The 115,178-nt window shown below is 41.0% G+C and overlaps 9 protein-coding genes across 24 annotated transcripts; 4 read left to right on the forward strand and 5 right to left on the reverse strand.

Moving 5' to 3' along the window:
* Nucleotides 1–10,544: 10,544 nt before the first annotated feature.
* RB195_015365 (uncharacterized protein) lies at nt 10,545–29,784 on the reverse strand (the record flags this gene model as incomplete). 3 transcript variants are annotated; one of them, XM_064206038.1, is made up of 22 exons in its annotated part: nt 10,545–10,616; nt 10,665–10,759; nt 10,901–10,999; nt 11,081–11,255; nt 12,679–12,747; nt 13,185–13,308; nt 13,377–13,517; nt 14,893–14,987; nt 15,045–15,133; nt 16,163–16,312; nt 18,521–18,665; nt 18,932–19,003; nt 21,267–21,452; nt 22,478–22,556; nt 22,611–22,722; nt 22,802–22,892; nt 25,230–25,354; nt 26,612–26,747; nt 27,008–27,058; nt 27,866–27,969; nt 28,186–28,308; nt 28,362–28,449. In XM_064206038.1, 22 exons carry the CDS (start codon nt 28,447–28,449, stop codon nt 10,545–10,547), a joined length of 2,421 nt encoding a protein of 806 aa, XP_064061917.1. The 3 variants fall into 3 exon arrangements, with proteins under 3 accessions (XP_064061917.1, XP_064061918.1, XP_064061919.1); XM_064206036.1 differs by lacking the exons at nt 21,267–21,452; nt 22,478–22,556; nt 22,611–22,722; ... (5 more) ...; nt 28,186–28,308; nt 28,362–28,449 and having other exon boundaries at nt 18,932–19,096; XM_064206037.1 differs by lacking the exons at nt 10,545–10,616; nt 10,665–10,759; nt 10,901–10,999; ... (9 more) ...; nt 27,008–27,058; nt 28,362–28,449 and adding an exon at nt 29,712–29,784 and having other exon boundaries at nt 21,195–21,452; nt 28,192–28,308.
* Nucleotides 29,785–30,950: 1,166 nt separating this feature from the next.
* On the reverse strand, nt 30,951–52,078 carry RB195_015366 (uncharacterized protein; the record flags this gene model as incomplete). 4 transcript variants are annotated; one of them, XM_064206039.1, is made up of 17 exons in its annotated part: nt 30,951–31,074; nt 31,164–31,293; nt 32,448–32,557; nt 32,795–32,964; nt 37,923–37,975; nt 38,058–38,146; nt 38,566–38,645; nt 43,533–43,697; nt 44,107–44,266; nt 44,620–44,724; nt 45,459–45,526; nt 45,597–45,672; nt 48,249–48,391; nt 49,093–49,197; nt 49,977–50,062; nt 50,117–50,277; nt 51,996–52,078. In XM_064206039.1, 17 exons carry the CDS (start codon nt 52,076–52,078, stop codon nt 30,951–30,953), a joined length of 1,908 nt encoding a protein of 635 aa, XP_064061920.1. The 4 variants fall into 4 exon arrangements, with proteins under 4 accessions (XP_064061920.1, XP_064061921.1, XP_064061922.1 ...); XM_064206042.1 differs by lacking the exons at nt 30,951–31,074; nt 31,164–31,293; nt 32,448–32,557; ... (5 more) ...; nt 50,117–50,277; nt 51,996–52,078 and adding exons at nt 36,275–36,324; nt 36,805–36,907; nt 40,845–40,949 and having other exon boundaries at nt 37,923–37,969; nt 45,597–45,671; XM_064206041.1 differs by lacking the exons at nt 30,951–31,074; nt 31,164–31,293; nt 32,448–32,557; ... (5 more) ...; nt 50,117–50,277; nt 51,996–52,078 and adding exons at nt 36,275–36,324; nt 36,805–36,907; nt 40,845–40,949 and having other exon boundaries at nt 45,597–45,671.
* Nucleotides 50,134–50,418, forward strand: RB195_015367 (uncharacterized protein; the record flags this gene model as incomplete). Its single annotated transcript, XM_064206043.1, has 1 exon — nt 50,134–50,418. One exon carries the CDS (start codon nt 50,134–50,136, stop codon nt 50,416–50,418), a length of 285 nt encoding a protein of 94 aa, XP_064061924.1.
* Nucleotides 52,079–58,355: 6,277 nt separating the features above from the next.
* RB195_015368 (uncharacterized protein) lies at nt 58,356–58,667 on the reverse strand (the record flags this gene model as incomplete). The annotated part of the gene is made up of 1 exon (XM_064206044.1): nt 58,356–58,667. One exon carries the CDS (start codon nt 58,665–58,667, stop codon nt 58,356–58,358), a length of 312 nt encoding a protein of 103 aa, XP_064061925.1.
* Nucleotides 58,668–59,225: 558 nt separating this feature from the next.
* On the reverse strand, nt 59,226–81,381 carry RB195_015369 (uncharacterized protein; the record flags this gene model as incomplete). Of its 3 annotated transcripts, XM_064206045.1 has the most annotated exons (20): nt 59,226–59,527; nt 61,021–61,135; nt 61,390–61,478; nt 62,373–62,487; nt 62,550–62,672; nt 62,746–62,925; nt 63,865–63,984; nt 64,066–64,221; nt 64,853–64,995; nt 65,105–65,213; nt 66,134–66,181; nt 66,801–66,961; nt 67,462–67,612; nt 67,683–67,832; nt 68,778–68,887; nt 68,978–69,128; nt 70,997–71,056; nt 71,257–71,392; nt 72,064–72,194; nt 74,672–74,749. In XM_064206045.1, the coding sequence occupies 20 exons, from the start codon at nt 74,747–74,749 to the stop codon at nt 59,226–59,228; spliced, it is 2,628 nt and encodes an 875-aa protein (XP_064061926.1). The 3 variants fall into 3 exon arrangements, with proteins under 3 accessions (XP_064061926.1, XP_013301183.2, XP_013301182.2); XM_013445729.2 differs by lacking the exons at nt 66,134–66,181; nt 66,801–66,961; nt 67,462–67,612; ... (5 more) ...; nt 72,064–72,194; nt 74,672–74,749 and adding an exon at nt 65,597–65,680; XM_013445728.2 differs by lacking the exons at nt 59,226–59,527; nt 61,021–61,135; nt 61,390–61,478; ... (6 more) ...; nt 65,105–65,213; nt 66,134–66,181 and adding exons at nt 66,687–66,737; nt 81,167–81,381 and having other exon boundaries at nt 74,672–74,759.
* RB195_015370 (uncharacterized protein) lies at nt 66,193–66,481 on the forward strand (the record flags this gene model as incomplete). Its single annotated transcript, XM_064206046.1, has 2 exons — nt 66,193–66,303; nt 66,377–66,481. The coding sequence occupies 2 exons, from the start codon at nt 66,193–66,195 to the stop codon at nt 66,479–66,481; spliced, it is 216 nt and encodes a 71-aa protein (XP_064061927.1).
* Nucleotides 81,382–82,215: 834 nt separating the features above from the next.
* RB195_015371 (uncharacterized protein) lies at nt 82,216–96,392 on the reverse strand (the record flags this gene model as incomplete). 5 transcript variants are annotated; one of them, XM_064206049.1, is made up of 28 exons in its annotated part: nt 82,216–82,266; nt 82,513–82,583; nt 82,810–82,984; nt 83,084–83,230; nt 83,785–83,895; nt 84,970–85,046; nt 85,252–85,345; nt 85,423–85,506; nt 85,560–85,643; nt 85,793–85,852; nt 86,058–86,165; nt 86,475–86,607; nt 86,851–86,970; nt 87,162–87,304; nt 88,410–88,505; nt 88,581–88,690; nt 88,774–88,883; nt 88,946–89,053; nt 89,130–89,250; nt 89,309–89,391; nt 89,452–89,568; nt 94,119–94,234; nt 94,339–94,500; nt 94,841–94,933; nt 95,052–95,176; nt 95,546–95,651; nt 95,728–95,832; nt 96,216–96,392. In XM_064206049.1, the coding sequence occupies 28 exons, from the start codon at nt 96,390–96,392 to the stop codon at nt 82,216–82,218; spliced, it is 3,087 nt and encodes a 1,028-aa protein (XP_064061928.1). The 5 variants fall into 5 exon arrangements, with proteins under 5 accessions (XP_064061928.1, XP_064061929.1, XP_013301181.2 ...); XM_064206050.1 differs by lacking the exons at nt 94,119–94,234; nt 94,339–94,500; nt 94,841–94,933; ... (2 more) ...; nt 95,728–95,832; nt 96,216–96,392 and having other exon boundaries at nt 89,452–89,576; XM_013445727.2 differs by lacking the exons at nt 88,410–88,505; nt 88,581–88,690; nt 88,774–88,883; ... (9 more) ...; nt 95,728–95,832; nt 96,216–96,392.
* Nucleotides 90,383–93,044, forward strand: RB195_015372 (uncharacterized protein; the record flags this gene model as incomplete). Of its 3 annotated transcripts, XM_064206053.1 has the most annotated exons (8): nt 90,383–90,522; nt 90,573–90,711; nt 90,772–90,869; nt 91,878–92,064; nt 92,119–92,235; nt 92,313–92,488; nt 92,539–92,710; nt 92,778–93,044. In XM_064206053.1, the coding sequence occupies 8 exons, from the start codon at nt 90,383–90,385 to the stop codon at nt 93,042–93,044; spliced, it is 1,296 nt and encodes a 431-aa protein (XP_064061931.1). The 3 variants fall into 3 exon arrangements, with proteins under 3 accessions (XP_064061931.1, XP_064061932.1, XP_064061933.1); XM_064206051.1 differs by lacking the exons at nt 92,119–92,235; nt 92,313–92,488; nt 92,539–92,710; nt 92,778–93,044 and adding an exon at nt 90,893–91,004 and having other exon boundaries at nt 90,772–90,824; nt 91,878–91,898; XM_064206052.1 differs by lacking the exons at nt 90,383–90,522; nt 90,573–90,711; nt 90,772–90,869 and having other exon boundaries at nt 91,996–92,064.
* Nucleotides 96,393–97,791: 1,399 nt separating the features above from the next.
* RB195_015373 (uncharacterized protein) lies at nt 97,792–105,836 on the forward strand (the record flags this gene model as incomplete). Of its 3 annotated transcripts, XM_064206056.1 has the most annotated exons (14): nt 100,142–100,174; nt 100,251–100,336; nt 100,441–100,457; nt 100,544–100,579; nt 100,650–100,701; nt 100,790–100,807; nt 100,875–101,043; nt 101,100–101,130; nt 101,423–101,512; nt 101,626–101,649; nt 101,766–101,827; nt 101,885–101,976; nt 105,570–105,611; nt 105,746–105,836. In XM_064206056.1, 14 exons carry the CDS (start codon nt 100,142–100,144, stop codon nt 105,834–105,836), a joined length of 843 nt encoding a protein of 280 aa, XP_064061937.1. The 3 variants fall into 3 exon arrangements, with proteins under 3 accessions (XP_064061935.1, XP_064061936.1, XP_064061937.1); XM_064206054.1 differs by lacking the exons at nt 100,142–100,174; nt 100,251–100,336; nt 100,441–100,457; ... (6 more) ...; nt 105,570–105,611; nt 105,746–105,836 and adding exons at nt 97,792–97,989; nt 98,676–98,741; nt 98,792–98,870 and having other exon boundaries at nt 101,885–102,292; XM_064206055.1 differs by lacking the exons at nt 100,142–100,174; nt 100,251–100,336; nt 100,441–100,457; ... (9 more) ...; nt 105,570–105,611; nt 105,746–105,836 and adding exons at nt 97,792–97,999; nt 98,560–98,593; nt 98,683–98,741; nt 98,792–98,802.
* Between the last annotated feature and the right edge of the window lie 9,342 nt (nt 105,837–115,178).

Consider the following 115,178-nt stretch of genomic DNA (forward strand, 5'->3'; position numbering starts at 1 on the left):
AGATTCTCATGAGAACGGTTGATCTCAGAGGAAGTGTTACTGTTCGCCCCGAGAAAGCTGCCACACCACCGAAGAAGAGACTGTCCATTTGACTTTTCGTGTCGCTTCACCGAGTACCACAAATTTACCGCAAATGTGGTCCGATTCATTATTTAGTGTACAAAAATATGAAAAATTGTAATGTTGCAGCTATGGTCCACTAATCAAGGTCAAGTTGTGATTCGTAAGTTAAATAAAGCGAAAAACTCCACAATACGGGACAACCATGAGCGATCAAGCGGATTCGCTGATGATGGCAATGCAGTGTTTGTTTGATTGAAATATTTCAAGATGAATCACACATCATTACATCAAATTCGGCGCATATTTTATTTTTATGCCTTCAAATAAGAACGTATTTTGGGGCAAAACACGATTAATTCAATATACATATAGATTCCAATAAAACCATCTGATTTAGTGCGATAAGAAGTGGGCGGGTGCGTTCTAAGCGACGCGCTTCTCTCAACCGACCACAAATGAGCGAGAGCGTATCGTTGCAGAACAGCCGCTGGCTGGTTCCCAGAACGAGTGTGGATTTGAACAAAGGTCCCAACGTACAGAATTAGATCCGTCAACAGCACCGTAGAATACCGCGAAACTTCGATTGACTGTACACAAGGTGTGGTGTGTAGTTAAGCACAAATTTCTTCTAGTCATAAATTAAATTCCAATTCAATGAGATCGTTTCAGTGGATTGTAAATGATTATCACTAACTTGAGGCTGTGTATGAAAGTCTGATTGCTACCTGACCGTGTTGGCCCTGCTTACAGGCATCACACACGAATCTGAGGTGGTACGGATTTCAAGTGGAGTATTCCTAGACGGGATAGTAGATTATGGAGAGAAGGGTGATTCCGTCCATTTCTTCCTAATTGCCGTAAAAAACGGCCCGGAAGATACGGCTTCGAGCGTTCCAGCTTGCTATTTTCCACAACGAGTTCGATTGGAGCGCGCCAGCCTTGTGCACGCGCCGTATCTTCCGGGCCGTTTTTTACGGCAATTAGGAAGAAATAGACGTAATCACCACCCTCTATATAATCTACTATGCAGTATACGAATACTCCATCTGAAATCCGTACCACCTCAGATTCGTTGGGTGATGCCTTTAATGCAGTCAAGGACTTGAGTATATGCTCTGGGCATGTACGAACTACATAACTTGCGGAGTTATATCCCGGGAATAGCCCAGGAACTGCAAAAAGATACTGTTGTTCAGCACACAATGCCAAAACCCAATCCGAGCAGGTCAAATACGTGGAGGAAGCATGGACTCCTTAGCAACAACTCTTTGTTTCGTTACGTTGAACTGCTGGACATTGTCGAGCTAAGGTAGCTGGGCCACTTGATGTCGGTAGGCAGTTCATGCGAAACCGCCAGTCCCACAGGATATGGAATAATGATAAGTTGATGGATCCTGCGCGAGTTCTTGTCGTGGATCAAGAAGGTTTGGGTAGAGCTACGTCCAAGGACGGCGCGCCTCGGTGAAGATGGTGCGAATCGCGTCGGGCAGTAATGACCACCCCGGCGATTTAGTGAGTAAGTGAGTATATCACAACTTCCAAACAATCTTCACTTACCTTACTGCTGAGTGAAAGAAGTACAAGTGAATTGATAGATATTGTGCGGGAAGAAATTTGCCAGAAAGAAAAAAGGTCACAAGTGGCAGCAAATGCGTCACTGAACAAAAGTACTGACGTCTTTCCGTGTTGTTATGCGGTGGTCTTCCTTTATCTGCCAACTAATTAGTGCAATAGCGTAAGAAAAATGTAAGACAGAGCGATCCGATAAGGATGACTTCAGCATAATTTGAACGAGTTGAAAGTGCAAATGGACCGCGCCTACAGAAGAACCAAATACGGTATGTTTCGGACGAATTTACCATTGCGAAAAAAAAGGGTAGTGGAACGGTGTCACTACCTTTAAAGGCATCAGCCCACGAATCTGAGGTGGTGCAGATTTCAGGTGGAGTATTCGTATACAGGATGGGAGACTACGGAGAGGGGGGTGATTCTGTCTGTTTCTTCCTAATTGCCGTAAAAAACGGCCCGGAAGATACGGCTTCATTCGTTTTGGCGCACCATTTTGTACAAGAGGTTCGATTGGAGCGCGCCAGTCTTGTGCGGCGCTGCACCTTCCGGGCCGCTTTTTTAAGGTAATTAGTAAGAAATGGACGGAATCACCTCCCTCTCCGTAGTCTCCCATTCTGTATACGAATACTCCACCTGAAATCTGCACCACCTCAGATTCGTGGGGTGATGCCTTTAAGTGGTTCTCGCGCTGTCACAGATCGTACTAGGGAATCACCGACGATCGAGATGAAGAATATGATCGAAGAAAGTAAGGCGAGAATGAAAAAATCTGGAATGATCATCATCAGTAGAGCGTTGCATAATTTGTTTAGGCTTTACTCTTTGTTTATTCAGAATGATGAGAATGAAAACCAAGTTTCTTTTTTTTTTGAAAGAGGTTAAAGTTTCCAGCTGCAGAAATACCATTCACTTAATGACAGTTGAGGGGTCGTTAGAAGTGCGAGTACGTAATGAAGAATAGTAATGGGGCCAAGGTATAAGTTCAAATAAAGTTCAAATAATACCCAAATTGATTAGTAAAAAATAAGGAAGAAATATTCTCGCAAAAGAAAGGAAAAGTAAGACAACAGGACAAAAAAAAATTATACTATTTTTTCAAGAAGATGATGTTTGAGGATTTAAATTTTCTTTTATCGAATTTATTCAATTTGTCCTATATATGTTTAAATACGTCTGGGAATTTCTTTAACGTAAGCGGCAAAACTCTTACTTTTTTTTAAAGAGTTTTATCAAAGTTGTGAAGGATGATATACATATCCAGGTAAATGAGGATAAATTCTCTAAAGGCTCCGATTTTTTAATGATGCCGAGGGGAAAAGAACATAGCAACTGCAGCCGACAAAAGAGGTCTTGCACACTTTCCTACATATATCCCTATTAAAAGCACAACAGAATTTTTTTTTTTGACGTTTCAATGACTTTTTCAGATGATAAAAACCCAAAAATTTGAAATTGGAATCTGCATGTCCCACGCTTTTAAAGCTCACAAAAAAGAAGAAGCATAAATTCATCTTTTCGCATTAGCTAACTTAATTTTCTGGCAACTATATATATTGTGTTGTTTAGACGAAAATTTAGAAAATAAGAAGTAATTTGGGAATTCACTTTAAGAAAAAGTCGTGCTCGTATATGTATGAGTTCACGATAATGTACAATTCCACGATGATTCTTACGAGATGAGATTCCTTACGTCGATCGAGGAGTTAGAAGAATACATGGAAGAAACACATCCAAACACAAAACCCCCTTCATATTTGTTCGGGGAAATGTAAAAGAAATAGAGAGTAGTTTTTCAGTCGATTCCATCGTGCAGCACGACACGCCGATTACTGCAACATGGTTGGAATGGGATTGTACGGATTAGAGGTTGTCGTTTTGCAGCGAGAGTGACGCCATCACTCACGGGCACTTTTTACCCCTGAACCTTACAAACATTGGGTACTTTGTTTTTTAGATCTATAAGACGGATAGATATCGATTTTGAGAAAGTAGAAACAGTGAATTTTGTTTTGAACATAGAATGACGTAGTAAAATGCGACCGATGCGATCATATTCAAGGAATTAGTGATCACAGTAAGAGATGAGGGTAAATATCGGGCTCAAATACGGGAGTACTGGAAATGAGTGGCTCCGGAGCGGTGTCCATTTTTCTCTAAGCCTAATAGGAGAGAAGAAACACTTCAGCGCTAATCCTGCAGCAGCAACAGCAGATCAGCTCCATAGAGGGGCGCTATGCAAAATACCGATGAGGTTAGCGTGTTCAGTGGAGGGTGGAGGTGTGTATGCGTGCGTGGTGTGTCTGTCGAAATGGCACACGTTGCTGATCGCACGAATACCACCACCGCCACCACCGTCACTATCGCACAGTCGCTAACGCCAGAACAGGCTCTGGTGATGGTACAGGCAAGACGGAGGAGGCAACAGACCGATAGGGAGCGAGCGACGATCTCTCGCCGATTTCGATGACATGTCGTCGAGCGCGAGTCGTAACGTGTGTGCCCAGTTCCTCTCGAAGCTGCTTTTTATTTGATAGTTTCCTTGAATGGACAGTAGCAGCACGGTGGATTCATTTAAAAAAAAACATTCTGACCCAATAGCCACCCAACTAGAGGCCCATGACGAGTATAGCATAGTCTGTAACCTTTTTCTGTTTATTTACGCTGAAAGGTGGAGTAATGAAATGGCGAAGAACCCACAAGGGGCTTAACTCGCAAATTCCCATTCGCAGTTGTCATCAATGGCTTTTATAGGCAAGGGTTCCGGGATGAACTCGATTTGAACAGTGATTGGAGCCGCAGTGACTAAGAGATTAAATGAGAATGGAAAATTTACTTAATTTTTTTTTTATTTACTGAGATGTTTTTTTTCTACACAGGTGAACTCATGTGAAAAAAACAGTTTCCCAACATCCAGGGGAATAAAGCAATAGTGAAAGTTATGAAGTGGTTCCTTGAACGAAAAAAGAAAAAAAAAGAAATAAACAGGAAAAAAATGAGGTGGGAAAGAGAAATTTGATAATGTTCTACTATTCTAGAGTAGACATATTTATTGTTGTTGGCATAATTAAGGAAGAAAATTGGAAAATGCTAAGAAGTCTATCAGCCATTAGAAAAGAGCAATATGTCAAGCGCTTTCGCTCCCGAATGTGTTAACGTCTGCTCTAAGCTGTGTGTGCACTGTAGGTGTTTTCCCAAAACAAATGTCAAACAATAATTCCTTTATGTATTGTTTTTGCTGAGAAGAGAAAGAGAGAAAGATTGGGAATGTTAAACAAAATATTCAGATCTGACATCGAAACAGACTTTTTCAATCTTTATTGATAAGAGCATAGAACATTTCTTTCAAAGAAAAAATAATAACAAATACATTAAAAGCAACAAAGAACGATAAGCTACAAAATCGTAACCGACCGTGAATGATACACGATTCGTTTCGTAGATCGGAGATTAGGATGAATAACTGATCCTGAAAATAACCCTGAACCCTTCCAAGAATTCTTCCTATTGCACCTCACTTGTTCACTAAAATCAGCATTGATTCTACTGTGTTTCTGAATATGAGCATAGCTAAAAGTATGAAATGAAAAGTGCAGTCACGTAAAACGATTTCATTTTATGGTGCAATATGGCGCAAGAGGCTACGTGCAAAGCGATACGGTTTCCAACACTGTTTTTCACAACTGCACTCGATTTTCCTGTGATCACACTCGTTTTATCGTGGGAGTCGTCGTCAGAGTTCGTTTTTGACCGTATTTGATGATATCTTTGTGTTCATTGTGACGTATATCCAACAAAAGATCAAAGTTAGAGGAACCCCTGCCTAGGAGGGACCATAGTAGAAATGAAAGTTTGAAGGATGAAGCTTCTGTCGTTAATCAATCCCCTTGGGACGCACCCCCACCCCCACGTTCACTTCAATTCGGAATCGTTTCAGGGTTTACGAACGTGTAAGCGGCCTATACAATGACTTGCGGTGGCTAGCCGATGGGTCAAGTCGGTGCTTTTATCGATTCGCAATCTACAATTCTGGTACAAATTTATCGACCCCGGAAGGATGAAAGACTTGGTGAGCACTAGGGCGGATTCGAGCCTCCGATCGATCGATCGGAAGCGGAACCTCTAACCTACACTACACGCGCCCCACCATGGTAGTAGATTCCTCTAATACAGACGCGTGCCGTAATGGAACACTGGCAAGGGTCATGCGCACGTTGTGCAGTCTTGGTGACAGTTCTTTGAGGGGAGTCAACCTCGCCGGCTTCTTCGTCCCTACACTACATTTCGTCCCTCAAGAGCCCTATTCCCCTTCCCTCTCTCTAGTTGTATCCTCTCGTATTCCGTGACAAACACTAGTGCGAGATCCTCGAACCAACAGATGTAGTCGGGTTAAAACGACCTAAAGCTCATCGCTCATAGATTCGGTCCGGATGAAGCTAGCGATGGTGCCGCCTCGATCTTCACTGCTGTGCTCCTCCGCCCCGCTTCGAGCACAGCTCTTTGCGCAACTGCACCGGGCTTCAGATCATTTTGGCCTGAGTATAACCTCGGAAGTAGGAAATATACCTTTCTTCGTGACAAATAACAGCGGAAGAGTGCGCAGGAGCCAGTTGTCTGGTGGAAAGAGGGGTAAAAGATAGCTGGGGGCCACTTAACACAGTTAAAATCGGTTTACGTTCGAGCTACACTTAGAGCCCAAAAACCTCACCTAGAGACCGCATTTGACAGTTAGGAGCAAAGGCCGTTCCTAACTTGTTTTTGGTCCTTTTTTATGGTTGGAAGTGCTACATTATACAACTTTGCTGTTACTTCCAGTAAGCCTACCAAGGGAGTTTGGTGAAGTTAAATCATTTGATAGTTTCAGCTTTATGATTTTGTCTTAGTAGCTTTCGACTTAATTTCATGGATCCTCTAAGAGCAATGCTTAGCTTTTAAGGCTCCGACTGACTCAGCAATTCACTCCCAGTGATGAACTGTCGACTGAGGAACTCTCGCCTTCCCAAATGAAACCATTTTACGGTCAAGAACGTTTTTTTTTGCCCTACGAGTGATCTTGTGTTCTATAGTGAAGTTCAAGTGACGTTTCTTCAAAAAAGTGTTAGGGTACCTCCTCTCCAACCACCTTTCGCCCCAGCAAGAGTCCCCGAACATGCTAATTTTAATTCGCTGATGCATATAGCAGGTAATTAAAAATTTTGTAAAAGTTTTCCGGGAGAAAACCCAGAATTTTATAGAAGTAGTATGCGCTACTGTAAATGCTTTTTTCTCGGATGCAGATCCTTGTAGCGACAACAATTCTCGGTGGGGAATTAAAATTTGATTTGAAAAATCATAGGATATGCTGATAGTGTTAGTGTTTTTTGGAGACTTTTTAGCAGCAGATGGCAATGCCATAAAAACCAATTTCCATTTATTTTTGTCAGCCGCGTTGACAGTAAATTCCTGATAGTGAATTTTAATAGAAAGCCTCAAGTTTACCAATTTCTAACCATATTTCAGCACTTCACCCGTTTTTGTAACTCTCTGCAAGCGGAGATTTTGCAATCCACTTATTGTTCCCAGTAGATTGGAATTATCCACTCATCTATTCAGCATTTTTCTTCAAGAGAAATGTCTTCGCTGTTTGAATGCCAGCGACGAAAGCAACTCTGACGTGGGCTGGGACCCTCTTCAGTTTTTTTCTTTGCAGCAAAGTCAATGCGAAGAAAAGTTGCAAAAATCTCCAAGGGAAATGAGCTGAAAAAAGCCAATGCAGAATATATGAAGTCTAATCAAATCAAGATGTAGTACGTTCACCATAAAATAAAATTCAGGAGAATATAGGTAAAGATGAAGGTGACGTATTGAAAGTGATTGTATGGACCTATGTACTGTACTGTACTGTACTGTCTGGAAGAGTATTGGAAGAATGTGAAAAAAGAAAGGGAAAGTCGTGAAAGGCATGCGTGAAAGTGTCGATCCGTCAACTGGTTCATGGCCTTTCTGATGAATGCCAAGACAGAGTGCATTTCTCTTCGCCTTTTTTGGTTCAAATTGTTCTTTTTCCCTACGAAATGCGCGAGGCAGAAGTGTGATGAAGTTTCCGCCACTTAGAAGCTCTCAAATTTTACTTATTCTTGTTCAGGATGGTTGCTTAACACAAATTGCACTTTTTTCTACTTTACTCCAGTGTTGCTCCCTTTTCACCAGCATAAGCATTTTCTCTGCTTCTTTGGTACTTTTAGAAAAGGATGTGCGGGCGATTTTATTATATTAGGGTGTTCGGAAAGTAAATGCCGAAACAAGGCAAAATTTCAAAACAACGCAACTTTTTAACAACATTTTATTATTCGACGAAATAATCTCCATCAACATCGACGACCTTCTGCCAACGTCTCACGAGATCACGGTTTCCTTTGGCGCAGAACTCCGGCCATTTGGAAGCGAAGAAAGCCCGTTAGGTCATTTTCGAGGTGGTCACGATCATCGTAGCGCTTCTCTTCCAGGTGATGCTGAAGCGATCGGAAGAGGTGGTCGTCACTCGGGGCCCGGTCCGGGCTGTACGGTGGAACTTCCCATCCGAGCTCCAGAATTTTCTAGGAAGTCTTCTTCGCGATGTGAGGGCGCGCGTTATCGTGCAGCAGGCGAACGTTGTAGGCAGCAGTGCGAAACGGTAGATTCCATGAACACCCTACCAGACGCTCAGCATGACCTTCTCATGGATTTCATCTTTCACGAAAAGATCCGGCATTTCATCGCCAGCGCACCACTCACGTTCGTGGGTTTGGTTCACGTAGAGGACCCATTTTTCATCTTCAGTGACAATGGTGTCCAGCCAGTCAAAAAAAGGATGAAATAAGCAAGGAAGAGGAAGCCAGATATGTTATGTGTATACAAGCGGTAGTGTCCTTATGTAATGTATTTGAAACGGGAACTTCCAGAACATCTCAAAAAATTTGCGCTACTGCGAAATTTTCGGCAGATACTTTCCGAACACCATAATACTTTACAATACAGCCGTGGACAGCTGAAGGCTCTCCGTAATTGTCGATACCGTTCAAGTGTGGTCCGCACAAAAACCGACAAAACTGCATTACTTTAGAGGATCGACTTAACCAATTTTGTTTTGTAGGTAAATAGGAATCATCCTAGAGCAAGTTTTGTATGGTGCGAGTGTAACGGGCGCTTGGGATGTCCGGAATGCAAACACGCATTTTTGATCTGTATGACTTTAGCGGAAGTGAATGAAAGGGAATTGTTGAAAACACAGAAGCTGCACACAATTCAGAATCGTTTGAGGTTTGAGTGGCTGGCGGTGGCTAGCCGATTTATCAAAGCCAACGCTTTTATCTTCCCGGAAAAGTCTTGTGGTATTTTATCTGCACGGAGGGATAAAATTCGTCGGCACTTGGACGGTTTTGAACCGTCGACCGGATGCAGTCGCAGCGGAACTTCTTACCACGACAACCGCACTGTACCCCCCGATGAAAGCTTCTACGTCTTTAACAATTTCCTTTCATTCACTTCCGCTAAGGCCATAGAGATCAAAAATGCATGTTCGAGCATTGCGGATCAGACATCCCAAGGGCCCTTCTCGAAAAGTCCGAGCCTATAAGTTGGTATCAGACTTGTCTGGGAGGATAAAAACATCGCCTTTGATACGTTGGGTAGCGACCCAGGTCATTAGAACCAGGACACCCGTTCACAAACCTCAAACTATTCTGAGTTGAGGTGAACGCGTTGGCGCATTCCAAGCAGATTTTTTCAACGCCAGGTACATACACTCTAAAGATGTATGAAACAATCGGGAATCATGTCTCTCTAGTCTAGTGTCCGATACCTGCGATCCCCATTTTTGTAAGTAAGAATGATTCGCGAGTCATGGAGGTGTTACGTTATTCTTATAAAAATACGATGTTATTTGTGATGCTGAATTTACGCGAAGAGAGTTTTCATCTGCATGCAGAATGTCAGCACATTTGGAACACAATCTACGCGCCGGTGATTCGAGGTAACTTCAGCATAGGGTCGTTCTCTCTTGAAATAGAAGTCCCCTCGGTGTGGCGGTCACGCTGAAGGAGAAATTCCTAGCTGAAAAAGATGTCGCAAACGATTTTTACCCTTCTACAAATGTTAGATAAATACGATTAGTAACCTCTGCACCTTCTCAGTATCTTTTTTTAGCGTTATTATTTTTTAAAGATCTTTCTAGTATCTTGTGAGGTTATCTATCTAGCAACATAAATATTCGCCTCTAGCTTTTACAGTCCTTATGGTAAGTGACCAGCGCATATCTGGATCTGGATTTGCTCGCTAATGGAGCTAAAATAACCACATCGTCCGTCAAGCTTACGGTAAATCCCTCGTCATGCAGAAGATCTTACAGTAAATCTCTCGGTGCACAAATGGAAGATTATTACCAAATTTATTGGATCAGTAGAAGTCCGCAAATACAGGTGCGCATAATACAAATCTTTTTCAACACAGTAACACAGTAAGGACACGCTTTTCACGTTGTAATTTACATATTAAAAAAGGTGTAAAAAATGTGCATTTCCTATCATAGTGCGATAATCGCCGAATAACAACAATCACGATGGCTACAACTCGCTTCAACTTGCAACAAAAAGGGCATGTCATTTCACAACGTATTCACATCGCTAGAGAGTTCTACTTAACCCTTCCTATGCAACGATTTTCGTCTTCAACTCTATTTTTTTCCACGATTCTTTTCTCGGGGGAATCCGTGACAACATTACCAGCCAGGCTGCGTTTTGGTCGCGGACGATCCTCGTTATGCGATGAACAAGAGAGCAAAAATCATGCGATGGATTATGTCACGGGAAAAAGAAAAAAAAAAGAAACTCCTGGACTTCTTTGATTCGGAAAAAACACGAGGTCAAAAGCGATACCGAAATGATAAATTAGACGAGACATCAAGTGAGGTCGCTCATGTGGTTATCAGCTTCTTCAAGCACCAACCAAAATGTATTCATAACTCCTTTGCCCTAGACACCAGTTTTTTGCTCAATTAGTTGTTAGTTCAAAAATCACACCTTTATCAGAATTTCTCCTCGCGGTTCTACCTCATACTCAGGACAAGCTTGTTTCAGCAAAATGGCGGCAGCCTCGGACATATGCACGCAACCGGCTGAATAATCGACCATTGTTAGAAATCACTATTTTCAAACGGTCTCGGATCTTTCCGATATGATGTGAACACAATAATGCAAAACAAAAATATAAAGTGTATAAGGTATTATAAGGTAATAAATATATGTAAAGACATAACCTTTGCCGTTGCTTTCCATACGACTAGCTGTGTTTACCGTATCACCAAATAGGCAATATTTCGGCATAACTAGGCCGACTACACCCGCTACACATGGTCCTGGAAAGATGAAGGAATGAAAATGTGTATTTTTCTGTCTAAACCTCAACTCGATTTTTCCCGGAATTTTTCCCGAGTTACCTGAGTGAATTCCTATTCGAATGTTAACTTTCTCTTGTGGAAGATGTGGAATTTGGAAATTTTTGAGATCCTTCAGCAATGCGATCGACATGCTGCATATTTCTTTGATGTGTTGAGTGCCGTTCCTGCGTGGAAGTCCCGACACGCACAGGTATGCATCACCGATTGTTTCTACCTATAACAGCATGGACGTGAGCGACAATAGTTCTACCTTTTGGAGCTGATGTAGCCCCATGGTGGTGGAAGAAAACTGGAAGAAAAAATCTATGGATCATTTCAAAAATATGTTAAAAATCATCTTTTTGGTCATAAACAGTTATACAACGGTAGCTAGAACTTTTAGGTTTTTACAGCGGCTCAGTGGTAAAATGCTCGTTTGTCAGGTAGGTGGTTCGGTTCCCATGGGTAGAAAATTTCCATCTTTATGGGGAATTTTCGTTTCTTTTTTTTGAATTTTCGACACACAGAAGAAATTTTACGAGGTTACAAAGCTGGGTTTCTTCCAAATCTTTTCCTTGCTCGATTCAAATTCATCTCTTACATCGACTATTTTACTAATTATGAAGATGCGATGTGTCTTTGTCCCGTGTGGATGGTCACATCGTAACCCCTACCTCATTGTAACACAGATTCAAGCCAGCGATCGTACACTGAGAGTACGAGGGACGGTCCTCTTCCTTTGATCACGAATATGGTGACCACTTTAAAATTAAACATTGATTTTTTGTTTCTTCACATTTGTCTTAATGAGGTCAATGCAGTCTTGCCGATAGGGATTGCAACGTTCTCATCCTCGATTTTTATCTTTTTATTTTTTTATTTTTCCAGGAACATTTTATTCTTATCGATTTTTCACATATTTTTTTGGAACTGGCCTTAGCGGGTCCTTTGCCTCACGGATCCAAATACATTCTGGTGAAAACGATATGAAACACGGTGCAGTTGCGTAAGCGGTTGCGCTTGAAGCGGCGCACTGGAGATAATCGAAATCGAGGTGCGACCATCGCGAACCGCAGCAGGGAACGGTGGCAGCAGGGGTGCTCACTCGAACCTAACCGCTACGCTCTTCCCCTCACCGCTTTCGATCGCAACCGCTTACGCAACTGCACCGTGACTGATGTCGTTTTGACTCTTCTATGCGTTCACCGTAGAGTAAATATTTCTGTAAAACCCATTACAAGAATGATCCAAACAACTACCAATATCAGAATGATAATCGTGGTTGTAATATGAAAAACCGCCCTTGATAAGGTAGTATTGAGCATAAGAAGGCGGTGCACAAAAATCGATAGATCGATAACGTCGATGTTTATGGTGAACGTAATAATGATATGCGTGATCAGCGTATGCTAATAACCGACCGATTCAATAATTCCAGCAATTTCTGTTCCAAGGTGCTTTTCCAGACATCACTAAAGCATTTTACTTCGTTTACTGCTTTGACTGTTTTTAAATGTGCTGATATCAACGAAGTATAAAACTAAGACCAAATCTAAATATTTTTCAAACTACAGTACTGGTATTTTTCTTTCAGCAAGACTTATCTTCAATGAACCAATTAGATGCGTACCATGTGCAAGTGAGGAGAAATGACTCACCTTGTACACATCGCGTTCGTCTATTTTACTGTCGAACAACGTGTAGAACTCGTTGAGGAAGTTCACAACCTTCAAAAACAACCCACTATTAACAGAAATTATGTGAAAATGCATTGGGTCCCTGAACATATATTAGAGAGAAAAATTGTTCATGGATAAATAGCATGAGATTAGAACTACAATCGACACGTAGGGAATTCTGTCCACCTTACGCACCGTATCCTCAGGGGGGTAGTGATCAGTACCGTCACTGTATCGATGCCATTCGCACACCAAATCGAGAAGTAGAAGGCACCGATGGACTCCTCGGACACCCTTTTTCGTTTCTTTATTGTTCCAACCCTCTTTTTTTCCTTTTGTAATTGTGCATGGATAGTATAACTTATCGGAGTAGGAAAACCCGTTTCCGGGCTTATCAGCCCCATCGTCCAATCGATCGATCGTCCCATTGATCAGCGGATTCCAAGGACGCAGCACATCAAGCACAGCTGCGGTGCTGCGGTTACCTGCATTGGGGTGCATTTTGATGCAATCACTGTGAAGGACACGACATCCGAAAAGAAAATCGTGACGCTATCGAATGACTCGGGAGTTACTGTTTGACCCGCACGAAGTTTTTCTGCCACTGATCTAAACTGATTTTTTTTTTTGTAAAATAGTGCGTTGTCTGCTTAATGTGAAGGATGTATAAGAGTTACCTAGGAAGTAAACGGGAAAGAAGGATGTCACTTTTCTTTCTCTCTTCGACAAGCTCTTTTGTTCTCACTTCAACTTCTTCCTGGAGTGTATTTGCATAGTTCTCCATTATTTTGAAAACATGGTCCATCAAATTTGTATTTCTGAAATGGAAATTGTATTCAGACACAGATTACCATCACTTAGCATAACCATGCTATATAATACTATAGTCCGTCATGCTATAGTCCGTGTGTGTGTGTGTGTATGTGTGTATGTATGTATGTATGTATGTGTGTATGTATGTATGTATGTATGTATGTATGTATGTATGTATGTATGTATGTATGTATGTATGTATGTATGTATGTATGTATGTATGTGTGTGTGTCTCAGTCAAGAAATTCCAAAAAGAGAGGGAAACGAATACTATGGCGTCGGCTTGGTGCGCTGGAGCCTCAACGCGATGAAATTGGGTGAGACGGGTCCTACGGCGTCGAATTCGTGCTCCGGAGTCAGACAGCTGTAAATGGAGTGGGTGGGACGGGTCCCACGGGGTCGGAGTGGTGCCGGGAAGCTATAGAGTGGGGAGAAATGGGCTCCACTGCGTCGGATTGGTGCGCGGGAGTCCAACGCGGTAAAATGGATTTCTACGGTTCCTTCGGATATCTACTTCCCAGCATGTCCCTTGGTGCTGCCAACATCCTTTCTTCAAAAAGAAGCAACACACGTGCGAACGCCTGCTTAAATACCATACATAGTAGCCAACAGTTTACGGAGAAAACTCGAACTACTTCAAATAATGTTTCCCAATTGTGAAGATTTGATAAAAGCATATTCTTCAAATATAGAACTGAGCGTTCAGGGAAAATCTCTCATCTATGCTTAAATTTTCAGGTTAGAAAAATTGAAGTAAGAGTTGATAGAAAAAAACAATTCTAATTTTACAAAAATGTCGCTACTGTCATTTCTCGAAGTTGAGCGAAGCAAACAGCAAAAAAGCCTGAAGTCCGGCTTTAGTCGGACATCCAGGCTATAGTAACATAACATAATATGATATTCAAAAATTTCAAATGGAGCTAGTGTAAAGGGATAAATGATAAAGCTTAAGAATAAAAGAAAAAGAGTAAAGAAGAATAAAGAATGAAGACTTGAGGAAAACAAAGATTTAAAGAATAAAGAGAGAAATTTTGAAGAAAAGAAATTAAAATTATGATAATTAATTATTAAACACAGAACAAGAAATTAAGATTTTTAAAGGGAATAAAAAAGGAAAGAGAAAAAAAGTAAGAAAATAAAAATTGAATTCAAAATTGTAAGAATTATGAATGCGTCAATGAAACGACTAGCGAGGCTAGTGTGAAGTCAGTGTTTTTTAATCGCTCATGCAAGTTTGGGACCAACTTTTCGACCCGGAGACATGAAAGGCTTGATTGCCCTAGAACAATTTCCGTACAGTATAGTATAGTCATACAGTCATACAGTCGCAGAACCCTTTCCAGTGCGATACTTTAACCCCAGAGTAAACTTCATAGCCACCTTTTTCCAGCAATAGATCTGAGAGATTGTTGTATGGAAGCGGTGTTCGGTCTGTACGTTGGCTCTTCTTCCCAACAGTCACGAACCAAATGTAACTAAAATGATTACAGTAGAACTACGTATGAACATTACAGGAAAATGTTCTTGTTTACCAAAGAAGAATTAATCCCGAGTGACGGATCTGGATTGATTTCTGGTCGTATCATTCTCTTCCCTCCTTTCCTGACCATATAAATAATCTCTGAAAGGGAGAACGCGTTTATACTGCGTGAGAATTTCTGCAGAGCGTTCTGCACAGAAGAAAAAAAACCGACTCAGATAAACTACTACATTTTTGAGACGTAAGCGGCTAAGAAGAAATGGGTAGACAGAAAATGTGTTACCAATATATACTTTAAGTATTCGCTTTTTCTTACTGAAGTATGCGGGAGATGGTTTCAATGCAACAAAGTAATCCAAAATGGTTAAAATAACTACTCTAAATCGATTGAAAATAATTTGAAAACTGCAAGATTAGTATGAGGAAATCCAGAAAGTAAATCTTCCTATTTTTTAAAGCACAGAAAACATAGTTACATGAAATGAAAGATTTCATTGATGAAAGGTAGAGCAATGTTTGAGCTATTTTTCGACATACTCACCACCACAACTGAGACACTTCTCATGTCGTAGGATCAACTTTTATTATTATTGTGTTGTAGAAGTCTGCCGCCCTTGAAAGGAAACAGCGTGTGACAGTTGTCCTAAGCTTTTCGTCCTTGTCAAAACGCTGATCGGAAGACAGGAGGAGGTGCAAGAAAAGACGGAAATCACTGGGAACAAGACCATGACAATGGTCGTCCACACAGGGCTCGACGCACAGCAGCTGACTGTTCTGCAGGTATTCGGCTCAGGTGAGTTTCGATCATCCAGCGTATAGTAATGATCTTTCTCCGAGCCATTTCCATCTTTTCCGGAACCTCAGAAAATTCCTGCACTACAGTCAGCGTCTCGACAACAACGAAGAACTATCACACGCTGGCTGGCTTCATTCAAGGGCGGCAGGCTTCTACGACACAGGAATACAAAAGTAGATCCCATGATACTTGCCGCCGGTAAATTGTGAAATTTTTGTTGAAATTTTCCATGTAACTATGTCTTCCTTGTTGAAGAAAAAGATAGAAAAACTAACTTTCTGGATGCATCTCGTATTTGGTTCATAAGTCTGACAAATCGCCTTTCAAGAAATAAATGTTAAAAATCAGTTCAATAATAGAAAAATCAGAAGCACCATCTATATCTTCGTTGCGATTTTCCAAATTCCATGGACTTGTCCTTCCAATTAATTCAGAGCAAATGATGGCGAAACTGTATACATCGCCCTCCTTGGTTCCGGCCGGATTGGCACTGCGCAGAAGTTCGGGAGCCAGGTAGAGATTTTCTGAAGTATATTTGATAGATTCAGCAAAAGTTATACCATCGTTTCAAAGAACGGATAGTTTAGCCGAGTGTTTGCAACAATTGACAGCGATGCGCTTATTGAGGAGGACAGGGAGAAGAGGGAGCGTTTGTCGAGGAGGTGAAGTAGCGGATGCGTCGCAGTCACCTTTCTAAATCTGGTCTGATAGAATTGGTAATTATGAAGCCGCAATAATAATATTCTTTTTTCTCTTTTCTTTCCCTTTTCTTTATTTTTATCTTTTTATTTAATGAATAACAGTAAAGTTGATCCAACTTTATCGCACACTATATCTGAAACCACGCATGATAATTATTTAATGTAATGGAATTAATTATTAATTTGAAGCGCACAGACTTGCAAGTCAAGTGCAAAAAACGGGAGACAAAAGTTTGCCAGTTTTTTTTTACCTTCGAGCTCTTGGTCCGATTTTTTATTTTCTTTTAGTTAAATTCAGCAGAACTTATCACAGTTAGAATAAAAAAATGTAATGTCGTCTCTAATCTTAAAAAGAAGCCGGAAATTCCAGAAATAAAATCTGCCATTTATCGGAAATGGCGAGAACAAAAGTTTAGGAATTTCTTAGTTCTTATACTAGTTACGTTACGTTTGCTTATTCTTGTTGTTCTTTTGTGATATTCTACAGTTTTTTTTTTGAGGCAAATCTAATTGTTTTAATAAGAGGGGAGAAGTTGTCCTAAATGTGCAACAGCAAAGCCGATATCGAAGCCGTTTCATCAAGTGCAGGGAAGAAAAAATGTTCAACTTGTGTTACCTGAGTTTTATCAACTTATCGAAAAGCAAAACGTTATTGTGAGGATTTTTAGGGGTGGCCGAGCAAAAAAATTGCGAAAAGAATCGATATCAAAATTCTCAGAGAAGTTTATAGCAGCCCGCATTTAATCGGTTGTTTACGGGCAATAATCGGCTGTTGTTCAAAAAAATCTGGTTAAAATTTCAAACAGTTCCGTGGTTCTTCCAGGACTTTCCAGCGGCGTTTGTGTGCTGGCAGACTGTTTGTGTATTTATTCTGTAGAAGATTCTGTTGGAAACCGTTGGTTTTCACGAGAAATAGGAAGACCTGTGCAGTATTTGCAAAATCCACGCTTTCAGTGGGCGGAACAGGATTGAGGACAGACCATACTCCTTGACTAGTTGGAGTTTATGTTGTCCGGAAATGATGGACAGATTTATTCTCGATGCTAAATGCCCAGTCAACACTAGGTCCAATTATAAATACCATATTCCCTCCTGCGAGTGAATCTTGTTGCGTTCAGTGGAGATGCTGCTCCTAAAAATGCTACTCGGATCAACCTATTCGTCACATAAATCAAAGATTTCTTATAAAATATTCTATGAAGTAATCTGCCAGCAAATGAACGACGTTGGACAATCCTGGTCGACAGACGGAAACTTTTGGAAATCGAGCCAGATGTTCTTGAATCGACGGGTTACATTCGGATTATTACCAATCTCTCCAAGAGTTTCGCTAACAATTCTAGCTTTTTTAAGTCAGCTCTAGGAGTCTTCACGATAACTTCGTACTTGTCGAAACGTTGACAAGCGTTAGCGACAGTACTTGAATGAACAGTGTAACGGATGGATTTTGTTTTGTCTATCCTAAGCAGGTCCCGCAAATTTAGACCAACTTCTTGCCTTCCACTTCTTTCTTCCTCCGTCTATCTAGAACAATGGATTTTTTTAAGAAACAGTAGATCATGACAAAAAAAAAGCAGAAAGAAAGGAGGAACACACAAATGACATGAACACAATACAACAAAAAAATATGGGCTGAACTATTGTTCGTGCCTATTTTCAAAAGACTTGGAATTGCAAATTTTCCTTCTGCATCCTTCGCCTTTCAAACGAAAACTTTGCTTTCCTTACACCAATTTCAATTGTAAATGCTTTATTTAATCGGAAGAAATGAAAAATCGGAGCAGAATGAGAGAAAAAAATAGCTAAACTTTTGTTTGTCACTGTGTTTATAGATACAGGCGAATTGTAACAAGCACTAGCAGGAAATCGTGGTCCATTGAAGATGATCAAGTCTATACTCCAACTTTTCTAAGAAAGCTATTTAATTGTGCTCAAGAATGATCTAAGAATGTTTCTAATTCTCTACCATCAATAAAGTCCGACGAATATAGTAAAGAGGGGAAATTTTCCATTAAAAAACGAAATATAAACCTCTCTCTGATCTTTGCTCATGAGTCCTTAGAAAGTTTAGTCCGTAACTGGAGAGTTTCACTTGCCATCGATCATTAACCAGACAATTTGAAGATGTCAAATATCCGTGATACTTTAGAAATGAGCTGTGAATGAAGGACAATCCCTGTAAATTGCGTTTTGCAGTTTTTCATGGGAAGGAAAAAATATATAAACGTCTTATTTTTCTTCACTTTAGCATCTGTGATCTCGTGCGATTCGAAAAAAAAGCTAGTACTGGGTTATTCGACTCTTGCACCTCATAGTGCAGTCTCCACAGCAGATTCGTCGCAATTCGTGCTGACGGAACGCTGCTGGAGATGGCGACGACTTTCTTGATGGTCTGACTCCACCACAATCATTAAAAGCTAACAAAGAACATTGCACACTTACGTTTGCGATTTCGGTGATCAAACAGAAGATGAAGAATCCATCCATGTGCACAGATCTCTTCGCTATGACATCCTGGAATGAACTTAATATTGGCATATAATGGTAAGTCACTGTGGACCACTGTCTATGTACTCTGCCAGCACATTTACTCTGGATATCGGGCATCCTACTTCCTACGTACTCCTGCAGCTTTGCAAATCGGCTGCTGATCAAAATTTCTTCTTCACTCTGTTCGGTTCGACGAGGAGCGACTGACTCAGGTTATTCACGGAGATCCACGCCAACCAAAGTGCTGTCGTGTCCTCTGTTCCCTCCCGTCTTAGCGCCTTCAAATTCCCTTCTCTTCTAATCCCTCTCGAATGAATTGTGTGTGGCTTCGTCTGATAATAACGTAGAATAGAAGGCTTGGTTGGACGATGTTTTCGAGTGAAAACCAAGTATTGATGCTGCCTATCAGAATTTTTTGTTGAATTTAAAAACTCGAATTAGTTGTGGAACAATTATGATGTGAATATCTGGGAGCAACCACAGCAACTTTTCTTTAAAGATACTGACGTGCGAAAACTAGGAAACACCATTAAATGAACCAAGTTTTAGAATTTTAGTTGGTGGTAATGAGAAGGTACAGTAGAGTCAAAACGACATGAAGCACGGTGCAATTGCGTATGCGGCTTCTTTCGAGGCGGTGCGGTGGAGCGTAGCGGTTAAAAACGTACTGAAACCATTCATCGCTGTAGTTTGCGATGGTCCCACCTCGGTTCCAACTGCTGCCTCTACCGCGTCGTTTCAAGCGCGCACGCAAATGCATCGTGCTTCATGTCGCTTTGACCTGACTATAAAGAATAAAGGACAAAGTTTCTGGCGTTAATCAATCCGCTTGGGATGCGCCTCCACATTCTCCTCAATTCAGTGCTTTTATCATCCAGGACAAGTCTGGTACCAATTTATAGACTCCAAAGGGATGAAAGGCTTGGTGAGCACTAGGGCGAAGTCGAACTTTCGATTGCTTGTGCAGGAAGCGGAACCTCAAACCGCTACACCCCATCCGCACCTGACCTGAAGAGCGGGTGTAGTGTAGCTGTTAGAGGTCCGATAAATTGGTACCAGCCTTGTCTGGGGGGATAAAAACACTGAATTGAAGTGAATGTGGAGGCGCATCCCAAGCGGAGTGATTAACGCCAGAAACTTTATCCTTTATCTGACCTGACTATAGAAGCCCTAAATGTACGGTAACGTAAGATGTTCACAAGCATTTTTTGTTGATGTACTCAAGTTTTTTTGCAACCGATTTTAAAGAGAATTTTTTGTGAAATACTAAGCAGAGATCTCTAATCAGAGGAAATATCAAATTCATTCTGTGTCCCTCTGATAGCCTCAGCACGTCTCAGCTTTACCGCCTTATTACAGACGAATTAAGCGTTCTGGATGCAAGTTCCACTGGGTACTACAACCTGGTGCGTGTCAAAATCTTACTGTTGTACATGTGTCAAGTGGTCCATTTGTGCTGATGCCTCATAAGTACCCATTATTAACGTGGACCCGAACCTAAGCACTCCTACACTGGACATTCGCGACATTCCGCATCAATTGTTTTGAAAAACAAAATTGCATTACTGTTTCAAATGAAAAATATCAGTGTATCCTTACCGTATTCCTATAAGAGTTTCTAATTGAGACCGTCAAATTGGCCAAACTATATGCCACTTAAGATATCGTACTTCGCTGTTAGTAGTGATAATTAATGCTATAACCTGCATATGAAAATAAAAAGTACCCGTAAACTTCCACGTGAACAGCATTTCCACAGCGAAAAACAAATTGTGTCATGCATAGAAAGGCCAACAAATCGATTGATGTTGTCGTGATCGATTTTGCACATCTATGAAAAATAATTAGGGGAATATCATAGCTGAATCGTTACAGTAAGGAAAGTTCTATTAACGTATGTATTTGCACTCTTCTAGCGCATAGTTTTCACAAAAAAATGGTGAACATAAGGTACTGTGCCGAACTTGGGATGTTGTGTGATCCCTATATGACGACGACGATGAACGATATTTGTTTTACAGTAACGTTTTTGCGAGACATTTTATTTCCTTTCATCTTCAAAACGTTGTCTCCAACAGAGCTTCCTACGCATGTCATGGGCATGGGTTCTTTTGAAGGTTCCCTTTTCTTTTTTTCTGCATTTTCTCCAGAAATTTCTTGAATTGTCAATTTGACTATAAGAACTGATGGAAAGAATTACTGTGGTTGGATCGAATTAATTCAGTCGAACTCTGAATTTTTGGATGGCTCGACTTACAAACACAAGGAATGTTACATGTGAACTTACCTTCCTCAGATGGATGTATCTGTTTTCCTCTATGGAAGACGTTGCTGCATGTTTTTCAGCAACTATCGATTCATTCTCGTACGTAAAGAAATAAAATTTTTCGGATGCATCTATAGAAGACATCAATGAATCAACCGTTCTTCTCGTTTGCTCGCTTTGCATAGACATCGTAGAAACGTCCGTTTTCTGGAAAACAATTTTCTCGCGTGGAAATACGGGATACGTTCGAATTTTTTATCTGTATACCTAAAAACGTCAGAAAATGCTTGCTCTGCACTACAGTGTCAATGCTCAGTGGGAGGTTATTCGATCAATAGTTCGAAGAGTTTGTGGGAACAATTCACAAGTCGCACTCGAAAGGGAAGCCAGTAACTTGTTGAGACTGCTGTCATCGGAGTGAGCAGTAGGTCATTCTCGTGCTCCAGGCCTGCCCCGATGACTCAGAATTCCGGCCTAGTCTCTCTGGACCATTACGGGTGCTGGGTGGAGTCCCTACCTCTGCTTAACCCCTCTTCCTTTTGCAGACATCGAGACTAATCCTGTATCTCTCCTCTCCTTTCGCGTTACTGCAGGATCCTAGAAACCTTATATGTTATGCAGCATGTGGTTATCGTTGGTTTTTGTTATGGAGCTACATGGTTTATCCTTGTCACACTATTACTATAAGAAAAAGCTACATATGTATTTTGCTAGCACTATAAATGATTTATTAGAAATAGCTACAATTAAATACTACACGTACACGCAGGCGAAATGTTTAAGGTTTGGAGTTCGCAAGTGTTTCTATGGAGACGTAGGACTTCTCCTATAAATGCAGAATTCGGGACAGAAGAAGCAAAAGAGGCTTCAGTTCGGCTGGTAAGAGAACTCCTACACCCACAGGATTGACGGAAGAAAACGATTGAAATTGACTTTGTCATTCTTACAGAAGAATTCATAACTTTGACCAATCAATTCGGTCAATCAATCAAATCATCACGAACCATTCAATTCGTGATGGAGCATTTAGTGGATCATGCGTCTCAGAAAACTGCCAAAATGTCGAATTTCGGAGAGGAATCTATGTGAAATCTATGTATATACCTATATTTATTTGTTGAGTGACTTTTTCTCTCGGAATAATATTTCTTTGTTTTTGTTAGTTGTTGATTAATGCTTAGAATTGAATACTAGTTCAATATGGTTAGCTTTGCTTCAACATATTCACCAACCTTGTTCACCATTTTTTGAAGAGCCGTGAAGGGTACAAGCCATTTCATGTTGATCTCTTTTTCATGCATAACCTTTTCCCTGAAAAAGAAGAAGAATTTTTAGGAATAAATTCCTATAAAAGCTAAGTCATACCTCCATATATGTGTGCCGATGGCTGCGAATAATACAATCACAAGGAGAGAAACAACTAGTAGGGAAGCGAAAACATGAGGATCCTTCCCGAAAATTGAGGTGCACTTTTCATCTTAAAAGTAGTCTACGTCTGTGATTTCCTTTTGTTAAAAATATTTGAGGAACATCATAACGCAGAGAAAGAAATCTACCTTGCAACCCACATTGAGGGACGTCAAGTGGCTTTACACCCCCGTAATTTGACCATACTTCTTCAGGATCGGATACGAACGTGGTTATGTTCTGGAAAGGTGTTGTGTTTAACAAGGGCTTATGGTACCTCGTAGGTAACACATTCTACACGCATTAAAACCGAGAAAATTTTCCTTTATTATAAATTTTCCCCACTGTGGCTCTCGATTTTCTCGGTTGTATTCTGTGACAGCAGAAAAGACAGACTGTCACTTACATAGTTGGGTCGTAGGGAGAGAAAAATTTTGCAAAAAAAAGAGAAAGAACTCGAAAAGATGTGCTGAACAATATGCTCGTTATTCTTCGCAGCCACGTCAGTGATCAGATGTCAGATGCCGCTTTTGCTGCTTCCTTAGTGAGTTTCGTAGTATTCGCCTTTGATTTTTGCGAAAATGGAACTGCGGTTGCAGACGGCAACTCAGTGTTAGCTACAGAATATTTCCTGCTTTCAATTCTGACGTTTTCCTTCCAATGGTTTCTTTTGACCGATGGTCCATACGGCAGCATTAGCAGTGTCAGGCTCAGGTGCTGCGGTCGTATACTGAGAGTCTGAGGAAGGCTCTCATTGTCCAGCTGGCGTAGGGAAAAAAGACTGCAAGTGAGAGGAGCCAATCGAATGCGCTCACATAATCTCAGGATAACTCAAGACCTAGGGTTAATGAAGTTGAATAATTCTGGTGTTTTCAAGTAATTTCAAAAAACCTCTAAAAACAGGTTTCAGAAATATTGCCTCGAAGCATCGAGCGTATCCGGACTAGATTCACTTCAGATAAACGAAAAATCTAATAGAATTCAGTTTTATAAAAATACTATTCGAGAGGAGCGAGTGCAGAAGTGTCATTGCTATCTGCTCGCGGTGGTCCTGCTTGTACTGAACGCGATCAGGCATTTCACAGAACAATTGTGCTAGATACGATAGATGTGCGATAAATGTGCGATAATCTTGTGCCATATAGCCTAGATAACTATATGGCACAAGATTCTCGTACAATGCGAAAAAGTGCTCTCGTCCAGCACATCGCCAAAGCACACAATCTAAAAGTTGATATAGAGGGTGCTTTTGGCAACAGCAATTCGTTTCGTCACGCTGAACTGCCCTATATTTTCGAGCATTCCCTACAACCTGCTCTATCTAGCCTTCTACGTTATCCCTGTGTGCCATTTGCTGCGCTACAGTAGACATGTCGGAGTCTCGCCTGTCATCAATGACGGAGACTACATCTTCTAGTTTAACGAGGTTGATGAAAAGACGGTAAGAGGCTGTGAGGAACGGCTACAAAACTCTGGTAGAGGTGTTCGGTTTCACGGTTTTTGCTTGCTTGTCAAGATGCGCCGTTGCAGGACTGCGGGAGCACAGGGAGCAAGCTTTGGATAGTAAGTGCCCATGCATGTATGGAGAGCGAGAACAAGAGGGGACCTTCCTACGACGAAGTCAATGCGTTGATATCAAGGATACCCGGCCAGCAGGTGATCATTGTGGAATCGATACGAATATGGGATTTGAACAACAATACGGTGCTCTAGGTAAACGAAACTATCGCGTGAAATTCACGCCGGACAGCGCTACCGTACTGTCGACTTACTGTGAATGGATGGGCTTCGCCGTCGCTTCAGTGTTCGAGAGGAATCATAGCTGTCTGCCTAGGTGGCACGGGTCACTTCTTTCGACGCCTGAGGAGCAGCACAAACGAAAGATGAAAACTCTCAAACTTCATCTCGGATACTTTCGAATACCTGACGAGGAACATTCCTCGGTCAGATATCCGAAAGTCTAGCGCTGCTTTCGGCACTGAGCAACGTCCAGTCCTCTTCAGCTTCAGGATCCGTTTCTGCAGAAAAAAACGAGAAGTTCCTCCTAGACGGTAAATTGAGGAGGCAGGTCTGGGAGACGAACAGTCCGGAAGGAGATTCCGTCAACCTGCATCTGTTTGGTTGGAGTACTGGCCAGAAAGGAGCTTAAAGATGCAGATTCACAAAACACATCCAGGAAGCGGCAAAAGAAACGATGCCGTTACCAGAACAAAGTAAGAAATTCGCTTTTGCACTTGTGGAGACGACATCCACGCACAATCCTGTGCATTTGGCCCGCAGTGCTAGTGATTTCAACCAGAGAAAAAGCTGCGTCGTCAACTGCAATAAATTCGCGAGAACGAGTGGATATCAAGAGACAAAAATACATGGGAGTACAAGAAAAACTATGCTTCCCTAGGACAGTGGAATATGTTAATCGCAAGAGAAAATACGGTCTACAAACTGTTGGGTTGTCTATTTCTAGAGAAGATCTATAGTGCAAAAAAACCACATCCAAGGAATCGACGAAAAAAAAACACATCATCCAATTCATTCTTCTAAGAGAATAGTCGTACCTTCGGAAGCTTACGAGCTTACCACTTTGTCATGGTTGATGCGTACAGAAAGAATTTTTTGAGGTTCTCCCTTTCTGTCAGCAATAGAGACCGTCAAGGTTGCGACTAGCTGTGCAAGATCATTGATCGTCACTGGTCCAGAAATCCCTGCAAATTGAAATCTAGAAGCGAAAGGAAATTTATTCCATTACACTAACACCAACTTTTTAGTGATTTTAAGGGCTAGAAATTTCTGGAAACGCTGCTTTATTCGGTAAACATGTAAATCCTGCTTACGTTGTCATTTCAGGTAGCTGTTTCAAGTAGCGAGAAAATATCCCAACTCTTGGTTTTCCTGTAGTTTTTCTCCTCCAAACTTTACATGTAGTTTTTTTTCCTCAAAAAGTAAAAAATGGAGACTGACACTTAGTTCCTCGTGAGTTTGAAGAAAGAGATGTTTGAAGCAAAAATAAAAAAATTGAAGTGTGCTCAGATAAACAATTTTGCGCCAAAGTCTTCCTTCTTCAGTTCGGAGTTGTTTGGAGGTTGAAAGATGAAGGCGCACAATACACAATTATTTTCAGAGGTTAGCCGTTGTAGCAAGCGTTTTTACCCTCCTAGACCAGTCTGTTAACATTTAACTGATCTCGGAAAAACGAAAGGCTAGGTTGGTGTAGAACCATCCACCGAACAGCTGCAGGATATGAATTACCAGCGTGCTTCATGCGGGCGACGTTAAAAACTCATCTGCTCCACTCAAGCTTCTTTTTACAGCTACCAAATGAAAGATTTTCAAAAGCTTCCACCCGAGATCTTTCGCTGGCTCCGTGAAACGTTATTTGAAAAAGTATAGTGAAACAACAGTTGAGGAGAAATTGAAACTCAGCGAGGTGAAGAATGTCGATCAGTGATGGATATTCCACCCTTCCACCAAATACAATTGGGTCGAAGCAACGTGAAGGTCGGTGCAATAGCGTATGTTCTCGATCCCAACCGCTAGCTCTACCGCGCCGCTTCGAACGCAGCTGCACCGAGTTTCGCGTCGTTTTGTTCCGACTATACCATCCTACCCATAAAAAATATTTACATTTCGAAAGGGTCCTATTTTCTTTCCTATCCGTTCATGATTTTTTTCCTGCATTCCAATCCTACCTTCACAAGAAATCAGCGGATATTTCGAAACATTTTTCAACAGTTTTTGCTTCAGATAATTCAAATAAGCTTCTTGAGTTGTTGGGTTTAAGGTAGTAAAAACGGCAAGAAGAACAAGCAGTTCCCATAGTTTCTGCCCAAACGCATCTCGAAATTTCAGAGGCAGGAGTCGCAATTACACACTTTTGTGCCGCGTCATTTTCGTCCGCCCCATATTTTTCCACATACGGCGTAGGGCCGCAAAATTACGACACATTTCTAAATAGGTAGTACCCTGTATAGTCATTGCCGAATTCTTGATTATCAGGGTTCCATTTCGAAGCTGAGAAATGTCCTCAGATATCGTGCGGTTCAGTGACTTCGCATATAATATGACAATATGGTACAGTTGATAGGAATCCAGTGAAGCCTTAAGTAAAAATGCTGGAATTACGCAAAGCACACTGAGAGCAAATTAGAACAATAAAGACAGATTGAAGGAAACAAGCAAATGCCGCTCATCTCTTAAAAAGAACCCTAAACTTGTTATAAAACAATGTAAAGATTACGATTAAACCATGGCACGAGATGGAAAGGCAGGAGATCTGAAAAAGAACTCAACTCTTGATAGGCCGGGTGCGAACACTCTCCTATGCAATTGAATGGTGCTTGTCGCATTTTCTGAATCACTCTTTTCCTGAACTCTGCTACGTTCTCGTGTTGAGAAGGAGACGATGATATCTGAATATTCGGTCTAAATCAATTAAAAGTAGCATACCAGGAATCTGACGTGGTAAAAGAATCTGCGGGAAAATCCAGAGTTAGATCTGTAGATTGCGGGTTCAGGGATGGTTCCGCTCCTCTCTCCCTGATTGTCGTAAGAAACGGCATGGAAGACGACATTTTTAAGACGATTTCAGCGTCTTAAAAATGTCGTCATCCATGCCGTTTGCAACGCGCCACACTTTTGCACGCGCCGCATCCGCATGTGCGATCGGTCGAAAATCAGTGGTGTCTTCTTACCAGTCTATTTAAAAGCATCGCCCCACGAATCTGAGCTGGTACAGATTTCAGGTGGAGTATCCGTATACAGGGTCACAGATTATGGAGAGGGAGGTGATTCCGTTCATTACTTCCTAATTGCCAGAAGATGCGGCGCGTACACAAGGCTGGCGCGCTCCAATCGAACTCGTTGTAGAAATTGCGCGCCGGAACGCTACGGTACCGGAAGATACGGAACGAAGCCGTATCTTGCGGGCCTTCCGGGTTTTTTACGGCAATTAGGAAGAAATGGACGGAATCACCTTGCTCTCCGTAATCTACTACCCCGTAAAAGAATACTCTACTTGAAATCCGGACCACCTCAGATTTGTGGAGTGATGCCTTTAAGCTGAAGCCTCTGTTGCTCTTAGTGCCCTTGGATTAGTAAGGGAACTTGCATTCCTATTGTAATACTAGCAAACTTTAAACTAAAAAAAAATTGAGAACGACCTCTTTGGAATGGTTTGTTTGGAATTATTATGTGATAATCATGCACACTAATCTCACCGACATGGTTCTCAGATACGCTTGCAAAGCATCGTCGTCTCTACCGTCGGGCGTTGAAGAAACATCCTTCCAGATTGGAGTCAGCTTACCGTGTGAACCCAAAACTAAATAGGATTTTGTTATCGAGAACTTTTCACCGAGCAATTTGCTGATCCTTTTTGCCTCTCAGAAGTTAGAATCAGCTAAGATTTTACTAATTGCGTGTCCATTCACTTGTTGTGCACACCAAAAGCAGAAACAAATTAAACCAAATGAAAGATATTCCAATAAGAAACGCATGTCAGCACTGAAATTCAATCCAAATAGTTCAAATGTACTACCGTAACCTCCACTCTGTGAGTTAACGATGATGTAAAGAAACTCATTTGTTGTCATGCCCAAATCAAATGATGCCAATAATGCTGTGCGAATTGCGTGTGGTTCCGATAAACACAAGGCAATAACTGAAAAAAACTACAAATAATGCTACAAAAAATCTCAAATTGTTAGAAGTCACTTCGAGCAACATCTCGTGTCCGTGAGAGCGTAACTTCTAGAGATCTTGAGTTTGGATTAGGAACGTACGTGGATCTAGAGGTGAACATCTTTCCCACCATTCGATACAGGACGGCCTGAAGAAATGTTAGTGTAAGTGTAAAGGGTAAAGTCCCCTTAAAAATATAAATTAGCCGTCGAAAAAAAACTCAGTTTTGTTGTGAAAGCAAAAGCAAAAGGCATAACCTTTCAAAACAGGCTATTTCTCAGAACATCTATTCACATGGTTTATCATAGTTTATTACTTGAGCCTAAAGACAAGCTATAAATGTTGTTGTTATTTAATGAGAATGAAAATTTAATTAATTAAATTGGACTGATCAGTAGTGATTCCGAGAGGCTCCGACGGAGCTAATTACTTTATCTGAAGGAGAAAAAAAAAACAAAAAGTTTGATGTAATTTATCTCAGGCAAACTTTTCCGTTAAAGCTGCCTCAGTGCTGGCCTAAAAATGCACTTTTATCAAGTAGAGAATAGTATGTGAACGTGAATTAGACTAAGCCACCTCAAATTAAGCAGAAAAACAGGCGTTTAAAAGAGCACTGTTTGATCCTATCTCTCCAATGACGTAGCCTATTACGGGCTATAGAACGGCGCTCCGCAGGGGTCTACGATTGCGTTGGGGAACGGTGCGGCAGGTCCTGCTTCTCACTCGAATTATACTACTTCTTAGTTGAATAAAGTAACGGAGTGTCTAACGTCTAAGTCTGAGCGCTGCACCACAGGAATAGTCCTGAGTTCGATCTCCTGGGACTATGCATGTCCTATAGTTTTACAACGTGCAGTGTCAGAATGATGCGTGAACCAATGCAGCAAATATGGAAAACGGTCACTTTGTAGGCGAAGCAGGATTGACATATAACCGGTGCAAGAAATACGATGGTCTGGCAGCAAGGCAAAGGACACAAGACATGTTATCTACAACGGTAGCCAAACACTAGAAACGCGGTGGGCATTCTTGTCTCTCAGGGCTTCACGGGAGGCATCCACTCAGATCAAGGATGAAGATAAAAGGATAAAGTTCATAGCGTTAGTCAATCCGCTTGGGATGCGCCCCCACGTTCACTTCAATTCAGAATCGTTTAAGGTTCACGAACGTGTAACTGGCCTATATAATGACTTGCGGTGGCTAGCCGATGTGTCAAGTCAGTGCTTTTATGTGTCAAGTCAGTGCTTTTATCCTCCCAGACAAGTCTGGTGCCAATTTATCGACCCCAGAGGGATGAACGGTTTGGTGAGCGGTAGGGCGGATTCGAACCTCAGATCGGTCGTGCAGAAAGCGGGACCTCTAACCGCTAAACTACACCCGCACCTATTCCGTCCGTATGGGCTTGATCTGAGCATCCGCGTCTGTCACTCAGATCAAGCGCACCACAAAACGGCATCTCCTGAGGTTAGTGAACCCACTAAACGGGACAAACGCTAGAAAAGAAGAATAGTCGGATGACGATCAAATTTTTTGAAATCTGTAGCTAAACAAGTAGCATCATTAGGAAGATGGGATTGCTAGAAATTGTAAACACCACAGAATCACTTGCTGTTGGTTTGATAAGGGCCGCAGTCAGGTGTCTCGAACAAAGTCATTTCATGATATTCAGTAGATATTCATATTCATTTCGCCTACGATTAACGCCCGAAATGTGCTCTTCAAAAAAAAATATGACCTTATGTTGCATAATATTTAATTAAATAACCGTGGAAGCGTGTAATCTTCCAGAAACTTGCCGCAAGACCATGGCTGATGTCACTGCATTTCTCTCCGGCGTAAATGAATGCAAACTGATCCCATCCAAAATGCTTAACAATATGAGCCAAGGCAACAGCATAACTGGAAGGAAGGAATTCATTTAAAAAGAAAAAACACTCGCATTTCCATGAAATCCGTACAAGATGCTTTCGTTCTCCAGAACCATGAACAACGACAGTAACTACCAAAAGTTTCGTTCTCTCTGTTTAGAGCGCAAGGAAAAACGTAAGCGCAAAGACCGTTCTTAACGGCTTTCCCTTTAAGAAGGGGATAGTTCATGAAACGACAGTTCATCAGTAGAAGTGAATAGCTATTACGGTCGGGGTTGCAAAACCTAAGCATTACTCTTACAGGATTCATCGCATGTAGACTGAAGCTATTAAGGGAAAGAAAGGTAGAGCTGCAATAACGGCCGTTTTGACCTCATCAAACCATCTAAAAAGGCTTTCTGGAAGTGAATAGCTATGCCATATCGTGTAATATTTTCATGGAAACCGGAAACAGCCTTAGATATGGGTTTTCCGCGATTTGAACGTTATGATCGGTCTTTTCATGTTTTCACTCCATAGACGTTTTTTGCCCTTTGGTTTTGTTTTTTTTGTTCGTACTTTCCTCAACTATTTTTTGTCGTAGAGGAATAATCACAAATACATTTTGTGCAATACATTTTGGAATTATTCACGCCTATATCACCTGTACTTTAATACTTCTAAGTTTATATATATATATATATATATATATATATATCGGTTAACAAAGGCAATCATTTTTGCACGGGTGGTTTTTTTTTTCTTTTTTCTGCTATTAGATGGCACACATGTAGGTATGCATTTCTTCTTGGTGAACAGCACTGCTGCACTCCCTGTTTGTAACTGTTTCACAGGAGATTTTCGCAGTCAGAAGGAACCAGGACTTCCTTTCCATAGAACTAAACAGCTTTCATCAAATATTTACATTAACTGAAACCGAGCTGGTATTCGTTTTAGTTTACACAGATGAATTTGAAAAAGCACTTACTGAGATCCAGTCGTCGTCATTGTTATCACTGATGGATACTTCTTAATGTTAATAGCACTGGACGTCGTTAAACCCCATACGTACGTTGGTACGTTAAAATAGGTGGATAATGGTGCCGTAGCGACGGCAGCTGAATCAATCAATATAGGTGGATTTCGTGTAATTTCATGATGACTACGGAACACTTTAACACACTGTTACAAGCTCGAATGTTCTCTTGTCTTGAAACCTCGACATATTCTGCCTACGTTTTGCGATAGTGTGCCTGCGAGGTTCTTAAATGGAACCCTTTATTTGCCTAACGTTTCCGCTTTTTCGCCGTCTTCAGAGGCTTAAATAGAGGATGACTGGAGCAATGCTACGTTTATGCCGTCAAGTGCCACACTACCCTGGGTCAGTGTTTCGATAATCGTTCAGGGTAGTGAAAACAGAAACAACACGCAAATAAGTACTTCAAACGGCATTGTTAGAGTAAAGTGGTATCGCAAAGAAACATCATATTGCACGCCAAATCTGCACATCCGACTGCAGTAAAACGCGCAGTGATTCGTAATATGTTCAAAACCGCTAGTGAAGTATGCACTGGCAACCAAGAACGACACGAATCACGAGGACTAGCCTTGAAAATTGCATGTGCTAATGGCCACATAGTACGTCCGCATTACCGAAGAACCCGCACTGTAAATAGCAATGTTCCGCGCGAAAACAAATTTTCTCTTTGTCTTCCTTCATCTCTGACAGTGTCAGTGCCGCTACTCAGCGCAGCATTATCCAAGCACAATTACAAGATGACGTGATATTGGTGAATATCCCAAATGCAAACATCAAAAGCCAGCTTGTTAGAAACAGACTATATGATAGATACTGCATCTGTGAAAGATGTGTTATTTGTTCTTACGGAAAAACAGGCGACTGCGCACAAATGGGGGTAATATATGAGATTGAGTGCTTGATGTGCAACGCAACTTACATTGGGGAGACCGGTAGGAATGTTGGAGTGAGGATTAATGAACACATGGCAGGAAAACGGGGCATGGACTAATTTCAATGTAGACAGGTTTCTGTTTTCACTACCCTGAACGATTATCGAAACACATACCCAGGGTAGTGTGGCACTTGACAGGATTAACGTAGCATTGCTCCAGTCATCCTCTATTTAGGCCTCTGAAGACGGTGAAAAAACCGAAACGTCAGGCAAATGAAAAGTTCCATCTAGTGTGAAGTTCCTTTAGCTTTCTCTCCTGATTTCTTTTCAGCGTTTAGAGGATTTAGACGTTCACTAACCTAAATTGCAGGCTGGACCAATTAAGGCGAAAATCTTTTGCTCTAAAATTAGTTTCGCAGCTGAACCCACAGCCTGGACATCGGAACAATTGCTGGATGCGAATAGAAATCTGCAAGTGAAATTTCATCTCGTTCACACCTTTTTGGATCAGCGACTTCATCTGAAATTTGAAAAAAGAGGCAGTGGGATCATTTTTTAAAATTCGAGTTTCGGATCGGTTCTTCTTAGCTTCTAACTCGTTATAAAAAAATAATTAAATTATTAGTTGAAATGTGTGAATTGACGCAAATCGTCGGTAAAGGTTACTAAATGTAGCGATTATGTGCTAACAGCTAAAGGGAGCTACCTGAAATCATGGCCATCTAATAACTGCTGACGGAGAACTTCTTCTCGTCCAATTTCCAAAGCGGCTGCGCTCGTCTCATATGCGATACTTCCAGCATAGGACACATTACCTCTTGGTATCACCACTCCTACATCGATAGTGATGCACATGCAGAAAGGTGTAGCGACAACCTGAACTTCTATTAAATTCTCCGTCGAATAAACGATGAAAGCAAATCTTAGCTGGGTATGGTAATAATAATTCTCGAGAACTGTCCTAAATGTTCGCTTGCTAAGATTCTAATCCAATGTAATAAGAGCGCTGATTTCACGTTTTTTTTTTAACTTCAAAGGCTAGCACATTGGTCACTGTCATGCTCGTATTGAACGCTTCATAAACGTTCCTAACTATCGATCGGCGTGGCTGCACAAAGACACGTTGTCCGCTGAGAAGTTTCCTATGAAAGCAATCACCCCACGAATCTGTTGTGATGGGGGTTTGAGGTGGTTTATCCCTATACGGGGTCGCAGATTATGCGGATTATGATGATTCTGTCCATTTGTTCCTAATTCCCGTAAAAAATTGCCCGGAAGATGCGGCTTCGAACGTTCCGGTGCGCTATTTTCTACAACGAGTTCGATTGGAGCACGCCAGCTTTGTGCACGCGCCACCCCAGAGTCGTTTGTTGTGATGCCTCTTAATTGTTCTCTTCTGAGGGTTAGCAGGCAAAATCAGCTCAAGATGAAGTTGAAACGTTTTTCCACCTCGTGCAACTCAAATTAAAGAAAAACTCGAAAAAATGTTATGTTAAGAGTGTTGTATAGTAAAGCGACTCGTTTTAAATCAGTGCTACCAGTTGCTTGGATGAATTTCGCACACGCTCGCTGCACTTTTTGTTTGAACGATCCGTTACAGCTTATTTGAACCACTCACAATTTATCTTTGAACAAAGTAACTGCTGAAAGCGTCGGTTGGAAAAAAGTCAATTAAGAGAATTCGACAAGAGATTTCAAAACTTACGAGAACAAGTATCACAATTAATCCAACCATGACCGTTTGTGCAGCGTTGCAAGGAATAAAAGAGACGTTTACCATAGCGTGAAACCTTAAAACTCCTATAAAAAAAGTATTTTAAAGTGATTCTGTCTGATCTTTTTTCCAGGAAAGTATCCTATCGCCATTCCAAACACCAGACAGGTGTTCGACGTAGTCCTTGGATTACGGCGGTGATTCTGTCTGTAAGGAGGGATTATTTCGTGTAATCTCGCACTCTTTAATAAGAATGATATAGCTGCTTATAATTCACTACTAAACCGTGATAATCTGTTTTTATAAGTGTGTCGGTTAAAATCCACAAATCCTGCAATGAAGTAACAAGTACGGTTATCGTTTCAAATGTGCATTCAATTCGTTCTCGTTTCATTTTCAGGAACTTCCTCGTAGAGTCATGCTGAATACAGGCCATCACAGCATCACGAGCGCAGTAGAAGCGCACCTTTGTAAATAAGTACAAGTAATATAGTAGTAATAAGTAGTATAAGTAGTAGCAAAACGAGGACAATGCCATCTAATGTGAAAAACTCTTTTAAATGGTTTTAAATAGTCCACGAAATTAACTTGAAAAGAGAAACAGTCCGGATTTTACAATTGATGGATATACTCGTGAGTAGAATGAGGTAGAAAAACAGTACCCTATGCTTGGTGTAATTAATTCGGTTAGTCACCGCAATTCATTCCTTGAGCCGTTCATATAAACTTTTGATATTCTGAATAAAGTTGAACACGCCGGCGAATATCAAGAGATTAACCAACTCCAAGCATATCTCCCTTATCCTTTCTCCCTACCTTTCTCCTCAACCTTTATGAACTCGTTTGACCACAAACTAGTGCATATATAGAATATTTCAAAAAAAAATTAGCCTCGAGAATCCGTGATAGGACCTGTGGTTGTCCAACGTCGAGCACGTTGTGATGAGGTAACTCATCTAATTAGAAATCATTTCTGAACTAAAGCAACCTTTTTTCTCATGAACATTACAGGCATAAATGGAATAAATATTAACATTTTTTCAAATATCGTCCTATAACTAGGGACATGGCTTCTAACATTAGTGTCAAGACACAATTCTTGTCAAAGATTCAGCTCTGCTGATCGCGCGGCTGCGACGCGACGCAGCTTGGTGCGCAGTGAACGGTATCTATCGATGGAGCCGACACGTTATTGTCGCAATGCGATGAACGAAGAAACCACATGGAACTGTCGCGCTTTGTTTCTCTGCTTTGTATTTGGACACTGTACAAAATCTCGAAGGAAAGCTGTGCAAATAAGAAATGCGAGTACAGAATTCCTGAAAATCATCCAAGATAAAGATTAAAGTGTCTGGCGTAGTCCACTTCGGATGCGTCAGCGCGTTCTGTTCAGTTCAGAACCGTTTGAGGTTTACGAACGCATATCTTGCCTTTACAATGACTTTAGAAGCTAGCCTATCTATAAAGATAATGTTTTTATTCAACTAGACAATTCTGGTACCAATCTATCGACCTTGGAGGGATTAAAGGATCGGTTGGCACTGGGCGGTCTCGAACTATCGATCAAGCAGTCGTAGCGGAACTCGTTACCTACTGGAATATACTGGACCTCTTCATACATAGATAGATTTTGCAAAGCGATGTCGATGGAAATTGATGCTCATTCCTCAAGCGCTTTTTTTTTTCTGAGAAATTCCTCAAAGGCATCACACCACGAATCTGAGGTGGTACGGATTTCAGGTGGAGTATTCGTATACGGGATTGCAGATTATGGAAGGGTGACTCTGCCCATTTCTTCCTAATTGCCGTAAAAAACGGCCCGGAAGGTACGGCTTCAAGCGTTCCGGCACGCTACTTTCTACAACAAGTTAGACTGGAGCGCACCAGCCTTGTGCACGCGCCGCATCTTCCGGGCTGTTTTTACGGCAATTAGGAAGAAATGGACGGAATCACCCCCTCTCCATAATCTACTATCCCGCATAAGAATACTCCACCTGAAATCCGTACCACCTCAGATTCGTGGGGTGATGCCTTTAAGTTAGGTTCTGGCTGAGTCAGAAATTCGATACAACCACTTTTTTCTTTCCGAAATTGCTATCTCATTCCCGCTCCTAACAACACAACAAATAACTTCAATTTGAACGATCTTTCCTCTTTTTTATGGGGGAAAAGACAAAGGTAAAATTTTTCTTCGCATACTCTGAGTAAAGAGCTGTCTTTTTGCAAATGTAAATTTCAATAACACTTTATTCATTCACAGCAGAGCAAGACTATTATGTTAGTGTTAGTGAAAGCAAAACATATTATTATTTGAAATTGCTTAAATACAATTTTGTGGTCAAGCAATTTGAAATAACCTCAGCCTGAAATCGAGAAGAAAATGCAATTATGAACAAAATGACATCCACAAAAAATACAAATAAGAGTTTTTGTTACTGATTCGTCGACTAGAAGATGTAGTGATGTATGCGATTAGTTGTACGATAAGTCCGGATGTGGCACAGGTTGCGGACGTAGATGCCCTAAACGGAGGCGTTCTTGAAGACATTTGGAGAAATTTCTACTACACATTCAGTCGACGCTAAGTATGTTCAACAAGGCGCGACATGTCGTCGATGGAGACATTATGGAGGAGGGGGAGAGTGTATATTTGAGAAACAGAAAAATGGCGTGCGTCGCGTTCACTCGGTTGAACACATTGGGTCCAAGTATATACATACATTCGGAGAGAATATATATATATATACATTCGGATTGTGGAGCGGTAGAGAAAATGCTTAAATTTCAACAGTTGGTGTGTTTCCCTACTTACTCCACACAGACACAGGAAAAAATCCGCCATCGCTACAACGTGTCTTACTGTAGCGTCAGTGTTTTCGAGGGGTCTACCGTAGGCGTCACATGTTGGAAAATTGTCTCAGTGCTGATATAACAGTGCAGGCGGTGTAAAACGGTGTTGATGGCAGTAAAATTTCAAGAATTTAACTTAGCAAAGGCAATACCTTTCCTTCTCTTCATTGAAAGTGCGAGGTAGATGCAAACGACACCAGCGAGAATAGCGACCAAGCACAATCCGATTCCCAGCAAAGTTCGAGAGACACATATCTTAATTAAACCTGCTTACGGTCGAGTCGAAAACGCGAACATGTGCTTCTTCCAAGCAAACTAATGCGCAAAGTTGCTTGCTGTTGGATTGTTTTGCTAATTGTTCCCGAGCTTGACACACTGTTGCGAAGGTCATCTATCGAGTTGAGTCACAAATAACTTCCGTCCATATATATGGTACCTATTGCTGTTGTTTACGCATACAATAGAATACCCAAACATGAGGTTTTGTTATCGCTACACAGGCAGAATTTCGGTTAGCTTTTAAGCAGCAGTTCTGTGCTGTATACGCTGCGTTTACTTCTTTTGTTTACATTGAAAAAGGAGAATCGAAAAATACGCCTACGCCAGGTGATGTTTCGGGAATTTAAGCAGGAAAAAAATGTGCTGTATATGGTCAAAGAGTGATAACTGATCGTGGGGTTACAAATTGGTTTGTCAAATTCCGGAGATTTCAATTTTGAACAAACTCCACGTCAAACAACAAGAAATTTAACAGAGATGCTCAATACGTCACAATCAACTGCGTGCTGCCACATACAGTAATACATGGGAAATAAAGCGGAAGTTATTTGTGACTGAACCCACTGTACCCATCTACGTAAGTAGAATTCATATTTTTGGATTTAAAGGCATCACCCCACGAATTTGGGTGGTACGGATTTCAGGTGGAGAGTTCCTAGCGCCCTAACAATAGTTAAAGGAAGAACAAATTCTTAACTGCTGGACACTTAATCATACTGGATAGTTCACCAGCCCCGCTAATCGGTGAGACGCGTAAGTTTGTTTTTCTCTTCGGAGTTCTTCCGTGGTGTACTTTCAGGCCTTCAATAAAAAGGAATTTGTCGAAACGTCAGGCCAATAATAACGTTTCATCAAAACCTCATTGGCATAGCAAGAAAACAGAAATACAATTGGACACATAATTTCTTCAGTGACTGTGAGAACAAAGTTTGGGTGGAACGCTAGCGAATACACTAATTTTGTCCTTATTCCCTGCTAATGTGAAGTTTACCTTGACTTCTCGAAGTGAAGGCGACTCATTCCGCAATTTGTCAACATCTGTATCTGAAAAGCTATTTTGCGTTACTATTATATAGATTGGGAGAAAGTTTAGGAATAGGATTTTTTGGACCGAATATCGCTTTACCTAGTTCAGGCAAGTCGATAACTTCGAGCGAAGGAGCTGAGACGTCGAGGTTGAGTGCATGTCGCGTATCTCGCTGTGAACGAACGAATCTGAAATTTGAAAAAGACTTGTCAGTTGACCAGAAATAGTTGTAAGGAGAGGTTTTCTGATGGCGAAATCCGGAGTTGGATAGTTGTGTAGAGGTGCATGTCACCATCACAATTTTCGTTTCCTAGGCCGGTGCAGCTACCGTGCGCCGACTAATTGCCAGCTAAGCAAGTTTCCTTCACACAACATTGAAAAATTATGGAAATCGATTTTTACGAGCTATATTTGGACAATAATAATAAAAGTGAGTAGTAATAAGCTCAGTAGTTACAAAAAACGTTTCGAAAATTAGGAAAAAATATCCGTTTCAGTCTTGAGCCGCAATGTCGTCAAAGCGTTAAAACACGTGTGCTTGTTAGCAGCTGAGACTAGTTCAGAAGGTTGCTGTAGGTACTAAAAAGAAATGATTCAAAACTCTCACTGGTAATCATCATCACCGGATGCCGTCGATGTGATATCTATAATCCCATCTTCCTTTCTGCCTGGTCTGTTCTGGTCCACCTGAAATGCTACATAACTTTAACTCCGACTCAACTAGAATCCTAAATCCAAGGAAAAGTCTACGGCGACAGAAATTGAACGGTCCGGCTCCCGCTGTAAAGCCCCTCCTATTTCAAATTCTTTTTCTGTCGCGTCTGCAGAAAAAGAAGTAGACTTTATTCACTATTCCGACTTCGGAAACGATAGATAGCAAAGTGTAGTACGGTCGAAATGTTATGACTTTTGATGCAACATTACATCATCACGCAGGTGATATCGCACAGTTGGGTCAAAACTACATGGTGTCCGTGCTGCGCCCCGCTATTACGTCAAATGAGCATCCCGCAGCGAAGACGCCGCGGACGTCTCTCTGATCCGACTGTAGAAGCGGTATGGTTTTCAGCCGCTCGCAGGTGGTTGCGAGCGCATCGTCGTAGCGTAGCTGATAATAGATGACTTCCGGACTGAAAGTGAAGATAATCGAAGTCCTACCGCGTCGACGTCTGCTACGATTCCATCAGAACGTAATGGAGAAATCGAAGATTTTTCCTTATGTAACTTGGCTATTATCATTTTATTAATTTTCACCCGCTAAATTCTACGTTTAATAATTACCTGCAACCGCGTATGCAAGTCTGATTCGTATCTGTTCACGGTGGCTCTGTATGAACTGCATGCAATCAGGCATTCGAGTATACGTTCTTGGCACGTACATGCTACATAACCTACATAGGTTTATGACAGGTGATATTGCGAAAGGGTGCCGTTGTCCAGTACACTGCTAGGGCACAATCGGTAAGGTCAGATACCCAGAAGGAGCATGGAATCTCTGGTAACGACTCTCCGTATTGCCGACCTGAGGTACTCGAGTCACTCGCTGTCGATAGACGGTTTATGCGAAAGACAAGTCTTGCAAAATATGGAAAAGTGACGAATGAATTGATTCTGCCCGTGGTTTTGCTGTAGATTGAGATGGTTCGGGCATAGCTGTTTGCAAGGATGACACCCTTCAGTAAGGATGCGAAATACCGCATCGGACGGCATCGCAGGCCCACTGATTACGTCAAGTAAATTAATAATTGTGCATTAAATCAACTAAGGTGTTAAAATAATTAGCTAAACTACAAACTCTAGGCACGCTAACACAAGCACAAGACTAAGATTCCTTACGTCCACAGAAGAAGTTCAAACTGATGATTATAAACCGAAAATCAAAAAATGAATAGAAAAAGAGTGTAACAGCGAGCCGGTTTCGTACCAATACCCTTGAGTTTTGATCTACGGGTTCATATGCGCATCATATCCCGTTTTAGCGGAGCAGTTTGTCGCACGCTTGAGCGTTAATATCGCGCCGTCGAGGTCACTGAAGTAAGCACAATAATTTGAGCCCCTTTGATTTTTCGTTCTGGTGTGATCTCTTATGGTAGCTTATACTGGATAAGGTGTTCAAGAAAATCCACAATTAAGGTCCTCAAGAAGGTGTTGACGTCGAAACGTTAGCCGACGTAATAAAGTGTGTTAACAATCTCGTCTACTTATACACTACCGACAAGACATGCCGAAGATTCGAGGAAAGTCAAACTCCCACTTCCTTAATTTTCTTTCTTTATTTTCCAGGAGCCACTATCGGCTTTCAGTGGACATATCTCTAGATATCCTTAGTTTTTCATCCAAACAAACATCTCTGTAGAACGGGTGTGGCGAAGTCGGTTAGAGGTTCGCTGTAGCTACACGGTCGATGGTTCGAAACAGCCCTAGTGCCAACCATCTTTTCATCTCTCCTGTGTCGATAAATTAGTACCAGACTTGTCTGGGAGGATAAAACTGACTTGATCATCAGGGGACCCCGCAAGTCATTGTAACATGCGTTCAAAACTTCAACGATTACAAATCGCAGTAAAAGGCGTTGCAGCATCCCAATTGGATTGATACGCCAGTGACTTTATCCTTTGTCGTTATTTTTAACATCTTTGTTGCATATCAGAAAGTACCCGCATTACTTAGTTCCAGAGAATTAGATTGATGGTTTCCCGTCCTCACTAGTACTGCTAAGCCAAAAGATTTGAAATGGGAAATCAGGGGTAACCCGTCTTAATCAGACCGCACATTTGGAGTGAAACCGTAGGGTGTACAAGAATGGTTGAAGAAAATATAATATAATATGTAAAATATAAGATCGGTAAATTGATAAAATGAACTTATCCTCTTGTCTAACACTACTTGTTCTGGCTTTGGAAAGTCATTAGACTCCACTTTATCGACACGGTTCGGTGTCTGGACTGGCATTGAACGATGTGATGGTGATTTGCAGTGATCGAATGAATGCTGTAAAAATAATGTTTGAGAGAATGGGTATGTATCATTCAACTTTTCCGTTTGTTTACGCCACTGCAATAAAACTGTAGAAGCACAATGTACATACTGTAAAATAATCATACTGATAATTTTCATCTGGATTTGTTAAACAGCCATTATAATTTTACTAACACTACTGTATCCTGTTCATAGTTACGTAGCGTCCAAATGAAAACGGGATCAAGTTAGCGTACCACGAAATGGACGATGTAGGGTCAAACGGTAAGCTTAGGGGTGTATGTTCACGAGAAGAGCGCCAACGCACTTAATTCCCTCTAAATATCCTGAAAACCGGCGTGGATCAGCGATGGAATTTCCCTACGAGGCACCGAAGAGCGTGTTGAAGTACGCGCCACGCGAAGGAGACGGGGTCAGCAGCTCAGTGGTCGTCCATCATCTCCAAAGGCGATGCGTACGCCTGCTCTCGCACACATTACACGTTGAGGTTTTTTGTTCATTCATGAAGCTGTTTACCACGTTGGTTTTCAAGACAGTCAGGTGGAATTGAGTGTGATCGCATTCGATTCGTGATTATTCGTGATTTACTCTGAGCCTTGAGAGATTACAATACAGTTAACTTCATTCTGTGTTGCCTTTAACTGTGTAACTGCTCTGATGGCTATGCTATCAAGGGTATGAACAATTTGGTTTGTTTTATATTCGGAACAGTTCTAAAGTGTATGCTCAATTTGCCACATCATTATTTAAGTCCCTCCACGATTTACTGCCTCATAGGAGCGTGAAGGTGACTCTTGGCGTCAAATTGCGATGCACAGTGGAAATTCGTCCTCCGGCACTGTCTTCCAAGCTGAGAAAGAGTTCGACATATCTGACATTCCAACTTCTCGGATTCGCTAAGATTTGCTAAGATTCACCACCGTCTTAGTAAAATGTCAAAAAATTGAAGGAGGATCCTTTAAAGTACAGGCAGAAGAAGATCCTAGAAGCAGCACATAAAAGGACAAGTCTACAGAAGTGCCGCAGGGATCTCCGCGAATATAATACTCCTATAGCCTTGCTGAGCGAATGCGGGACTCGAACCACTTCTTGTCGTGAGATGGAAATCATTACGTGGAGGTTCTACTCAAATCTTCCCCGTTGATCAACTACTGTTTCAAGCCCGATAATTTCCATTGGTGAAGCTCTACCACGAATTCTCCCTTTGGAAGTACGAATCGCTATCAAGAGCATGAAATCTGGGACAGCCCTCGGACCTAGTTTTATATCAGCAGACTTTCTTCGGGGTGGTAGCAATCCACTTCATGTAATCTTAGCGGCACACATGACGTCCCACTTTAAGAAAGAAAGGATCTCAGACCAGTGGGAGACTTCATAAATTTATGTCTTCTTTTTTATCTTTTATTTTTTTCCTTATCCATAAGAAAGGTGACCGAGAGGAAAACTACCGACCAATATGCTTGCTGGGCGTGTTATACAAAATACTCACCAAGATCATCCTCACGCGCATATTCAGGGGACTGGATGAAGCCCAGCCTCAAGAACAAGCCGGATTCCGTCAGGAGTTTAGCTGCTTGGACCGCATGCGGACCGCGTCGAGTGTCACACTGGTTTGCCAAAAATGTGGTCGGGTCAAAACGACATGAATCACGAGTGTAGTTGCGGTGCATTCGCGTACGCGCTCGAAACGGCGCGGTGGAGGCAGCAGTTGGAACCGAGTTTGGACCGTCGTAAACTGCAGCGATGGGTGGTGCTGGCAAGGGTTTCACCACACTCCTAGCCGCTACGTTCCACTGAAGCGCCTCGAGAGAAGCCGCGTACGCAATTGCGTAAGTGCTTCATCGTTTTGACTCCACTATACCCCCTGCTCCTTGTTCTAACTTTCGCCAACTATGAGAAAGTCTTCGACAGCGTAGAAACGAACGCAATACTGTCAGCGTTGGCCGATCAAGGTGTGGACGCGCCGTATGTGATGAACCAATTGCTACCATCTATGCACCGCTAAAATGCAGCTTTTCCACCGCCCCCTTAACATATCCATCGGAAAGTTTGTACAACAAAGCGATACTATATCGCCAGGGCTATTCACGGCTGCATTGCAATGGATAACGAAATTACTTTCTTGGGAAGAAAAGGGCATGCATGTTGATGGAAAATTCCTCTCGGGCCTTCGTTTTGCGGACGACATCGTTTTTTTCGAGCAGTAATAATGGGGCAGAAACGATGCTCAATGAATTGAACGAAGCATGAAAGAGAATAAGACTGCGAATAAACAAAAAGAAGACACAGTTCATGAAGAATACCTACTGCGAGGACTCAGGAGTGCAACTTAAAGGCTCCCAAATCGTGGAAACTTTGTCATACGTTTACCTCGGACGTTCTTTGAATATGGGAAACGACTCGAAGGAAGAACTGAATAGGAGGATGAGAGCAGCGTGGGCAGCAATCGCATCCATCAGGGAAGCTACGGACCAACTGACGGACCAAGATCACCATGCCCATCTGTTCGACTCGACAGTTCTTTCAGCGCGCTGTTACGCAGCTGAGAAATAGACACACGCCACTTCCACTTCCACGAAACCACTCACTACCCACAGACTCCTTGAGAGGTCTCTTCTGAAGTTTATCCGGCGCACACAACTTCTTCGCGGTCTTCACAGCTTCGACAGCAAGTCCCGTCTTCGCGACCCAGCGGAATATATATCGAAAGCGAAGCTTAGATGGGCCGATCACATCATGGGAAGAATCGAGGTAGATGGACTAAAATAGCGCTGGAGTCGATCCCAAGAAATACCGAATGCCCTCGAGGGAGGCAGCCATCAATGTGGGAAGATGTATTCGCTGCACGTATGGACCAGCCGAGAGCTCTGCTGGATACGGATGAAGAACTTCGTCAACGTCACTCACGGAAATTGAGAACATCTTTACGGATGAAACTAACGAAGGAACGAAACGAGTGGAAAAGATGCTGTGGCCCGCACGTTCAGTGAAGACTTGCCATTTAGGTAAGTATGTAAGTCTAAGCTTAGAATATACACAAATTTGGCCAATGATGCGGAGTTCATGGCAGAATTATGCACGCAGAGATTAATGGAGATCTGTTTGATATCATTTTCTATTCAGTTACTGTGAAAACTAATTAAATTACAGGAAAAATTGAAACGATAACCTTGCAAGGACTGCTTGCATCATCTTTAATCTCCAACCGTATCATGCAAGCAAAGAAAATAGTTGGCTTGTCGGCAAACTTGAACACGTGCGCCACTTGCCCAGCTACGAGATCATCACCGTAGTCGAGATTCTTCAGCAAGAAGTTGTCGAGTGAACATCTACAAATTGGGTACTTCACAAGCAGCATATCACGAAATTATTCTAGCATGGAGACCTCAAGTAAAATATGGCGTTCGAGGTGTAGCTCACGAACACCAGCGTTGCTTTGCTCAATTTTTTTTTCAATTTTTTTTAAAGAGTGGGGTGCACAAAGGGGCACATTCTAACGTATCTCGTAAAGAAAAACCCGTTTTCACGACGTTTCTAGACAATTAAGGGAATTGAGCCGATACCCAGAACTTTATGTTTTCCACCAAGTTTCTCCCCTCTTTCAATTCCATGAAACTGTACCTTCAAGCACCACTAATTTTCTGAACTTATGACAACCTCATGTTGAAATTTGCATTCTTACCCATTTTCATCGATTAGTTGTTGCCCAATGCCTTGTCCATCATCTGCAGTGCATGAATGAACTGTCATACAGTATTGCACACTATCGTCCGAGTCGCAACTCCATCTAGGTAAACAAGGATAAACATCTCTTGAACTTATACGAGCTTCTCGCATTTCTTTACAGAGAAATGAGGGATTCGGAGAGAGAAAAGGAGAAGAGAAAAAGGTGAGACCGTCGCTTATGCATCGAGGCGACAAGACTTATGACCCCTCTAGCTCAATAAAGTTGACTTGCCTCAAAATTTTTATGTTTGCAGAAAGTCACCGAACCTCAACTCAAAGTCCCGCTTGACCTTCACTTTTGAGGCTTTTGCTGAACTAAAATCTCATGAAGACTTTAAATGTGGTGGCAAAAATTGTGAGAAGCCAATTCTTCGAGCGAGGTTGAATGCGGAAAGAGGAGGGTTTCTTCCGATGTTCTTTCTGCAATCCAGCGGGCAGCTTTTCAAGCTTGGCACGCTTCAGAGTTCGGAATGCATGTGGATTACAGGTGGCACTAGAAACTCAACTCTATCAAAACGTCTCAGTGAGTGAGTGACCTCCTACTTTTAGAGAGCAATAAACTGGCGTTGAAAAAAAAATTAATTAAAGACGGAAGCAGGAATAGGGGAAAAGAAAGAGATGCTAGAAGTAGATATACTGTTACGAGCAGTAATGGTTAAATTGACGAGAGCCATTTGAATTGTCTGCACGGTTACCAAACCCACTTCAGTGACCTCCTCTTCTGAGACTTGATTAAAGATAAAAATATGTTTTTTTTAAATATCTAACGAAGTTTAGATATCGTTACAGACTTACTTGTGATAGACAATGTCTCCGATCGTTGCAAACATTACCGGAGATCCATTTTGATCCTTGGTAAGTACCTGAATTTCATTTACGATATCACTTCTGTATTTTTTTAAATGTTTCGGAAGAAGGATGCGAAAAGATTACTTCATATCTACACAGTGGTGCTTTTCGATCATCCATTAAGCCAGTGCTTTGCGGTAGTTCAGTAGGAGCTTGCATGCTGAAAGATCCAGAAAATAACATGATTCTTCTAAGGAATAAATTATAAATGTTGTTCCAAATTGTGAGGAAAAACATAGTACTGGAAATATAATGCATTGTATACATAGTATAGGAAATACATTGTTTTTCTCTCGGGGGCGGGTGTAGCGCAGTCGTTTCGCTGTGAGTGTACGATCTAAAGTTGGTTCGGAACTGCCCTAGTAGCAACCAAGCCCTTCATCCTTCCGTGATCGATAAATGGGTAGTAAACTTGTCTGGGGCGATGAAAAACGCTGAATTCACACATCAACTCGTCCTCGGAAGTGATTCTAAGGATGCGCACAGGTTCATGAACCTCATACAGGGTTAAAGGCATCACTCCAAGAATCTGAGGTGGTACGGATTTCAGGTGGAGTATTCTTATACGGGATAGTAGATTATGGAGAGGGGTGATTCCGTCCATTTCTCGCCAATTGGCGTAAAAAAACGGCTTGGAAGATGCAGCGTGTGCACCCGACTGGCGCGCTCCAATCGAACTCTTTGTAGAAAATAGCGCGCCGGGACGCACGAAGCCGTATCCGGGCCGTTTTTTTTTACGACAATTAGGAAGAAATGGACGGAATCACCCCCCTCTCCTTAATCTGCGATCCCGTATACGAATACTCCACATGAAATCCGTACCACCGCAAATTCGTAGAGTGGTACTTTTAAAGCCGAACGCGTAGGCGCATTCCCATAGTTTTTCTTCCATTAATGAAACCAAGTTAACAGTATGAATAAAGTCATTCGGTCTTCTGTTGAATTGGGTGATATTTGTAATAGGTTGGCTACCTGTTTTTTTTACATATGTACACCCTTTACGATTTCATTGTTTCTTAAACACACATTCATGATCATCCGTCGATGCATTCTCCTTGAGGATATATCCTATCAGTGTTCCATCTTTCTAGGAGGCTACAGTTCCTTGCGCCCAGAAGCTATGGGACAGATTTTCAAAGAGAATCACAACAGTGGATTTAATGTCGGCGAAAGAAGCGAGAAATTTTTGCATCAGGGAATACTTGAGGGCTCGGAACAAGTGGTAGTCTGATTGGGGAGGTCTGGGGCACAGAGCGAATGTTTCGGAACAAAAAAAAACCGAAAAGGGTTTAATATACCGTTCCTAAACTTGGTGAACCATTTTTTTACAGTGTTCCAGAGCAGAGCACCTTCTCCATACGCAGAAGAAAAATATTGGGACGCTTTTGTAACTTTCATCCTCGATTCAAAGCGTAGTAATTGTCGAAAATGCTGTGGGCCTTTTTTTGTCAACTTTGCCGTTCCATTTCTCAGCTGTATAGAAATAGCTGAATAGAAACAAGGTTAGGTGACATGAGAAAGCAATTACCGAGGTTTGTAGAGCAGAAAAGGAGTCCTTAAATTATATCCATAACAAGGCCAGAAGGAAAAAACTTGCGGTGAGATAAGCACACAAAATGATGATGGAAAATTATGGAACAACAATTGGAACAACGAACAATTACTTTGGGAAGGAAATAGCGAAAACGGTAGAAGTCTGCATGAATTCAGAAATATGAGGAATGGGACTCTGATTGAAAAGCATCAGTCCACGACTGCTGAGTAATTCGTTACACCAGGACTCTAATGAAGGTAGATTATCAAATAACAACACATAATTACCACTTGAACTACCTATAATTACCACTTCTGAGACAACCGGTTCACTATTAAAATTATATCTTTGCATCATTTTTGGACATTATTATTCCATCGATTTGCTGGCACCAAGAATTTTTAAGGCGGGGAAGTCCTCGAATGAAGTCAAGGATTTGTGGTATCAGGACTCTCAGAGCCATCAGTTCAAACGATCAACAAAAAAGTACACGCGGTTGCTCCACATGTACTACATGACTTCAAATTCCTTCCGTTTCTGCGATTCTTGTGAAGAGATTCCTTCCTTTAGGGCCGGATAGCGCCACCACGACGTAGAGAAGGAAACCGTGGGAGAAGCTAGAGATGGAGTTGTTGATCGATCGAGTTGATCCAAGGTGTTTCTCCTCATCCTTCTTTGACCACCGTAAAAAAAAACCTGTGTGAGAACCATTTTGGTTAGGTACGTTAGAACGCTCCTCTACGCACACGTTCCGGTCCCCTTAGCAGCCTATTCATTCTCATTATTCATTCATTGGTTTCACTTAAATAGGGCGTTGAGAGGACATCACTGATCTTCGACCGATAGCAGTTGGATGCGGGGGCACAAAGGCGGCGCGTTGGAAATTAAATCGTCTTTAAAAAACGTCGTCTTCCACGCCGTTTCCTACGATAATCAGGGAGATATGAGCGCAACCACCAATGATCCTGCATTCTCCAACCCTAACTCTAGATTTTCCCGCGGTTTCTTTAACCACGTCTGATTCGTGGTATCTTGCCTTTAAAGGTTTTCCCGAACGCTTAATTTCACAAAAATCTCAACGTCTACACGGAAACGACTTGTTGCTGGTAGCTCTTCCACTCTTATGTATTCATCTTTACTGCTCCTTTGTCGTAAGAAAAAAATGAAAAAAAATAATAAATAATAAGAACGAAATAGACTACCTAACATCCAATGCTTGCGTAACCTCTTTATTACTTTCCATGTAGTTGCATTGAATATGATAAGCTTTGTCAACTTGGGTCATGAATATCGGATGGAACATCACCACGATCGTCGTGTCCAGGACGAGACCTCGTGGATTCGCCTGCGGTTAAATACCACTATTTTATGGTATGGTGATTTTTTATGAAAATTCGTGTAGCAAGTAAAAGGAATAGTTGTCCTCGTTGACAGGATTCTAGCAGCGTATAGAGCTCTAGGATACGGTAGATCTCCTTTTTTAAGAGAATTTCTCACATGAGTCAAGTTCTTAAGTCTGGAAGCAGCAAAAGCCGTACGTTAGGAAAAAGTTCGAGAGGTAAGATGAGTGCATGATTATCTCAAACTACAACTCGTTCATTTCCGTATCTTTCTTTCCTTTTTTTTAAGAAATAAATTCTTTTTAGAAATAACAGTTCATTTTAAACAATTAATCCTATATTAACTAAAAATTATCAAAAATTAAATCAGCATAAAACAAAAAACTCTATTAGAATTAGAAAAAGAAATGGTCTCTCAAACAACATGCCATATAAAGCTGAACCCTTTTTTCTGTGCAAGAGTTTCATTAAAAAAAAAACTTCATTACTTATGCATCAACCCAATAATTACCGATCACAATTATTTTCCCAGCTCCATACCTTCTTTTCCATTTGTTTTCCAAGCGACCCACGCCCAACCCCTTTGAAAAATGTTCCCCTCAGGTATTGATTGCTATTCTTCCTGTATATCCCATAATTTTTTTTCAAAGAAATGCGGATAAGAAAGATGAAAACGGTGTATTCCTTGTTGCACAAAGTCACTCACTACTCTTCTCCTTCGCATACCGCATGTTGATGCAACTGGGACATCAATCGTCATCGACGTGGTCGAGTTACCTCCGAGCCGACAAGCGGGATGGTTAAAGAACCCCTTAAAAATAATTATTGGGTTTGTGTGATTTAATTTATTATTACATATTATTTATTTATGTATTATTATATGGTTTAAGTGTGAAATGCTAAGTAAGCACATTTCATATGTCCTTGATTTTTCAGGCTCTGACAAGCTCAATGTATCCAGTAGATTTTTCTAGATTAACACTTCGTTCCTAATCGATAAAGAAAATATCAACTTATTTTCAAAATGCGAGAAGGGGTGACTCTGGAAGACCTGTTGACTGTCCATGTTGCGGGATTTCTGTCTGGTCATCTATTTACTTTTCAACTACATTTTTTTATTCAACGCGAATCCTGATTTTGAAAAATAGCCAAATGGGAAGTTGCGTACTGTGCAAAAGATTCAAGTGGTTACTTTCAATGTGTTCTTGGTAGTTATGTAAGAAGGTTGACATTTGATTGAAGTTTAGTTTTCTTAGTTCATTCAGTTTGTGTAGTAAGAAATTGAACAAATGGAGAAGTAGAGAGAAAATTAACAAAGGAAGGAGAAAAGAAAAGAAAAAAAGCAGAAGGAAAAGGAATTGATCTTCTATCTATAAAAGAACGAAGCAGAAATAATCGGGAAGCAAAGCATCTGAGAAGTTGTTTGAGAATAATTTTCTCGCTTAAATTATGCATGTAGATATTTTGCAGAGATGCTACAACGCAATATTTTTCCAGAGAGGTTACACAAGCATCCTATAGTCATCTGTAGAATATAAGAAAAAGAAATCCTTGGAAAACAAGTAAAAAAGTTCTAAAAATATTGTTCACCTTTACGTAGATGCTCCCGAAAAATTGTCTTTCGGTTTCAATAGTGACTGTAACCGTTCGTGTTCCACAGGAAATATTGGGCTGACCTGATAACTAGTGGATTTCTTCGCGGAAAACAACTGCTGTAGCCCTTCACCTACCTTTGACTCCATTGTTGATGGATAAAGCAGTCGCATGCGTTAAGGCTATTGTTGCTAGGAGAAGCACCAACGATCCGATCATCGGCCGAACTCGTAGCCGCTCGTTTGGCGTAGCGCGCGATAGCGACGTCAAGATGATGGATCTTATGCGTGAAAATGGACTGAAAATTCTGGATACGATCGAAAGTAAAACCGTTCAAGACGAACGAGGCGTGCAGATTGTGATACGGCAATGTAGTTTTGAGCGAGAGAATTCGAGGGGCGTTATTGACCGTTACTCACCGATAGAAGCAGCGAAATAATCTTCATAAGAAACGCTTGCAACAAATTCTCGGAAAAAAAAGTAGAATTTAGTTTCATTTCTAAGGCAGTGATAGAAATATCCAGGAATTCCAGTGTTATTGGAGAAAAACCAGCAAACCAGCAACAAAAGATGTAAGCGAACGGAACGATTCTATGTATATGAACAGTGAAGAAACGAGGAAAAGAAAATGTTGCTATGCATAGGACAATATTTTATTTTTCTCGTTTCTGCACTGTTCACAATTTTGATTTGAACTCTGATTCGATTTTTATCTTTGGAATTGATATCTGAATCAATGGACTCAGCAGAAACAACACCACACTTTAAAAAAACCACTTCTACCTTCATCTATCTTGCCTTAATTTTTAAAAAAGCTTCTGAATAATATCTCATTTTCATAATAATTTTTCATATGTCTCACTTGTTCAAAAATTGCCTAAATTGCTTCTATGAACGCTTATATAGAAGTATAATATAACAAAAATAAAATTGCTTAATTAAAATTTCCTAATTGTAGATTTTGCTAAATAAATCAAACAGTTCGTTTTGTTTTTGCTATTAAGAAATGTGTACTAAGGTTAGGCAGAGAATCGTTCTGTAGGCAATCAGTGGATATGAAACTTCTTAGGAAAATTGCTAATGAATTTTTTTTTACTAGGTATTAGTTGTTATAAGAAAAGCACTACTTTATTCATATGAGATTATTTAATAAAAGAAGCTGAATGGTAGCTTTTTTTGTGATTACGAAGTACAATCATCAAAAAAATACTCAACGAAGTGAGCACGGTGTAATTCCTGATTAATCTCATCTCACGGTCAGATCCAGAAGAACGTTGGAAATGGTTTTAAAAATTTCTTTTGAATTCGTGTATACATGCAGGAAACACTTAGTTGTTTCAAAGTTCTTTGTTTCAAAAAGTAAGTTACGTGAGAATAATTGTAGGCGAAAAAAAAAAAGAATTTTGTTGGAAAACCCCATTAGTATGTTTTCTCACGCTTGAAGGATACTGAAACTCGATGAACGATCCCTTCTAAGCACATAAAAAGCGCTCCCCGCTCATCTTCCTTTTTTCAGTTTCGGACGTTTACGTTTTCTTCGGGATAAACAGACCAACCATAAAAGTAGAGAGCTTAGTTGAAGCATCGTTCATTGAAGCATACAGAAGGATACATAAGAAATGACAGTGAGAGAGGAAATTTGACTGTGAACGTTCCAAGACAAGTTCTGACTTTGACATGCACTCGTCTAAGCCACTAATCTTCCAAAAGGTCACTTCCCTATTGAATGTTTCCACCATAGATACCTCAGCCCTTTTTCTGGGCCGCTTGATACAAAGAAGAGGACAGAAAATATGGAATAAAACAAAATCAAATTCATAATTTTAGGAGCGGTCATAATGTGGAGAATAGAAGTCTGGAAGAGAATAGAAGAAGATAACCTACAATCTAGCACTCATGTTTACCCCAGCAACTGCGACGCGTCCGCTGCTGCTCACACATTTTTTATCTCATGTAAACTTTACCGTTTCAAAGTCTATTCAAATCACTTCACGGACATCCGCGTCATTTGACCACCTTACAGGCATCACCTCTCGAATCTGAGTGGTACGGATTTCAGGAGGATCGTAGATCATGGAGAGGGGAGTGATTCCGTCCATTTCTCCCTAATTGCCGTAAAAAAACGGCCCGGGAGATGCGGCGCGTGCACAAGGCTGGCGCGCTCCAATCGAACTCCTTCTGGAAAATAGTGCGCCAGAAGGCCCGAAGCCGTATATTCGGGGCCGTTTTTTACCGCAGTTAGGAGGAAATGGACGGAATCACTCCCCTCTCCATAATATACGATCCCCTATACGAACACTCCACCTGAAATCCGTACCACACAGATTCATGAGGTGATGCCTGTAAGGTGGTCAAATGGCACAGATGTCCGTGATGTGATTTGAATAGACTTTGAAACGGTAAAGTTTACATGAGATAAAAAATCGCGCAACGATTTCAGTTGTAACGAAGAAACTACGGTAATTGTGAAGCAACATTTCCACCGGACCATTTAACACGTTGGCGGTTCTGTGAAACATTTCCGCCCATTTTTTTTTCTTTGTCTACGAGGAACAGTACTGCACATACGTGAGTCTCACACTTTAAAATGTGGCTTTTTTCCACATTTATATAAGGTTATTGCCAATTTCTTTGCTATTCGTTAGGATAACTCTTTTGTGGTACGGTAACACATGTAGGCGGGTAACCCACATTGCCCCGTTCTCACTTACGGTCAAATTTTCGACGATTTTCCTCGGTCCCGCCCGTGAAAATCTGCGATTTCGTTAGAATGACAAACTGAGCTGAATTTGTAGCATGCAGTGAAAAGAGACGATGACGAGATAATTTGAGAAATGCATCGGACGTCGCGCGACCTCCGTCGAACAGGTCGCGCATCGTACACGGTGAAGCGGTAAATCGTCTTTTTTGTCAGGCTACGATCACGCTCCATGACTCCTGCTCGTTTTCCTTAATAGCTGCTCCGTGGGACAATGAGCGTCGGCAAGTTTTCAATAAAAAAATTGCATTTCCGTGAGGTAAAAGAGTGGGATTTATTCAAGAAGAGTGCGCTTTCAAAAAATTGCGCAGTAGAAGTGAAACATTTCTGTCTTCTCTCACTACGGATCATCAATTTCCAGGCTCGGTGCTTTTGTGCCACGTCTACGCAGATTGATACTGCCGCCTCTAACCAACCAAACCTTTCAATCGCCGGCATCTACAAGCTGGTGCCAGATTTTTTTTTGCTTTTGAGAGAAATGGGACATTTACTTGATGCATGAGTTCACGGTCCACGCAAATCATTCTGTATGCCACATTAACCACTACGATTCTGAATTGGATTCCAACGTTTTAGCGCAACCAGAAGGAAATGATCCAAAACGTACTTCATCCTTTTTTACTCTCTTTTTAGTCAATGCCATCAAAAATCCCATAGATTCATTTATTTTGGATTTCCCTTATTCTGCACTTTTTCCAAGATGAGGATAATTAAATCAATAAAAAAAATACTGGCACTGGCACTCTCTGTGTTAACCAAATGAGGTTCATAAAATATGTGACTGTACAACTGAATTTGCTTTATTAATTCAAATATTTCGTAGCTACCTTTTAATACAAATTAAATACAAAACTTTCCAGTGGTGGAAAAAAATTTGCAAGCCGCACTTTCACTTGTTGCTTTGTTTACGTGACTCGTGATTTTGTACGAACACGACATCGTTGCATGCAGAACGTTGAAAGCGTTTTGGATAGCAGCCAGAACCACAAAAATGAACAGAAGGGAATACTGGATCCCTGCGACCAAGAATTATTCGTCGTCCCACGTCCTCTGTTGGTTTTGAATTACGCGGTCAAGGAGGATGTAGGTGGCACACCGTTTATGACCAGAGGAACTCTGCTTCTTCCGTTAACATCACGCCCACACGGCTATTAGAGAGCGTTAGCGACGATGTAACCTTCTGGTTCGGTTCTTACTCTCTTCGCTTGTTGAATGATAGCTTGTGGTGTGTTGAGGTGTTTGGGAGGATACGTTGCGTTCGCCTTCGATTTTCCAGGCTCCAAAGAGGGGCGACCATGCCGTGCCGAAACGTTGGTCGAATAAAGCGCCGTTAAAGGCATCACCCCACGAATCTGGTGCTGTGCAGGTTTCAGGTGGGTTATGCTTTAACGGAATCGTAGATTATGGAGAGAAGGGTGATTCCGTCTATTTCTTCCTAATTGCCGTAAAAAACGGCCCGAAAGGTATGACTTCAAGCGTTCCGGCGCGCTGTTTTCTACAAAGAGTTCGATTGGAGCGCGCCAGCCTTGTGCATGCGCCACATCTTTCTGGGCGTTTTTTACGGCAACTAGGAAGAAATGGACGGAACCACCATCCTCCCATTAATCTACTATGCCATATACGAATAATCCACCTGTAATCCGTACCACATCAGATTCGTGGGGTGATTCCTTTAAAGATCTTTGTTCCTTGCTCCAATTAAAGCAAAAAAGACAAAAAATTGTTTCGTTGACCTCTAGACCAGTTTGAAAGTTTGCTTAAGAAAATATCTGTGTCAAAGGAGAGCTGTTTTTTTAAACCCTTCTTGTAAATTCTGAAGATCTTCAAGAAACTGTCAAAATTACTCTAGCGACCGGAAATCGCAAATTCGCTGACGAACTTTGGTGTATTTTAATTTGTCATTCCTCCTCATTTGCACAAAAATCCACAGAAGACGCAAGTTGGTCCTTCATGAGTTGACTCAGGCGAAAACGTAAACACAGGTTGAGACGGGGCCGCCTCTACGACGTTTAGCAATGTTTCATCGAAAAAAATGCTACTTGCTATGAAAAATGCACATCCACCTCTGTAATTAGTGAAGTGTGAATGTGGTGGTTGAATCAAGGGCGGTCTCTAGACCCTGTGGCGAGCGGCAGAACGTATAAGCAGTGAAGGTGACGGCATTTCCCGAAGGGATTGTCTAGTCTTACCTATTTATATTTTTTTATTTTTGATGCACACCTACGTTACTTCTTTCTACTACGGGATATACTCGGGCACTCTGTGCGTTGACGCTTCGACACCAATATGTAAACATCTGAATAATATTGCTGCAATGATCAATATATTAATTAGCACAAAACATTTAGTTAGTTCTTTGTGAATGCGCAAATTTTACAGAAAAATTAGGAAGCAGAAAGTTATTTTCTAGAAAATTCGGGCCAAAAATCTTTATGGATAATATTTACAGCTCCTTTATTTATTTCCGTCTTTACTACATATCGTTTACAATAATTTTTCCATTTTTTCAAGGATTGTAATTATTTCTTAGAAATTAGATATTTAAGGGAAAAAACTGGAAAAGCAGGGCAATAACCGCGAAATTATGCAATAAATGTAAAAAAAAAAACACGGAGAAGTGGAAAACTAGCAGTATTGGGAAATATCGGACTGAGCGATTACTTTACATGATCGAATCCAGGCAATACTAATTGGAATTAAATAAAAATACTACTTAGCGACTTTTCACGGTCACTTTCACGTTTTTGCTCAAAATTGTGAGAACATAGGCGATCATCTCAACTACGTACCATGCGAAATTTCCACAAACATTCATGAGGAATGGACAGTCTCCCATAATAATCGTAAAAAGATGACGAGAACAAGGACTGAAGGACGACTGTTAAGTTTAGGAACAAAGCAATTCCGAATAATTCAATGACCAATTTCAATTAATGACTGAGAATAAATGAAGCTCCTAGAAAATCCTGAAGAACAGGGTGAGGATCTAGCGGGGGCCCGTAGCAGAAGCGATTATTACATTTGCGAACGATTTCACGGCGATTTTGTTACCCATTTCGGTCAACGATGGTGCACGCATAACCTGTTCACCATGGATGGACAGCATTGTTGCACTTGCTATGTGTCGTCCAGCTTCAGAAAATCCAGATGCTAATAATAAGAGGCTCGATGTGCTAGATCATGGAACACAGAACTTTGAGACAGCAATTCTTAGGAGCCGGTTCGACGTTGTCGATGACAGCTTTCAGTTTAGGTGGCGTAATATGGACCGGATACCCTCCTGGATCCGATTTGTCCCGTACAGAAATATGTGGTTGATTTCGGAACGGTAAAGGCCAAAAAACAATGTTCCCAGATTGAAACATCTATGGAATATAAACATTTTTCTTCACAAGTCCTTTACTTCCATTTTGTTCCTCTCATCTCCTCGTAGCCACCAGTCAGTGTCAACCATTAACTCATTACTTATTTACGTACTACAAATAAAGTTGTCTTCTCCGACTTTTCACACCGACCCAGACAATTCAGGAGCTGTTTTCTAATTTCTAATTTTAATTTGTGAAGTAATTTGTGAAGTCATTAGTAGTTATTTGCTTGTATTTGTATTTGTAAAGTCCCATTAGGTCACCGCTAAATTCCGGGAAATTTCCGGAGGAATTCTGCCTCTTACAAACATCTCCTATCAATTCTTCTATTTGAGAGGCAGTGTAGTCCAGTCGGTAAGAGGTTCAGCTATGGCTGCATGATCGAAGGTTCAAATCCATCTTGATTTATCGCCTAGCCCCAGATCATTGTATAGGCCAATTACACGTTCGTAAACCTCAAGTGATCCTGAATTGAAAAAAAACTCGGTTTCGCATCCCAAGTGGATTGACTAGCGTTGTTTGAAGCACACGCTGCATATAACTTATGACATTTTTTAAACTTGATGATGTTTAAAAAACGCTAAGCGCAGAAGTGATCGACACTTGTCGAAACGTTAGACGGATATCCGAAACTAGAAGTCATTAATTTTTTTGCAAATCCTGAGACGTCCTGCGAAAAACGTCACGAAATCGCCAGCAATCATCATGTTCGCCATTGAAGGATGTGTGAATGAACTACGTCTTCCAACAGGAAATACTACAAGAATAATTCCAAGGGCTTTTAAAAATTGCGAGAATATAAAATAGGCACTGTAATGCGCAGATTACGGTCCGGTCAATTAGTTCACGAATTTAGAAAAAGGAAAAAAAACAGCTTACACCTGCAACGAAGGTAAAATCCGCATCCATCGAAGAAATCTGAAATTGGGTAGGTGTCACAACCAAGAATAAACCGGCATTCGTTGATAAACAGGGATGTTTGGAAGAAAAAAATTCTTGTAAGAGGAATCGAGCAAATTTCTTTTGGCAGTAATTTTCTGGAAGGCGCTAATCGCTCGTATAACGTCGTAAATCCTATCAATGATGTGACTGTCCTAGTCTTTATATAACAAACAACATCCACTCAGTTTAAATTGTTGAGTTCAGATCCTAGACCATATCCTGGGTACTCGAAACGTGAACGGTCCTATGAGTAGTGGAGCAATAATTTTCTGTTGAATATCCTCTAAATCTATGAGGAATCCTTTTATAGAACAACGTTATGCATTTCCTACAATTTAATCTACAAATATGTATTACTATAAGACTTCTGACCAACTATGAAGGGAACATCGTCGTGACTTCGGTTCGGTCATCATTCTCCGGCTTTATTCTCTGCCGAATAGTAGAGCACTCTGTGTCAACATTTTCTTTTTTTGTATTTTCATATTCACACAGACAGAAAAGGCATGAGATGTGCAATAAACCAAGTGAAAGAACCTCCGTGACTATTATTACCTGCTGAAAAACACTCCTCAATAAAATATTGGAGACTAAGCATAACTTACTAGACTTGAAGGCATCGCCCCACGAATGTGAGCTGGTGCCGATTTTAGATGGAGTATTCGTATACGGGATCGCAGATCAAGGAGAGCGGGTGATTCCGTCCATTTCTTCCTAATTGCCATAAAAAACGGCCCGAAAGATACGGCTTCGAGCGTTCCGGCGCGCTATTTTCTACAATGAGTTCGGTTGGAGCGCGCCAGCCGTGTGCACTCGCCACGTCTTCCGGGCCATTTTTTGCGCCAGTTAACAAGAAATGGACGGAATCACTCACCTCTCCATAATCTACGATCCCGTCTGAAATCCGTACCACCTCGATTCCTGGGGTGATGCCCTTAATCGACGGGCTGATGTTAACGCCTGACGCAAAAGCTAGCATCTTCGCCGAGACATGTCATCTTGGAGCATAACTGTGTCTAAACTTCTCCACCTTCAAGAAGAGCACGCACAGAATCATTTCATTCGTCGTTATTCCATACCCTGTGGAACTTTACGTCTTGCCTGAACTGCCTATTGACGCCGAGTGTTGCTCCAGTACCCTTTCACAGTCCTCCACCTAAGTCTAGAACTTCCGTTCTTGACCAGGTAGCCTCTTCTAACTGAAACCTTCAGGACACGTTGAACAAGCCCGTCTGCTAGCCTCCTCATAATGTGATCGAAAAAGTAAAGACGATTTTCTGTAGCCACTTTCGATGGCGGTGCAAGGTGTTGTTATCTTCCATGTGTCATCCGTCGGTATACCACATCAATTTCCGCATAAGGATCTTCATTGTAGTATACCCAAAAGTAGCCAAGTAGCCGTCTAACCAGCTTCCTTCCAGAGAGTCGATTTTCGCCACCGCTGTAGAGAGTGCTATAGTGATGTCGTCCTGAGTCCCTGATCCGTACATCATGATGGGGCGAATAGCAGTTAATTAGACCCGCTGCATGATCTCGTAAGCGGTGAGAAGCGACCTGACTGAGATCCAGCATGTCCTCGTGAAAATGTACTTGTAATGTTGGTCCTGCCGTAGTGGTTGACATACTTCTCTCAAAACAAAAAAAAAACTTCATGAACAAAGACGAACGAAAATTAGGGTCCCTAAAATTTATTCAGTAAACACACAATATAGAAATCAACTTAAAATCCGAAGAACATTTTATGCGATTTATTGTATACATATGTACAAGGCTCTGAATTTCGATTAGTATGAGAGATGATATGGAGGCCAACACAGTGTTCCGGATGCAAGAATATCACAATTGTGATTCAGTGGCTTTTGTAAAAGAAGAAAAAAAAAACGATTGAAAAGTAAAGAAGCTGGTTTTCTCAAGAGCATAACTTGATGGAAGTGTCGGTTGATATGTCATGGAGGGAAGAAAAGAAAACGAACATAGGTGCTGATGCTAGGTTGACGAGCGGAAAGCGGTTTTGAGAACAGGAGGAAGAAGATGGATGCGGGGGGAGAAAATCCGTCGCTTGCAGCTGCAGACGCGTCGCGGCCACAAGGGTCAACGCAGCCCCATTCTCTGCACTGTTGGAAATCCAGCGTTTTATAAAAGCGTAGATTACTCAAACATAATCTATATTTTACAATGGCATTACGATTTCTTTTTTGTTGACGTATGCTTTTCAAGACAGTCACATCGCTTCCCACCTTCTTTGGTTGACGTCTTTTCCTCCTTCTTTCTTACATAAGACCTATTATTTGTCATTGTACTATTACTGTAAACTCTCCTCATTCGTTCAACGCTGTCATTTACGATTGGAATTGCACGTGCTTGACGAATTCGTGTGTCGAATCGGTCGATCATTGTCGTACGTACCGGTGGTACAGCTCGAGCCTGTGTCAGTCGCTGTCGTTCTTCCATGTAGATCAATTTGAGCTGGTCTGAAAGCGTGTCTGAAATTGAGTGCTTTCAGGCATCATGATGGAATGTATATGATGTCGTATGACGCTAAAAGTACTATCAAACCTAGTGAACGAGAACAGTGAAACAGTACATCGAAATCGGTCCAATTTTTATCTAAATTTTTCTTTGTTAAACGAGTACAGAAAAGAATCGTCCTTAACATTCTTATTCAAACAAATTCAGCTCAACAAAAAGGGAAAACGTAGCGCTCGAATTGTAGACTACGGAAACGAGCGTAGCTGCGCTCATCTTCTCCTAGTCCCCGCTAAAACGGCATGGAAAAAGGTGTTCTTCTCTACGAAATCAAATGCAATGCGCCGACTTTTGCACGCGCCGCATCCACAAGCGAGCGGTCGAAGATCAGTGAGATCTCCTCAGCAGCCTATTCAAATGAAAGCAACGAGTATGCTGCTGAGGGCACATGAGTATGTGCTGAAGGCACACACACATATACAGCGGTGTGCGTCCTAACGTACATCGTAGGAACTCAAGCGATTCCCACGCTGTTTTCTTTTTACGACGATTAGGAGAAATTTGGCTGGGGCACCCTCGTTTCCATAATCTACAACCCGAACCCTACGTTTTCAGTCGGGTTTCTTGTCAATTTCGTGATAATATCTAAGTGTCTTTCTTAAAACTAACGAGGTGGCATAGCAAGAAAATGTAAATAATTTAAGAAAACGTGAATAATTTTCTGATACACCACGTTTATTTCCTAAGTTTTTATTTCCTAGGTTGCAGATCTCACACATTAGCAAATCTGGCAGCTATACAAATTAGAATCCTGCATCCAAAATGCACTTTTATTTCCATTTCGATTAGAATTGCGTTTTGAAGGCATCACTCCACGAATCTGAGGTGGTACGGATTTCAGGTGGAGTATTCGTATACGGGATAGCAGATTATGGAGAGGGGATGATTCTGTCCATTTCTTCCTAATTGCCGTAAAAAAGGACCCGGAAGATACGGCTTCGGGCGTTCTGGTGCACTATTTTCAACAAGGAGTTCGACTGGAGCGCGCCACCCTTGTGCGGAGCCGCATCTTCCGAGCTGTTTTTTACGGCATTTAGGATGAAATGGACGGAATCACCCCCCTCTCCATAATCTACTATACCGTATACGAATACTCCACCTGAAATTCGTACCGCCTCAGATTCCTCGGTTGATGTCTTTAAGGAATTTTTTTTGTGCGTGATTATGCAAGTAAACGTTAAAGGACGATTACAACTGTAGACGCACCAATATTTTCATCACTGCATGTAGCAGTTCATTGTCAAGGAGCTAGCTTAAATTGCTTGCTACGCATTTATTGTAAATAAATATACGTAGCGTGCTGTGTCGTAATTCCCGCCTAGTCCGAAGCTACAAAAAAAAAACAATATCTTTTTAGGCAAATTTCTGTATAGCTCGACAAAGAAAGTAAAACAGGAGGGTGTTAGAGTTTGGTTTCGATTTGCTTTTCTTAGTGACACGTACAGCTTACCGTAAAGAAATTTCTCCCATGAGTAGAAAGTTTGAAATTTGAAATATGCTGGGTCTAATCCATGCATCTTGCAGAAGTTGCTCACCAATGATCGGACCAGGATCCGCTCCTGTACCTAAATGAAGAGCGCTGAAAGAAATCTAGAATGTTTGTGATGGTACTCATTCTCACAGGAGGACTGGATCCTAGAAGCAACACTAAAAGTCCTTATTTAAAAAACACTATATTCATCTATCCAGAAGTAGTGCTACATTGCATTTTTTATTTCAACATTTTTCTTAGTTTTTCGGAAAATTGCTTTTCTTTCACAGAGAACTGATACTACTGATACGAAGAGACAACAGAGAACTCATAAAATACTGATCTTACTTTTCCATATTGGATCTGCATTCTCTTTAAGTGCGTCAACTCCTGGAAAATTGCCTTCTCATGGATGTACCGTCGAGAAGCTTCTTTACCTGAAAAAATATCTATTCCACTTTTTATGTGCGAAAATTACGAGCTCCTGAAAAAACCACCATAATTTTCAAATTAAATTATTTAAATAGAGTAGAATACTATAACCATGAAAGCGAAAGCATTCTATGCATAAAATTAAGGTATCTGAGGGTGTGGCCGCTGGGTTGAATTGATGCGGGTGAATGTAACATATTTATCACAACTACTAAACTATAAAGCTCTGTTCGAAGTGGCACGACTCGCTGGTTGTCAAGTAAGGATAGGAAGCTGATCATTACCGTGAAGGACAACAGAGCTAAGGGAAGTGATCCGGAACTCCGATCACGACCTCTACAAGGAACCAAGTGTAGTAGATGAGGTGTTCTCGATTTACCTGGGGGTCAGTCCTGAAGTGCCGCTACACTGCATCACTTTCTTGTAACTCTTTACGTAGTTCGAGAACCTGTGGAACCAATAAAGAGTTCAGAGCGTGGATTACGAATGCGAGTACGGGCCCGCTCAATTTTCACTAATCGACCTGAAACCGGCGTGAGAAACCTTTGTTCCTATGAAGCCCTTAAAAATGCACTCTTTTGCGTGCGCCGCGTCCACGAGAGAGCGGTCGAAGATGAATTATGCTTCCTCCCCAGCCTATTCAAGTAAAACCAATGAACAGGCTACTGAGAGAACCGGAACGTGTACAAGGATGGGAAACTGAGCGCACCCGAGCTCATATTTGTAATCTACGCTCTGAGGTCCATATTGTCCCACAGATTTCTCAACCACGTCAGTTTCATAATAAATCATTTTACCGTATATCTGCAGGAACAGATCTGGCAAGTGGATTTGAAAAAAGTGCTGCAACGTAAATGAGGCACCACCGCTAATAGAAATAAAATATGAATACCACTTACCTGTCGATCTTTTCGCACCTAATTCCTCCCAGTCGTCTTCGTAAACGTCGAAATCTCCTGCGTCTCCACTCGTTTCCGACATTCTATGCACTCTTATTAACATGTGAGGATCCGTCTAAAGCAAAAATCGCGATTTTATTAAGTAAAAAAGTTCAAATCTGTGTAATCATTGATTACTTGTGGTTTTCTGCTTTTTTCCTTCTTCTCTCCTTTTAATCGGACAAGTTTCCCGCCATCATTCGTCGATCGTTTCATTTTACTTGATATGATCCTTGTCCCTGCTCTCTTTCCGTCCATCTTCTATAAAACATTGTGTTTATATGAATTAATATATGGCAGAAAAATAATCTATCGAAAAGATGTTCGAACAAACATTTGGTCGTTCTCCACTCTTGCTACGTTTGAGTATACTTGCATGAGCAATGTTCTCCTTCTGGATCCTATCCTCATCGTCGTCATGATCTTCGTCAGAATTAGCATTTCCGTCTTGTCTGTTGTACCCAATGTAGTAGTCGTAATCTTCATCACTTGTGTCGCTGATCGGTGGTAGCTCCTGCGCAACGCACTATTACCGTACGATGGTGGGAATTGAGATTAGATTAGATGGAATTACTTATAGTTGGGCCAAAACGACATGAAGCGCGGTGCAGTTGCGAAAGCGGCTGCGTTCGATGGGGCGCGGTGGTGCGTAGCAGTCAGATTCGAGTGAGGACCCCTGCTAGCACTAGTCGTCACTGGAGGGCCCCATGTCGATGTAACCGCTAACTCCACCGTGCCGCTTCGAGCGCAGTCGCTTACGGTACTACACGGAGCTTCGGGTCATTCCTACCCGACTACAATTCTTGTACAATGCGTCGAATTTATTCAACCAAATAAGCAACTATGAATAATCAACATAGCAATAAAACTATATTTTTTCTTATAGAAATTTTTTTTTCTTATATTAGAAAGGAATTTGACGCGTTTGCCGCAGCGCTGTTCTTTTTCTAGGTCCCACGGGAAGAGCGCTGTGATTGGTCGACGGCGCCCACCTTGCAAATGGGTGCAGCGAGTCACGCCGGAGGCTACTACGCCTGAAGACGAAGGACAAGTTGAGCGAGAACAAAAAAAAAATAACTCGAACGAAGGGAAAACTAAACGCATATGTGCGTCCCGCGTGTTTCACCTCTCCAACACAGCTCTGCGAGACGAGTCGGTCGTGACTGTTGTCGAACCCTCCCCCTCCCTACCCTTTTGTTCTAGCTGGTACGAATTTCTATCCGCTTTGACCCGCAGGAAAGGGACGAGAAGTCAAGGAAAAAATTTGCTCAAAAAAGGTTGGGGGTAGTGATCCAATGTACATCGCGTTTATCCGGGCGTTGAACGTAGTCGGACTCATTTATTGCTAAATTTTGTTTCAGTAACATGGGCACATCACGGCCATCCCCATGTCATCATTTCCCATTTCTAATATCATGCAAATTCGCAGCATTTTACTCAAAAAGACCGGTACCTCGAATTCTTCGTCGATGTCTGCATCGAAAACTGAACGCTTTTCCTTCCCGGTTCCTTTTTGCTCTGACGAATCTCCAGCTGACTCTCCAGTTTTACTTTCACCCTCCTTATTGGATGCCTGCAAAAAAAAATCAGTCAACAAGTGGAAGCGCAAGAAACCCGACCTGGAACTTGAATGCCATCGAAACAAATCTGGTACCTCCAACTTCGCCATTGCAACCTTCTGGATTTCTTCGCGTATGATCTGCTCTATTCTATCATCGTCCGTCGAATCTGCGCGAGGTAAATCCGTGGTTGACGTCGATTTCGGGATTGTGGTTCTCGTATGTGAATCAGCAGACGATATCCTTCGATCCTAGGATATATTTATTTAATTCTAAGCAAAGGAATTTTTCAAGATCAAGTGTCAACGAAATACTTCCACAGAAATGTAGAAATGGGGGGAAAAGTGTCAGCGAGGCCAATCCTTGCTGCATTCACTATAGTTAAAGCCTTTGTGATACCATAAGAAGTGTAAACTGGGGAATAGGGAAAAAACGAAAAAATCTCTTCCAAAATTTTGTGGAATATTTCCTTGCGAATTATTGTTGCTTGCTTACTAGTTTAGCTTCAATCATCTTTTTCTGATTATTTTCGCTACTATTTCCGCAACGTTTACTTCCATGGGATTCATTAATTCGCATCGTTCGCGTCCTTGTTTTATTTTTCCCTTTGCCCTGCCCTTTTCGTTCGAAGGTGATGCTATTTGTTAACCACTTCCCGATTCTTTTTTGAGCAAGTTTTTCCTAAGCAGCAGCTAATTTCCTCGTTCTTCCCTGTTTTTTTTTCTTTCGGAATTCTTTTGACCGTGCTACAAAAGCTTTAATTCGGAACGAATTGATATCTTTCATTTGCTAAACCATCGGTAACAGTAGAAGTCTCCGAGCGCCTTTGACAGCTATGAAGAGGCTTTTAATTGAGAGAAAATAATATAAAAGACATTTTACCGAAGTGTTCACTCCAGTGCTTGTCGTTTCATGGCGTAGCTCTAACGCTTCCGAGCTTCTCCTCCGTTTTGCTTTCGATTTCCTCAATAATGCCTCATTTTCTTCGTCTTCATCGTGGAGGTGTCGTCCCCGAGCTAGTTTTGCTGCAATGATTCATAGTTCTTTCTTTCGACTTCAAAATCCTACAATTATAAAAAAAACTAAGAGAGCCCTAATTTTACTAGCGTTAAGAAAGATGAAACGATATCCTACCCTGTACCAGTTGCTCCTCGAATGACGTACGATTCATTTCGCGTTCTTTTTCAGGAATTTCTTCGGCACCCTTAGCTTCGTGCTTCGTTGACAAATAATCCACAACTACCTTCAACGGAAATATAGCAGAGTATGGTTGAGTCAAAACTATCTGGTGCCTAGTGCAGGAATTACAATCGAAATGAAATCTTCGCTATCTGCACACATCTCCACGGTCCAGGTGATGCTAGCGATGGTCCCACCTCGATCGCAACCTCTCGAACGCGGCCGTTTATGCAGCTGCATCGAGTTCCAGCTCATTTTGTTCTGACTATGCCCGCACACATATTTAAAAGCAGCATAGCACAAAATTGAAGATGTTGTGATTTTTCCAGGACAAGAGCACTGCATCCACTGGGAATGCGGTTAGATTACGAGTATGAGCATAATCACGCTCAATTTTCACAATAGTCTTGAAAATGGGAAACCGCTTTCACGACCGTTTCTCCTTACCAAGCACCTTATTACAGCATCTTTGTGTTGGCTGAACAACTCATCCAATGGTTTTACTCGAATAGGCCGCTGGGGAAACCTCATTGATTATCGTTTGCTCTCTCGTGTACGTGGACGCATGTAAAAGGATGGCGCGTTCTAACGTGCCTCGTAGGAAAAAACAATAAATAAGCGCCTCTGACGCCATTTTTTTAATAAAATTAGGGAAATTGACCATGATCGTGCACATACTCGTAATGTATACGGTGAGCGTTATCTTTCCCTGAAGATGCCGCTCCAACGTCACTTTCGTAGTTTGCTCCCTTTAAAGACTGCGTTCGGAAAAATTTACCACAGAAAAATTTAAGCAGTCAGTTTATCCAACGATACACCTCTTTACGTCCAAGCAATCGACAAAATTAAACCACATTGGCTGAACTCGGTAAAACATCTCTTTACTAAGGTAGAATGTAAATATTTGCCTCTATCTGGTTCTAAAAAGAAAATTCCTTCGAACACTATCGTTAAGGTTTTGTATTGAAAAAGCATTTGACTCACCTGATGGTCCTTACGTCGGGCAAGATCCAGAGGCGTATAGAGATTATTCTGAACAATTGATGATGAATATGACAGTAGAGATGTCAGGAACTCTCGTCCAATTCTCCTATTTTGGTTTCGCTTGCGACTGCAGACTTTTTTCGGCACATAGTGAAAAGAAAATGGTAGCGGTAAAAGCAGTTAGTGTGCAAAACTTCACGAGATTTCTTTTTTGAGATCATTTTTCCTGATGGATGCCTTCAGAGAGACCGTTCTACGCGACGGATGATGAATACGTCATTGATCCTTATTCTACTGCGCAAACTATGGTCTGATCAAAACGACATCAAGAAGGGTGCAGTTGCGTAAGCGGCTGCGCTAGAAGTGGCGCTGTGGAGCGTAACGGCTAGGTTCAAGCGGGGACCCTTGCTAGCACCAATCATGGTTGCACCTTGCGATGGTCCCACGTCGATTTCTACCGTCATCTCTGACGCGCTTCCTGCTCAGCCGCTTACGCAACTGCACTATGCTTCATGTTGTTTTCACCCGACTATACCTTATCCTAGTGTTTCTTCTATAGTTTGTAAGTGGAGAGGTTATCTTTTGAATTCAATGAATACTCTACCTACAATGTTTTTGTTATTTCTATGGCATTTCATTCTTATAACAATATAAAATGACTTCATACCTTGAACAACATCAATGGGTTGACAAAGCAACCTTTCGTGCAGAGCAGTATTACCATCTCCAAATTCCCTTGCGCTGCCGCCAAATGAAGACATGTACGTCCTTCGTGACTGGCCGCGTTTACAGAAGACGGTTGAAGCGCTAATAGCCATTCAACAACGTCTGCAACATGTTTCACTGAGGGGAATGTATCACGAAATTGACGTAGAGTGGAAACTTGCGGGAAGCCATAGAGTTGCGATGTACATTACGATTATGAGCGTTGCTCCGCTCATTTATCCGAAATCGTTCCGAAAAATGGCACGGGAACGACGTTTTTTCTAATACGATGTACCTTAGGACGCGCCAGCTTTGTATACACTCCGGCTCTCTCAACAGCCTATTCATTTGTTTTACTTGAATAAGCCACTAAGGAGATATTGATTCTCGAATGTTCTCTCGTGTACAAAACGCGTGTGCAAAGGTGGCGCGTCCTAACGGACTTCGTGGGAAAATTCCCACGCCGTTTTTTTTTACGTTATTAGGGTTGAATTGAGCGGGGCCACTCTCACACTCGTGGTCTACATAACTGTGTCCAAACTCTATATTTACCAACAGGTTTTCCAACTACATCAGTTTCGTGGTGTGCTGTCTTTGATCGCTCTCTAACAGTAAGCTCCTACCTTTACTGCCGGTCTGCACAGCTTCATGCACCGGTAGATCCCCGCGATAATTCTGGATTTCAAAGGAGGCGTTGTACTGTTTAAGTAGCTTCAGCATCCGCATTTGACCTTTCGCTGCTGCACAATGAGACGGTGTTCGCAAGCGGTGGTCCTAAACAGAAGATAATTGTTGCACCTTTGTACCTTGCTCAGAGATGATGCAAAAATTTTTGGCTACTTACCTGATGGTTCGGATTTGCACCGTAATCCAAGAGTCGTTTTGCCGCTTCAAAATGACCGTAGGTGACCGCATAGAACAGGGCGGTGTGCCCGGCTCGATCTCTTTGATCGACCGGAAAGTGCGGCACCGTTTCCATGATGAAGTCGATTGTCTAGATATGCTTTTTCTTAACTTTTGTCAAACATTCAAAGTGTGTGTGCTATCCAATTACCTGCCGATTACGGTAAAATGGTAGATGAAAATATCATTTTAGTAGAACTTGGTGTTCGTAAACAGTTTTTTCTTTGTGTGGAAAAATGAATCGACAAAACGGCATGAGTCGCGAGTGTAGTTGCTGTGCATTTGCGTACGCGTTCGAAACGGCGCGGTGGAGGCAGCAGTTGGAACAGAGGTGGGACCGTCACAAACTGCAGCGAGAGAGGGTGCCTGCGAGAGTTCCAGTACGCTCCTAACCGCTATGCTTCGCCGCGCCGCCTCGAAAGAAGCAGCGTACGCAATTGCGTACGTGCTTCATGTCGTTTTGATCCTACCAAAGCCTGGTGAAAACGACCTGAGTTGGGGCGCAATTTCGTACTTTCGCTTGAGGTTACTTGATAAGTCCCACCACGTGCGCAGACCTTAGCGCATCTCACTCTATAGAAGAGCCTGCGACCACATGGTCGACTATGATCGACCAGTGAGATACTGTGGATGCGATTTTATCCGGAATTGATGCGGTCGCGCCGCGATAGTATTGACAGAGAAGTCAAATGGCATGAAGCACGGGGCAGTTGCGTAAGCAGCTGCGCCCAAAGCGTAGCAGTGGAGGAAACGATTGGAATCGAGGTGGGACCATCCCGAATTACAGCAACGAATGGCGTTAGCACGGGACTTCTCTCGATGCTGACCGCTACGCCCCACCACATCGCTTCGAGCGCAGCCGCTAAGGCAACTGCACCCGGGTTCACTTGGTCGTTTTGACCCTACCATAGTTATTACCGCCGAAACCGGACAGACACACTCGATCAATTCAATGCCATCCATAAGACGTATGTAGCTTTGATTTTTTTTCTGCTTGTGAAGTAATGAAATTGAATAATTGAAATATGTAAACAACCTCGTGGTAACCGTGACTAGCCGCACAATGGATGACACCAAGACGATCTCGATCCACGGCCTTGAGATCACCTCCTGCTTGCTTCAGTGAGTGCATCGCCTCCAAATTGCCTTAAAAAATTCTTTTCATGCAGCAGAAGGTGGAAAAAATGGAAAAACGGTCTTGAAACAGGTGTACTGAATACGAATCTAGTGTATTACCGTTGCTTGCTGCCCACAATATAGGTGTTCTCTCATCGATGTCGCGACAGTTTGGTTTCGCTCCGTGTTTGAGTAGCGTATGAAGAATGGACAAGGCCAGTTCCGTAGCAATTTCCTCGCTGGCTGTCGCATAGTGGAGTGGAGTGGCCTTCTGGATTATGAACAATTTTAAACATACCAGAACACATTTAGAAAAAAACTAAAAAAAAACAAATGAAACAATAGTGGTTTTGTTCTACATAAATGATAATGTTTAGAAGCATAGCAAAATTTCACTATTATCCTTAATGATTTACTCAAAATTACTGGTTCATTTACAACAAAGTAATTGATGGGTTCTTGCTGAATTGTCCTTCACCTTCCACCGAGCTTCAGTTAAACAAAAACTTCTTTATAGGAGTAACAGCTTATTTTAGTAAGTGTTCTTTTTTTTCTTGCAAATCCCACTACTTTCAGGTATGTTTTTTTTCTACCTTTTCATACAAATCTGGCTAATTGTGAATTATTTCTTTTTCTTTTCTTCTGAAGAACATGACGATTTTCTGCATGGCAGATTTTTCCAGCCATGCAGAAAATCGTTGTTTTTTACTTTCTTTTCGATATCTTGCCGTGACATATGTTTTTTTCTCTGCAAAAAACCACTTATGTTAGGGGAAGAGTGCTAATTTACAACGAGTTTCTTAAAGGTAACCCTATTACAAGACAGACGATGTTGGGATCTCCGCTCAATTCCTTATGATGATCCTGAAAACTGGTGTGAGAACCGACTTAGTTCCTACGAGGAACGTTAGAACATTTCGCCCTCGCACATGTTTCCTTTCCCTCAGCAACCCGTTCGTTGGTTTTACTTGGGAAGGCTGCTGAGAGGACTTCATTGACTTTCGAACGCTCGCACGTGGAATGCAGCGCATGCCCAAAGAAGGCGTGTTTTCACGAACGTCGTAGGAACCAACGCAGTCCCTCACGCTGTTTCTTCAGCACGATTAGGAGGAACAGAGAGGGACCACGCTTGTTGTCGTAATCTACATACCGAACTGTAAATTTGCCAACAAAGATCCCAACATCGTCAGTTGACTAGGAATTAACGGAGTTGGGATCTCTTCACAAAAAGAGATATTGTTAGGAAAGTAGATCAAAAACGATCACGTTCAACCCAACCAAATCCGGAGAAATTGCGCGAGAAACTACCTGGTCGATCGAAATTTCCTACGAGGCACCTAGCAACATGTCACGTGTTTGGCGTCTACGAACTAGCTCACGATCAAGGGCCTGCTAACGCTGTCTCTTCCGATCGCAGGCAGATGAGACACGTCGTCAAGTGCCCCTTCGGAAATTCCGATCGATACAGTCCTTTTCCACGCCGTTCTTCAGGACGATTAGGTAGAACTGGGCGTGGTCACCCATTCTAGTCATCCCCCACAATCCTGTCTTTTCACTGATATTCGTTATCTACACCGTTAGCGCTACCCCTTCGTGAAGAGACCACAACATCGTCATTTTCGCAGTTGCGTTGCCTTTGAATGATAGCAGATCGAAGAGTACTACACGACGAACTTGAGGAAATAGTTCCAGATTCAGATCTCAGTCATGATCATCTGATAAGACAAAGGGACCTCGTTACTTTTTTAATAAGCGACACATTTCCAACACATGAAAGTCGAAATTTATTCAATGAGTCGTGGATCAGGGTGGAATTGCTTTAAGAAGTCAATGCATCAATGTGCACATGGATCTCATCGAATATTTTAATCCTGAATAGTTCCGTTCGACAGGATTTTGTAGCACATAATCAATAAAAACTGCAAAAATGTCAACTTTCTCTCGGTTCAACTATTCATAGTTCATAGTATTGGGTGTGATGCATCTCCTACTAGGGAGGGTAGAAAGAAGAAGGAGTTTGTGTCGCGCAGAGAAAGAATGAAGCGTTACGTTACGTTACATTAGAGAAGCGTAGCGGTCACCCTGTTCAACACATTCAGTGACGACTATAGGTATTTTGATGATGAATAAGCAACTCACCAAGACATCTGGTGCTTCCACATCTGCTCCTTTAGAGATGAGGTATGTCAATGTTTCGAGCTGAAATTTTATAGGTCCAGTATATTTTTCTATGTTCTTCAGTTGTGCACGTTGAAATATAATAACATGAGGAGTGTACGAGCGAATATATGTAAGTACAAGCCAGAAATATGGTAATAACCGTTTTTTCACAAAAATCTCCAAAAATATTTTCCTCATGTTTATCATGTTTTTTTTACCGTCCTCAGCAACGGACTCACCTGTCCACACACAACCGCCCAATGTACGGCTGAATGTCCTTCTCGATCACAATGAGCTATGTTTGCGCCCTTTGAGAGCAAGAATTCAACGAGCTCTATCCGACCGCCCATTACTGCCATTAGTAACGGAGTATGCCTAGAACAAGAGCAACGGTGACAAAAATTTTAAAAAAATTTAAAGTAGATGTTCAAAGCAAATAACTCTTCCATGAGGTCTTCCTGAAAAGCTTCCCATACGAAGAACTACAGAAAAAGAAACTAGAACAGACGAGTTACACTACCAAACAACACTCAGTTGTAGTCAGATCTCAAGAGCCTGCATAGTTGCGGTGTAACTGCGTCAGCGATTGCAGTCGCTGTGGGACCCTCGTTTAGCCCTAATCAGACGATGTGGAACTAAGCATAGGTTTCATGGCGAAACTTCCACCGCAGTGGTTCACGCAATTGCGCTACAATTCGGGATATTTTGACTCGACAGTACTAGTTTTTTTTGATTTTTTTCGGACAACCGACTTTTTTTAAAAGTTTTTCGTCCCCATTGTAGGGTCCAATACTCATTCATTTCACAAGAGGCAGTTTACTGTACATTTTTCTTGTGTCAAAAGAGAGTACCTTAGGAAAATAGTACTCTTTGATAATTTTACCAGTAACTTCTGGAGAAACCCATATTTTCAGAAGATTTTCGTGGTCCACACGTCAAGTATTTATTCACTTACATAGTTCTACACTACTCTATACTACTTCAGTTTTTTTTTGTTTTTTACTTCCATCATTGTCCTTCACTCAAACATTTAACGTTCTTCTTACCCATTTTTATCTTCACAATCTAACAACGAAGGATCTTGTTCGAGAATTTTCTGAAACATCTCCAAATCCATAGTTTCCGCGGCATAATGTAAAGCGACACGGTCCTCCGAATCTCGTAAGGATACTTCTGTCTGAAACACGAATTCAAATAATTGTGAGCCGTACAAGTCTGTGCCAAGGTGTTTTCTCTCTCTTATTTTTTTGATGTTTTTCACTTTCACTAAGAATATTCTCTTTTGCAAACATGCGAGCACAGACAATTATCGTAACCTCCATAGAGTTTCCGCGTAAACACCATGTTAAGGAGAATTCATGGGGTGGGGACAACAAAGGAGCGCAACAAAACCTCAAACGTTCTACATTGCTAAATGCGGTGTTTTCAGATCTTGAAAATAAGAGAGAATAGCTTTTTTAATAAAAAAAAATAATAAATGTCTGAGAAAACACCCGGGATCCCTGCTTACAGTAGAATCGAGTGAAAGTTGCTAACCAAGGGAACAATCAGATGTATACAGTCATCACTTCTTAGTCCCAGTCCTTCTAAAAATTAATTTCTTTTTTCAAAATTCCCCTCACCGACTAAGAGTGGCTAACGCGATTTTTATGTGACACGCACAAGGCGATTATTACTAAGCCATTCCTAGACACATCGTAATATTTGGTCGATTAATATTCGCACGTCACGTTGCCTGGAAATTGCTGCCCGATGTTTGGCCGAAAATCTCTTGAATAAATCGTAAAAAATAATGAATTTGATGTTTCGCATATTTTAGGAATCGGAATCAAAGCCAACAGCAGAAGCCATAGAACCCTTTCTTGGAAAAGTTAAGCATTACGGTTGGATTCTCCTTAAGTTCACAGTACGACGCGTTTACTGCAAGTTAAATAACTAATTATGGGGATGAAGGATGACACACAGCTCTGACTTAGGATTATCTTCCTGGGATTACTCGTGATATTTCTACCATAACATAACATTTTGCCTCCAGCATTCATTCATTCGCTGTTTTTGAATATAAATATGGATAAATATTACCTATTCGTGTTCATTACGGTACTTTACCTTTTTGACATAACATGATACAGATACAGCCATAGCCAACGGAAGAATCACATTTCTGTGGATTAGATTCTCAGGATACTACCGTGATTCCATGGAAATTAAGACAAGTTTTTAACGCCCATTCATTCTAATTCATGAGAAAAGAATCGACAAACATCTTTTTCAAATTCTTCTGTTTTTTTTTTCAGGGAACAACATTTCTATGCCCTGCCTAAGCCAATTACATGCTTTTTTCCCCACTTTTTCTTCTTTCTGTCAAAGTAACCACTGTAAAACGAATGTATGCATAAAAAAGTGATTGAATGGTCCTGTTTAATTAATCATCTGATCAGCAAACCCACCCATTGCGATCTCTACACGGATAAACTGTAATGGGGACCATACCGAGTCCTCCCATGAATAATGAAGGTGTTTTTTTTTCGAATTCCATAAATTAAAGTCTGAGAGGGAGCGAAAAAGTGGTCGCTTCAAATTGTTTTTCATGTAACATAGAAATCTAACCTGTGCTTAGTCTTACTACAAATTTCGAACAAAATATTTTAAGAGTTATTTTTTTTTGAAAACTTCTAAGGACACATAACAAAGTAGCATACTCGGCTTACTTTACTTTACTGAGACCAATAAACTGAAAGTTCGAGGAATATCAGTTCTATATGTGAGAATAATGCAACAAGCGTAAGCTTCAATGGTTGTTTCAGAATTTCCGAGGAATATGCAACTTAAAATCCAGAGCATGAATATTATTTCCGTTTTAATTTTTCCAAGAGTACATCTTATTTTTCTTGTTATTGAATATTTTCAATGATTTTTTCCTACCACGGACAAATGAATTCCGAATTGAGGGATTGATAATCCTCGAGAAAGATGTAAAAGGATTGCATGAAAAGAAGGAGCGCACAATAAATTTTTTGGAATTTTTTTCTCTAAATTTTGAAAGAGTAGGTTTGAAAAAGTAATGAATACAGCAATATTTAATCATTTGTTTATTCATTTATATATTTATCATTTCTCACCGTGGAATTTGCGGATCGAGGGATTAAGTGCAATTAATTTTGGGACAAAAAACTCTACACAACTGCTTTTACCGCTGAAAATTTTTGTTGAGATTTTTGATGTCAGCGTTTACAAGCGGTAGTGAGTGAAGACAATCTGTGCTTGAAATTCAAGAAACACTATTGTATTATCAAATGCAGTGCCTTTGGGACGCGTGGGACCCTCCCTTAGCTCAGACTCTCCGGTCGGAAGCTCGTCATCCACGGTGACAACATAAATTTATTCACTTATAAAATGAAATGTGTGGCCGTGGTCCAATTACACATAGTAACGAGAAAGAAGATTAGAAACGAGATCATTTCGTAAGCCACCGTCCATAATCCACCTAACACACCATGGATCAGAATGTTTTGATGGGACGGTACGTATACGTACTTACACTGAAGGTTTCATGGAAAAAAAATTAAATTTTTCCCATAACCCACATTAAAATTGCGCCACAACTCTTGGAGAAGACAAAAAACTCAATGATACCGCAATTTAAGAGCTCACCGGTTGTGATTGTAGAAGTCGTTCCGTCTCCGCTCGATCATGGGAATCCAAGGCTCGTATCAATGACGAGCCAGACATTATTGCTACGCTGTAACATTCACGGAACATGCTCAATGAGAGGGGAATTATGGTGACATGCAGTAGTAGGAGGAGCGATAACATATATTTGTAGCTATTTCATAGCATGCAACGGATGGAAAAAATTGAGAGCGATTCATCAATTCAACCGGTGCCCAAAAATATACGTATTTACTCAGAAACACTTCGAGAACTTCAACTGCTTTGCAGTTGAAGCAGTTTGAACAAGATTGCTGGAAGATAATTGCTTTCCACCCCTCCGAGAGCAAAGATGTTGAAGTTGCAGGTGCCAGAGAAATTTGGGTAGAGTTGTTTGGTGAGTTGTTTGGTAAGAAATGCATTTCTTGGAACTATGCATAGGTGACACGATTAAGCAACAACGTAAAAAAGAGAAAACTACGAGTTCTTTATGCCTACTACCTGTCTGTCTAATGAACAGTGAAAAGAAGCGAAATCTACAACATAACTGCGTGAAACTTACAATTTCTTCCTTTCTTAGGAATTTTGCGGAACTAATAATTTGGAAAGTTGTCGGAAGCCAACAAACATGGACCAAATAAACATGGATTATGGACTTCATTGTCAAAATTTTAGTGATTATTTTCCGGAGTGAAATGCATATCGGAAACTAACTCGCCAGAACTACCTAAGCAAGATTATCGAGAAATTTCCAGCACCACTAGAAAACATTGTAGATTAGAAGTATCTTGCCGAAGCCTCGCCTAATGCTCATGACGGAAAATTGCCCAGAATTCATTTTTCATTCTGAGGCACATTCGACTTTTTTCCATGGCTCATTTATAAAATTGACTCATACAACTCCGCCAAAGCACTGCACCTCTGAACGATTTGAATAGTTATTCGATCGAACGAATAAACCGATCGATCATCGGATATCGAACATTCGAACACTTTTTACAGAAGTACTGCCAGTGGCATCGGGTGAAATGAAATTTTAAAAAAAAAGTGTCGTCTACAACATTCTTCTGATCCTGTAGTTTTTTTTTACGTGGGGGAGGAGAGGGAAATCACTTCAAGGAACGTTTCATTGGTGGAAGCGAAGCTCCATGGAGCTCCTGAGTTGTGCGTCGATGGTCCGCGTGAATGTTCCTTTGTGAAATCTACTAGATACGTATTGTAGAACAACTCGATTTGCCAACAAACCAAAATTGCTAAAATTGCTGATTTGTCTATCAGTGACTTGAGAAAGATGTTCGAATTGAGTAAATCTGAATAAATAAATGAATTAATGATTTATAAATAATTGAATGATTCTGCATCAATTTTTTTTTGAAGAAAAATTAAGCCACTACCTTTACAAGTGACATTTTTGGCATTACTATGCTTACAAAATCCTGAATACCATACTGTCCTAAATACAAAACTTGAGACTAAGCATAATTGTCTTCACCGACCTATATAGCAATGATTTATTAATGCATAATCCAGAACTATTTCGTTCCGCTCTGAAGGTAGAGGCGAATAGTTGACGGCAATTTGTACTACCTCAGTCCCCCACACATTGCTTCCGTTCGATAAATGTTCAAATTCAAAATCCCAGAAAGTTTTTCCGTGTGGTGGATGGGTTTTCATTCATCCGGAAACGCTTCTACGTACTTTATTTTTGACGTAAGCAGAATTACGGGAAGAGTACTCTCTATAAACACAAAAATTCGGGGATTTGCGGTGTCCTAGCGAGCAACTGGATCAAATATGACAATTCATTGTGATATCTGTACGTCTTCGAATTCATTTGTCCGATCAAAATGATCTCTCATTCTACGTAAGATTTTAGTGTACAAACCATTACTGCTAGGATTTCCACAAAATTTGACATAAAAGCGGAAATCATTAGTGATAGACCGATGATTTTCGAGAATTCGGAATTTTTTGAAAATTAAATCATCTTCAAGATTGGAGAAAAGCGTAACGAAGAATGAAGTCCACCGAATCTGTGTAAGAGAGTTGGAATCGACAGAACTGAACAATTTTCTAAAATTATTTATTTACTGCTAAATACATAGATCCATGATCAAGAATATTTCTACACGGAAAAATACAAATTTCGTAGGGTCACTGTTAATTTGTGAAAAGGATGATATCCCTGTTTCTTCACAAAATTTCGTTTTTTAAATTCATTCTGATGATGACGACTATCAAAAATGAAATCAGATAAGCGATGCTATGAGAAATATATACATTTTGGGAAATAATTGATAATAAAAAATATTCAAAAAGACAATGAAATAATTTATTCATTTATTTGAAAACACCCATATGTAGGTGTACCATAAAATAGAAAAAAAGAAACAAGAAATAGCAGAGCTTACTAGAATTTCGCCAGAGTTATACACAGAAACGTTGCCCTTTCATAGCACATCTTGTAATTTAAGTGATAATAAATGTAGAAAATCAAATAAAGTTTGCAAGTGTAAAAAAAGTTCAAAGAGCCGAAACTCATTCGCGTGCGTGCGTTGCGCAAATAGACTAATCAAGCTGCTCATAAATCAGTTCAAGCGGAAACCAACTGCTATCGGGAAATAGTCGTAGGATTTCAAAGTGTATGAGATGGGAGGTAAAAATTCATGTAAAGATTTGAAAACGAGTTTCTTTCCAGCGTAAAAACAGAAGAAAAGTGTTCATATGAGAATTCGATGAAGATGAGTATTAAAGCCCAGATATGAGGCGGCGTCTGCCACCAGTTGCCCGGGGCAACCGTAATGCAACTCAACTCCACTAATAATTCATAGGGTAAGAACGATGTTGATTTCTAGGATTCTATTAACGTGATGACGCTTTTTTAAGCGAATTTTATGTTTGAGATATTAGCATGCTCCGTTCTTTATTATGTTCTTCGTCAAGTTATCGTTTCGCTCGTATCCAGATACCAAATAAATTGGAAGCAGCGTATCACGAAATTGACGCTGTTGCGAAGTCTTCACGAATAAATATGGATAAGTAGTTGTGTAGCACACGAAGATCAACTTCGATTTCGATTTCATGATCAATTCCGCTTAGTAATCGGAAAAAACGTCGTGAAAAACAGCATTTTTGCACCCGTGCCCCCTCATGATGCAGCTTCTAACACGATGGACAGAACGTAATTCCGTCGTTGTCCAACGTACACGCACTTCAACTATTGGGGGTACAAATAAGTTTTGAGGGATTTAAAGATGGACAATACTTTGAATAAAATACATTGTACCAGTTTCCCTGAACAACGTCCAGAGAAAGTTTCAGGGAAATTTCAAAACTTATTTGTGATCTGTCCAGATTATTGTCCACCCAATATTTAGTATAGACGATTTTGCCGTTGTTCCAAGTCCCCAAAAATAAAACTTTAGTAAGCCACAGAAGTTACCCCAGGCGAACAATCGCCGATGCGTTGTGTATGATTTCGTTCGTTCTACTGCCCGTAATAAGTTGTATTGTTGGGGCCAAGACTACAAGGAACGAAGTTTCACATGTCTGTTTCTGTATTATTTCCCGCACACCTGCATGGATTACTAGGCGGAATTGGCGACGCCAAATTTCGTGGAATACATCCCATCCCCATCCCAACGCCTACAGATCCGAATATAGTTATGTTTTGATGCACTGAGCACGATAATGTTCGATACGCCTCTGGGGAAGAGCACTTCAGCGATCTCCTTACAAATTTCCTGTTGCTCCGAAGATTTACGTCTTTGAATATTCCTCTTTTCGTTGGACATGGAAGCTCCGTGGAGGAGAGTTCCGTAAAGAGATCTGTCCAGATTATAGTCCACCCAATATTTCGTATAGACGATGCCGTTGTTCCAAGTTCTTCATTGGATCGGATGACCTCCTCCACCGTAGAATATTCTTCTTCTCCGAAGAGGTGAGAATGACGCGTAAGCGCCGAAGAGAGAGGGCACCAAGCTTTCGTCTAGACTTTTGCCCTTTGTTAGTCTGGTTCTGAGAAGATAAAGGGACGCCGTGGACAACTAGAATAGTGTCATCAAAAGGACAATTCGAGACCTACATAGTGCTTCCTTTTTCCGAAATTTCTCGAGCTGATCAGTCAGTATTGAGTCTCAACCGCAGAAAACAAAAGCGAACTCACCGCCGAGTTTGTGAAGTTTTGCTACGATCCATAAATCAGAAAAGGACAAGAAAGCATCAGAGGCAGAACCAGCGAAGTCTCATTGAAAACCAAAATGGAATTCGTTTCTTCGTTTATATTCCAAAAACGCCATCACCATAGATTTAAAACAATACGAGCCCTTCACTCAGCTAACAGAAAATTTACTTATCACTCCGGAGGTTCCCCTTCAGGAATCCTCTCCATGATCACATCGGTGAACAGTCGATCGATCAATCCCAGTACATAGTGCCGAAGCATTTGGGTAGTATGCAGCAATTAATCTGTTATCCTATTTGTTTGCTGTGGTACAACGGGAAATAAAGGATAATGTGTCAGGAGTTAACCAATCTGCTTGGGATGTGCCCCCGCGTTCACACCACTTCAGAATCGTTTGAGGTTTACGAACACGTATGCAGGCCGTGCAATGTCCCGCGGAGCTGACCGATGTGTCAAGTCAGTGTTTCTTTTGGAAAAGTATGGTATCGATTTACCGACTCCGGAATGTGGGATCCTTGGTTGGCGTTAGGGAGAACGAAACTCTCGAAGCATTGATCGGTCATGGAGTCACAGCAGAATCTCTTACCGACTCAGATACACCCACCCATGGAATGAATGATGGTTTAATCTCACTCTTAATATTTGACGTCACACTTGTGCGGTTACTAGGAAAATTGGAATGAGATCACATGCTGGCAAGACTTCATTTCCGGAAATTATATTTTTTCCAATTATATCACAGTCGTTGTAACAGCAAAGATTAAATTTTGTCTGGATGCGACAAAACGGTCTCCAGCTGAACTTGAAGGAATCGAGGAGCGGAAGACGCGGTAATCGCCATCGAACATCCCCTTTCTCGGATGTATGAATTTACGAAAACTCTGCTTTTAAAGCTCTATCTAACGTCCAGACGATACTGTATCTCTCGAAGAAAGTAAAATAAAGTGGACCCGAGAGGTGACGAGTCTATTTATTCATTGTTTTCACCACCAGGTACTAATAAAACTTGGAAACGACGAGACAAAAACCTCCAGCCAAGAATTTTAATCAATAAAATCGCCTATTGTAATTTATTGCCCATAAATCATTACAACGAAGAGAAATGTTCACGCTTCGACCACTTTTATTTTGATATATGGAAGGTAACTACAGGACCCCAGTTCTTTTTTTTCGGATTTATGTGGTGACTCTCAAAGAAGTTCCGTTTACCGGGTGTAACGTCCTTTATTTAGTCTTAGTATTGTAATCGGAGGTTCAAAGAGTTTCCGCAGAATCTCTCCATACCGTAACCTGGTCTCAAACTATTTCAGTAAATGTGCAGGTGCAACACCTATCCTTCACAATAGGATTTAATCTGAGATCCTAATGAAATCGAGCCGAACTAATGAGGGAATTCACGGGACACATGCTTAACGAACGAACGGGCTGTAGTTAATATTCATGATACTTTGCATTGAGGTTATTGATAATACGAGAGCGAACATTTAGTTTCGTAGAAGCAGGAGGGGACAAATTCTTCCATTGGCTCTGCAGAAAAATCCCCCTTTACAAAATTTTTACAGAGTAATATATCTAATCAACATCTTCCACGATTACTTACTAGACTATGAGGTAATTTTCTAGACAAAACTCGAAAGATTGCGCACATTTCAAAGCCTATCTAGTCCTTCACCTTTGTAGGTTTAGATTTTTTGAATTTACTACCAATTTCATTAAATAAATACTAATATATTACCCTGGAAGAGGGGTTTATTACCCACGGCTCTCCTAAATTCAGGAATTATTTCCTGAATTTAAGGTAATGAAGGTAAACAGAAACACTCATTTGCATAATTTAAAAAAAAGTCTCTTTCTATGAGGATAGATTGTAGGATAGGTTGGGAATAGGTGTCAGTGTCCTATTTTCTTACGAAGAACAAAATGAAAGAGGTCATGAGGATATTTATACTGACTACAGGGCCTGTTATAAACATCAACCATACCCTTACAGGTGGGCTTCTGATGAAATCAGACAATCCTGATTTTATCATTGAATCCGTTGCTTTTCTGCTTTACATTTCTGCATTTTCCGTATATCCACAAAAAAACGATTTGGTGAAAATCCTCATTTAAGTAATCCACCTTTACTTTCTTCACCGTTCCCGCAGCCAATCCAGTAAGTTCATATAAGATATATTTCTATGCAGAATATGTCAAAAACATTTTCCGATTATTCTCAGTGCTCCGAACGGACAGGAAGAGGAAGCTCAATATATGCTTCTTACATTCTAAAAAACATTCTAAAATATTCAGAAATATTCTAGGAGAACACTAACCTCTGCTGTTCCTCTGCTTCGACAATTTGATTTGGCGAAGTTAGGCTGCTTAGAAATTGATCCAGCAAAGGAATAACCTCGGGGGCTTTTGCGGATAAGGCTTCATGGATCTCATCGAGAATATGGACAGAATCGTCGTTGAATAGGGAACAGTTCAAAGCAGTAGGAGTGCGGTTCCTTTCATCTCTAACATCTGGCGCGTTGACGTTCATCATTTTAACGAAAACTGCTGGACATGAGCTGTCGACGAATGAATTCCCCGAGATGCAAGACAAATAACAAGAAGACCGTCAATCCGTTGAACAGGTTTCACTACGAAATCCTTGAATGGGAAATATGGTGCTCTTCGTATTTCTCAAACGAGCAAAAAAAATCCTGACCAGTTGATTTTTATGATTGTGAATATAGTTCATTCTGGATGAATGATCTACTTGCATTCTAATGCCATCATATTTACATATATACATAAAAGAAAAGTTATATTTACACATCAAGTAGTTCCCCTTCCTCTTGAAGGTTTTTTTTTAAACCCAGCTTGGTTTTAACGTAGATATTCGTCAAGTAACTGTCTGTGCAACTTGATCTTCATGGAGCTCAAAGCGCTTCACTGTCGCAGAAGTTCGCTATTAGCATACCACAAGACAAGAAGAAATGTATTTATTTACTTGTACAATGTACTTTCAAAGCTAATGCGCATAATAATTGGATTTAAATCTTAGATTCACAAAACGATCAATATTGCTTAATAACGTTGGAGTAGTAACACAACACGAACTCGATTATTTTCAATGAGTATCGCCGTAAAAGAACGATGAAATCAATGGCAGTAATTACAAGAGGCGCTAAATGCTTATTGTATGGATATTCTGAAATAAAACCTGAATTCGATGGGCATTAAATCGCTGTGATTCCGTTAGAGATCATCTACTTGTTATCGCCACAATGCAAGTAGAAAAAATAAGATAAGAATGTTTGAAAATCTTGGAGAACACATTAAATATGTTAGTTTTCATAGAATAGTTTAAAACAAAGAAAATACATTAATCACATCACTTTTTCCGCCGATGACGAGATGCATCCGCTCGAGACGATACAATATCCTGGAAAAAAAAGAACTTAAAACTAATTTTTCATGAAACTTATGTCTTGCACTGGAGAAAAGTTGAAATAAGGCTTTTCAGAAATTGAATTACTCGCGCTCCTAAACGGCAGCCAGAAGGCACGAACTGACGCCACCCCCTCCTACTTGTCCTCGATCACAAAATTTTGAAACTTCTATGCCTGTGATGTTATCCTTCAAACACTCAACTCAACGGGATTTTATGTACATAGAATCGCATACTTACGGATCTCGATGGTATCTTGCCTCGAGAATTTCTGGCGCTATTTGGTTTCACACATGGATCCAACGGAGGCTCTGAAACACGATTAGTGCCAATCAACAACCAATCAACTCAATTTGAAACGACAATTTTTTTAAAAGTCTTCTCGAGAAGAACAGATTATTGAAAATATCACGATTATACTACTACGACATATTTTCACTCAATCACCGCCTATTTGTTTCGACATCTCACTCTAACAAAGGACTAAACAAAGCCACCAACTATTACAAGTTGAGAGGAAAAAGATCATGACCACACCTATATTCTCTCCATAGCTCGACGATCTCATAGGGAACAATCGGTCCATCGCAGCACCACTTCTAGAGGACGGAATTGCTGACAACGCGTTACGGTACCCATTCGTTATTGCACGCAACGCTTCTCCCTCCATTTGACCCCGATACTGTACGAGGTTTTCTTCATAGTCGGCTACCTGGAGGTAAACCATAGGATTTAGTTTAGTGAAACTCAATTACAATTTAGTTTTTTCAAAAAAATTTCAACTTAGAAGTGGGCATAGAGACAAAGGAACCTTTTCTTCTGCCGCAAGTGCACGTCTTTCTGCCTCTTCTAATTGACTATCGATCAATTTTAGTTGTTTTTGCAATTCCATTATTTTGATTTTCGCCAGGCGTTCTCTCTCTGCATCCACAGCCTTTGTTTCCTCCAAGTAATGATCCTAAGAAATGAAAAAAGTAATTCTAGCACACTCTTGCCGACTTATACTATATGGAGAAGGTAAGCATGTTGTGCTATTCCATCATCTCCTTTTCAGAGTCATTATTATAACCATAGATGCGATAGTCGGAGCCGATGCTCTGACCCCCTTCACTTTTGAACGGTTGGGGAAGGGACCTCCTTCACTTTTAAACTGTTGGGGAAGGGACTTCCTTCACTTTTAAACGGTTGGCGAAATTACCCCCTTCACTTCTGGGCGGTTCGCGAAGGGACCCCCTTCACTTGAGCTGCACCCCATGAGCTAAACCCCCTTCACCTGAGGAGGGTCTAAAAATCTTTATCGCACTACTCTTGTGTGGAAAGCGAAAGAGCCGTAGTGACCGACTCAAACGCAGCTTTCTGGTATGGATGACTTGGAAAAGCACATTTTGGAAACAAATTCGTATAATGTAGTTGCATGAGAACTTCACACATTAGAATTACTCGACGATTGTCAGTTATGAAAGAATATCAAGCTTCTCTTGATATTCATCTAAATGCGTTTTAAAAAAATACCATCTGTTTGGTGATCTCCATTTCCCTCCTCCGAACTCGCAACTCTGATGCATCCTCTACATGTTTTAGCTTCTCTCTCAGCTCACGAATTTCTTGATCCCGCGTAGCTATCTGAAACGCAAAGAAATAGAGAGCAAAATATTTTGTGAGTACAGAAATCATTTCCTCTAGAGTTTGTAAGAGACATCACAAAAAAAACGAACGAAAAAAAAAACGACAAATGTACTGAAATGATAACCTCGACTGAGTGCTTCTCTTGCTCTTCCGAAAAAAAAAAAGATTTTTTAAAGCAGTCCACGAGTCTGACGTGATATGGGTTCTCCAGGGGAAAGTTGGGTGTGAGGTTGTAGATAGCCTGATCCGGGGTGGTTGCACTCATCTCTCCCCTAATCGTCGTAAAGAAAACGGTGTGTGAACCGCTTTGATTCCTAAGATGTACGTTAGAACGTTCACCCTTGCGCACGCTACAGCCCCCTCAGCAGCCTACTCATTGGGTTTAGTTGAACAAGTCAAGTTGGTGAGTAGGCATCACTAATCTTCGACCGCTGCGGAGCTGGATACAGCGCGTTCACAAGAACGTCTTCTTCCACACCGTTTTTTTTCGACGATTAGAGAGAGATGAGCAGAACCACACCGGATAGCGCTACCTACAACCCCATTTTCAGCTTTCCATTGGGAGACCCAGACCGCATCAGATTCGTGTTTTCGACTTCTTCTGCCAAGTTTTTCGTCTACTCAGACAAATATGTGCACCCAAGGTCACAGAAACAAGAATTTTGTGACAGTAGGGTGTGGTAGAGGGGCGAGGGGATGGGGAAAGAGAAATTTGGGGGTTGTAAAGGATATCATGATTTTGGAATATCAATTCCTCCAAAATCGATGATAATAAACTAGATGCTCCAGGAACTCCTATCTTCAAGAAATTTAACGTTTTCATTTTTGCAAAAAGTAGAGATTTTAGATTTGCATAACGGAACATGTACTTAAAGAGTTAAAATAGATGGTCAAAAGGACGGAACAGATGATTTGGCAGACAATGGAAACAAGAGAAAGTTCCCACGTAAATGTAAACATTGACCATGTCTACTCATTCGATGTCACACAAAGGTCAAATTTCACAGAAAATCTCTAGGAAAAGAAAAATAACAGGCGGAACCTTCAATAAGGAAGCATGCAACGAGATACCTCTGCTCTTGCCACAGCTAGTGCATCTTCTTTTGCGTCCAAGCGTGATTGAAGATCATGTACTCGAGCATCATTTTCTAAATACAGTAGGCATGCTATGAAGCCGAATTTCAGGTACGAAATCCAAGCTAGTCGAACAAACATATCAAGTCTCTAGATTTCTCCCCTGATCCTTGAATGTTCATCAAAAATCTTGGGAAGAATGGAAGAAAAGAGCCACACAGAGGAACAAAATATGAAGGGATCTGGCAACTTAAGCTAATCAAAGAAAACCGAACTGACGTTCAAGTTTTTGATCAAGTTGGTCGCTATGATTCTGAAGAGAATCCCGTTCAAATCGCAGCATATCCAAGTGCTTATTCGCTTCTTTGAGCTCCTAAATTGGAAGTAGATCCTTGTATATTGAAATCTTCTAAATGCTCAACTAATAACGAGAAAGGGACCGTCCATTACCTCTTTCTTCGCCTCTAGTTGAGCAGATGTTTGTTTTAATTGATTTTGTAACGTGTTACTCTGTGCCAGTGAAAGGGCGTGTTTCTGAAAATATCAGTCCACCATCAGCACCCACTACATCACCATGATGGACCAACCTGTTTTAACTTCGTGATCTCTTTTGACGATGTCTGTTGTAAATCACTCAGACCATCTGTTGCCTGCTTTGCAATTCTGCGTGCCTGATAGAGTATTTTTTGAAATTTCTTAGCAAATGCAACGCATAAAACCTGCGGTGTGTGTACCCATGTTATACGTAGACACCCGAAATAAGGAAAGCGCAGAATGAAGCTAAACAATCGGAATACTAGCACGAAAATCTTGTGCTCACCTGATCAAGTACGTTGACCTGTGTACGCATTATATGTATCCTCAGCACTTCCACCGCATCCTGAAAAAGAATTTTTATAGGTACATAAAAGCTGACAAACACAGAACAACACACTAAAAAAGACTTCATAATCGCTCGAATCCCAAAGCTGAGAACCCGGGGAAATAAACAATGAAGTGCGGATGCGAACCTACATCGTCTTACGCTAGATGAGTTGTTTAAAGAACGAGTACGGTACATTGAAAGAGCACCTTGTACAACTTACACTGAGTTCTCGATTTCTTTTATGTAGTTGGTCTTTCTCTCGTTCGTTAACGTGGCATCGAAGAGCATATCGCTGCAACTGTGCACGAGCCTCTTTCTCGCTTAGTTTCTAGAACAAAAAAGTTCTTCATTCTCAAATCCTTTTATAAAAGCTGGCTTAGGATTTTTCTGAAACTTAGCGCGAAAAGTAAAATTGGGCCAACAAAGGCAAAATAAGAAAAGTAGGCAACACAATCTAGAGAACGTGAATAAGTGATAATTCACAAACATTTCACCAACGAAAACTCGCATTAACTGAAAGTTTGCATAAACTAAAAGTTTATTTGCAGTCCGTCAACTGTCCTCCTACTCAAAATTACTGGGATTGGGTGCAGGATTCCGGACCGCATTTTTCTAATACCATTCCAAGTAGACTCACTCCAAGTTCTTGTACTTCAGCATCGTAAGTTTCAAAGTTTCTTGCGAAAAAGCTACCATCGCCATAAACAGCGGCAGCACGTTCCATATCTTCTGTTAATTTTGTAAACATGGTATCCACGTGACTGGCCAGTCTAGAAACAATTTGCGCATAACTGTAGTTCAGACCCTCAGATAAGACAGCGAAATGCATTCTCACTATCCCTCCATCCATCACACCTTCACATTGAACAAATTAAAAAGATTTCAATATTCCATTTAGGAGTAATCGATGATCAAACATGAAAAAAAAAGAAATAAAATAAATGAAAGGCAGGAAAACCAATTGCGTTAGGGATACGGTGAAACTATTCACAAACGAAAACAAGAAGCAAAACCTCTCGCTGGAGATTGTTGGCATCTTTCCAAATCTTTCCTCATGAGTGTCTTCATCTTCTTCCCATAGATCATCTTCAGGCTCCAGCCCGTCAACAACATGACTAGACTCGGAATTGTGCCTGCAACACAAATATTACTCTTCGCATATATAACATTACTTAGATAATATATTATATAAACTATATATAATCCCATTAACAGAATTGCGAAGTACTTCTGATTCCTAGAGATCATGATTTTCACAACCCTCATATACTCGAAGCCTGAACAGTTTCTCATGGTGAACTATAAATAACGAACATTAGCTCACCCATTTCCGTTATGGTGATTTACGAACAGTTTCCTGGACGAAGCAGGACGATGATGGTGACTACTGTTATACTTCACTGCTTCAGCGCCCGCAGGGATGGATGAACTAGTAGATTCCACAGGTGAAGAGTGCTGGCTACTCATCTAAAGAGTTCTGAAACATCACCAAGAGTACCATGAGAGCACATGGAATGAATACTTCTATTATTTCAGTACTAATTGACTGGAGAAGTCATGTCCGTATGAAAAATGATTAAGCCCTTCTGGATAAGAACGCAACTCGTCAAAAAAAAAGACACAAAGAAAAGAAACTTCTTAGCAGTGTCGACATGAAACCCTATTTTGCAAGGGAACGAACATTGTGGCAAACACTGAATTTGGAAACATTATCACAAGCAGTTGGAACGTAAAGAATAGAGAATACATTGTAGAAAGAAGAATGGATCAATGTTCGACCATACTGTAGCTACAAAGGATTTTCCTGCCAGCCGAACTAGAAAAAAGGAGAAAATCTCCGTTGGAACCATGCATGATTCGAATGGGTGGATCCTAGTTTCCAATCTATGGAGGCTAAAAATAAGAATGCGAACAAACGCATTCGTTGTCGATTCGCACAAGAGCGCAACCTTTCATGCAATGGCGTTTTATGCTGTATCAGCGCACAATTTAAGCGCGTTTATTGCTTAACAAACTTTGTCTTCATCTGCCTCGACCGGACCTGTAGGGAAAAGATAGGTAGCACCTCCATAAAAATTGTACATAGTTTCGCTTTTTTCCTTTCTCAAGGAAGAATAGAAAATAAAGTGAGATTTTGACAAACCAGTATTGAAGTAGGAAATCCTACAAATAGTTTCATATAACTAAATAGAAGCACAGAATTTTATTTAGCTTACCGTGCGTATGATTAACACGATTCAACCACCCTTATTGCCTTAAAATGATTCAGCAAATAATCTTCAAACAACATTTCAAAAGTAAATGAATACGCGAAAGTTGATAAAAACATGAAGTTTTCAGTATACCAATGGACGATAAACGAGACGAAAACAAGAAAACAAATCTCACACGAGATCCGTTCGCCAATGGAGACAAAGATGTAAAAATCAGGATGGTAAACTTGGCAAGTATAAAGCAAAATCGACTGGAATTTACAAGATGCTTAACATGCGAGACAAAAGAATTCTTAATCGATAAAAGATCATAGAGAGAACGACACTTAGCCATACGCTTCATATCAGTCCAAATTTACAATCTCCACTGTCTTCGCCGTCTCGACACTCAACTCCTGTTCCACATCAAATGATGCGATCATTTCCGCTTCTGTTTCAGCTTCTTTTTCAAGTAGCTGTAACCGTCATTCCAATCACTACCAAAAACATCGTATGAAACCGAATCCAAACAAAAGTCGTATTTCCTCTACCTTATCAATATCGGCCTTCATTTCTGTATAGAAACTCTTCACCTTATCCGAAGTTTTCGTGCCTAGCACTTCTGCGACTGCTTCAAAATCTCTCCCGTAACGAAGCAAGCCTTAAACGAAGAACTGAATTAATAACGAGAAAAAAAAAGAGAAACGGTATAGATTTTCACGAATCACAAGAAAAAACGCATACAGTGGAAAGCAATGATCCGTTCCTCTTCGGTCCAGGTATGACTTCCTCTCACACGATCTCGACGAGAACTACCCTCTTCATCCCTCCTGTCTTCTTTAGAAACGAGATATCTGGATTTACAGATAACAGGAAATACTCAACTTGTCAGTTCGTTGCTAAACTCTTCGCTCACCTGAACGAATCTAGACCATTCATGAGGCCTTCGGCTCGTTGTGCTTTGAGACTACATTCAAGACGTACAGCTCTTGAGCGGACTTTTGTTAACTCTCGCATTGCCACCCTAGGCTCAGCAATGTAGAGTAAATTAAATTAGCAATGTAGATTCACATTAGAGAAGCACAAGTTATTCAACCTACTTGGTTTCCTCGTGACATTTGGTTTTAGGCGACTGGACAACCTGGACACCATCGTTGTCACTCTCGTTCATTTCCGCATATTGTGCCATTTCAACGAACTCATTTGCGATATCTTGCATATCTTAGAGAGAGTGATTCGACTAGTATAATAAAAATTAACTACACGGATACTAACATACCTTCGGGGCACTTGCGCACCTTTCGCTGTCGGAATTCATTTATCGCTGAAGCGTAGTTACAAGGTCGATGCTTGCGCATTAACCTATAAGCATATTTCGAGGTTAACTGCTGTAAACACATTCAGAACTCCAGATCATCTCACTTATAATACATTCGGCACACATAGCAGAGCTTAACTTCATCAATTGGATGCAACGTATGACACTCCTCACCGCAGTTGTCGCACAGGCCGTCTTCATAGTCAAGTTCGTCATCAGAACTGAACATCTGATGAATTGTTTCAGTAACGGTGTTGCGCAGCTCAATATTATTCACTGACAAATTTTTGCTTTAAGGCAGCATACCACGAATCTGGGGTGATACGGATTTCAGGTGGAGGTCCGTATGCGGGGTCGTAGATTATGGAGACCGGGGTGATTCCGCTCATCTCTCTCTGGACCATTGCAAGCAGCCGGCCCCTGAATACTGTTTTGTACGATGCCTTCTATTGCAGCGCGCCACCCTTGCACGCGTAGCGTCCCTTACTGCCTATCGGGGCGATCCGATCTTATTTCCGACGAATCGCAGGGCGGAGGCGGCGCAATGGATGGAGCGTTGCAATAGATGGCGTCGTACAAAACAGCATTCTAGAAACGGCTGTTTGCAGTGATGCAGGGAGAGATGAGCGGAACTACCCCCGTCTCCATAATCTACGACTCTGTATATGTATATTCCACCTGAAATCCGCACCACCTAGATTCGTGGTATGCTGCCTTTAAACGAACAAAAGAAGTTACAAAAGTGGAGATAAGGTTGATATACTTAACAAGCATGAAAAGAATTAAAAGGATTAATAATAATTCAACGACAGAACAAAGAAAAAGTAACAAAAGCCTTATCACTAAACAGACAAGATTACTCCCGTAACAAATGCTACAATCTCAAAAATGACAAATTATCAGGATGTATAAGATGCGACCACCATATAAAAACATCTGCTTAATCAAGTGATTCCCATTTCAAATCTCGTCTAGCACTGGAAACAGCCTCTTAAAGTCACTCAGACATCGCGGGATCTTAGCCACAACCAGCCCATGACTGCCGTACACATTACGAGCGGCAGCACTCAAGATGATAACGATAAATCCTCATCAACAAGAGGTTCAGTGGTTTCGAGAGAATGCAATACTTGTCATCATTCTTTAGTAACCAACGCAGACTCGAACAACACAAGGTTAGTGCAAGGAACTCATTTTAGGGCCGATAATAGTATTCTCATTTCAGGTTCAAGTTGAAACCTGGTGAAAATATGTTTGACTTTGAAGGTTCAACAGCATCCACTCAGAGCCTGTCATCGTTTCTGCATTTGCTCGCCGCTTCTAACGTTTATCGGATGTTTTTCGCTTATACCCAAGTGTTGCAAGTTGGTATCAAGGGGAATCCTCAAAAAGGGGATTGTTCTTTTAAAAACATTTTTCTTCAGCACGATACGCATCGATGTAGTACAGCCTACCACAAGTACGGTCACTGCAACAGGTTTTGTGATATTCCATGCATAGAAGAAACAAGGGTACATGTAAAGTTAGTGCAAGATGATAATATAGATTTCATTATGAGATGGGACGATCCAAGGGCGATGCTGAAACTTACGCTGCTACTGCAACAACAGATCAACCATCCAAGTCTGCTCAGTCCAGAACGAACCATCACAAACAGGTTATGCGAAGCTAGATTGATAGTGCTGATCAAGATTCAAACCGACGTTACTGAAAACCAGATGATGTTCCGACTAGACCACATTTTTGCGATGATACTCAGCACTACAAGCGAATTCCGGCCATACCCTTACATTTACTGTTATGTTTCGTCATGGATGTATGGTCGGATTAAGAGAACTCAAAACTGCAAATGCGGACAGGTCGCTTTTACCTGAATATGCAACATCCTTCGGCGACAATGGTGATACAAATGAGCAACAGATGTAAACCCTCAAAGGAACACGATGGGGTAGCAACAGCGATGTGTTTTGACTTAAAAGTGCATAAACAATTGTTAATAGCACGTGCAACATATTAATAAGACACTAATGAGTTCAGCAAATGTAACTGTGTTACAGTTATGAACTTTTGTGGTTTCTTTGAGCTTTCGACACAGCTGCGGGGTTGGCACTTGCCACAATCACCTTCTGCAAAAACACTCCCGCTATAATGACCGAACCTCGGCAAAAGAAATGATCAGTGCTGGTGGTTGGAAATTTCCAAGAATTCCAAAATTTCATTATCACATACCAAACCTCACGGTCATTCGCAATTTAATCCTACGTTCACGACAAAAAAAGCTTTTTGTCTCTGCCAACGGGCAGAGACAGGGAAGCTTTTTTTTGTCGCTTTAAAATGATGTAATCATCATGAATAGGAGCGGCCATAAGGAGATCACCGTCACCAACATGTACGAGGTATACCATTAAGGTTAGACAATAGCACAACACTCAATTGTTGCCAGCAGCGATTAAAATTCCGCTACCACTTGCTCCATCTCAACATCATTCTCTCAATTTCCAAGATTCAATTGATCTCTAATTCGTTCCAGGAACATCTCAGAAGAACATGACTACATTCACGCAAACTGGGTAGATGGCTATAGGGAGCCTAAGAAATTTATACTAACCCAAGCACCTCTTTCACAAACGATCGACCAATTTTGGAACATGGTCTGGCAGGAGAAGTGTTTGATAGTGGTCTCTATGATTCAGATGTTCGATGTCAATGGAGCGGAAGTCAGTCTCCAAAGATTATTTGTTACGACTTATCTAGTCTAGTCTTTACTTCAGTGGAGTGTACCCTATATCCCGAAAAAAACGGGAGAGAAACGTAGTGTTAGTGATATTATGCTGGTTCATTGCGGCACCCGTTGCATACGACAAACTTATGATGCGACGGTGATCAAAGTTTGTGACGTGTTTCATTTCTTCCACACCGGAAATAAATCGACCAACCTTTAATTTAAAAAAAAAACTTCTTCAAGGCTACCAGAAATGGATCCGAAAGGCGGTTACTTCACCTCTGTTACTTTGCTTGGGGGCATAGAGGAACACCTCGAAAACCAACAGAAGTGCTAAATTTCGTCGCAGATCTTAACTATAATAGAGAACTACTCGCAAAAGAAGCCGTCGAAGCCGGATGGCTGAAATCAAATGAAAAGTGGGTTGCATTAATATCGAGATGGCATTGTACCACCAATACGTATTCAGTAGCCCAATAACCATTCACTGTCTTACTGGTGTGGCACGAAGCGCTACATTAGTAGCTCTGGATATATGTCTCAGAAAGCTCGATGACACAGCGAGCAGGCCTTGCGGTCCTCTCGCAGACATCGAAGATGTTGTGCTAAGACTGAGAACACAGCGTGCTATGGCTATGCAGGTTAGGTGATCTTTAGTCCCACAAACGAGGAGTATCCATGGTACCTGTGACAATTTTCTTTTTTCAGAAAGCTGAACAGTATCTCTTCCTGCACCTGGCAGTTCTTGAGTATGCTGTTCGTCAAAGATACATCGCAGATGAAACCTATGGTGAGATCAATCTCGAAGGGTTCTTTTACGAACCACGGCATGAAGCTGACGAAAGTGGAAGTTCCAAGCTAATTTCGAGCGAAAACACAACAACTGCAGAATCGAACCAGCAAGATGAGAATTCTTCCAAAACAAAAAGCGAAAAAGGCAATGACAAAAACAAAAATTCAAATAGTTTCAAATAGCTTACTGAAGTACTTTAAATGGCATGCATTGGTTCAGTTTCAAATATCCATCAAAAGTCTCTGCGTCATTCCCAATAAATAAAGGTCGTAATTGTTTTTGGTGTAAAAAATGTTTCACCACATTAACACTTGCAGTTTCCTGAGTAATGAGAACAATCAAATTCGTGCAGCTGATTATGACAGAAGCGAACATCTATGAGAAATTATTCAGAAACACGAACTAATCTTTGCTTCAGAGCAGTGGCTTTTCAACTTCACCTTTTTTTTCTAATCAAAAGATTCGAGTACGGCCTGCATAAAAAATGCCGCGGTCCGTCTGCGGCCCCGTTTTCAAGCAGAATTCATACTATGCTATTCAAAAGTTAGAAACGAATGACACAAATCTGGCAGCGAGTGTTTAGCTGAGGAATTTTGACGGGCCGAGTAGTGAATAAGGAATCATAAAGAATGTTTGTGATACTCGATCAGATCAATTGAGTCAGGAGTTTTAGCAGATGTTAAGCTCCCAAATCAGGAAAAAAGGTGCCTCAACGGTGGTTAGTGCTCTAGGGCCCAAAGGTGAAACAGTGTCGTTGTTTCAGTTTGTTTGTTCTGTGCACTAGCCATGTTAAACCGACAAAATGTTGTAACGACCAACTGGTTATGTTACATCTTTAAACATTCATCAGTGCTGTAGTGTTACCGCTATGACTAAAATTACTCTAATTTCTCTGAATGCCGTCCCGTCTTATATGTCACGTGTAATCCTTCTAACTTTACCCAAATACAGTTTTTGCTCTCTTCCGACGATGACAAAGCTTTCAGAAGCGAACAGCTTTTTGAAAATGAAAGGCAAGAAAGTGTTCATCTTTCTGCTGCTCAATGATTCTAGTTATCATTCGAGAGAAAAAGGGATGATGTCTTATCTGATATCGTTCATGAAGTTCTTACAGTAATTTGTTAACTCTGGCAATCACACATGGGATCAGTCATTAGACTGAAACACTTGCCTGTTTTCATATCTTTCGGCTAGGCTAGTTAAAATGCAGCAGTAATGGAAGCAGTTGCATCTAATATTATATCATGTGAACGAACCCCTCCTCATCATCGGAATCATCCGCCATTCTGCTGTCGAACAAACTCTTGTAGTCGGTGTCCTTCTTTGTATTATAATAGAACTGAATGATTGATGCCATTGAACGATGTGGCATCTAGAAAAACTCCAATTATGAACTAGACACAAAATCAAAGAAAACAGAAAGAAAAAGACGATGTTAATGAACATCACAAATTATTCGAGAAAAGTGAAACGAACCGTCTGACGAATCTTATCAAATCGTTTTCCAAACATATGAAAAGCTTGTTTGAACAGAATACGGTCATCTTCACACCATTCCTCTGTTATAAGACGACGTCTTTTCACCTTTTCTCTTGCTATACCAAAGTCGAAATTAGACTTCTGTAGTATATATAAAGCCTGAAAAGGGAAAAAAAAATTCCTGAAAAGTAAAAAGACGTACAGTGGGAAGAAAAAAGTTGGAAAACTCATCGCTCTCGAAGTAAGTTTCCAATCAAGACTCAAAATTAACCCTGGCACATCTATAATGTACATGCAGATTCAAAATCTTTGAAATTAGCATCTCTTCGAAACACGGTTTCTAAGAACATACGAGACATAAAATTGTGTAAGAGATAGTTCATACTCAGAAGGAAATTGACAAACAAAGACGAAAACTAATGAAAGATGGCCGCAATAAACTGTTGTGTCACCTTATATCGCAATTTGAAATGATTGGCTCTTTTTCTGAACAACTCACTCTATCATAAGTCAGCTTGTACACACCAATCGCATCTTCACAATAATCCATAAGCTTCGTTTCATCCAGATCACCAGGTGGGCGCCACATGACCTATGATGGACATTTTTTGTGGTAATGATCCAGAGGAAAACAGTTTCCAATTGCAACGATAGGCGAGACGAAAGTCGGCTATGAAACTGAAGAAAGAAAGCGATTCCAAAGTACTCACATACTCCCTTTCATCTTCCTCTTCTGATAATTGTGGGAGAAGATTATCGTCCTTTTGAGACTCGTCTACACGTGCTTGGAAATCGTCACCAACATTGATTTTACGATCAGCACTGCTCAACATTGCTGAAATATTTTATTTTACGTAAAGATAGAAAAAAACATTTCACAGCAAAACCCAGCGTTAAATTTTCATTTCTATAAAGTTTCTGGCGTTAATCAATCCGCTTGGGATGCGCCCCAACGTTCACTTCAATTCAGAATCGTTTGAGGTTTACAAACGTGTATCTGGCCTATACAATGACTTGCAGTGGCTAGCCGATGTGTCAAGTCAGTGCTTTTATCCTCCCAGACAAGCTTGGTAACTATTTATCGACCCCAGAGGGATGAAAGGCTTGGTGAGCACTGGGGCGGATTCGAACCTCCGATTGATCGTGCAGGAAGCGGAACCTCTAACCGCTATAGCGTACCAATTTTAATTCAATAGTAACTCACCTTTATGGTCGCTCTCAATATCCTCGTCCTTTTCGTCATCATCGACTTCATCATCTGTTTCGTTTCGTCTGGCTCTTGAACGCCTGGCACGTTTCGTTGGTGTTTTCTGAGAGAAAAAAAAAATACAGCATATAATGACAGTGATTGGAAACATTAGAAAACATCATATAATGGAAGCTCACCTTCGCCGGAGAGTCTCCATTCGTTTTCGATTTTTCTTCCGTATCTGTGTGCTGGGTGTCGTTTGAGGTTTCCTCCTTGATCTCAACAGTAGAGTGAAGAGTGCTCTAAACTGATGGATACACGACAACAAAGGAAACGATGGAAGATAACAAAAAGAAGTTAAACCCCAGGCGGTCGAGACGGAGTGAAAAAAGTGATGGTGCATACGTGTAGTATGTTGAAGCAAAGAGGTGGGATGAGAAAGAAGTACACGAAGGAGAATGAAAAGTCGAAAATTAAGAAAAAAAGAACACTTAGTGGTGGGCTAAGGTATCTATGAATAGTTGAAAAAAGAAAAAAAAAGAGGACAAATGCTACACTTTTCTAGAACAATGATGGTCAGGATAAGTGCAAGAAAAAGCGTCTCAATTCAACTCAAAACCGTCTTAAACTACCCAGTTCTTCAATGATATGAAGAGAATCATGTAAAAAAGGATTTAAAACGTACTTCTTCGGAATGTGCGTCTGAATGCATCTCCGAAGGGGCATTTGACGGTTCGTCAATCTCCATTTCATGATCAAGTATTGACTCGTCTATATCCTCATCAATAGTTAGATTCGCCCCTTCGACTGGTTCATCCAAAATCGATTCATCCACTTCTTCTGATTTTGTGTCCGATGACATCTCTGAACAAATACTTAGACGTAACCTCAAAGTGTCCTCAAAGTCACTAGTTTGACCGACATAAAAACTCATGCAACTGAGCTGGAATTTTACGACTTTGTTCAAACATGGGCCTTACACTGACAAAATGGATGGCCATAATAACAATGAGGTTTCTTCTGATTTGGAGTGACCTCTATTCAACAAGAATTCCTCACTGTGCGTCGAAACTACACTATTCGACCGCATCAAACAAGGGAAGTGAAAAGCCAAAAGAACTAGAATATTCTACAAAAAAAAAATGTCTCTGAAAGATTGGACACCCTCGCAGCTCTGCACTATCCCCACCGTCTCGCCGACGGCGCGGCTGCGTCGCGGCGGATCTGGCTGGGTCATGTTATAGCGCTGGTACGTTCTGCATACGTGTGGACATTCCTCTCTTTCGTGGTGTCTTGAACGATTGCAAGCTTACATGCTCTTAGGGAGATATACTTCTTGCTATTGTTATACATTAGCTGTTCACTTTTACTTGCAATAGTAGCGGAAGCATGATCACCTATCATTTCGAAAGGCGAACAGGTATGGACGATGGCTCGTATCTAAACTCACACCCGGCGGGGAAATAGGGTGAGTTCATCTCACTTTATCTCACCGGTCTGCGGAGGCTCCACTCATTGGACCAATGCTATGTGCGCCGCGAAATCCGAAACAGTAGAGTGGGTAACCACTCCCCCCGTTGTTTCAGGGGAGTAGGCTCAGAGCAAGCTTTTGGGTTTGCCCATGAGGTCTGGAGTTTTTTTTTCAGTTCAGGTTTCCACAAAAATAAACAAAAAATGAATAAAAAGTCAGTCAATAATGTGTACTCATTTGTTGTCTACAACTTGACGGGCAAGCAAGCCGACGGAAGATCGTGGTTCTTTGTTTACCGTCGTTGTCGTTCAAACCACGCGGAACCCATGCACACAACTTTTGAACCGTGGTTCAACGGAATATATTTATTGCGCATTAGGCAGAGGTCGGTGCAATTAATGTGAGCGAACTAATGAGTGGGCAGAGCGTTGTTTGCCGCACTCTTGGGTGGTACAAGTAGTTATGCCACGAAAATAACCATAGCAGCAAACGATAATTTATACCACACCCTTTATCTATCATCGGGGTCGATGATAAAACCTACTACCAATAAACAAGTGGTTGGCTTTCTTGAATGTGCACATGTATTTGCAGAATGGAATTGAAGACCAAGTGGTATCGGAAACCCAATGGCAAGAAATTTCAGCCCGGCACCTTTCAGCGCATCCCACAAAATTAAAAACTCCATTATAGGTAGCATGTATAGGACGGCGACAAGTGTTGCGAAGAGCAGCCAAGAAAAACATGGCTTGTTAACCTGGCCAACAAAGTGGATATTTCTAATATGTAGATGACTGGGGATTGTGTCACTCGACAAACACCACTTCTCTCCCGAAGGCCTAACATCGTGAACGGAGAGATACCGTTTTGTCTACCTTACATATGTGATGATATGAGCAGAGCGGTAACGGAGCTGTCTACGCAAAGGGTGTCTGCAGAACGACGTGGAGTTATAGAGATACCATCAGCGAACCTCAATTGTCAGCTGGTACGTAATCGTGCGTATGACCTGATCTGCACAACTCCCAACTGCCATATGGAAGAGAGAGTTATTGCATGGGATCAGGAGTGATGAATCGTATCACAAACATTTCGTGTGGTGACCACTATATAGGGGAAATGGGGTGCCCTCCGTGTATTCGCTTCAAGGAGCGTCTAGATGAACCCGAAAAATCTAAACTCTTACCCTACTCGGAACGCATCGTAGAATGTGTCATCAAAACTCCGAAATTGGGGTAGAAATTACAAAACTATCCTTCGAATCCGAGCGCGCAGAACACTAGGGGCATAACCAACGAAAGCCCATAAATGAACATTGCAATCACAAACAATCTAGCCCCTTATCAATATATGTGCGGGTTTTGATTTACGGGGCCTATAAAAACCCTTGTGATTCATAGCTGCGGTAAGTGGTGGTCTTTTACGCTACCAAATGTCAGCAAATGAAGTAAGCGCTAGTCGATGTGTTGTTGTTCGAGTTTGTACATCGTTTGAATGCTTTCTGTAGGGTGATGAGCCTCTTGAGAGAACAAGTCACTGATTTCTTCGACTTTACCAGGCTCTGACAAGGCGTTAACTCCGAAGTATAAGCTGTTAGTTATTAAAGAAGATTAGAACCAATCTTGGCTACATCTCAAGCAAATCAATCAAAACTACACGTTAAATCATGTCAAGATTCCAGGACAGTCAGAAGGACAGGAAACATGGGCACAACTTTTGAACCTTTCCAATCGAGTGAAGGTAACCCTTTGTTGTATTGCGGGAGTAGGCCCATCTAAACACTACTTAAGCGATTGTTTGAGCGGCTATTCGATCTGACCCCAATGAATCCATTCCCTAGTGTCACTTTCCAATCGTCTATAAACACAGGTAAGTTATTACGACATGTGTATTCTATCTCGTTGCGAGTGGTTTTCGCATTTGAATGATCTTTATTTCTTGAAGTGTGCTAGCTAGTTGTGTTTACGAGGAACTTAATTTTGATTCTTTGCTCAAGTAACCCACAACACGTACATTCTATTAGAAAATGTATTTTTTTCACTTTCCTCGTTTTTGCTGACTATTCGCCGCACTCACTACATCGCAAATAATAATAATATGACTTTACAATCTCCTACAAGCTGCCTAAGGTGAGTTGTTTTTAGATGTCTCTTGAATGTCGCAACCTTCCGCTTCATGGTTAGCTTCCGCGAAATATGCTAGCCTGAAGTTGTGTCTGAACTTTAATGATTAGTGACTTTTACAACTCACAGGTGGCACAGTCTTTCGCGTTAAAGCACTATTTATGTAGTTAGAAATTGGATTTATTTTTCGAGTTGTTCCCATATGCGCACATTTCTCACATGTATATCTCTACACTTCAGATTCTTCAAACAGCATTCTATTTTATTGCAATAATGATTTGTAGTCGTTTGAGATGAGGATTTCCAGAAATCCATTGTGATCTATAACAACGCATCGTATACATCAATATTTTCCTTTCACTTCATCTTGCTTCGTTTCTGTTCATATTTTACTTCGAGTGCATCAAAACCTACCTATATCAAATCTCATGTAATGCAATTGATTTTTGTCACATTTGCCATTTTTTTCGGTGAATTTTCCAACTTCGTTTTGAACACAGCGGCAGTTTTCACAAGTAGTAAATAGATCCATGAAACCTTATTTGCCTTTGTTACCGACCTCTTATTCTGCCAATTCATTCAGCGGACTGTGTATGGCAAAGATCTCGCATTTCGCAAAGACTGGTCCTGTGTGGAACAATGGACCACTATTTGTCGTTATTTCGCAATGCAGAAAAGGGTGACATTTGTATCTCGTTGTCTCTATATCAATATCCGCCATGTTGTCCTCCTCTCATGAACTATGGGACTATTCCATTTGCACAAAAATACTTCTAAGAAAAAAAATCTGTACTCTCAACTGAGAGTGACCGGCAAGTATTCTGACCAACAGATAGTTCAGGTTAACCAGGAAGTTAAGAAGAAGTCCAGCTTATCGAAGCCTATACCTGAAGTACCTAGCATGCATGGCCCTGTTTGTGATGAGGGTTTAACGGACCACGAAAAAATAGCCTGTCACGGCGGAGACAACCATAGGAAAAATGGCGCTAACGGTAACGCGCAGTACCATACGGTTTAATGCTCACATTTGATGTAGTTGGAGAATTCGAGGTAGGTCGTATTCACTGAATTGCACTGAATATAAATAGATTGTGGTCTTCTCAGTTCGAAGTTTGCAACATTCCAGGAATGGCTGCATGAGCAGTGTGAAAGAATTGACGCTAGTTTTTTCAAGCGATCAAGTTATGTCAAGAGTTCCTCGTACTTTCTAAGGTGGTAATAAAATATGAATTTTGCTTGCAAAATATAGCCTAATTGCTTAGGTGTGATCAGGCTGGCACGTATCAAAAGTCAACTACTTCAAAGGTCACATTTAGTAAAACAGATGTCATGGGTTGTTCAAGTTTTATGAACGTCCACATAAAAGGATGACGGTCACGATATAGAGCCTGCGCTGCTCCGTCTTAACACATGCACTAGGACAACCAAATACTCAAAAGGAACGTCACCAGATTAGTTACGGTTAAAAAAATCAGAATTTGTTTGTTTCGCCTACTTTTGTGCTACCTGCGCATAAATTCTTCAGGCTCGCATTCAAGCACAAGTAAAGAAGGATCTCAGCTAACTTCTTCTCATTGGTGACCTTACCTACTTTGAGTCACGCTTCGGTCGAATACTCGCTTTTCTCGAAACAGAAGGCCAAACTGCAATGGCTAATTATCTTAGGGAAAACTACTTAGCAAAGTATCGAACCGTTTTGGATTCACTTGCCTTTTCCCGAAAAGCTTTTCAAGGCAGAAAGGCCTTCCAGTTGGATATTTCCAAACAAAGATGCTGTGATGGACAAGACGATGATTAGTGAAAGCCGACATCTGCGCCTAAAAAAGGATGCCTACAGAAACGCCAACTCAGGAGCCGAATTTGTGGTCGAACTGCTAATCAGAGCTGTGGAGGACTTGGCTGATTCAACCGCAATTAAGGTGGAAAGTTTTTGCAAATGTTTGAAATACAATATATTCACAAGTGATGTTTGTAGGATCGGCATCGACTCGCAGCATTCTCTTTTCGTATTTAGCAGTCCATTAAACGTCATAGATGAGCGTTGAAGCTTTACGAGAGCAGGGCTGAGAAGGTGGAGCGAGTCGTGGAAAAGAAATTGCAAGTTCAAAGAAAGGATGTGACGGAAAAATACCGAGTGGTATACTTGGGCGAATGCTCGTGTAACATATCCACCCAAGTAGTAGGGTAGTGAAACGTTCAGTGCCAACTTTGCGGTGCCTCCGGTCCTTATTCTGGCGCACCAACTGCTTGGAACTGGAATCAGTTGACTTCATAGACATGGGACAAAATTATATTTAGGAGGCATTGTAGAAGAGCATCCATCCACTTCACAAGCCCATGAAGGAGGCGATACGCAGCTAAGCGAGACGCTCTATGAAGTCCGACCAGGTACTTTCCACACGTGATTTGGTCAAAGCAGCTCAGGAGTGTTCTCCAACCTTTCTAAATTATCAAATATCAGACGTATTTATCAAATTTCAAAACCACCCAAATCTTTTTAGAAGTATGCAGTACTGAGCGGAAATGTAAATATACTCGTAAACATGGACAAAGGAGAAGCGGCGGAAACGCGCAAAAAATTATGATCTTCTTGATCAACCCTCAAAATTAAAAGTCGTTCAGCCCTCTACGCATATTGCAGCTAGGCCAAAGCTTCCTAAATCTGGAGCAAAACCTCAGCTCACTGAGGCTGAGCTTTACACAGTAAGTTTTCTGTTATTCAGAACATACATGATTGTAGCTTTTAATGTAGCATTGCAGCGCAATCCCAATATTGAAGTAAAAGAAGAAAGAAAGGAGCAAGAAGGGCAATTAATGCAGGGAAAGAACAGCATAGAAGTCACACATGTACCGTATGTATGTACTAAGTACTTACGTGTTCTGTATATATGTGTACAGGAAGTATTACGTTTTACTTTTGCATATAAATATGATGCAGCATTTTCACTGCCACCTAGACATATTCATTGGAAAGGGGGTACGACAAAGCGATACCATGTCGCCGAAGCTGTTTACGGCTGCACTACAAAGGATCATGGAATCAATTGCTTGGGGAAAATAGGGGAAAAGGTGTTGATGGAAGATTTTTCTCGAACCTTCGTTTTGCTGATGATATCGTTCTCTTTTCGAGAAGAACAAATGAGGCAGAGACGATGCTCAAGAAATTGAACGAAGCAGGGAAGGGAATTGAATTGCGAATAAAGGATAAGAAAACACAGTTCATGGAGAATATGGGGAACGAACTGAAGGAAGAACTGAGTTGGAGAGTGAGAGCAGTGTGGGCAGCTTTCGTACCCGTCAAGAAAGCTGTGCACTTCCACTTCCACGAAGCTACTCACTACCCACAGACCCCTTGAGAGATGTCTTCTGAAGTTTAGCCGTCGCACACTCTTCGCGGACTTCGCAACTTCAAGAGCAGGTCCCGTTTTCGCGACACAGCGGAATATATATATATATATATATATCGAAAGGGAAGCTTGGATGGGTCGATCACATTATGAGAAGAATCGACGGCAGACGTGCTAAAAGAACGCTGGAGTCGATCCCAAGAAATGCCGGATGCCCCTCGAGCGAAGCAGGCAACTTTATGGGGTGATGTCTTCGCTGCACGGATGGACCAGCCGGGAGCTCTGCTGGATACGACTGAAGAACTTCGTCAACGTCACTCACGGAATTTGAGGACATCTTTACGGATGAAGATGGCGAGGGAAAACGAATGAAAAGATGCTAGACCCGCACTTTCAACGAAGACTGGCCATCTAAGTATCTGAGTAGGTAATTATTCGCGTTTTAACAGCATGTGTTGCTGCATATCGATAGCACACCGAGTTCCAAAAAAATACCAATGACACACTTTTCTTTCATGGTTTTCAGGGTTACAATTAGTAAGTAAAGCTGTAAAGTGGGGAATATATGTTTTCTTGGATGTAATAGAGGCGAAAGCTGTTCTTTGCCTCTCGGAGACTACTTATTATAAGTCGTGGAGAATAAATTGGGAGTCTGTGAAAATCAACAGTGCTAGTACATAATACTAATAAGGACTACTGGAAGCGTCGTGAAAGTGGCACCTAAGGCACCTCTACATGTAAATTCGTTATCAATTAAGGTGTAAACCGGAACACCACTTAAATACGTCTTCATCTCTTCAATCCATTCCAAAGATATGTGGTATGTATCCGAACATTTGGAAAAGTGTGAGGTTGCGTATAATGTACGGCTGCTAATTTTGTCTTTGTCTGGAACGGAACTTAACTAATGATACTATCCCCGATACTCTTTTAATTTTGATCGTTCCTACACGGTACGTGACGTACGAAACTTTCTTAAAGGCATCACCCCACGAATCTGAGGTGGTGCAGATTTCAGGTGGAGTATTCGTATACAGGATAGGAGACTACGGAGAGGGGGGTGATTCCGTCCATTTCTTCTTAATTGCCGCAAAAAACGGCCCGGAAGATACGGCTTCATTCGTTTTGGCGCACCATTTTGTACAAGAGGTTCGACTGGAGCGCGCCAGTCTTGTGCGGCGCCGCATCTTCAGGGCCATTTTTTACGGCAATTAGGAAGAAATGGACGAAATCACCCCCTTCTCCATGGTCTCCCTTCCCGTATACGAATACTCCACCTGAAATCTGCACCACCTCAGCACTTGTTTGCAGTGTATGGGAATCTTGCGCCGTACAACTGTGCACGTTGTATAGCTCGTACGTTCCCAGTGTTTACAGTCAAATGCCTGACTAGGTTTAGTTAAAGCGGAGCCACCACGAGCAGGTAGCAGCCAAACTTGTATATGCGGTCCCGATCCGACAATACAGTACAATACATACACAATAATATTATGATTATTTAAAAAGGTTGGCATTAACAGTGCTGAAATGGGAAGAACGTTGTTTAACGAGTCGGGTATGTCATATTAGCAGTCATCATGCTTTCATTGTAGGTCCAGCATAGAATTTGTGTAAATTGAGCACGACGGCTACTGGGATTGTACCACGCCGTTTTTTACGGCAATTAGGAAGAAATGGACGGAATCACCCCCTCTTCGTAGTATCCCATCCCGTATACGAATACTCCACCTGAAATTTCCACCACCTCAGATTCGTGGGGTGATGCCTTTAACCTAAACGCTGCGAAATCTCGTTCTATGGTGTTCAAATGCACGTAAAGACATGCGCTAGCGCAGAGCACTGCGCTTATGTTTAGGTCGAGGTTTGTCAAATCGTAGAGTTTTAAATATGAGAGCTCAAAAAAAAACTGAATCCATGTCTTCTGTCGCTCTATGGTCTGCCAGAAGGTTAGGGAGGTCACATACATACAAAGAGTCTCCCAGAGTGATCCTATTTCTGACGGGTGAAAATCACAAGCGTCTATGAACTTCATGGAAATTCATCCCGAAGTTGAACGACAAAGAGTCGCCGATTTTCGCCGTGGTCCATGAATAAGGCTGTCGTTTCGTCGATCTCCCTGCTGCAGTTCGCAGTTTTTTTTTTTGCCGAGTCCATACGGCAGTGTAAAAATGCGTTGTGATAAAGGCACCCACCATCCCTTATCACAGCGTCTTTTCCCGAGCGAGTCACGTTCCTTACGTTTTTCTATCGGAAAGTTCCCAGAGTGCATTCGCACCACGTGATCCACGTGACTACGTTGCGCTTCCCTTCAGACTACCCTTCGGTAGTTTTCAGCTGTCATTTCAAATTAAATCCTCAGTAAATAACCACAATGATATTATTAGGATAGATCATTGTTATGTTGCGTATTCTTCTCTGATCAACCACAAAAAAAATTCTCTGATCAAACACAACGTGAGGAGAACGACCACTCACTTCTCAACATTTCTGGAATGGGCCTCTGTTCGGGTTGTCTCGGAATCACGTGTATTCTGCAGATACAGTTAAGTCGCTGTTGCTCCGAATGATTGGTGAATTCCGTTGCTACTTTAGTTACTAATTACTTCAAAATAACCCAGATATCGTTAATTCAGAGCAAACCAGCAAAAACGTCAGGAAATCACGTTCATGCACATGCAGTCCCTGTAAAGAGCTCGTTTTGGGTCCCATTGTATTTAATTCCTCTTCGGACCGGAGCCCAGCCACTGATTACGTCTCAGCGATACGCTCCCAATCACTGCGGAAGGTTAAAAACTGCAGCGCGTTGTACGTAATCGTTCACGCGGTATTTCACCACAAATCAAATCTTCTATACTGGACTGTAATGTTTCGATGCACTCATGTGTTCTATGGTTCGTGGACGTCCTTTTGCACGACAAGAACATGATGCAATCCACACATATGTATTGTGGTGAAAGAAATGGACGCGATTAGCACATATATGCAAATTATTGTTTGCTAGTGTCTGTGTATGTGTGTTACACGTATAAATTCAGTGAAGCAATGGAATGGGAACAATTTTGTTCCAGAATTTCCAGAATTTGCAGAATTTCCTTAAGGTTCACGATGGATCGATGGACTTATCGATGGTTTCCAGTCATGTAGGTAACTTTTCACAAAAACTTTCCTTGCGTATTCTCACACATATGTAGGTAATTCGGATATGAAGACTTCTGTTGCAGAAATGTGCGGCTTTTGAAAAATTTTTTTCATTGAGGAGAAATGCGCATTGCAGAAATGCTCACCTCAACCAAAAACTGCACAAACTTGCCGTAAAAGAACCATCGCCTCGTAACAAGTACAACGTTGCTGAATCAGAGCTTTGAATTGCTCTGACTGGTTTCACGGAGATGTTCACAGAGGGTTAAATTTAATTAAAATAATCATAATTGATGTATTTCTTCAAAAAAAAATTACTTAAAAACAGTACCTAAATGTTCGAATGTTCTCTTGTCTTGAAACTTCGGCATATTCTGTCTGTGTTTTGTTACAGTGTGCCTGCGAGGTTTAAACCTCACACTATAACACTAACACACACTCACACTAACACAACGCAGGCACACTCTAACAAAAAATTACCTAAATGATTGTGTACTACTTTTAAAGCAGAACCAAGATTGTTATTGATCTTTATTCTAACGTTTCCTACATACCTAAATGATTGTTGTGCGGAAATTAGAGGCTCGCGACTGTGGTTTAGCTACCTTTCCGAAAGTTTTATGAATGCTGAGAAGTTTATGACTGATTGATTTCTGATAAGCTAAAAGTAAGGAATATCGAAGGAGGAATGTTTTCAAAAACGTTTGTCGGAGAGCTCTCGGGTAGGTTTTATTGGGTTATGACGTATTTCTACTATATTTTTCAAAGCTCATTTATTTATATATAATGACACAAGACCAATCAGTGATATATTGGCTGTTTTCCATCTTTCAGGGAGCTTCATAATTCCTCATTCGTAGAAGGACCTATCTTTGTCGGCGAAAAACTGAATAAGGGGCTGATTAACAGCCTCATCTGAGTGAAGTGAAGTGATATATCATCCAAAGTGTTTTGAAGAGAGCGAAACAAGAAGAAGTCTGATTGTGTTAGATCGGGCGAGTATGGTAAAGATGGCAAAAAATCCCATCCAATTTGATAATTTTTGACGGGTGATCAAACTTATGTGTGGTCTCGGGTTGTCGTGATGGAACACAAATGCTGAAACTCAAAAATTATTGGAGCTTGGATGGGATGTCTTGCCACGCTTACCGTACTCGCCCGATCTAACACCATCAGACCTCCTCTTATTTCGTTCTCTTCAAAACTTCTTGAAATGGTACAACATTGAGTTCAGATGAGACTGTAAATCAGCAGCTTATTCAGTTTCTGACCGACAGAGACAGATCCTGCTGTGATCGAGGAATTATGAAGGTCAGTGAAAGAAGGCAGAAGGTTATCGAACACAAAGGGCAATACATCATGGATTGATCTTTGTTCTTTACATGAATAGATGACCATTGAGAACCAAAAAAACAAAATAAATCGTCTTTACTTTACCATTTGTCCAATAGTTCTTGATAGCATTGTTCTTCGATATTCCTCGAATTACTTCATTCTACCGCTCTTCTATTGATCTGAAATCCTTTTCTTTCTGCGATTTTCTGCGATTTTTCTGTGAATGAGCATACCGTTTCGGAAAAAAAAACATCAAAGAAGATCTGCTTGAAATGTTTATGAGTTTATGAGTGTTTATGAGTCTAAGACCCTGAAGGACAGAAGCAACAGGGTTCAATATTTTTCCGCATTGTTAATGTTTCCGTTCACCTCTTCGACTTCGATCGAAGATCATTTTCGCGAGGATGGCCTTTCAAAGTGGCGCCGTATGGCCTTGTCGAAATCGTTCGCTGCGTCCCAAAGATTATTTCTCTCTCCAAACTCCCAACGCCTCTCTGAGTTTGTTCGCATATTTCAGGGTAGTTCTGAGCTCAGTAGTCTTTTCTACTACTCCAAGTCATCAAATTAGATTCAAATGCATAATAGTTATCAGTTCATTAGTTCTGCAATCGATTACTGCTTAGCTTTTAACGAAATCCAATTGACACTCCAGAAATTGGCAGTAGATCTGTGTAACGTTCTGATAGCAATTTATCCTATACAGTCATTTAAAAGTGAGCACGGTTTCTTCCAAAACCCCATGAAATTCAGTATTTAGAATATGTAGTTGTCAGGGCATCGATTCACTCGAAACATCCACCGATATATTCGGGTTTTTTTTTATTTCCAGGAAAGCATCACTACTGAGTTGTGTAATTTTCAATGTGAAAATACTTGCCGGTGAAAACCGTGCCAGTAGTTTTCTCTAATCTTTCAGACAAAAAAAAACTCTCTATCTGAGTATGTTTCATGTTCGAATATTCGAGTTAGACGGACGAACATTCATAATTAGTTCCGTGAGTATTGAAGAGACATGCTGTTTCAATAAGGAGCGTTTCTATGAGATGATGTTATTCAGGTATTCATGAGTATATCCATAAATAAGCAAGTAATTTTTTTTATAACTTAGCGCAGTTTTGTTTTGCTTCTTCGTTATTTGACGAATTCGATCATGATTTCGGAATCATCATTTTGTATTCACACAGTTTTTTTTAAGACTCTGGCAAGCACATTGTACACGAAAATGACTCGAACAAATAAATTTCTCCGTAATTTTTCTTTCTCTTAGGAACTACTTTTGAGTACTTGATGGTTGTGGCTTGGCATGTGTTCTAAAACTCTTTGTAGTGATTTTCGGTCTTTGCTTTGAAGATATGTCAGCTGAGACTGTTTTTACCAGCAATCTTATCATCAAGATGTATACTGTAGCCGTGTGTGGTAATCTATTTGTTTTGTCATGCTCGAAAGTTTTTGCTCTGTAACTAACATATGCAATGAGAGTTATTGCTTGATTCCTTCTGTGTAAGCGATTTTTTCCTTTCGAAGGATGAGATTTACTTTTTTGTTTGAGGCTAACAGGACAATCAGATCCTCGAAAAAATGACGGAGTTAGATCACGGGCACGAACGCGATCACCCTCGACTCCCTCCAGATGTCCTGAAAAACTGCGTGAGAAACCGCCTTTTCTAAGAGGCATCTAGGAAGGTTCACACATGTGAACGGAAAAGCAGCAGGCTGCTGAAGCTCTCCTCTCCTGCACATTGGTAGAAACGATGGCTTGCGTTCGCACAAGTGACATGTTGTTAGGAGCCTTGTAGGAAAACTGGGTCGAAAGGGTCGTTTCTCACGTTGTTTTTCAAGGCTTTTGAGTGAAATAGAGCGTGATTGCGCTCATACTCGTGATCTACACATCCAACCCTATCTTTTGTACAGAGATTCCAACATCAGTTTCGTTGTATGCTGGCCCTGGAAACGTTTAGGGAAATTTCCGATGTTGGATCCCTCTCCAGTAGTAGTGGGATAAGGTTCTGGACTTGGATTGTAAGCATCAGTGTAAAGAACACCACCCGGAAATCTGACCAACAAATTAGATCGATAAAGACTGATCAATTTGGGCGACGAACCAACTTCTTACAGTCAAGTTGTAAAATGAGAGCTTGTAAAGTGGATTAGCGATGAAATTACTTGACAAAGCAACCTTTTTTTACATTTATGCGAGTGACTAGATTCGCAATAAGTGGCATCGCCATCACATGTGTAAAGTGTTGCATCGTTGTCTTTGTGTGCCTTCGGCGCAGGTAGACCTCCGATTTGTGGATTTGTCACGAATTTACGCATTTTTTGTCCGAAGTTTCGCTCCCGTTGTTGAAAATTGCGACCATGGATCCCTACTTGGAAGTGAAATGGGTTCAACATCGAGAATTTCCATGAACGCTGCCTTAAGCGTCGGAAAAAGAAATTTTTCTTTAACATTTTCTAATTGAGTGCGTCTTCCATACCTAGTTTTGTTTTTGTATTGGACAAGATGGTATTTTGTACAAATTATTTTTTGTATGTAACAATAGCTACAAGCACAGGTATAACGGCTCGATCTAAGCGAGAAAGCGATCTCTGATTTTGTAGAAGATCGCGGTGTCATAAACGCATTCACGTGATGAGCACGTGGATGTCACGTGAGCTGTCTCGTGCGCGAGATTTTGTAGGTATTAGCGTTATTTCTGTGCGGATGAATTAGTGAGTGAGAAACCTTCCTGTTCTATACAATAGGCCAGAAAAGTAATGGGAACTCTGACGACTTTTCCACCATTTTATTGATCATTTGATTTTACCTAATTTAACACATTTTCTGTATTGGATTAATCTTATTTGATACAACCCTTGCACTAAAGTAATGTACTCGCCTCTGCTGTGTGCAACTGCCGGATGCAAACAGTGGGATCCCTCCCTCATTATTTCACTCTTTCCGCTCGTCCACTTGTATAGTCACGTGAATGTTCACGTGACAACCGGACTGGACGCCGCTTTTGAGGTCACGCCTACATGCGGGGATTCATAGTCAAAGCCTCGGCAATCCTAGTTTCTCGTACGGTGAGCGGAAATGCTCTGTTAACATCTGGTCTTTATACGACTACCCCGTAAATATCCCTTTCTTTTGAAGGATTTAAACCCTACTTTACGCTTTGTTGTTTGGGTTGTTTTCGTAGCGATACTGTCGGTTATGTCCGGATGAAGTCGGATATTTTTTTCTACACTCAATCCTAAGCTAAACTGAACAGAGCTCTTCATCATTAAGCATATATTCGAGGATTTCACAACTTTTCCAGCAGTCGAAATTTCCCACGATCATTTCCACGACACTTTCTTCACCAGAGAAGTTCCCCATCATTTTGTGCTGTCCTTCGTATATCGTATTTCTGCGCTATGAGGCTGTGATAAAATGTCCCTACTCATCTTATCTTGTCTCAGAGGTAGTCTGTAGTTCTTGTAGGTCGACGTCTGTTCAGAACATTAATGGTTCGGATTCTGCGCATAATTCAGCAGAGATCTTGCAGCGGAATAGATCTCTGGTTCACTTAGTCCATACGGATTACCATCTGCTCCCTAAGACCTGTTTTCTGCTTGCAGAAGTCCTCTATTTAATCCTTCTGCGTGGCTTGTTTATCCAGATACTTTCTCCACCAGAACTAGTTTGCTTTTTTTTATCCTAGACTGACTAGGAAGTGATCAAAAATTGCATCATGTGGATGATTATCGTAAAACTTGTTGTTCTTTCTTTAGAAACATGTTTTCAGTAACTTCCTTTTCTCCTTTGTAATCCTGACGCTACGATCATGAGACTTCTGAAATTTGAGATTTATTTATATTTCGATATTTTTTTAGTGGTTTTTTAAATCAGAGATCTGCTAGTCTTTCCTCTCTGTTAGTTGTGGTCAATATATTTGTCGGAAATGCTTATTTATGTGGTGCTAGGTTAGGACTCATTAGTTCTGCAAACCCGCTTATTTACGCACCTTTCGGCTCTTTTCCGTACCCATCCTGAGCGATAAAGGGATCACGAAACTGATGTGTTAGGATCTGTGTGGTTAAATATAGAGTTCGTAATGTAGACTACGAGTATGAGCGTGACCCGGTCAATTTCCGCCTAATCGTCCTGAAAAACGGCGTGGGAGCCATCTTAGTTTCTACGAGGTAAGTTAGAATGTGCCACCGTTGTACATGTTCCGGTTCCCTCAGCTGCCTATTCATCGGTTTTACTTGAACAGACCGCTGAAGGCGACTCATTGATTTCCGACCGCCCTCTCGTAGGTGCGGCGCGTGCACAACGATGGGGGTACTAATGACTCTCATAGGAACAAAAACCCACTTACACGCTATTTTCAAAGATGATCGAAGAGAGTTGAGCGTAACCAACACCATCACTGTGATCTACAAACTGAACCTTACATTTACCCATAGAGACCTCCATATTGTAATTTTTGTGATACGCTATCGTTAAGGTAATTTACACCTGATGCGTGCGTAACGCACAGCATATATGATAATTATTTGCCCTTAAGAATACACTATCCTAAAATGATGACTGAACAAATCTCGCGCTCCATTACTCCACAATTAGGCGGCTGAATGAATTTTTCATTTGCGAACCGTATGAATGCGTACAAAGTGTGCTGCAGCTGCATTCAGCGTGGAACTGTGTCACCCACCCATTAACTCGTGTCTCGTCCGTATGGGTCTATCTATGGTAAATCACCTATTTTTCCCGATTGTTCCCAATGATTTGCAGTCTATACGTACTGTTAATCTCTTAATTCTTTTTCACCTTCATTCATAGATTCCATTTAATTCGTTTCACTTTTTTTTCAGTCCTTCTCCAATGGTCCGATCTGTATTTATCTGCCGGTTAACCACTTTTAACATTGTTCACTGCTTGCTTATTTGCTCCTTTACTCATTTTTATTTGTCTTCTTGTTTTCTCTTTTTGCCTGCCTGTTCATTTATTATATATTATAGATTGATGTATTCATTCAATCCGTCAAATAATGGGGCACAGATCACTTGATCAGTGCATTTATTAATCTAATTGATTGATCAGTGAATTAATTTGTTCTTCAAGTCATTCGTCCTTTCATTTCCACTATACTCGTTTCATCGTTCTTTTGATCAATGCATCAGCTAATCATTCACTTATCTGTTTTATTTGTAAACTTCTTTTCGGTCAATTATCAATCTTTTCGTCTTTCAACCTCTTATTTCATTACGCTTACGACCCATTCTTGTGCTCTGACGACTCCTAAGCCATTCGATATTTCTTTTATCCTTACCGCGTGATCACTCTCTCTTTATCCACATCTGTTTCAGAGAATTAACAATGTTTGAGCGCTTCCTACGATTTTTGCTCTTCATCTTCTATCTATTTGATACTGTATTCGCCTCCTATGAGAAGAATAACAATGGAAAAGGTAAAATTGTACTGATTTGGATTCACACTGCGCTCATTCTCCTGGATTTACTCAATGTTTCAGATATGGTCAAGAAGATTAGACGCGGTGTCCCAAATAAGCCAGTGGCTATGGATCAATTTGTGATGCCATCATAAATACTGTCTTCACGAATAGATATTTGATATTTTGTTTTATATTTTTTTAATTATTTACTGGTGTCAACTACGCGTGTATACTACGTATGCTATTCATTAACTCAAATTGAGAAAAATAAACTAAATAAGTTCATGGTATGCTGTGTCTGTGTTTGGAAATTCCATGAATCGGAGCATTCAGATTGTTGGTGAGGTTGAACTCAGTTCTTTCGAGTCTGTTTAAATCCCACCTGAGTTCACAACTGATGTTTCACGGTACAGGCTGAAGTTAAGCTGAAATCAAACCGAACTATCGTCCATTACCAAGTTACCCGAAACCGTTGAGGTGGACGATGTGAATCTGTGTTCAAAGGGATGTGTAACCTGATAAGAAAGGGTTAGGGATAAAGTGTCTCGCGTTAATCAATCCGCTCGGGATGCGCAACGCGTTCACTTCAATTCAGAATTGTTTGATTTTTACGAGCGTCTCTAGCCTCTACAATGACTTGCAGGGGCTACCCGGTGCATCAAGTCAGTGTTTTCAGTCCCCAGAAGAGTCTGGCACCAATTTATCGTCCCCAGAGAAATCAAAGGGTTGGTTGGCACTAGGGTAAAATTTACAATTCTACACAGTTCTTATTCATAAAAACAGCAGTGATAACTTGAAACGGCTACGAAGGAAAATGACTGACGAAAATAAACCAAGAAATACAAAGAAGAGGAGAGGGAAGAAAAGGAAGAAGTGAATATTATTCGAATTAAACTGCAGGACACGTAAAATTCAAAAATTTAAGATGTTCCGATTTTTCCCTCCAAAAGACGTCTTAATTTGCTACATGTCTGTCTTTTTCAGGAGGTTTGTTTTGTCTGTTTGTATTTCTTTCCGAAAGCTTGTGAAATTGAAGAAGTAAATAAATGAAATAAAAACTGTGTAGAATGTCACTGTTCATTTATGTTCAAACGTTGTTGTCTCTCTGTGACGAAAAATCGCCAGAGGAGTCACCTATCGAAGGTGTGAGATGCCTGGGAGACCATGCTTGGGCTACGATAACCATTCCAATTTTTTTCCATTCTTTTCTTTTCAATTTCCATTCTTTTTGTGAGAAGAACTGGTTATTTGAGGTACTGAAGGAATTCATAGAGGCTGCGAAAATTTCTGTTTTGTGAAAACAGACGAAATTTTCCCCAATTTGGTCACTCGAAATACCATGACCAGCTGTCATCCAATGTTAGCGCTTAATTCACTTCTCGTAAAGGAAGGAGAGGTCTAAGCAAGTAGTGAATCGCGAGACAGAAGCGTTCTTTCTAAGCCGTTGACAGCTGTTCAAATATTGGACCAAATAACGAAATAGAGTAATGTTGTAAGTTTGACACTGGAAAAACTAGACATTTTCAAAGCTAGAAACTATCAATGTAAACTATTGTTAAGTACGAGTTGTTCACTGGAAATTTTCCAAGGAGATTTTTCACAGCTTTGAAAGCATGGCGTTTTATTAATCTTCGATGGAGCACTTTCGTGAATTTCTGAAGAGAATGGAAATTTCGAACCAACATATGATGTGGGGTACCAAAATGCTCTAAATAACCTCCTGATTACGGATGTAATAACCGTTTTGTCCAATTTCGAGAAATAAGCGGAGATCCTATGCACACCCCTTCCTTCCATGGAGATGTAACCGCGGGATATGCCAATGGCAGGATTGCGGAGGTGTGAAAGTAATTAACGGGGCTTGAGGAAACATTGCCCGTTCTCAAGCCACACATTTGTCTAAAGTGAATTCTCGAAGTATATTTGAAATCAGCAGCTCATTTACTTTCGAATGTTATTTTCAAAATTTAATTTTGACCACTTCCAAGAATTCCGACGGTTTGCGACGGATTAATCCGTCGGCTACGGATTTTGGGACACAAGTTAGTAGCGGTATTGTAGTTTTGAACCATCGATCGATCATGCAGTCAAAGTGGAAACCCTTACCGATTACACCCCACACGTCCCATGCAACCTAACAATTGTCAGTTTTGGAGCGTCTCTTCGTGACTATGTGTCCTCTTTTTATGGTAGCAGAGTTTTAAAATATCCCCACGAACCTTGAGGAGAGTGCACTTCGGAATCAGGAAGTTATGCGGAGGAGTAAGCAGTGGATTTTTTCCCTCCTCAAAGCTTTATTTTCAAGAGTAACACCAGTTCATCTTATAATCCTACTTATGTCGTGGTCGCAAAATGGATCATTTAATGAGAGATAGCCGCAAAGTTTACAGAGTAGTGGTACCGTCACGAATACTTCACCTTGACTGCATAATGTCCACGTTGGATAATTGCGACTACAAAGCTTTACTTTTAAGAAATCGAGTATCCGATTTTTCATATTCCCGAATTTTGAACTCCTTGAATGGCGCAATTTTGAATGAGTATCGATTTGCTCTAATATTTGTTCAAAATCACATTATCGATAGAAATACTGGTGTGATCAGAAGGTAGTAAGACTTTTGAAATGCACCAAAACGGTATAATATTCGTCAAAATCTATCTCATCTCCTTCAAGGTACCCCTTTGTCAGCGATGCACTTATACCATCGCTCCTTCCAATCTTCGGAACATTTGTTAGACCCGATTTTCAGGATGGCCTTGAGCTCCTTCTTCGATCCCGCTTTTTTCTCCTCAGAAAACGATAACCACGAA

The sequence above is a fragment of the Necator americanus genome, chromosome V (assembly GCF_031761385.1).
Source record: "Necator americanus strain Aroian chromosome V, whole genome shotgun sequence".
Taxonomy (NCBI): Eukaryota; Metazoa; Nematoda; class Chromadorea; order Rhabditida; family Ancylostomatidae; genus Necator; species Necator americanus.